We start from the raw sequence: 144,179 nt of genomic DNA on the forward strand, positions 1-144,179 counted from the left end.
TAGCCTGTAGCACGGCTCGCAAACGTCTCAGGTGCTCGTCGAAGTCGCTTGGGAATACCACGACGTCGTCGAGATAGACGAGGCAGCTTTGCCATTTCAAGCCGGAAAGAACGGTGTCCATTACGCGCTGGAACGTCGCCGGTGCTGTGCACAGTCCGAACGGCATCACTCTAAATTCGTACAGTCCGTCCGGCGTGACGAAGGCAGTCTTCTCACGAACCCGTTCGTCGACCTTGATTTGCCAATACCCACTCTCAGGTTCATCGACGAAAAGTATCGGGCGTGGCGCAGCCGGTCCAGAGTGTCGTCGATGCGTGGTATCGGGTAGACATCCTTTTTTGTTACGGCGTTTAGTCGACGATAGTCCACGCAGAACCGAAGAGTCCCGTCTTTCTTTTTCACCAGGACTACTGGTGAAGCCCACGGACTGTTTGAGGGCTGAACAATGTCGTCGTCGAGCGTTTCTTGGACCTGCTTCTGGATGACTTCTCTCTCTTTCACAGAGACACGATACGGTGACCGATGAGCGGGAAGCGCGTCGTCATCAGTAATAATTCGATGTTTCGCAACCGTCGTTTGGCGCACCTTTGACGACGTGGAGAAGCACTCACTGAACTCGGCATGAAGGTCATTGAGTTGTCGTTTTAGGGCTGGCAGGACTGGATCGGTGTCAAACTGCGAATGCGGCGTTGTCTCGTGCGGCCACGAAGAGAGGTCTTCAGCTATTCCGGTGATTGCGGCTGAGTTCGCGAGTTCCTCGGCGTGACCCACGGCGGCGCCTTTCGTAAGGTGCTGAGCCTCCTGTCGGAAGTATGTTACGAGTGCAGCAGTGTGTCCGCCTTGGAGCTCCGCGATGCCTCTTGCGACGCCGATCCCTCTTCCTAGAAGCAACTGGAGGCTTCCGTCGAGCAGAACGTCACCGCAGAAAGTCTCGTCGATCCCGATGGGTGCGAAAACACTCGACCGCGGTGGTAAGTTCACGTGATTAGCGAGGACTCGGACCGCGGATGACGTCGCTTTGGGTTCCTCCAGCGCTGGAGCAGGTTTTCGTAGCGTCAGCCGGTTTTCTGCGAGGTCGATGACGGCGCCATACTCGCAAAGAAAGTCCATTCCTAGGATAACGTCCCTCGAACAGTCTTGAAAAACAACGAACTTGACAGGGCACGTCTCACCGTGGATCTGGACGCGAGCAGTGCAAATCCCGACCGGTGTGATGAGGTGCCCACCGGCGGTCCGTATTTGTGGGCCATCCCACGGCGTCGTCACTTTCCGAAAACGTTGGGAGAGCCTCCCACTCAGGATGGAGTAGTCTGCTCCAGTGTCGACGAGAGCCGACGCGTCGTGGCCGTCGATAACGACGTGTAGGTTATTCTTCACCGTTGGAGGAGCGTAGCTTCGGTCTCTGGTGGTGTTTGAGTGGGAGCCCTCCAACGTTCGTGGAGGATCTTGGCGTCGGTCGTCTTTGGCAACTCCACCTCCAGGAGTTGCCGCGCCTAGTTTCCCCGGCGAGGAGCGAGGGGCGACAGGCTTTCACGTCGGGGTCGGTGCATCGGCGAAGCTGGACGTCGTGGCGACGGCGACCGGGATACGCGGCGAGCTGCAGTTGGAGACTGAGGTCGTCGGAGGTATTCTTCGATCTCCCGCGGTCGTTCACCGCAGCGTGGATGTGGATCATTCGGATGGAAGCCACGCAGCCCTATTTGCCGCTAAGGGCAGCGGCGGTAGATATGGTCGGCCTCCCCGCAGTGTTAGCAGATGGGTAGTCGTTCCGCTGTCCTCCACACGTCGGTTTTCCTCGGCGTCGGCTGTTTTCGGCGGTCGTACTGACGTCCTTCGTCGTTGCGTCGGAGGTACGCCTGCTTTGGTGGGCCTCGTCGTGGCGCCACCGGGTAATGTTGAGCAGTTGGCGGCGGTCGTCGGGCCACTGCGGCGCAGGTCAGCGTCGGCTCATCGGCTGCGGCCACGGTGACAGGGGCTTCCGGAAGGAACGCTCGTTGAACCTCGTCCCGAACAACCTGAGCAACGGAGATTGAGGCCGGAAGCTCAGCAGTCGGCAGAAGATTCTTAAGCTCCTCCCGGACGACCTCGCGAATGATCTCTTGAATGCCCGGGATGCCGTGGGCAAGGTCGCAAGGGGACGGCGGAACCGCGCTGACGCCGGGTAGCCTCTGGTAGTGGCTGGCTCGGGCCTGCAGAGCACGCTCGATGTTCGTCGCCTCCGTGACAAATTCTTGAACGGTCGTCGGTGGGTTGCGTACGAGTCCACCAAAGATGTCGTCCTTCACGCCACGCATCAAAATGAGCAGCTTCTTTCCCTCGGTGGCCTGAGGGTCGGCGCGGGAGCTCAGGCGAAGCACGTCTTCCACAGAGCTCGTGACGCTTTCATTGAACCCTGGGTCCTTGATTGCAGCACGTCCTCGGCCCTCTCCCTTCGGTGTTGACTGGCGAATGTTCGCGTGAGCTCGTTCTTGCGAAGGTCCCAGGAGGTCAATGAAGCTTCATGGTTTTCGAACCAGCGCCTTGCAGTCTCTTCAAGCAAGAAATATAGATTTTGCAGGCACTGTTCATCACTTCAGCCGTTGTGGCGAGCCACGCGTTCGTGCTGGTTGATCCACTCTTCGACGTCCTCGTAGATCTCGCCGAGGAAGGGAGCAGGTGTCCGCGGAGCGACGGGCAGGACGACGACGGGCGGGGTGGTCATGGTCGGGATCTTGTTCTTCCGTTGCTCAGGCAAAAGACCAAGTTCGGGGGACTGACCTCTGGTACGACGGCTTCTTCGGGCTTCGGCGTCTTCGACGAAGGGTAGCCTTCCGGGGCTGAGCACGTCGCTTGGCCGGGATGTCTTCGGAGGGGCACGCTTAACGGGCATAGAATGCTCTACCCCGCACTTCCACCAAAATGTCACAAATGACAAGTGATGAGGCGATAATAACTGAAGAAACTAAACGTTTAATGGGGGCGAACTTGTGCCCAAAAATGAAAAGTAAACAGAAAATAACAGCAGAGCGTCACGGGCGTCGAAGTCGGCGAAAGAGCAGAGTCGAACGCTGGGGCGAAACTGACTACGGCTTGCCACGCGGACCCCTTTTCGTACACGCGTGGGCTTCTCGAACAATAACCGTAGAGGGTTCGCGCATAGAACATTCTGACCTCGAGCATGCAACAGAGTTCTCAAATTTCCAAGAACAGTAAATTGCTACAATAAATAAAAGACGTGTAGCAACCAGGAATCGAACCCTGGCCTTCTGCGTAGAGGGCAAGCGCGGTAACCGTTAGGCCACGGCGCGCAGCCTACTTCGTCAGCTGCGCTCGCGGCAATACCCAATCGTGACGTATTCTGGCAAAGTGTCTGTGTCGAGGACAACTTCAACGACGTGGGACGTGCCAACTCGAGGAGCGGAGATTGCAGGTGCCGTAGCTCGTATAGCCACCGGAAGTTCCGCGTCGTTTGCGTCTGACGATACTCCAATCGGTACGCCGTATACAACTTCTATATGGCCGATTCACGGGGATAAAAACTCGTAGGCCTGGAGAGGAACGCCTCCGACGGGTGGTCAGTGCAAGCAGAGCCTTTGTGGCGTCTCCGTTTCTTGTGTTTATAGCAGGAAGATTCTGCCTGCGATTTGACCTGACAAGGATGATTTCATCTGGGGCAGTCATCTAGTTTCTTCGTGATTTTCAGCGGATTGATTGTGACGATTATTTTGGATGGATCCTTGCTATGTAGTTAGTCACAAGACGTACATTTTTCCGGGAAAGTTCCCACAAAATCGGTCACGTCACCTCTCGTAGCACGGTTATCGAGATTTTAAACTCGTTCAATTGCCGCCTTTCCTGGTTCGGCGAAGTCCGTGCCAGGTTTGCGGACTCGGTAACTCGGAAGGAATTAACCAATCGCGCCAAACTGTTCGCGCGACGACGGACGCACAAGTCGTCGTCTTTTTTTGTTTTCTACAACCACTTTCAGCGTTTGTTTTTATGGCTACGAGCGATGTGAAACGAGCGATGTGAAACGTTATTAAGCCAAGGACACTTGACTCAATCGCGATTGGCCGGAATTTCTCGGCGGTGCCAAGTGTCATTGAGCCGCTAACGATCATTGACTTGAACTGAACTTGCCTTACCTCAGTTAACTGGTGGGAGTTCGCCCCAATAGAGCAAAAGATGGCGGCGTCCGCCGGATTGCCGGCGATGACCAGCGCCAGCGAAGCACTTACTATTGCGGAAGATTGGGGGATGTATTTAGAAAGTATCATAGCAGCAAATATTGTTGAAAGAGGTATGATTCGGGCGGAGAGCTGCCACTAAAACGATTACGGCACGTCGCGGAAGCCAACGCTCGGCGAGCGCAGCCACTGGGGTGTCGGTGCCGATAACACTTTCGTTATATCTTTCTATCTTGCTTAAATTCGTATGAAGCGTTCTAATTATTAAGGGGGTTTGTTGGCCGAGTAGTCGATCGCACGTTCCGAACGCGCAAGACGTTCGAAGCATGAGCTCCGTGGGAGCATCTACAACTTCCCTTGATGACCGCGGATTTTCTGATTCTGCATCTACTGATGAGTTCCTGCTTGTGCTGCCACCGCTAGCACGTGGTGCACTTGCACTGAACAGAGTATTTCTACAATACGATGTCAAGGGCTGTGCACACAGAATTGAAGACTTCAAACGTAAGCTGGAATGCCTGAACGTCCTCAGAGAAGTGGCTTCAATAGGAGCATTCCAGATGAATCACGTCTGCGTCGTCACCCCTTTCGATCGTCAGTGGCCACGTTCAGGTTAGTCGTTGCCAAGGAGCTCTATATCAAAGACAGGCGATGCCCAGTCATTGGTCCGACCAACGCTAAAGTAAGAGTTAATATTCAGTGGATCCCATTACGTGTGTCGAACAACGCAGTACGCAAGGCGTTGGAGCCTTTTGGTAAAGTTACAGAAGTAATACGGGACACCTAGATGGTCAAACGTTTCCAGGCCGTCGAGTGTGCGGCAAGGCTTGTGCGCATCACCCTTCAGGGGGGTACAACGATCGACAGCCTACCGCCCCAATTACGGCTTTTTGCAACGAACTGTTTGATTGTGGTTTCTGGACGCGCACCACTATACTTGAGGTGTAAATTTACTGGACAGACACGAGGAGATGGCCGTGTGCCGCGTTGTCCTGAGTGCCATCGCTTCAGACATGAGGCAGAAGACTGCGTGAGGACCTACGCTTTAGCTGTCGGACGTCAAGAAACTGGCCCGGTAAATGAAATGACCATGGAAGCTTGCGAGGCGGAGAGCACAACAGCCAGCACCGCTGCTGCAGTCCTCAGGGATTTTCGTCCTGAAATACAAGACAGAAAGGCTGGTAAAGGTGAAGATACTACAAAGAAGACAACTGTCACAACAGACGAGAAGAAAGTCTCAAGCTCACCAGAGCTTCGAATGGAAGAAAACATCAGTTTGGAAGACATTTCGACACCTGATGAGGCACCGGAAGCCCTCGAAATGCCTGACGCGAGTGAGGCTAGCAACCGATCTCAAGAAAAATCAACCGAGATCCTGGAAACCGAGAATCAAGTCAGCGAAAAAGAGAGTCCGTGAAACATGTTTACTACAAAATAGGTCGCTATAACTCACCTCGTACCCGACAGAACTCGCAGTAATGTTACAAGATGAAAAGCTGGATTGATATACAGATGACACTCTGCAACAATCAACTTAGGCAAGTAATTCAGGAAAGGAAGAAAAATATTAGTTTCCTGAGTATCCCGCATATGCGCAACCTTTCCTCTTATACCCTTGTTAAGCCTGATTCCCATGGTGCGATTTTCTCCTGCGAAATCGGTGAAGCGATGAACCGCACATGCGAAATTTCGCGTTTCCTTTCACATTGATTGAGAACATATGCGATTTTTCGCACTTCCGAAGCACATGGTTGGAACCCTTGAATTCGTTTGACGATACTAATTTCGATATTTAACAAAATTACAAAATTTTCAGATTTATTTATTAGCTTCTGGTAAAAAGTACGCTGTATACTTATATTTAGGGCCGACTCAGACGACTGCACTCATCGACTGCATTCGCATCAACGAAAACGACGAAAACAACTAGTACGACGAACGCGACAAGGACACCGGGAGAGTCACAGCTCATAACTGCTTGAGCAAGCTAGTTGTTGCGTTGCTTGGCATGTCGCGCAAGGCGAACAGTTGTCCCGGTGGCTTCGTCACGTGGACGATGTTCCATATTGAAAGATGGCAAGTAGCAGCGCGTCTTGACTTTCATAGAGCATGATGGCCGCTGATGACGACGAATTCAGACTGCTCTGTAAAAAGGAATACCTACTTCTGCGGAAAAAAAAACTCCTGCTCCTAGACGGCAGCCCGCGGTGATGGCGGGTCAGGCCGCGCTGGCAAAACAGAGCCAAAGAATCGGAGTTTTACTCATTGGTAAGTCGACTTGTGCTTTTCTGCGAGCAGGTTTCTGGAATACTTTTTCTCTGCAGACCCTTTTTATGCTGCACAGCGACCCGGAGCAGTTTCGAAGATATTACCGGATAATGCGGAACGCCTTTGAAAGACTCCACACTCCCCTGGAAACAAAGCTCACGAAGCAATATGTCGTCAGAGAGCCCATTTCGTCGCGGGTGCGGCTTACTATCACTTTGAGGTAAAATGGTATTCTCTTTAAACTTCACTGTTTGGAGTGAATACGAGGTGCAATTAAACTGGTTTATATGGCGAACTCATTACTAGTTTCTCGGCTTCCAGACATTGATGTACACAGCAATGTTTTGTTTTTATTCAGGTACCTGTCATCGGCAACGTCAATACAGGATCTTGCACTGCAATTCAAGGTTGGAGTGTCGACAGGGGCATCCATCGTGCATGAGAGATGTCCGCATATATGAAAGGTGCTTCGCCCAAAACACATAAAGGTAAGCAAAGAAATCTGATTTCGTTTTTGGTAACTTGTGGAAAAGAGGACGGTTTCACATGGAGCGATTTTAGTTGCGATTTCGCAGTTGCGACGGCGCTGTTTCGGCAAACAGGCAGGTTCAATGCGATTATGAAATAATCGGAGCTGCGTCAATTGTCAAACATCTTTCGAGACGTCAGCAGCGCCGCTGCGACGGTACGAAAAGACAGCCAATAAAAACGCGCCTCATCCAAAACCAACCGTATCCTTAGTGTCGCATGCATGCTGTGAAAGAGTCGCTGGCGTCTCGTAATGAAAAAAACACTTGAAAATGGAGGTGGTATTCCGGTCGTGTGGTATTTACTGGGGGCCATAGCTTGCGCCGGTTGCTTTTGAGAGCACGTGCTGTTAGGGAATTTGCACAACGCTTCCGCAACGTATATTTCACACCGTCAAGATTGTTTATCTTTGCAAGCAGTACGTAGCAGTTCTTTTTGAGCTCTAGCTGCGAACAATGCGCGCTAATACGGCGTCCACTAAATACCGTCTTTAAAGATGTAGATCATGACGAACAACAAGACTCACAGTGGTGGTCTTGGGAAATTGATGAATTTAAGTCCCCCCCCCCCCCCCCCCCTGCCCCGGTGTACTCTTTCTACACACTACCAAACCACGGAATCATCCAGAATTCTAAATCAGGGGGTATTGCAATTATTGGGGGGGGGGGGGGGGGGGGGGCTGTTAGGAGGGGGTGGCTTTAGGTCTAGATGCATTGGTCAAGAAATTCTGAGGGGTGTCGCCCCCAACCTGGAGATAAATAAGGGGGTGTTAGAAGGGGCTGGCTTTAGGTTTATATACATTGCTTAAGACATCCTGGGGGGCGGGGGGTGTCACACCCCACCTGGAGATAATTATGGGAGTCGGGTGTACAAATCACTGCAGCTAACTCGTCCTTTGCAGCTGCTCCTATTTCCAGCCGAAATATCTAAATGAATCATGTTGAAAGCTGTACTGTCAAAAATGGTTTCTCAAAAAGTTTACACAACAGAGAGCCATTGATTTATGATTCTAGGGACGAACTTGGGAAGAGAGGGCTGCAGACCTGAGGATGTTGAGGGCCCCAATGCTATTACTGCGCCACCTTCGAAAGACGGGGTCACACATTACGCATCCTACGAATACAGTTTGCAGACAAATAGTAATTTGAGGCACCGCAGCATCCCTGCTTTTTTATGTCGCACGGCAACCAATGAAAGGAGCAGCCTGGCACGCCGCTTATGAAACACAGATGCGTCAGTGAGTCGCGTTCGATCGATGTCTGCAGACTGTTTTTTGTCTTTTGTATAAGCAGTCTGACACCGGCCTGACTTGGGCATAATATGATAGCTTACAAAAGTAAGTGGTGTGTGCCTGGAGCTGGGCTAGTTGGCTAAACATGCTTCTGAAAGTTTCCAGCTGAACGTAGAAAAAAAGGAGCGAGGGAGAAAAAAAAACAGACACACAGCTTTTCAGATCCAGTTACGAAAGTATTCGCAATTGTTCAGCGTCAACAAGTATTTCTCATATTTGAGGATGCATTTATTACCAGTATCACTATAGGTAAAGATTACATGAACGGCTTTTAAATAACAACGTAAAACCATGTGTGAACTTTGTCCTGTACTTCTATCTCCCATCAAGAATCACAGACCAAGGAAAATTGGCAAGGGCTTTGAGACAGGGCGGAATTTTCCTCATTGTATGGGGAACGTTGACGGAAAACACGGACATATCGAAGCCCTTGCCGATTCTTGAAGCCTGTACTATAACTACAAGGTGCTGTTTATGGGTCTACAAATTTGCTTTAACACATATCATGTTTTGGAAGAGCGCCTGAAGTGACCACGACAGCCATCAGCACTACTCTGTAGTGCTGATGGCCGTCGTGGACAACAAGTCGAGGTTTATGGCCACAGACGCTGGAGCGTATGGCCACCAAAGTGATGGTGGGGTCTTCAAGGCATCAAGGATAGGACAGTGCCTCAGTCAAGCTGCCTTGAATTGTCCACCACTAAATCTGCTGCCATCTTCCCATGTTATCGCCGCGTCCGTCTTCGTTGGAGACGAGGCATTTCAACTGAGGTCGGACTTTCTGAGGCCCTGTCCTGGTTGATACGTCAGTGATTATCTAAAAATATTCAACTATCGACTGTGTAGAGCGAGGTAACCTTTAGAATTGTTGTACTTGCATTATAATAACAAAAATCACTGTGTTGTCTTTGTCCCATTTTCAGAAGGTGCGTCCAGAACGCATTCGAAATTTTGGCTACTAGATTTTGCATCTTCCGCAGGCCAATCGACCTCCTCCCAGACCCCGCCACTGGAGTCGTCCGCGCAGCTTGTGTACTGCACAACTACCTACAAGACGACAAGTTGCACAGGCTAAATGCCAATGCTGATTGAAGTCGACCACTTCGGCAACATCGTTGATGGCCAGTGGCGCAAGGAGGTCTCTCAACAGGCAAACGCGTTGCTCCACCTACCGAGGCTGAGATCGCGGCACGTCGACCAATCTGTCCGAAAATGCAACATAGTGGCCACCGCAGTGAGAGACCTGTACCGCAGGTACTTGGTAAAGGAAGCTGCAGTGTCATGGCAAAGGAACCGCGCTGGACTGAAATCCTAAGTAGTGTCAGCGGTATGGTGACAAATCACGAAGTTCTCAAGTTTTTGTGTGTGAGGATCGTCTGACCTATTTCCGGTGGAACAGGGAGCTGAGGCCACCATTACAACAATATTCTGCCGCTGCGAGTTCGCTACTTTTGAACGGGTGCTCTGGTGAGAGATGGCTTCCGTGTGAGGTCCACTAGGACTTTGAACAGAGAAAGTGAAACATTTGTATTGTACCAAGACCGGTGCTACTGGAGGGGGATGAAATTAGGGACTCTCCCTGTTCATGTACGCTATTAATGTGCTTAACTAGGGGTGGACGTAATTTATACTCTGCCGCCCGTGGAGGAGTGACACAGTCCTCTGAGATCCTTGGATGGATAAGTGGGACGAGTGTTTTCAGTGCACGTTCTGCAAGATCCTGAGCTAGACGTAGTCCTTAAAGGGAAGCCGGAACACTTCTTTAAAAAAAAAATGAGATAGAGCTTGATTCTAGCGTAGTTTTATCTCGTGGATATGAATATCGCGTTCGTTTTCCCCGAAGATGTAACTTCACGCGAGAAAACACGAAAAACACCCGACCCGTCGTGGCATCATAAGAGGGCCTTTCGGCCGCAAAGCTCGTGTCACTCAAGGGCCGCGCATGCAATCCCTAGCTTGCCAGGTGTATTCCCCCGTACTGGCACAAATGTTAACATCTTTTTCTGCCCTTCTTAAAAAATAAAATAGCAAGAGTACGCGTGCATAGCTTTGGTGGACGCTGCTGGAAGGAAGGTTCCGAGAACTCCTTTTATGGCGACACGCTCCTGGAAGGAGGGCCTTCGGTGGTATTCTAAAAATGATTTTCTGCAACCTCCATGCCCCAAATTATAAAAGAAATAATTTCGATATTCGAGATCCTGGAGGTGAAATGAAGACGACTTAAGTGTGTTTCCTCAAATATAAAACCGCTTCAGCTTCCTCTTAACTTGGTGTGTGAGAGTTATTTGACTAGTCTCCGGAAGTATGTGCATTTAGGTGGTTCAGGTAGATCTGCAACGTGCTGGCGGTAGTGTAGTGTTGAGAGGGAGTGTGTTTGTACACGCCGAAGAAGCGTAGCATCTGCCCTCTCTGCAGTGTGGGGTGGGCTGTAGGGGGTTATGTGGTAACGACGAAACTATAACTGAAGGCACGGCGAGTTTTCTTCTAGTCGTGCCTTGCGTTGTAGCTTCCGGGTCACGTAGGGGTCGATTTCGTCTGGCCATTGACAAGGGGTACTCGGATCGTCGGTGGCGTGCGTAGATGAGTGGGCGGCCTTGCAACACCGGCGCACAATACAAATATTTGCCTTTTGGCGCCGGTGCACCCCATGACTCCAGCAACGTGTTATGTTCCTCTTTATTCATATTTGATGTCCGCCAAAAAGGTGAGCCTGTACTTGATTTTTTTTTCTTTTGTAATTGCACCTTTTTTGTCTTTTGTTAGTTGTTATCTTTCAACATTTGAAGCCAGCAATAAAAAAATTGATTTCTGAATCACCCCTGCATCATGTCATCTCTCTAGTTCATTTCCACCCCGGACCTGTTGCCTGCAAATCAGTCAATTTTTTTGTAGAAAATGGGTTGTGGTCTTTGCCCCTTTTACGGACAAACTGGCGGACACTTTTTGTCGAAGGTATAGCCCAAAGTATATCGACAGAGTACTGGCTGATTCCCCACAGGGTAAGGTGCTATTTTACTGTTTTCGTTGGACCTACGCTGCCCAATCAGGTCTTTACTTAACACAGAATTCGTTTTATCGGCCGATTTTCATGAAATGAACGACACGCTGGACGTGCAAAACACATTCTGTACTTCCTCAGTGTAGGTCAGCATGAACAAGCTAACGTAAATGTTAAGCTTTTTTTTTAATTCAAAACAATATTAGCGATTGCGAACATGACAAAAACACTGAAGATAAAGGAAATGACACAAATAAAAAAACCACAGGTTTTCAGATGAAAAAAAGAAAAAAAAGCCAAAACAATCATGTTGGTGAAATAATCGCAAACTATGCACAAAACCAAATTGTCACAGGATTTCTATGACAAATGTCACGCGTGGCACGTGTGACATTTGCGTAGGGGACTCATTGAATAGTAGAAAGACCCTTTCTTGAAATCTGTTTGGGGATCTGACACGAAGGTCTGTCCAGAAATCGAGAATCGCTGATCGGCACTTTGTAATTAAAGCCATTTTACACGCGTGTCGCTCGCGTAGCACGCGTCCAGCGCGTTTACATTTCAATTAGTTATTCTCACTACACGTAAAAATGTGAAGCTCGATTTTTATCAAATAGCTTTAATAACAAGGTTCTGTTCAGCGTTTCTCAGTTTCTAGACAGACCTTCGCGTCATCTGCAAACAGATTTGAAGAAAGGATCTTTCTTCTATGTCACGAGTCCCTTGCGCAAAGTGATCGAACAGAAGCGTCAATTGTTATCGCCTGCAATTTTACAAAGGAAGCAACCACAACCCTCTCGTGGTACGCAAACGCCAGTTCGTTTTAATGCCGTACTGAAGCTTACATCCCCCGGCGAAAAATATTCACATGGAAGAAGCACACCCGCCGCCCCACCCCCGCGGCGAATTTTGAAGACGACGACGTAGGTGACGCATTTTTCGTATTTTTGATTCCCACGTTGCTATGACCACCGTGACGTCTTTCACGAGCCGCGTTTGATTGGCTGTCAGTCCCCTTCGCAAGAGCGGCCGTTCGCAAGGAAAGTTTGGCAAAATACGGAGTTGCGAATTAGTTGAATTCGCACCGCAACTGCGTTGGGCCACAAGAACGGCGTCGCAATTGCGAAATCGCAGGCAAATTCGCACCATGTGAATCAGGCATTACACGGGCACACTTAACCGCGGTTAACTCAGCTTTAACTGCGGTTACGTGGCAGCACAGATGCCGCACTATACCCTCGGACAGCTATTTCAAAAGAAGTGAAGAGAGCGCGTGCACTGCTTTGATGGGTGCTCAAGATGCTCAAGCGCACGTTCGCCCATAGCTCTGACTGCATTGCCGCAGAATGCTGTCGGCAAGTGGATCAAGTAGACTCAGGCAACTGCCAGAGCCTTAACAGATATTAATACCAACACCATGCTTGATACCCGAACGATCCCCAAAAAACGATCACAAACCCCAAAACGCCTTAAAAAACTTCCATCTATCATCCAATGGAATACCAATTCATTCCACCGTCGCCTGCCAGAGCTTCGTCGCAGACTCATCGAACTTAAAACAGACGTACTTGCTCTGCAGGAGACATACACCCAGAAGGGTTCCCAGCGAATCTCCCCTTACGTGGAGTACCACAGCGTCACTGCTCACCCCGATGGAAAATCAAGGGCTTCCCTTTTAGTCAAGCGACACTTCCTGCATGGAGAAATAGATCTGTCTGACCTGAACACCACTGTTGCCGAACATGTCGCCGTCAAATTACAGATTGCTGATCAAACAGTCGTAATTATATCATCCTACATACGGCCAGCCCAATCGTGGGACCCAGACCTGCTGAGAGTAATAAGAGACCGATGCCCAGGGCCTATAGTCTGGTGCGGAGATTTTAATGTCAATCATTACGCCTGGGGAAGTGACACAACGACGGAACGAGGAACCGCACTGCTTGAAGTCACCAGAGACCTTGGACTACGTTGTCTCAACTCCGGAGCTCCAACATTCGTTCGCGCGAATCTACAAAAGGCGAGTGTACTTGACCTCACTTTTGTATCAAAAGAAATAAGCTTCCTATTGGACATCGAACCAGACACCTGGGGGAGCGACCACCTACCAATCCGACTCACCCCACGTTATGGCACCCAACCAAAAACCAGGGTTCACAACATTACCAGCTGGGACAGGTACAGAGAAGTATTCTCAAATCTGATGAAAAGCACAAAGGCCCCTTGCTTAGAAGAAGCTATACTAACGTCCTTAAATATAGCTACAACAAAAATTACCCTCCCGATAAGCAAGCCCGTACCCGATCTTACGTATCTTCAAATACGCGCCAATGCCAGACAAGCACAGCGAATCGCCCGACGCACACACCAAGATGAAGATTGGATAAAATCTCGACGCATCGACGCAGCACTTCGTCGATATACCATAAGGCCGGGGAGACTACAATGGGGCCAACGCAGTGAAAGTCTATCGACAGATACTGGGTCAAGGCGGCCTTGGACCACTGTGCAATGCCTCTTAGAACCAGTGACTCCCCAATGCCCCTATGCAGCAATTGCAATGGGAAATCAAACATCGCTCCAAGAACTGGCTGAACATTTTGCAGACGAGTTCTCACGCCCCATAAGCCCTCCCCAAGGAAATCCGCCTTCCAAAAGACCCCCCCTTCCAACCTATTTAACAATCAACATAGACGATGACTTTACCTTGTCCGAGCTCCGATATGCCCTCTCCCGATGCCCTCGACGTGGAGCTCCGGGTCCTGACCGCATCACAAACCAGGCTCTAAAAAACTTAAACGAGTCATTCCTACCCGGACTGTTACAACTTATAAACAATATTTGGCAATCTGGGGATGTCCCTGACACCTGGCGACACTCAGTAATAGTACCAATCAAAAAAACTAACAAGCCTGCAGCTGACATATCTTCGTACCGTCCGATTTCTTTGGCTTCGCGCTTATGCAAACTGACTGAGCGCCTGATCCACCGCCGTTTAAATTGGCGATTGGAACGAGCGCAAGCCTTTCCTTCTCAGCTGTCAGGATTCCGAAGAAGCCGGTCAACAACAGATGCCATCGGCGACATCGTATCGTCGTTAGAGCAAGCAAAGGCAGAAGGAAAGGTCATCCACACCGTTTTTCTCGACATCCATCGAGCATTTGATGCTCTGCCACACTCTGTAATCCTAGAACGAGTACAGAACACAGGAATAGAAGGGCGCGCCCTTCGCTTCATTACTTCTTTTCTTTACAACAGAACTTTCGCTGTCCGACTGGCTGGCCGCCTGAGCACGATACGAAGCAGCACCCAGGGGGCACCACAGGGCAGTGTTTTGAGTCCTCTGCTTTTTAACATCGTAATGGCTGGACTACCGACTGCTCTTCCTGTGGCTGGCCCTTATCCCATACACTGTGCCATATACGCGGATGACGTCGCGCTATGGTGCGCTGGGCCTACGCGACTGTCCACTACCGTCCGCGCAGTGCTACAACGAGCTCTAGATCGCACGGCCTCCTTCCTTCACCATGCCGGTCTGACACTCTCTACATCTAAGACAGCTCTCACCTATCGCCCTAAAGGCAGAATGAAAGGAAAATACTCTGCACTTAAAATTGGAGGCAATGCCGTTCGACGTGAACCACAAGTTCGATACTTAGGCGTAATCATTGACGACCGCGTCACTTGGCGCCCCGCGGTAAAAGGTATCCTCAATGAGTCCCGTAAGCTCCTCGGCGCTCTCCATCGTATATCTGGAAAAAACTGGGGTGCCAGACAGATGACAATGACGACACTCCACCGAGGACTAATAATAAGTCGTATGCTCTACGCCTTGCCATTCTTAAATATAAATCATACGCAATGGAAATATTTAGAAACCTTTCACAGGAAGGCCCTCCGTTTCTGCCTTGGGCTACCTAAATCCGCACAGAACATTCCAACTTTGACCGAGGCGGGAGATTCTCCACTGCAGCTCCAAGCACAGGAGAAAGCATTAAGATATGTCAGCCGTTTATCAGATGCTCTATCCTCGGACCCACTTCTTCAACGCCTCATGACACGACACCACTCTCAGGTTGGAAAGGCTGTAAAAACATTCCGCGATACTATCGGCTACCCAACGGATGTATGCCCGATACCTCCCACTTATCGGGACGACTGTCAACTCCACGTCTCAACAGAGATAGCCGACCTCCCCCGACGCAAGCACGTTTCTGAAGTGGTAGCGCGGAGCATCGCCGTTGAGACAATAGAAAATACCTACTCCGGCATGACGCACATTTATACCGATGGAAGCATAAAAGACAGCTCGTGCACTGCAGCCTATGTCTCGTCTGAAGATGGACACCACGGTAAAGGACGAATTGATATCTGCGTTGATTCCACCACTGCAGAGCTTGCTGCCATTTGGTTAGCAATTACCCAAACTCTACGACACACCAACCTATACAACATCGCCATCTTCTCGGACTCTCGAGGCGTCTTACAGCAACTAACACGCCTGGAAAAAGCGTGCCCACTAGCCAGATCCATCGCAAATTTGACCAGGCGCGCTGCAAAACAGGAAACAACCATCTGGTTTCAATGGATCTCATCACATGTAGGTATACCCGGAAATGAAAGAGCAGATTCGCTGGCAGCAGAGGCCCACTTAGACCAAGGTCCCACTATCTTTGTCCACCGTACAACGCAGAAAAATCTCTTATAACAACGGCAATAGAAAGCATGCACCCGTATATTGAAACCAATTCAGCACCCATTCCAGCATTGATTCCGCGAAAAAAGTTCTCCAGGCCTCAACAATCACTCCTACACAGGTTGCGATCCGACTGCGCTTCAACCAACAAGAGACTTCACCTCATCAAGCGCATTAAGTCTCCCAACTGCACCAGACGCAACATCATCGAAGACAGAAACCACATTATTTGGGAGTGTCAGTCGCTAGAAACAGAGAGAACCACACTAACGCAAACACTGAAGGCTCTCCATGTTTCGCGGGGGGTTTCAACGCTCTCCTCTTCCCATCAGGATCCCGGACGAGAAGAACAAATATACTGAAAGCCCTCATTGACTTTTTAGAAACGACAAACCTGTCATCAAGACTGTGAACTAGCATAAAACATGCGTTCATCCCATGGCCGCCGATGGGTCGAAGCGGCGGGTGCTTCGTTCCGTCGCCCTAATCGTGGCGGGGCGCTCGTGCCCCGGCGCTTCGGCTTCTTGAAGTCAGCGCCCAGCAGGGGAGTGCGTGCTCTGGCTGCGTTTGGGGCGGCGGCGGGATGCGGCCTGTCCTTCCATCGCATCGGCGGCTATACGCTTCATTTCTGTAAATACGCCCATCCCCATTGTCACCTCCAACCCTATCCTCTTTTTCTCCCGATCCCCGCAAGACGACGAACCAGACCCCTCCATGGGTGACTAACAATGCGTCTTGCATCCCTCTTTCTATTTAATTTATTCTTTAAATTTTATAATAAAAGCAATATTTACACACACACACTGTCGGCCAGTATTGTGCGCTAATTGTGGTTTAGCGTAACTGCAGTTAAGTGTGCCCGTGTAACAGGGGTATTAGAAATGCTTGCGATGCATGAACCTTGTCGATTTCCGTCTTTGAATGTCTGGGGATTGAGTTCCAGCCGAAAGCAGTACCAGTAACACCGGTTGCTTGCTAAAGAACAACTCGATATTTTGGCAGCTCAAGAGACAAAATATGTCCGAAGACGAACAGGTTGAGCGAGCATTGCAGCCATTTCTTTTGAGGCGCGAGGTTTCGGTGGGCTATGCCGTTGCTGTGTCAGCTGGGTGCTTTTTCCTTCTAAAAAAAGACCTTAAGGATTTCTAATTTGTCAGTAATTTCTCATGATGACGGTCGTTTCATTATATGTGATTTTACTATGTCAGAACTGTCTTGGTGAGTTATTTGTATCTACGCTCTAAATAAGGTGAAAGAACGAGTCACTTCAATTATCTCCGCCCATACTTAGAATGGGACCGTATTGTTGTCTTCCTTGGAGATTTCAATTGTGTCTGCAGCACATGAGACAGGTCAATGCAAATGAATGTCAGTGACAGTAGCGCGAACCTGTAAAGCGAGATAGTAGATGAATACAATATGATTTATGTAACGGAAATTAATGAAAAAAGAGGACAGCACGCATTTATTGGTAGCCAGGCATGCCCGCCTTCATGGAATTTACGTGTCATTTAATCACATAAGTAATTTTCTAATTTTAAAATTTCAATGTGAGGTCTTTTCATTTCACCGATCATTGGTTTTAAACTGCAATCTTGGGGAGCAGAGCCCGTACAACAAATAACTTTACTTGGGAACTCTGGAACCTCAATGCCAAGCTTTTAAACAAAGAACAGCTTGTTACCAGCCTAAATGATTTGAAAAATATGTTGTAGCAAATGACCTCACTTTACAAACAAAATGGGAGTACTTGAAGGAGGAACTTAAGCAGGTGGCAATTGAAAGGTCAAGCAGTATAAAGCTAAAAGCAAGCGCTAAAGAAAGGCGGCTGAATGCAGGCTTGCGCATAATTCACGAAACAGAATGTGAGAGCCCTGGTCATGTGGTAAAGGACATTCAGTTCGTGAAGTCGGAGATTTAGCTTTTGCATACAGAATGCTACGTAGGCGCGATTGTACGCTTTCGAACTAACAAATTTCGTTTTTGGGGAGCAACCTACCAAACTAGCTTTGGCTCCCGAAAAAAGTATACACTAGCAAAGCATGTTTATAAAATTGAAGTCAACAATCAGATCAAGACTGATTCCAGCTATATCGAAAATGCCTTTGTTCAATACTAACCGAGATTAAAAAAAAAAGGCACCACAGACTGGTTCGACGGGCCTGATGAATTTGCTGGTATTTGTTCCCCAACTGCAAAACGATATAACGGAATGGCTTGAAGAACCAATCACGCTAGAAAAAAATCAGAAAGCCGTTGATGAACTACCCAGTCACAACGCGCCAGGTCCTAATGGAATTACGTCGGATTTCTACAAAGCATTCAAAACTCCTAGTACTTATTGACAGATTACGCGAAGCAGACGATGTGAAGGAGCTTCCTCCATCCTTTTTGAAAACACACACCATCCTAATTCTTACCAGATTAGATCAGATTTTATTTCCTTAAAGGTATCTCAAGTGGGATGCATTATGTCCGAAGACTCTGTAAGACTACGCTGTGTTACCCACTATCGGCAGATTACCTATTGTAGTACGGATTATAACTTATAAGACATTTACAAACATTCTTACGAGAAGGCTTTAGCATGTAATTTGTCAAATTGTCGGAGAACACCAAACATGAGACATAAAATGAAGAACAATACAGTAAGACATTCATACTGCAAGAAGTCTTTTGGAATGTTGCTAAGATGAAACGGAACCGGTTACAATGCTACAGATAGATTTCGAAAAAAAAAAAAACACATTTGATAGAGTTAATTACGAGGTTTTTAGCAGGTGTTGACACATGTTGGAGTGGGAAAAGTTATTTTTGATGGAGTCAGAATGGCCTATAGAGGATGGTCAACGAAGCTTATTGTAAACCATAATATTACTTATTGCAGATATCCCATTTTTATCTTCTGTCCGGCAAGGATGCCCACTCTTAACATTATTATTTGCCATCTATCTGGAACCTTTTGTTCGAGCACCGTTAAAAGTGAGAATATCCGAGGTTATTGGTTAAACTTGGCAGAAATTAAAGTTTTAGCCTACGCTGATGACATTGCTATATTTTGCTGTGGCAAAAAAAAAAAAAAAATTGTACCTGCGGCAGTTGTTTTAGCCAAGAGCTTTAGCAAAGACACTGGAGCCGCGGTGAAGTGGGGAAAATGCATTGGGTATTGGTATGGTCGATGGGCGACAAAGCACTTAGCATATGAAGGCATCGGGTGGAGTGAGGAACCTTGTAAATATAAACGCTTCCAGCGCGCCAAATAAAGCAACCATAGCCGACCTTCTCGTGTCTTACCGACATGTCAAGCCAGTGAAGCGGGTGTTGACAAGCCTTCAGAAAGGCCTATGGTGGGGAGAAGGACAGAGTAACACATAAAATGGCAATAACCTGTCCTGCTGTGGTAATAATGAAGTGGAGCGAACGGAATAAGAGGGAACAAAAACTGGAGCTCGTTTATGGCGGCGCCCATGCACAGCTGCACCGATTTCGCAACAGCATGTCTTACTGGATTGATGTTACTAGCGATTTGAAAAAAAAAAGTCCAAAGACAACCAAGCATTTCTTATGAGTTGTGAATGCGAAAGCATGAATGCCGTTCTTCCGCTCCCTTATGTTGGTCTGCGGCGCAGTGGCGTGGATGGCCACGTTTGGTATACTGTGGAGATTGCAGCCGACGGACGAGCGCGCTCTCGTTGAATGGCCGCGCCGCGCTGAGGTCGGCCGTGCAACCTCTCCGGAGTTTGCCCGAGCGGGCGCTGTGGCAGCCGTTCCCTGTTACCGGCGGCCGGGTCGCTGCATGCAATGCGCCGCCATGGAGAAGGCTTTTCTGGTGGCGTTCTTTGTAGGTACGCCGCACGAGAGCCAATGGGAGCCTCGATTCTTGATGACCTGCGCCACCGAATGGGAGCCTATCCATCAAAAATCGGCTTGACTTCGCTTGGGAAAGGGGCGTTTGGGTGCAGTTTGGCGCGGCTTGAAAGGTAATGACGTTGGTTCGCTCCAGGGGACAGTTAGTAGTTTCGCATTACAAAAATATGTGTCCCGATGGCCTACTCGTGATATATCCATTTTTGCAAAAAGCAACGGTTTGCAACATTTTTTCTTTTTATTGCGAAGATGTGCTGCAAGTCCTACATTGTGCCCGCATGAATTTTCAGGATATTCACAGAGTGTGTGCTTTGTTTATTTGGAAGTCCGGTTAAGAGCCGATGAGACGAGATAACCTTTTCGACGCATTTCACTTGGTAGCATCGGCTTACCACACCTGTTTTTAGACAACTTGTATCGCGTTTTTTTTCTTTCTACGGGATCAAAAAGAACCATTTCTGCGTACGATGATACCACTAAATTAGCTTGGCACTTTCAGTACTTTCTGGTCTCACCCGTTAATTATACAGCTATGACAAGCGTAGGTCTTCTAAAGGAAGTAATTGAATCGTTTAACTATTTATCCGCGCGGTTTTCACGAGGATACCTTTCCGGTGTGACGAGAGAGAAACTTTACAAGAGCACTTTTGGACACACCTTTCCTGGTCCCACTCTATAGAGCACTCTTCAGTGCTGGTCGAAGCCAAGATGTGCTATGTTGAGTTGAAAAAAAAAAATTTATATTCCACCTGCAGTGAAAACTTTCTTTTTTAACCTACACACTAATACGTCGCCCGTAACGGTATGTGTGGAAAAAGCAGGAATTTTTGTTCAGTGGTCAGTTGACTGCTCGCTGTGTAAACCAGAGGCTGTAGAACATGTTTTTGTTAATTTTTGGGGTGTTCTTCTGTTTTGGGATATCCTAAAGCGGAGTTTGAAAAGCAGATCTACCTGTCACACCAAACCCCGTTCGCTTCCTTCCTCCCAACAAAAGAGATTTGATTCCATAGACCTTTTTATGATCATAGGGCTTTTTAGTATTTGGAAATGAGGCATGGTAGTGAGACATGCCAGACATTAATTCTCACCTGTAAATATGTATTTCAGTGAAATTATCATTCAGATTAAGAGCATTTATAGAGCGTAGAGCGCTCCCCAGAGTGGGCGCCCGTACTGGATAATATTATCCAGATAAAGCAATTGTAACAACTGTTTATGCTTTAACTATTTACAAGTAGCGTTTACTAGGATTGATAAAAAGCCAATATATAACCATATTTAAAAAAATTCCAATGTCCTTTTCCGGATGCTTGCGACTTGTGTATGCGGAAATCTCAATACCGGTGACAATGGTAGCATATGTTCCGTATGTCCAAAAAGTGTGGGTGTCTTTTGTGTAAAAGTGAAACACTTTTAACCATTGAGATAAAATGAATGACTTTATTGTAATTGTTTAAAGTAAAATTGAAAGATTTAAAGAAAAAAAGGATTGGTGGCCGAGTGGGTTAGTGCCCACCAGATCGGAGCACGTGGAGCAAAAGCTCACGCTGCAGAACCCAGAGATCCTGGTCTCAATCCCCACCGCTTACCGTTTCAATCTGGATGAGCATCGTACCGGCGTGCTGTTGTGTATCACCAATGCGTGGTGCACATTAAAGACCCCAGGCTAGCAGTCGTACTGCACTGGCTAATTTGCTCATTGACAGTGGGCAGCAATGTCGCCCATGTTCTGGCAGACTGAACTCCTGCTGTATAAAGAACTAATTTGTATTTTGCTTCTGATTATTGTCTCTTATCTCTAAAATAAAAAGTTCGTTATATATTGTGCTAAACGTTCATAATGAATCAAAAGTGTGCATATATTTGATTTAAATCACTTAAAAAAAAGTGACGTGGCATCAGTTTTCGTTTTGTCTCGGTTTCGTTTGGAATCGAATGTTGGGGTTGTTAGGCCTATGAACCTTGTAACGCCTGGTTAGACCGTACAACTTAGTGGAGCTCGATGAGAGTTGGGACATGCCCAAAATCGTTGGCTCAATGAAGCCTTCAGTAATGGCTTTAGTGGCCTATGGAATCTCTCGTCAAGCCTTTTGGAAGACGGGCAGTATGCTGTTGAAATATGTTTTACACCGAGTAGATACGAAAGCTTTTCGCATAGTCTTCATTTAAATTGCCGTCCTCGGTCTGTTGTGATCGTTGTTTGTACACGAAAGCGACTGAGGACAGCAATTCAAATGCCGACTATTAAAAAAAAAAGAAAAAAAAAGTTCGCATTTATTTGGTGTCAAACATATTTCAACAAGAGCAACGACAGGAGCCCTAATGGTTCTGGCAGCCTTTTGCCGGCACCTGCCGGGCTCTTTGGACTGTCACAGTCCTAGTGCTTGACTGGAAGCTGCTAGCAGCATTGCCATGTTTTGCGGCTCTGAGCCAGGTTGTAAGGGTCGCGTCGTTACCAGGATCGTTGAAATGCCCACGTACTAGGAGATTCTGGTGGAAGCACCTGGCATATCCACGGAGGATTCTTCCATTTCAACTGCAGGGGTGTCCTGGTCGGAGGACACTCCTGCAGTGGTCATGTCCCATAATCTTCGGCCATGGGAGCTGACCGATCGGCTCGATTCGAATAAAATGTTATGTTTGGCTGGCCAGGGAGGAGAGAACCTGGGTTAAATAAGAAAATATTGAGACGATCCTCAAGATCGGCGGTGATACTTTCAACTTCTTCATTTCGAAATGTGTTCATCTGGAAGGTTGACTTAAAGACTTACTTGACGTCAAAGCACAAAATTTCAATTTTACGCAGATATTCCTTGCAGAGTGTCGCATCACAGACCTTATATGTTCTACTCCGTTTCACTCCAAGTCCTACCGCAGCCGACGCTGTGAATTGAGTAAGTGAATCAAGCAGCGGCTTTGTTGTCTTTGTACGTCTTCATTCGCCAGCTAGACCAGTCACGCATTGAAAACAAAATCGCCGGATCGCGGCGCTTTTACTGTGTGTGATTGGTCGGTGAGAGCAAACACACAAAAGCGCCGAGCGCCGTAATGATTCACTTTTGGCGCTGTCTGATCTGCTTCATCGGATTCTTAGCGTCGGCTCTGGTCGAACTTAAGTTGACAGGGAGTATGGACGTTTGCAAGTAGAGACTCTGGAGGCTTCCGGCTCGCTCCTGGTGTGGCTAGATTGTCTGATAGTCAAGCATTGCTGAGGCCGTAGGTACGATTCGTACCCACGGCCTCAGCAATGTTCGATTATCGGAAGATCTACCCACACCAGTGGCAAGATGGCGACGCCCAGAAGCCGTACTTGCAAACGTCTCATCCATGATGTCACGCCAATGCAGTGGCGCTGCTGTCAGCACTGCGCGTGCGCAGATGCTTTACCTCACGCCTATCTGGTTTCTGCAACTGCGCAGTGCCCACACCTGTTATGGGAGAACGCGGAGTTGCTTGTAATCACTTGTTAATCTACAAACCCTCATGGATTTTTTTTTCTTTTTTTCTTTGTAGTGTGACGTGTTTTCCGTAGATAGCGGCGACAGGCTCTGATGGAGAGTAAACCCGCGGGCAGTTTTCAAGCGCCCCTCTCCCAGCGTCTTCCAAACGAAAGCGTGAAGTAAATTCTGGAGCATTTCAAATCTCTCTGCTCTTTTTTCGCATTATTTAAATTTTTATTATTATCTCGTCGACCCAAACACTTACCGCTAATGAAGAAAGTGGAGCAGGACGATCGGTCGATTAGATATAATCAGTAGTTTGGGCAACGCGTGGGGTCTACTCAAGCCGATGGAACTTCGACGAGTCCCCACGTCGAGTCGTCCACACAACGGGCGATTGTTTCATCGTCGACACGCGACGGGGCGTCCCTCATTTTTTATTTTTTTTGTGCGCATAATTTGTACACGCGAGACAAGGTAGTTCTGCCAAAAGACCATAGTACATGAGCGCAGCAAGAAGAATGAGGCTCGAACCAGCAGCAGCAGCAGCAGCAGGCAACTGTGAAAAGGAAAATAAATAAATAACTGTAAGGAGGGAAACGAACAGAGGGGCGGGCGCATAAACGCCCATGTCCTCGCGGGGTCTTCGCCGCGTGACAAACGGCGCGCCATTCTCCTTGACCCAAAACGGTTTCCTCCACTTGTTTGTTCCTCCGCGCGCGCGAATCTCTCCTGCAGCAGGGCTGCCGTGTTTGTCGGACTGAGCTCGCCGTGCTCCCTCCTTCAACACCGCCGGCGCAGCACAACCTCGCCTTTTTGCCCGCCGAAGATTTGCTTAACGAACCCTTACGTAAGGACGCCGCCGGGATGAGAGAAGTTGTTCTTTGTTCCTTCCTCGGCCACGTCCCAGCTACGAGCCTCTCCTCAGCTTACCCCAGCTCGCTGTTCGTCCGTCGCTTCCATAGCGATCGTCTCTTGTGTACGCGGCACACAAAGCCCTTAGGCTAGGACTGCGAAGGAGCCATGAGCTTTTTTTTTTTTTCTTTCTTAATCTTATGTCGCCTCAATCGGTGAAACTTCCACTCCAACGCTTCCTATTTCAGAATGTTTTGAATAGGATCGGGCTTTCTCTCAAACTTGCAGCGATTCGTATGTCGTAATGTGGGGAGAGTCTCTCGTAGAAAGTTAGAAAGGCACTTTTTTTTTTCCTAACGCGGCATTGTTAAAGAGGTTTTCTGAACGAAATTTTACGACGTCAATGGTCCGTGCTCGCCTCTCCAGACCTTTGATTGAAGACTTGCGTAAGCAATTTTTCAATCAAAGCGAAGCTGCGGGTTAACGGCATGCAATCGAAGATGCTTACAGAAAATGTAAAGTGGCCAGTAGTAGTGCTCCTTCAATTGCATTGTTCGAGAAGAAGGTGACTTCTTCTAGTAGTTTAGGAGCGCATCTGTGACATACAGACGCGAAACCAGAACCTCAAACTCACTAAGACAACTTGGTGCGCTTGATGTTCTGGTTTGGCGTCGGTATCTGTTTCTACAAAATAAATTAGTTGAAAGTCAGCGCTCTTTCATTTCTTCGGTGCTGTTAACTCTTCGTAACCAGCTTACAAACCAAAAAGCTCTTTATAGTTTTGCGCTAGTGGCGTTAGGGTGCATGGAACGCCTAAATGATTTGCTTGCGTGCGGCGTTCTCATTTGTAGTTTCTAGATTTCCGTCTGAGGATTTCACTTATGTGCCCTGCTGTCGCCTGCCGCGACCTGGCGGTGGCACAGCACACAGGTTGATACCGCAGTACGCCCGTTCTGCTGTGGGTTGCTCTCCAGCTTGACAGTTCAAGGAAGCTTCGGAAGCCAGAGTCGGCTTGCTAGAAACAGCGTCTCAGCTGAGTCTAGGAGAAAGAGATCACCGCCAAAGCCAGCGCACAAGCTGAGCGGGGCTCAAACCGCGTCTCGAGACGCTCGTGCGCCCCAGCCTTTGCAGTGCTTTCTTTCACACAGGCCCAACTGAGGCGCTGTTCTAGCAAGCCGGCCCAGAAGCTTGGACGCTGCGATGAGAGTGACAGATACGTATCTGTTTTTGCCAAAACTTATTCGACCAACCGCCAGGATCGCGACATCCAACTGCACGACAGGCTGGCTCCAGCGATGTAACTTGTTGTGCACTTTGGTGCCACTGCCGATGCATGGGCGGTATTGGACGCTAAACACAGCAGTCGAAGTACCGTTTCAGGCGCCGTAGAAGCGTAGATGCCTAAAACGAGCTAAAACAAAAACCTTATCTAAAACAATCGGAAAGAAAGCCTTGACAAGGCTAGCATGCCAGCAGTGTAGCACGGGGCTAGTGGGGCTTCAAACGTTGGCCCTTGCAATGCATTCAATTTTCCTTCTGCAGCCGGCCTCTAAATTGCGTCCCAGCTCGCTTGCTGCGCCGTCTGCGGAGTTGTCTTCGAGCTACAAATGAGGAGCAGCCCAACTTACCTCTGCCCGTCAAAATACGATGGCATCGTACTGTTGTATTGATTTCCGTTGCCTTTTATGCCCCATACTAGCGTAAACTAAAAAAAAAAATGGCAAAAAAAAAAAGTTATGGGCAAATATAGGTTCTGAGTATGTTTGTCTACCGGAACTTTGCCCTGCAAAAATGGCAACACTGGGAAGCAAGCTCATGAGAGGGTGTGTACGCATGCGCAGAAGCTTTCAGGAAAAATGCCTAGTAATATCTACGTTCAACGCGCAAAAAGGCCGAACGGAGTCTGCTCTCCAAGTGTGTTTAAAATGGAATCTTAATTACATGTGTAATCCACCGAAGGATAGCTTGTACCACATACTTCGGACTTTCATGTTAAACGGGCAAAGTATCACAGTTCCGTTATCGTGCGCCAAATTTTAATTTTTATTTTTAAACTTTCGCATTTACAGGTTGCGCTACTTTAAAGCTTCAATGTTGCGAAAGCGCGCCGTAAACGAGGCATTCGCTTTGGCAGGTATTCGACGTGCTAAAAGCACTTGCAAATTTATTGTAAGCAGGTCGCTACAATGGCGCGCTGTCGTTAGTTTTCCTTTTTCGAAGCCTTCTTATATCTCGAAGCTGTACCGAAGGCTTTTCTCCTTCTTCTCTGGCTGTCACAAGACCACTTTGTTTCCAGCGGTATACCACGCGTCGGAAGCCTTGGGGAACGATAGTAATGTTCTCGGAGTCAAGGATCAAAAGCCTGTTTGCCTAGCAAGCGTGCATAGCCCTTTTTGAAGCCAAATGACTAACCACACAGCTATACGTGAAAAGATGGATTGAGATTGAGAACGCGGAGGAACCAACTGCGACTCGTGCCTGCTTTTCCAGGGTTATACCGCCCGTCTACATTCCTTCGCAGATATTTGTGCGTGCCAGATGAGGAACCGGCGACGGCCATGCACGATTTACCGCACGTTCTGAAGAACGATGCAGATAGATGTACAGCCCTGAAGCACGCTACTTCTCCTAGTCTTTAGATACCATTGTTAGATTAAGAATTGCAACGTTGGTTCGTTACTCTGTTGAGAAAACGTCTGATAGGCGCAGTAATCATTCACGCTAGTAGTCTTAAACTAAAACTACACTGCACGTGCCCTACAACCATAATGTTTTCTTTTTTTTGTTTTTGTTTTTTATTTCTGCAATATCATATTTTATGACCAGCCGTCTAAACGGCGATATTGTTGCGTTGTACACGGGGTCTTTTCACTTCTTATTTTGATTATTCCAAATAAGGGTTTATTTACCAACTGATATGAAATAAATCTTCGGATAGTCAATTAAGACAAACACACTTTGTGAGGAATACTTGAAACCTGAGGAAACTTCTTCTGCCGTCCTCCTCGATCACACCTCCGGTGGGGGCCCCGACCACAGCCAAACCTGTCAAACAAAGATCCACACAAAAGTGGGCGAGCGAAACTCCTCTCCACAGCCGTAAACGGTCCCACACTCTTCTGAAAAAAGGCTAGTAAAAATCTAGTAACTGCAACAGTTACTACTTTTTTTTTCTGACCGTCACCACTTTTTTAGTAGCGATTTACAGCCCCAAACGCGCGACTGGTAATTAAGAGCCGTTTATACTCCGTCGTATCGTCGACGAGGCCACTCGCCCAACCGCTTTGGCCGACGCTGGCCGCGAATGAGGGTCTACACTCCGTCGTCATTCTCAACGCGACGTAGCGCCGCGTAGCCCAGCGCGAGTCGGCGTAGCTTATGACGGAATAGAGCATGATCTGTCCGCGTCGTCGACGAGCGCAGATCGACGACGATATGCGGCACCAACTTCGGCAGTGACGTATGGTGCTCCATGCCACCGAAATACGAGTAAATGAGCCGATGTTGTGGCCACGAGCTATACCTGTGGCGCCCAGCGTAGCAATTCAGACACTGACGCCTCTCCTTGGAGGAATCTCCCGATAGAATCTGTTCCATGAAGGCGAAATTCAAGGCACCGTGGACGCCGGAGTGTTTACACGGTGTCGCTGGTGGTTCGACACGACGGCGTTTTCTACTCAGTTGTTCTGTGAGCACCCCAAGAAAATCAACCTCGTTCTTATGGCCGCCATCTCGAGCAGCGCCTCTACGGGTGATCGAGGAACCAAGACGACCCGGTCCGTTCGCAAGCACGCAGCGATGCATTCGAGCCGCCACCTCTGAAACCCGGCTGCACAATAAGCGGGCGGATCTCACGATTCGCGGGCGATCAAGGAAAGGAGTCGAGGCAATCCTCACGTTCGAACACACGCATACAGAGACCCGCGAGAGCACGGCACACACGCAACGGGCGACCGCGGTGAGAGGCAGGAAGGCAGGCGAGGCCACACGTAAAGAACCCCCCGCGGAAAAGGAACAAGAAGAAAAAAGAAAACAAGGGAGACTGATCGTCGCTTCTCGGCGCCAAATTCAATGAGAATAAAATAAAGAAGAGAGAGCCGATCCGCGCCCCATGCAGTGAGTAGTCCCAGTCTCCCCGAACGACAGCTATGTAATTACGAGCAACAATCGAAAGAGCCGCACTCGTCAGGAAGATCATTATGGCCTCCGTAGATATGATTCCCAAGGAACCCACACGGCAGTTGCTGGCTGCCAACGCCACAAGTGCAGCCGCCACCGCCGGTGCTCGGCGCTTAAACGTGGTTTAGAACAAACGCTGCGAGGCAACACCCCAAATCGCCGTGCGTGCGATGCACTAATTGCCCGATTTTAACGGATCACCCTTTGTTGCGCTTTGCAACCTGCAGCTCACGCTGGGCATTTGTATGTGCGTGAGAATCCGCTGGACCGACGAGAGAAAAATATACGCGGAAATCTCCGCGATGCATGCAGCGTCGCCCGAGTTTTGTTACGATTACGATACTATAGTCTCACTCCATCTATTTTAATGACGGTCATAAGAGGGGTATTGGGATCGTTTGGCCTAATCGATGAGAGTTTCGCGTGGAAGCGCCAAGGAAACAGTTAGTATGACCGGCCGCTCTGACCCGCACGAGACATGGCTCTAGGCGAACGAAAAAAAGCTTCCCGTTTCCTTGCCGCGTCCTGCCAATGAATTAGAGTTTCAGGCGAGACGCTGCACACTGCTGCACAAAGTTACACTGCCGTGTTTAAAGGTAGCGGACGGTGTTTATGTGACACTCTGACGTCGCGTGACGTCATGACATCACATGACACTGTATTCTCGAGTAAATTAGCGGAAAACTTTCCCGGTAAATATAGCGGAAATCATTTCCCCGCTATATAGTTATAAAAAAATTCGCGACGTCGCGTCATATGACGTGATGGGATACTGAGCCGTCTCAATGTCACGTCATTGTCCTTTCCCCCTAAATTTAGCGCGTCACGACGTGCGTAGACGAAACACAAGTGAGATCTGCTGCGAAACTTCGCCAAAAAAGTTATCGTGACTTGATCTATGACGCGCCTGGTTTGGTATTTCCGGGTACCTACTCCGGCATTGTTAAACAGCTAGTGCTTTAACACTATATCTAGACCTTTTCTTTCTTTTTTTTCACAGCGCATGCTTAGAACGAGTGACACTCTGTGACCTCAGGGAGTGTTTTGTCAAGTTCTAACTAGTCCTACAAGCGTCGACCTCATTGGTTGAATTGAATTGAATTGAATTTATTTCCGCCACATTGGTGCCGAGGACACCGGACAAAAAGCCTCCATGAGGGGACTTGACAGGGTCCGGTGCCCTTGTACGTACAGGACATCGTTTATAAATGAAAGCAAAAGGACACAAGAATATCTATCTAAACAAAGTGCGCATACAGTGATTTTTTTTGTTAAACAATGAATGTCAACACCATCTGTAATGAATCTGTTCAGCACTTTAGGCAGGTTATGAACAGGGGATTGTAATGCATAATTGGTGCGAAAATGAGGAACATTCCAGAACTCTTTGCGACGGATATTGATGACGAATTCGCGTTTCGTTGGAACTTCGACAGTCCGGATTGCAGAAAGTGCACAATGCACATTCTATGTGGACACTCGCCATCAGCAGGTGTTCAGTGCGAGACGCAGCATTCGCTTCCAATGTATACAATATTTAAGGATAATCACTACTATTATGGCGCACTGTTGTTTATCTTGAATGGACCTATTAACGGGGCATGAGCTTGATATCAGAGAACTAAGAGTGATAGTGGGACTTGGGCACCGCTTCAGACTCGTAATGTTACTTTGGAATGAAGAACAAACAATAACAAACAATAAAAAAAAAAGATCGTTGTTTGATTAACGTTTTGTTCAGAAGTTGTTCACCCTCGAAATGGCTAGTGCGGAAACAGACGTTACTTCCCTCCGTCAAATGCCAAAAGTTTTACCCTTCCAAGAAGTCACACAAACAAAAGCTTTAAAAATATCTGCGTCAAACATGGGAACAAAAATAGGAAGCAGAATATAATATTTTCAAAGCTAAAAGAAAACGCACACGCACCAATGCACACGAACACGGTTCCACATGTACACATGCGCTACCGAAAAAATCCGCCTGATCCCGGACCAGGCGGATTTTTTCGGTCGCGCACCAGTCACCTAGCTGTGTGTGGAGATTTGTTTTTGACCTTTGTCCCTCTTGGTCCCCTTTTCCAGGGATTATTTTCGTCATTCTCGTCCTGCTCGCTTGCACCTTTGCATTTAATTGCATTATAGTCATAACCTTAAATTGCAAGTTTCACCCTTGTTGGTGTTAGACTGGTGGCGGTTGATAAAACCCGTTTGCTCTACTGACATCTAACCTCTGGTTAACTCTGTTGGTATAGCGCTCCACCAATAATGGAGAGGTCCCGGGTTCTATCCCGGACCAGGCGGATTTTTTCGGTCGCGCACCAGTCACCTGGCTGTGTTTGGAGATTTGTGTTTGTCCTTTGTCCCTCTTTTCCCCCTTCTCCAGGGATTATTTTCGTCATTCTTGTCCAGCTCGTTTGCACCCTGACATTTAATTGCATTATAAACAAGACAGTACCTTTGCTGTATCCTTCTAGTTTCATATAGTAATTCTAAGCATTACTGATTTTGCATTTTCCCGAAACCTTTAAAACTGGATGGCGTAGTATTCGCGTGCCTGCTTCGAAAATAGTAATGCAATTAACGGCATTGCCAAAAAGATCGGAGTCCTGAAGAGCCTTTTTGTGGAGTCCGTTCGCCAACGAGGTTTGCTGCGTGTTTATTCCGTAGACAACAAAATAGAAAACATGCAGCTCGCTTCCGCATCAACTTGAGTCGTACCATAGCTCAAATTCCTGGCTACCTGTCTTGAGCCACGCACTTTTAATGCATTTGTATGCGTTACCTTCGTTAGCATTGGCTCAGAATTATGAATAAACCTTAAAAGAGCGGCGCCGAGGCCGCCGCTGAAGTCGTCTACCAAATCGCAATGGAGGCTTCGTGCCCTGCTCTGGTGGCGCATTATAAGGCGCGCATTTCGGTTCTCCTGGGATACTTTCCGCTGCTCATAGCGAGCGGGTTTCAGGGCGCCCAGAAGGCAAGCCGAGATGATGGTTTCTTTTATGCATGACGGGCAGCGAGTTTCTCTAATTGAACTGGACTACCGAGGAAATGGCACGCCATTGAGCGCAGTGAGCCCGTTGGGCTCAGCGGCCGGCTGGAAGGAGTGTAGGAAGACCGTGTCTATGAGCAAGCGATCGACGGCCTTGGGGAAACAGCGGCAGGAAAGAATCATGAGCTTATACTTCTCGTTTTTGCTTCCCTAAAGTTCTCACGCTGTGCCACTTGCACACTCTTAGGGTGCATGTTGTATAGTTCAAGATAGACACCCTCGATATAAGGTTCTCTGCACATTCTACCAATGAATAAATGGTACATGCATGAAGCTCCCACAAATGAAGTAACACTCGTTTTATTTTGTTCTTGCTTTGTTGAATGTAGCATTTACTATGGTATAATAAGTGTTTTTTTTCGTTTTTTCACAGGTCATAAAGAAGAGACCACAATCCCTGAAGCTGTCGCCAACAGTTCAGGTGCCTCAGTAGTTGTTAAAAATATTGCCCCATTCTTATTTCAGCAATGTCTTACTTGTTATGACTATGTCAGTGTATGCGCGTTACGTTCCGCTGCGTAACCACCCCTGCCTTGGCAAAGCAATCGCTGACCATACGAAATAAATAAAATATAATTGTTTAAATTCGACGCACCAAACCTGGTTATAGTTGAAGCACACGAAACTTCAGTATGCTACCTGAATGCAATTTTTTGGCCCTCAAGTTTCTGCCATCTTTCTCTGACGAATTGCCTGTAACCTTGTGATTCATTTCGTGACTAGGAGCGTCATCGGAGGGCCATGCAGAAGGAAAGGTAGAGGTAACATTTTTTTCGATAGCCTCAGACGTGGCCTGGGGTTCAATGCCGCTTTGCGCAGAAACAAAAATCCTCGGTTAATAGCCCGTAAAACAAAGCCTGCAATTTGTATAATAAACACGGGGACTAGCTAGGTTACGGTCGTTAGCATCCGGTTAGCCCAAGAGGTCCTAAAAGGTTTTTCATTGTCTTGGCGACACACGGCGCACATCTCGACGCTTTTCTCCGTCAGCAGCAGCCCCGATGTGCAATAGCTCTTGCAGCACAGCAACGCCAGAGCTTCATCAGCATGCAAAACATCCGCAGGAAACCTCCAATTTACGACGCCATCGAGAAGGAAATTAGTCGTCGTTACCGACTAATCTCCATATCATCTTTTGTATCGCCGTGACTAGTTGAGCGTGCAGAGCCAGCAGCCAGCCCCCCTATCCGGACCGCGCTACTATGGTGTATGCTTCCCGCGAATACAACGGTGCAGCAACGAAAAAAGCAAAAACAACGCCAGAGGCCCTCTTATCGTATCCGCATCGATGGTGCGGCCCAGGAGCTGGGACAAAACTCGACTTCGCATTAGCCGTGGAGGCGAACGATGCAAAACGAAAGGCTTATCGCGCCTTTTCCAAGTTGTCCCGTAGGTACCCGAGTGAACGCTTGGCTTAGAGTATTTGTTTCTTGTGCAGGGGAGCGCGTATTTTGATGCAAAACTCGACGGGTTAACGTCTGGATGATGCACATCTGAGTGACCTGGAAGGAAGGAGACGCACCGCGCTTACGTATAGGTCGGACCTGGAGCATCGCTAGAATGGCCCGTCGCCGCCCGGAAGGCCTGATGACTGGTCGAGCGGTCGCGATCTCTATCTGTGTCGGGGCTTCCGAGCCGTGACAACGTTTTGAGTTGCTCCGAGCGTTCAGCAGACGAAAACGGGGAACAGTGCATGGAACGAGACACAGTGTTTTGACTCGGACACGAGCTTTGGACATTTTATTACCTCCTTTGCCTCGAGCATACTCATTTTCTCCCCTTAATTATCAAATTTTATACGATCAAAATCAAAATTACACTAGAGGTCGAAAGTGTACACGGTGAGAGTTTGGACTTTAATTGATGTACAGTGAAATTTGTTCGCTCCGTAGATAAGAAAGTTAACTAGTATATGGTAAACGACCGCCAGTTCACTTTGAAGTGCATTACGCAGCAGTCACTACGGGTGCACACGCCGTTATGAGACTCAATCAGGTCAAATGGGTCAAAGGGGGGGGGGGGGGGGGGGGGTGGTCAGCGACCTGGAAGGTAACCTTCTGGTCCTGCTGTCCTCGCGCCCAACTATCTCCCCACTTTCTCCATCCACCTCTCCTCCCTCCCCACATTCTCTTTACCTGGGAAAGCTGGGACACTCCCATCCTCGGACCTGAGCCCTGTCCTCTGGCCTCGCCTAGCGCAGCATATCTCCCCATGTGCTGGACCCCTCGACTACAACGCTAACCCAAGCTCCGACCTGACCCGCCAAGGCGCCCCGGAAAGCCTTGCCCTGCCCCGAGACGTTCGCGTGGCGCCCCCTTACGGCGAACCGGGGTGACGTCACGGCGAGGAGAGAATATTTCCCCGACTCGCCCCGCTCGCCCTGTGGAGGCTGTGACGGGCTGGCTGTCGGCGCGGTCGTTTCTATTTTTTTGCGTGTTTTTCGTAGGAAGTGTAAATTCTTATATGTGGCTTTATTGAGGTGTGGCCTGTAGCTGCAGGCGAAACTTCAACCAACATTTTAAGCATGGTTGACAGGGCAGGCAACGCATGGATCACAGCTGGTATATAAAAATAAAGAAATATGGCCACAATGCGGAGGGCAAGTTCGTCTGCTTCTTGCACAGGGGGTAGCGGTGACGTCAGAACGACGAGCCCTGATTGGCTGATCGCGACCCCCTATCTGAGTGTCGTCTGCTCCTTGGCAACGTCGTCTGCTCGCAACGTCGTCTGCGTCTGTCTTACCTTTACTGGGAGTTTCGGAAGTGCAGAGGCCAGATTCACGAAACGATCTTACGCCAAAAATGTGCGTAAGACAAAACTTAAGAAAAAATTCGTATTCACGAAACAAAATTTTTGTAAGTTTTGCGCAGGTTACGACGAAATCCTACGGCAGCTCCGAAGCTGCCTTACGCACTTCTTACGATCAAATCAGCATGGCTGACAGCGTCGCGGTCGCGACGACCCACGGATGTTTATTTTTCTACCTGGGCTTCTGACGCGTTCCGACTTCAAGCAGCAAGAACAAATTAAGAAGTACTTGAAACAGACCACGACGAACAAGAACGCTGGATCCACAAGCACCCGGGAAATGCTCCAACGGCCACGCTTCCCCCGAATGCGACCAAACGAGCTGGGGCAGTTAGGCCTAGCAGGCATTCCGCGACTCGGCGACCGTCTGCCCCGACCGGCTGGCCTGCTGAATGAAATATGCCCGCGCGACGCTTGTGAACCCTTCCCGTATTATGCTTTAATCGCTGACCTCAATTTCAGATTAAGAGGTCAATTTCTTCCTCTTGTTATCTCCTTGCTTCCCGAGGCAACGGTGACTCTCGCCGGTGAAAAAGGGGTGAATCTCCGACAGACGCAGGAAAGGTAAAGCAGCCATCGCTTTGACTAGCAGACGTAAAGCAGACGGCGTTAACTGCGCCAACCCGCCGACGCCATTAAAAAGTGAGGAGTCTCGCCGCACACGAAAGGATGAGAAACGTATTTGGGAGGGAACTTGCGGACACTAACACGCTCACTCTCGGTTCTAAGCAAACAAACCTCGGCGCCCCGGGACACCTCTCCAGTGAGTCCTTTGACTTCCCTCCTTGATGCGCGTCTGCTAGTTGTTAGACAAAAACAACGTACCGCTCGAGTTATTTCGTCTGGAGTTCGCTCCGAAAGTCGCAGGAAAGGTAAGACAGACGCAGACGACGTTGCGAGCAGACGACGTTGCAAAGGAGCAGACGACGCTCAGGTAGGGGGTCGCGATCAGCCAGTCAGGGCTCGGCGTTCTGACGTCACCGCTACTTCCTTTCTCATGCGCAGAACACGAAAATGAGCCCACTTGCGAGGCGTATTGCAAGAGCATCACTATAGATTTATATCTCACACAATAAATGCTGCTGATGGTCTGAATGAATTGGCAGGTTATGTATACTATTTTCTTAATCTGTTTTTAAACAAGATCGCCGAAGCAGAAAAGCTGCATGCTGCTCGAGCAACATGCTAAATACAGTCTGGGCCATGGGGAGAGAATCACAATTAAGACAGCCCAAGTGCAGGGGCAAAGTGAAAAAAAAACAAGGAACATTTATTTATACACATCGCTCGCATTTGACCTTTGCTGGATTCGGATAGTATTTCAATGGACTACATGGGTGGTATCTGTGGACTTGTTTATATCAACCCTCAAGTAATGTATAACAAGCGTAAGCAAAGGTGTCTAGCTCGTTATTAGTACCTTAAGCGCTAAAATCGAGATTTTTACCTCAATCAAAATGTCCTGAAGCTAAAATACCAGAAGCTTTTTTCACGCAGACTGTCACCCTTCACAGGTTCCACATTTCCTGCTACTAGTGCTGTATTTACCACGGACAGCCGTTCGAATACTTGCTTTTACTCCTGTTTTCCTCTGTTGTCAGAAAGTCCAGCTGTAGGGAGTTTGGAGGCTGAGGAAGCTTTTGGGGACTTGCAGCAGTGTCTCTTTTAATTGGAAATGACAATTCAAACTAAACGGTGTATTTTCCGAATACCCAAGGCTGGAATAAAGAATGTCAGGAAAAGGTATAACCATTCCAAATTACGGTACTATTGCTGTGCATATTTTGTGCAGTTCAATACATATCATACAGGCAACTGGGGGAAATTCAGGTCGTTTTTGCTGCTACCATACAAACTAATTTCCAGTAATTGTGCATCTTCTAAGAAATATGCCTGCATACGTGTATAAACTATATAATTAATTCGTGAAGAAGCTACATTTATGTAAAACAACCCTGTTCCACGAGCACTTCAAAGACCACTAGACGCAGGGCTTTTAAAACATCTGCGAACCAGCGCGTACAGAGTGGCACGCGCTGAGTCGGGGTCGCGAGCTAATTTGCCGACCACCCAAAGTCCGATGATATAAATGCCACTTCAAATGCCTTGAAAGCGGGATGTAACATCGTCCTAAATCATGAACACGCAAGGAACAGAATTCCAGCGCCTGAAACACTTGCGCCACCGCTTCACCGACCCCTCGCAAGATTGCCTTGTATCGTGTGGACGGACGGGGAGGTTCATCGGCGGAATTGCCTCCGCCGATAACTTTCGGGATTTGTAACCCAATTTTAAAGGTAAAATGGACAAGCAGGCTTATAAAATGTACGGAAGCACGTCAATATTGGCCTAACTCAACGTCTTGTACACCGGGTAAACGAGGTCCAGCTCCTCGAAGAGCTTGCAGCACACAACGCCAAACCAGGAAACCGGTGCTGGGAAGCGAGCCGATGCGAGATCGCGGAGCGGAGTACTTCCCCTGACGTCACGGTGCACCTCACCGAATCAGAGCGCGGCGACCGCAGCGACGCTTGTGTTCGCTCTCGGGGCTAATAGTGATCACTGCCCGGACATGGGCGGCATGAATAAAGGTTTTTTTTTCTGTCTCTCTCCTGGAATCTTCAGAATAGTAGCCCACGTTTTTGTCAGTTGACTTAACTTTGTAATAGCCAAGTCTCTTAGCGAAACGTCGGCTGCCACTCTAAAGCCGCGGACGCACTGCGGACGCGTCGTACGAAAGGCAGCCTGCGGACACAGTCTGAAGCGGGTTTCTTCATTGTACGACGGTCTAGTGACGTTGGTCATAGAAACACTCTCTATCGACATGTTAAAGGCATACGTGCTCTCGAACGCGGTTGAGGTAACGCCTCCTAGATAAGAAAGCCAAAGTGCCAAATTTTCCTGCGTCACTAAAAAAGGCCATCGTACATAGGCCACAGATTGGACACGACTGCGGCCTCAGCGTTCGACTGGGACTCGGGCTCTCAGAGGTTGGACGGGTGTTCCGGCCGGACGCTGACGTAGTACTCGAGTCCAATCTGTGGCCTAACGTGGCCTTCTTTAGTTGACGCCGGAAAAGTTAAGCACTTAGGCTTCCTTGTCTTGGAGATGATGCTTGAGGCACGTCCGCAGATAATTATGTCCTCATGTCTGCAGTCAGAAGTGTGTCTTAACGCGAGAGCGTTAAGGAGCGCGTGTCGCAGAAGAGCCGATGTTGGCGGCGGGACGAGAAAATCCTGATTGGTCGATAGGGTCATGACGTTACAGCCACAAGACCTCGCACGGGAATTGCGAACAACCCACAACGCTCACGTGAAACATGACGTCACGCGTTGAATGAAAGTGATTAAGAAAACACGGCGTGTAATGCGAATTAAAGGTAGCCGCCTGTCTCGAATGATTTCACTCTATAGAGTCATTCGCTTACCTTCAAGATAAATTTGAAAAATGTTAGGTGGGATTCGAACCCACGACCCTTTGGTTGCGAACCATGTACGCCGCACTTCCTGCTCACTGGCAGGAAGAGCACGAGAAGCGAAGGAAAAGGCGATGCGAACGGGCCCTGAAAACGCTATAGCGTTCCAGTCTAAACTAAAAGTTTTTTCATGAGATGAGAGCAGACTGCGACTTAAGGCTCCCAAGAGGTTTCTTCTTGTTTCATTTTAAAATTGTCCAAGTTCATGGGCATGTCCACGTGAGTGCAATTTGGCTAGCACAATGCGTCCGCTCTTTTCTCTCGTAATCTTGACGGAATCTGCAAATAGATATTTCAAGATAAAGAATGCCTGTAATTATAGCCAGCATGTTTTCCTTCGTTGTCCATACATACACACACTCATTACGAGGGTTGGTCTCGGTATTGTAGCCAAAAGAACGTTAGCAGTGCAATGGACCCTGCCTCTAAAACTTTCCGGTGCTTGTCACCAAGGCAAAAAACTAACAAAAATAAGACAGTGTAACTGGGTTGCGGACGCATGCGCGGCGTACGATATTCTGTAGAAGTGAGCTACTGCGAATGCCCAGAGGACACTCCACAGTCCTGTAGATAAAGATGGCAGCGCGCTCAAAGCCAGGTAGAATTACCTATAGACCTCAGCATTTTGTATATTCGCCAGCATAGTCGTGACACACAACCAACGTGTTTATCGGTGGTGGTCGGAACTCCCAAAGTATATCGCAAACGATTACTACGTCACGCCCTCTTTTGTTGCCAACACAGCTCACCCCCCCCCCCCCCCCCCCCCCCCCCGGTTTTGTTTCTATCACTCTCTCTTCTTTTCTGCGGAGAAGTCTTAAAATTTCGAAACTGCGACCACCGCCGAGAAGACAATTGCGAAGTTAGTTTCGCATTCAAAACCACACAGGGAGACACGCCACGCCTCGTAAAACAAGGTCTCTCAGTCACGTTTGTATACATCGTTGCTTTGAGGTGGTGTGTGGAGCCCTGCGCCCTGCGCCCCTAGCAACTAGACTCCGGGACATTCGTGTGGCCTCTTGATAACGCTTGACTCCGAAAGACATTCGTTGTCGATCCCGGCCGTCATGCCTTCGCATGCGGCGCTGGGGAAATGGCCGCCTTATCGGAACCCGGTTGGGAGCGGCGTTTTGATTGCCCGGTGGTCTTTACGACCTTTTCAAAAGCACATGCTCCGAAACAAAAGACAGTTCTTCCAGTGCCGTGCTAGCAACGGCGTTCGGTATGGCACCTGCGTATACGCCCCAAACGGAGTTTTCGCCAAGGTTTTCTGCCAAAAGCAACGTGCGATGGCCTGGCGCCTTCGCACGATGAATGGAAATATATTTTTTTTTTTTTTGTAGGACCGGTCCTTAGAGGTCTTTAAGGGTCTATGTCTGTGGCTTGTAAGAAGATATAAAAGATTCGAATGTGCGTTGTCTTCAGAGGAATTTACTTCGCAATGAATGCGAAGACTGTCTGCGTTTCTGAAATGCTCATCTCCCGTTATTCATTACGCCCCAGGTTGCGTTTCTACTCAACGTCACCATAAAAAAAGCTACATATTGCGGTTGCTTCACAGTTACTTACAAATCAATCATCTCAACACTTGACCAATTAAAAAAAATCGTAACGAATTGGGGCACAGTCTTGGCTACACTCCCGCTCAACCCGAGGCTACTGTTACTGTTCATATAGCACGTCGCTGTTCACATATTTACTCTCAAAGAAGTATACCACTTTGAGAATAAATATACAAAACGTATGCCATGTACTACGATATATACTCAATGCAGAAATCATTAAAACTAACTTCTTCCAATCGAGAAAAAATAAAAAAAAGCTCGACATTTTGTTTTAACAGCCATACGGCTTCAATAGCAAAAGAGGTCAACTCCTAGGTCGCTCAAGACTGCCTCATTGTATGCACCCCATAAAAGAAGAGCAGTCATTGATTTTTTCGAGAGAATCACTGAGCGTAAAGACATGTAGGCCTGTAGCAACTGGGGTGTTCAGCCACAAGAACACAAAGGAACGGATCAGGGAGAAGAAATCGTCAAGATGATAGCGCACAGCCTTGGTTCCGTAAACTGCCAAGTGTTTAAGAAATGCAGGGTGTTGCACACTGTTAAGTTCACGCTTTCTTAGTGGTTCTTCGACGTCTTCATCGTTTAATGTTGTAATCTCGTGGGCTCCGGAGCATTGCGTTTTTTTCTATATATATATATATATATATATACATATCAGTTACTATATAATAACAGCCATCAGTTTCAGCGGGACAAGGTGATTCATTTTTGAGCTTCCAACAAAATTCACCGGCTCCACCGTCTCCTACGTTCACCGGACCGTTTGATCCGGTGCGGGTGATCGACTTAGACACCTCCTCCTCGTCAAGTCCACGGGCTCGCCTCGCCATTGTTTGCTATTGACGTCCACGTCGTCACGGTCAGTGCGAGAACCGGGACACCTAACACCGGCGCTCTCGGGCGGGAAAACCGGACCCGTGCGCTCGCCCCTCGCACCGAGAACGTCCCCCGGTCAGCCCCAATTAGCCAAAGCGTCGCGGCGTGACTGAAGTTAATGCGAGCGGTGCCCGCGTCCTCCGCCCGCTGCACCACCCTCTGCAGAGCAGGCCAAGACACCGCGTGGCCGGACTGCGAGCTGCGAGCAGCCTTGGCTTAAAATTGCCGCCCTAATCGCTGACCGGGAGGGGGGGCGAAAAATCGCCGCGTTGAAACAATTTCTGGCGGCCGCCGTTGCCACCTGGTCGCCACCTTGCAGGGCTGCTGATCGTGGTGCGGCGTCGTCTCCACTCCGCTCGAGTAACGCCGGTCGGTGTCGAGGTTTGATTCGAGTCGAGAGTTTCAGCGGCGTCAGATGATTCGTGAGATTAATGACAATGTGAATTGACCTCACAATGTGTTCTGTTACGTCCCGTATTCACGTCACCATACTAACGCCTATAACGTGATTGATTGTGACGCCAACGCCCCAAAGCCATAGGAGCAAAGCGAGTGCAACTGATCGGTACAGATCAGTACACGAACACACGACGTATCCCGCATAAATCGGCGTTAGGCGAAGTACCAAGGTCAATTACTTGGGTGAGAGACTCACTGTTTATAAGGAAGTATCGCACGTATACTGTCCCGCGGAGCCCGGATACAGCCCACCATCGGGTACTACGCAAGAACTGAGCGAATAATATGCGATCCGCGCAGGTGGTATTTTCTTCGCAATAGACGTTACTTCTGTCCCTTAAGTCGCTGGTCTCTATTTTTCAATCGCGGTTTATTTATTTATTTCACAACGTTGGAAGGGAATGACCAAATCTGTAGTGTGGTATTAGGGGTTTTGAAGATAAGGATAGAAAGTCACTGTGAGCAGTCGCGCGCACTTTAAAAGTCTTGCTGGGCTGCCGATAGGCATCTTGGGGGATCATATTGCTTCTAGGTGTTGCTGCCGGTATGGGAAACTGCCGATCAAGTAGAGGGAGTCAACTCACACCTCTTTCGCGAGGTGTGAGTTGACTACCGTGCTGGGCTAGCATTTGTTGGCTGGTTGGGGATGTTCGGCAGTATGCCGCTAATATATCATGATGGACATGTGCGATATCCTGAATATCTGTCCTGCCATTAGAGAAGGTTCAACAGTCCCAGATCAGGCGCAAGGGATCAGCTCTGCACTCCGCCCTGCAGTGACTGCATCGAGCTACTGCATCCGCGCCTGCGGGGTCCCATTTCCTGACGATGTGCGGCGTGAAGGTTGCGTCTTCGAACGTTTTGTTTAAGGACACGTCTTAGGGGCGCGAGAGACGTAGTTGTAGATCAACCTGGGGCGTAGGTATGGTTTTTGAAAGATACCATCGATATGCCGTTCTCCATGGGTGTATTGTCCATGCGTAGGGATTGAGTGCGGGGTTGGGAAGAGGGTAAGGGATTACTGCGTCAACACACACTCGGGCCGCGGTGGCTATGTTATGTGCCACGGCGTATCCTTCTGTCAAGCCGGATTGTGCTGGCGTATACTAAATACGTAGGTCGAGGCCCAGTTCTTGTAGGTCGTGCACTCGCTTCCTAATAGCCTGAGCAGTGGCATCGTCCGTTTTAATGTTTCCGATTTCTTCGAGCGCTTCCTTGGCGTCTGTAAGTATTCTTATGGAGTCCTGTTGTAGATGGCGGTCAAGCATTGAGGTAAGCGCTCCCCATATCGGCAGGATTTCCGCTCTCCGGGTGTCTTCGTTTAGGAGATGACAAGTATGGGCGCCGTTTAACTCCGGCCCTGTAGGGCAGTTCCAGGCTATTCCGCCTTTGCCGTCGTTAAAGCTGGCGTCTGTGTAGATGACAGTGGTTTCCCGTTCCAGTTGTTGGTGCTGATTGGCAATACGAGTTTGAAAATCCTCTTGTTGTCGGGATGGAGTTGTTTGTTGCCTCGTTTCAATAGCAGGGCTGGCCCATGGGGAACTCTGACTGGGTTCCCGATTGTCCGGGTGCGCCAGCTAGTCCCACGCTGAGTGCTGCGTGCTTGTACCTTGTTTTCAAGTCTACCTGTAAGGGCTTGTTTGGGCATCATTGTATGTTGCCCTTATGGGCGGTAGGGTCACTAATTCAATTATCTGGTTTGTCCGAGTAGCAGGTCCTGGGGGTCCACGCCCAAGTCGTGTCTTTTAGCTGTATTGAGCCGTTACTGTAAGACTTTCCGTATGCAGTCCTGTGCCTTCTGGCAGGGATAGCGGGATGCCAGTTTCTAAAGAATTACTTTCCGAGAGACATTAGAAAATGCTTTATGCACGTCGAGGGCAAGTACGTAGTCAGGGAGGATTCTCCCGCTCTTTCTGGTGATGACCTTTCGTAGCCAGCCACAAAGCCAACCATCGCGAACTACAGGAGAACGAAGCGAATAACGAGTTTAAGAAAACAATCTTCCACGGAACATGCGATTCACGCAGGTGGAATTTCCTTGCACGGAGACAATCTCCTTTCCCGTAAGTCGTTTGTCTCCATCTTTAGATCACTATGATTGGCTATCTACATGCTCCACCGGAAAATGAACGCGCAGTCTTCGTTCACCAACAGTGCCTCTGTTGCTCGAGCAAATACGTAAGCATCCTAACAAAAGCCGTAATCGTCGATGATGGATCGGGAAGACAAAATCTATTCTGGTATGCATTCAACTTCTTCGAATTAACGTGTTTAGTTGTTGAGCGGCTTGGGTTATATTATGGCTCCATCTTGGTATTGTTTGGCACATGACTATAAACGTCTGCAGGGCACCCTACCAAGGCTAAACCAAAATTACGGTGGAGCAATTCGAAACCTAATAATCCCTTAAGCCGAGGTCACACTGCTTATACATCATACAAACGACAGTCTACGAACAGATTTGAACGCGAGTCACGTCGAGATCCGTGCTTTGAATGCCACATGGCAATGTGGTTAAGGAGAAACTTTGGCACGCGGCATTCGAACCACGGATACTGCGGTGACTCGGGCGTGCAGACTGTCGTTTGTATGATGTATAGTTGTATACGCTGTGTGATCCCAAAATTTAGACTCGCCTGCCACTTAACGCAGCACACACGTCAGATGTAATATATTATTTCTCTAATTCGTGTTGGCGTCATTATTCTTCATCATAGCTCATTAACTTGTTCACTGCGCGAACTTTGAAGAAAATATAAATTCGGAAGAAAACGGCGTCGAGGCTGTTTTTTATTAAAGGCCCTCGCGGTTGCCTAGTCACTGAGTGCAACTTTGAACGCCTCTTGAGAAAATATGACTAATTTCGGTTCCCGGCGGACGGATGTTATGAAGAGCGCTCATTATTCCAGGTCATTTAAATGTGTATAATGAGCAGATTTAAGTGTTAATGAGAGCTGCACTTCCGCTCCAAAATGTTCCCGTGTTGGCGCTCTCGCTAATGGTTATCTGCGCGGGAATGACGGAAACAATTTCTTGGGGGCGGTTCACGTCCTCAGCCCACTCGTGTCCAGCGAATAACAAACGCATGGCTTAACACACAAACAATACGTAAAGAACATTAATTTTAGTAAAGTGACTTTTGGAACTGCAATAAATTATCACTACTTTTGTATGTTCAAGGTTTTGAAGTTTATGGAATTTTTAGTTTTCTTTTGTTTGTATAAGCCCCGGTGATGCATGCTTTTGTTTTTTTTTTGTTTTTTTTTAAGCGCGATACTTGAGCACGTTCTGTTGGATGGGTGCATGTGATTTCCGCGTTTGTCTGAAAAATCTGAATGGTTGAGCGAGTTGGTGTCGATATTACGATAACAAAAGAGGGACATGGAAGACGGACAAACGACCCGCTTCAGATTCCAGAGTGTGCGTACTTTATTATTGCGATGTTATAAACAGGTGATTGTTTTATTTACACCAGTTCAACCAGGCGCGGAAGTAGAAAAAACACAAAGACAAATGCTTAAAAAAAAAAAAAGACATGCCGTGATGCGAATGGACAGTGTCATTTCGTGCGTCATTTCGAAGATATTGCGTAGTGATTGACAGAAAATTCCGCTGATGTTGCGTAGCGCGATGTCTCGTAAAACCCCACCGATCACGCATAAACAGCAGGCACGAAACACGTCCTCGCGGACACGCTGCACGAATTGCTCAGTCGCAGCAGAGTGTCCATTCTTCGTTTGGCAACGTTCGCTTTTATGTAACGCCTCCAGTGTCGTACCAACTTGTTCTTAAGTGGGGGGGGGGGGGGGGGGGGGGGGCAAATCAGACCTCCCCCCCCCCCCCCCCCCTCCAGGACCGGGAGGTGGTGTCCTTGGTATCCCTTGGGTGCCGCCAGCCAGTGTTTGCCCTACCCAGTGGCGGCTGTTTCAGGGGGGGCTAAACACATGTTTTGCCCCTTCCCCCCTTTCCGGTTGTATACGCCCATGCATGACTGCTTCACGCTTACGCACAGCGTGACCTTGACGTGGAACGTGGTCCATCCTAACACCCAGGTTGGCGTCTACACATTGACGCCGTTCTCTATGACGGGCGCGTTTACGCCACTGATCTCTATTGTATACTAGGCTGGATCGGAGATCGGGAGCCCGTCGGTGGCACCACCAGCGGCCATTGCTTGACACGAGGCAAGGCACCGAAGTATATGGGAAAAGCACACAAAAGTAAGGATATGGAAGCTTCTATGCGGTGCCCGAAGGCGAGCATTTTATGAATTGCTGCGATCATGATATCGACTGCTTGGAGATCGAATCGGTATTTTCCAAGCTTTCGAACGCCGATTAAAAAAAAAAATCTAGTGTGCCGGAGCATCACCGACTGGACTGGCGTCGCTTGCTTTGATCGTCAAGTAAATGACACGTTCTACAAATGAACGACACACCCGAAGTTTTAGTTCGTCCCAGAAGCTGTCACTGTAGTTCAAAGCAAAGCTCGCACCAAAAGTACTCTGTGCAAGCGCTTGAAACGATGAGAATGTCCTGCAATGGATGCCTTCTAAATTATCGTCTGCAAAGCTCTGATGACTTCGATATAACGAGTGACTCCACATTGACTCTCGATAAGCCGTGTCTCCTTGAACCACACCACAGTTTATGCCCAACAAAGTCGCAACCCTCGACCCTCAACCACAAAACATTTATTTAAAAAAAAGAGTGGTATTCTAACGCTTTTGAGATTCAAGCCAAGAATAACTGTCATTCCCGGAAAACGTGAGAAAAGGTTCATCGTAGAGGACAACCTACTAAGGTAGGAAATTGCAGTTTTCCCCGTTTCTCCTATAAAGTCCCATGCATTGGCTGGTGCAAAGCGATGGCTGCCGGTGATGCCACTCGACCCCAGCAAGACAAGCCTTGATGCGTGATCCAGCCTACAAAAGAGATCAGTAGTTTACGCCGTCGAGCAACCACTGCTTGCTCCGGCGTATGCTTCGGCCGCTCTATTCTTGCCCGAAAAGGCTTAAGAGCTATTCACACACTTCCATTAAGTTCGACCGATGTACGGGTTGCTATGACATTAGCTGCGTCGGCTCCACCAAAACGGGGTAAAGACCGGTTTTGTCGGAGCCGACTCAGCTGTTGCCATAGCAACCCGTACGTCGGTCGGACTCAGCGCAAGTGTGTGAATCGCTCTTTAGAGCGCCGAGGGAACGGTCGACCGATGTCGAGAAAAAGCAGGTGGCGAGGAACGCGATCACATGACACCCAGCACAATCTCGATTGGCCGAACACGCTGCGCCTCAGCCGGGACTATTATCAGCGAAAGGACGAGTGTATTACCGCTGTACTCGCCCTGTACCGGCGCCAAAGCCACCTGCGATAAATGCGCGCATGCTCCGATAGTTTTCGACAGCACAGCACTCGCCCAGTACAACAAACCAGTACAGCTGACGCTGTAAAAAATGGTAAGCAGAAAGGGGTGGTAATGGTTCTCATTTGAACCCTTTCGCATTTCTACCTTCTCGTTTTTACCTTCACATTTCAACCCAGCGCAAAACAACTTTCGCGTTTCTCCCTTTCTCATTTAAACCGTTCTCAAATCAAACTTTCGGGTTTTGACCCTTCTCAAAACGACTTTTCTCATTTTAACCTTTCTCTTTTCAAATTTTCTCAAAACATACTTTCTGGTTTTGACCATTGTCAGAAAGAGTTTTCTCATTTTAACCTCTCTCATTTCGAACCCAAATTAATCCAACATCATAATCTCGCAATCTTTCTGCGGTATTTATGGCGAATTCGGGTAATTAATTGCCTTCGAGCCCTCGCCTGTGGCACCGGCGACCAAAAACGCGCCAGCGGCGCATCATGTGACCCTCTCCACCCGAATGCAAAGCACAATGAACTGGCGTTTTTATTTGACTGGGTCGCGAGTGAGCTCTGTTAACTTCTTCTTCGATCATTCTATGGTACCATGAGCACGCTGCATACGCCAACAACATAAATTACGACTCTTTGAGATGTGTGTAAACAGAAGCGGCTTCACAAAAACTTTTCAAAATATTGGCATTACCACAGTCCGTACAGCTGACAGAATATTAAAATATAAATCAATGAAAGGGCAGATGTATAAATCAGTGTGGTTCTGCCCGCACGCGCGTCAAATTTCAATAAACTTCGTTTGGATTTTGTTTGGATTGAAATTGTAATGCGTGTTCAAGTTTCAAACTGCATCACTATGCATACTTTTTTTTCAGCGGTGTAATAACTTGCTATTACAGGGTTGTAAAATAAAGTGATGTATGATGCAGCCCGTGTCTCAGAGCAGACATACCTTGCTCAGGCTGGATAAATTCTTCCAAAAATGTTGACCTTCTTCGAAACATAAATTATCTTTCTCTTCGTTGTTTTTGCTATCTTGTCTCAGAGCACAAAAGGGTGCCTGTCTCGATGGCTTCGTTTGCCACTCGAACCCGCTATTTGCCGCCTCAGCGAGCATTGTTTCGTTTGGTCCCCTATCCCGATTCAAATGTGACGATACCGGATACAGTCTGGCAGACAAGCTGCCCGACCTCTTGGAGCTCGGAAAAACTTCTGCTGGTAAATTGCCGGTACACGCCTGAGAAGCGCAACCCGAAAAGCTTGCACCCGCCAGCGAACGCCCTTGCCGAAGATATGGGAAAACTTTTTTTCAGGGAAAATGACCACCCGAATTCGCCATTACAAGCAATAACACACGACTAGCACAATGTTCCATCCGCTCCACACGACATCTTAACGACATACAGCGACAGAAGAGAAATGAAGTACCGAATCTGCGCTAGCACTTTTGAAACCACGTCACCATGTGACCACGTAGCTACGCGTCAACAGACTCGGGGTGGCACGCAGGCATAAGGAAAATTGTTTCATGTGCTATGCAAGAGATGGTGCCGCTTCGCTTCATCTTCAACCTTCATCCTTCAACTGTTTTTCCTTCTTTCTATACCTCACTACGGTGTTCAAATGACAACGGGTTCAAATGAGAAAGGGTCGAAACGCGAAAGGTTAAAACGCGAAGGGCGTTTTGAGAATAGGTTCAGAGGAGAAGGGTTCAAATGAGAATGGTTCAAATGAGACGGGTGTAAATAAGAAAGGGTCAAAACGGGAAAGATTAGAACGAGAAGGGCGTTTTGCGAATGGGTTCAAACGAGAAGGGTTCAAATAAAAATGGGTTGTTTCGAAAGTCTGAAGTCTGAAGTCATGAAGACCAAGCACTAAACGAAAACCGATAATAGTAAAACTAAACGACAAAGAGGAAGTAGGTTGTGTGATCAGAACACCAATTCAGCGTAGTATAGAAGTCATTGTCGGGACGAGATGGCCTTACCGCTTTGTAGAGCCGTAAACAAAATATAATGTAATTTGTTTTTTTCTTTTTCAGGTGCTATAAGTTCGAGACGGCGCCACTGCTACTCAAAGACTGGTTTGACGATCCCGAAGGTCCCTAAAGAGTTTTGTTTATCACCTTCCACGCAGCTCCCTCAAAGCTCAAAATCCGCAACAAGAAAATGTTTAAAAACGCACACAAAAAAAAAACTGCACACCAGTTGGCATAACGGAAAGGCCCGTAACCTAATTCGAAGGAACAATCTGTACATGGACTAATTTGTGGGCACCAGTGCACCGCTAATTGTTCTGCGAGATGCTCTTCTGAATCAACGGCTTTATGGAGGAACTCTGCACGGATCTTGTTTGCTCGCGTTGGTGCTGGTCGCACCTTATCAAGGCCATGAAAGAGAGTGCGAGCAATTGAGTACTGCTGTTGATTTGACGTCACAACGCGCGCAGCCCATGGCGTTACACCGCGTGGAGGAGGTGAGGGGGGGGGGGGGGGGTCAGCTGTGCGATAGGACTCCCCTCTTTTCTCCCCTGCTGCTCAGGTACGGGGGCTGCGCACTAGATTATGAAGTGTGTACTATTGCTGCTATCGCACTTTCTTTTGTGTTGACAAAATGGCTAAGGCAGGCGACTTTTTTTCCCCCCATCACGCTTATATTGGCGCGTCAGTTGTTCTTAAAAAAAGCCATAGAATCTTTCAGTGATATGCAATATTTGGTGTTTAAAAAATCCATTTACCCGAAATGTTGACTGTTGCACACCAAGCACCCTTCAAGCGGACTTCCCCTAACACATCCAAGCACGAGGAGAAGCAGCATTGTGGGAGGAGTGCAACTCCCAAAGCACACCACACGCTGCAACCAATGCTACGCTACTTGTGTTATTAGTATTGTCCCAAGGGCTGTTTATAGCTTAAAAATTGAATCATAAACAGCGCCAAAAAAAAACAAAAAAAAAAAAACGCACGCCCTGTTATTATCTAGTCTCTTTTGTCCTTTTTTTCGCACTGTGTTCACTCCTCATAGTTACAAACTCTAGCGAGTTCCAATAACCCAATAATCGCTCCAATTATATCGTTCATTTAGCCGACAATAAAGCGGAAGAGCGAATCGCGAAACAAGAAGCGATTAGAAGCCACGCGTCTCTTAAGGCGTCGTGACTACGTGGAGCGCAAAATCGTCTGCTTCTTGCTTATGGGTTGCGGGGACGTAGAAGGCCGAGCTCTGGTTGTCTTCGAATGGAAGAATAGTGGGTAGATCTCAAGGCAGCTAGCCATGCACCTAGCATTGACGTCTACCTACCATCCTACCAATCAGAGCCGATCAAAGCTCGGCCCTCTGACATCACCGCAACCCCCTGCGCTAGAGTCTTCCGCATACATCAAGGCTTTCTCTTCGCTTTCTCTTCCATCGGCCTCCAAAAAAAAAAAAAAAAAAAAATGGAAAATTGTTACAATATATTTGCTAACTAGTCTAATCACGTAGAAAGGTTATATTTTATGGTGATACGTTAACGATTTAGCGGCGTTATGATTCCCGACAAGTTGAGAAACGAGATACGCGTTCTATTATCCCGTTTCTTGCTTAGTGATTGGTTCATCGGCGTTTCGATCGGCTGATGCCACAGTCTGATTGGCTGGAGAGCGGTAGTAGTGAGATGCTCGGCCCTCTCCACGCCCTGGATTTCTTAACCTGTCGTGAATAATAGTGGAAGTCTTTGTTTACCCATTATCGTGCATGGTCTCGAATCCTCAAATCGCTATCTTTGCCGGCGCACATTGTCACGTAAGGTCTATTCAGCAGCAGCCACCAACCAGTCACGGTTCGGGGCCGTCCGAAACCTTCCTTTTAGATGCCGCTTTATTTACAAACAATACCGAAGGTCGTTGGTCAGTGATAAAAAAAAAACAATAACACTAATATCGCTAAAAAAAAAAAAAAACATTCGCGCCTTGAACAGCGCTTCAAATTATCATAATCAGAACGCAATCGCGTTCGGTTCCCGAAGAAGTCCGCGGCATCTTGGCAGCTATCTCTCGTGGCCAGAGCGCGGCGACTCAGAAAGCATTTTGACCCAGTAAAAGTAGATACACTTGCGACCATAGTGTCAGCAGAAGGGTAATTTTCCGCCACAGGAGACGACGCGAGCGGTGGCCGGTGGCCAACCCGTAAAAGAAAACGCCGCTCATGGCAGCGCGCGAAGTGGCCTCTCCTTGATAACGGCATAGGTCTTTTATAACTCCGCGCTTTTTTGGCCAAGTGCAAATCTCGTCGCTTGTTATCGAGAAACCGAGAGCGGTCGCCCGGCTTCCCCAAGGTTCCGGAATACATCAACTGCCTGCCGAGAAACAAAAATACGCGAGTCCGACGCGTGTTTACCTGAGCTCGCGGTAGGCGTTTCAGCCTTGAGGGAATCGCTCCGCCGTAACGAAACCGAGCTCTCCTTTTTAATGCGGGCATCTTCTTCTGCGCGTTTGCTTAAGGCCAACACCTACACCTTTTTTGTGTGTTAACCGCCGCCGAAAACACGTACAAAAATATTAAGTACAGGTTTGGTTCCGAGAAGGCTCTGGAGAAACCTCGACACTAGAGAGTCACTATGCCGAACGAAAGTCGGAGCTTTGAATTTAGCACGGACGAGTGCTTAAACCACAGTACATACTTAAACAAGATTACAATAAGCATTAAAATTAAAGTAAAAGTTCAAAGCAATCGAGAAATCTGAGAAGTAATTTGTTGGCCATTCGGGCGGAACTTTTTCCTGTCAGATTTCTTTTCGCAACGTTCATGTTGACCGCTCGGGAGTTTGATGTGTTGACAAACGTGCGACCCATCCTGCCCTCCTATTCCGCCTCGGGGTTTTTAGAGACACCTAACGAACGAAGTACAGAGCCGTGAAACCGCAGCTGTTTATTAGTCAGTGAAGGCAGCAAACTTTGTGTCATTATAGTCATATGCACCTTCAGCTGAGAGTCATGCTGCTTGCTGAAGCGCTCAGCAAACATGCCTTTTCGCGGAGCGTCTGAATAGCCATATATTACAATCTATAGAAGGCGAAGGAGAAGTTCTCCAAACACACAATAACGCCGAATGCAGGGTTCACAAGTAATTCCGGTCGTCGTGTTTTCTGGTAGAATTACGCATGTATAATGGGTCTTCGTGCGGTTTATTTTTGTAGGAAAAACTGATTGTCTTGGCACGTGTTCTAATTGGATCGGGCTACACACAACTCATGATAAACACTTGCTCGGATTAAAGGGGCTGTATCCCCATACCAACAAGTCAAAAGCTACGCGCATGCGATCCATACACCTGTACTTTGTCTCACCTTAGCATAGATTATTGTTAGCCGCGCATGCTAAAAACGCGAGCTATTTGCATTGGATGACGTATCGTCGGCTGTACGAGCGCTCGCGCAGCGAGTGCTCCAGTCAGGGCAGTAAAGGCTACGCACTCGCGCTTGCACAACCTTCACAGTTGGTCCATTCTAAGGCGGTGGGATCGGTGGCCGTGTAGGCTAGCGCACACCAGCTTGGAGGACGTGGAGCGAAAGCTCGCGCTGCAGAACTCATGCATCCTGAGTTCAATCCCCACCCCTGCCTGTTCCGATCTGGATGAGCATCGTACCGGCGTGCGGTTGTTTATTATTACTGCCTGGTGCACGTTAAAAACCTCAGGCGAGCGGTTGGACTGCACTGGCTAAATTGTCCATTTACAATGAGTGACTCGTTGAAACTTTGAAAATGGCTCACCGACTACACGCTGTATAAATATCCACACAACTCCAATGATTATTACTACATGCTAAGGTGAGACGCATGTGTAGCGCAGATTTACCATGGAAACGCTGAACTAACATAATAAGAAACCCGGTACAGCGGACATTTCCAAACAAAGAAATTCCGCTGTTGTAACGTGCGGCACAAAATCGCCGTCCACATTCGACCAGGAATGTTTTGAATGGCGGCGGATCCCCCCAGAGACAACGCTCTGGACACAACGACTCGTCTGTATGTCACAGCGGCATTCAGCTTTGTCTAGTTTTTCTTCTTTTTTTTTTTCCATTGCATCGGCGTGTCTCTTTTCTCGACAGATAGCTTTTGTAACAGCGTCGCTATTGGCGAGGACATTTCGCCGGGCCGCGGCCTCGTCGTCGTGGCAACGAAAGCGTAATGCCGGCGTCACACACGGCGTCTCCGTCAGGCGGCTGTTACTACGGGACTCGGCGACCTTTGTTCCACGCCACGCCACGGTCGAGCGAACACAGCCGCTGTAGACGTTACCACACTGACGCATGCAATATCTTTTGAGACGAACATGTATTTTCTCAGTTTGTAGTTATGACAGCTAGGAGTATCATATATTACTAATAATTGTATTGTGCTTTTGCTTAAAGAGCGCAAAGTTAGTCAGCCCCAACTAGTGTATCCGTTGTAGATGAGAAATTTAGCCAGTGCAGGACCACTGCTACCCTGGGGGTCTTTAACGTGCATCACACGGTAGCGATACAGATCCGCACGCCAGTGTTCCCCCAGGTCGAAACAGGGAGGCGGCGGTGATTGTATTGCACCCAGGATCACTGGGCTCTGCAATGCGAGCTTTCGCTCCGAGTGTTCCGAGCTACGGTGCGCTTAAACGCTTGCCTTCCAATCTCCTATTTTCTCAGGTGAAGTCGTAGTACGTGTTGAAAGAGAGACAGCAAGTGGCGAAGAGAGCGCATCGTGCACCACTATCGATTTATATATAGTTAAAAGTCAAGACTTTCCTGAAATCAAGATATGATATGCTATATACGTTTCATGAGCTCGTAACGGGAGCATTATTAGAGGCTCGCAGTATGATTCTTACGTCTCAGATATCTTTTCATGTCTGTTTTATAAGATTTATTATTCTAACCCGATTCACAAAGATTAATTGTTTCCTCGCGCACCGCGCATGTCATCTCGCACCGATCATCAGCTCAGAATCGGAACGCCAGCACGTTGTACAAACATCTGTTTTGATTCCTTCATCTCGTGAATATCAAATGACTGGAATCCCCTGACCGCCTCCTACGCTACCATTTACAAAACCACATATAAAAAAATAATAACACGTCAACGATCTAATGTGTTACAACCAGTCCTTTCTGCACGCGTCTGGGTCTTGAGAATATGAATGTAAATAAATAAATACAAACAAATATGTTTTATATTTTAATAGTTCTTCAAGCGTATGTATTCAAGGTTTTAATTCCAGAGTGTAGAAAAACGTTCTCCGGCAGGTAGGTTTAAGGAATATTACTTTTTGTAAAAAATGGTAATGTCATAGACACGTCAGTGTCGTCACCTTCAGGTTGGCGACGATTGAATATTATAAGGTAGTTCGATCATTACTAATCGCGCATTATGAGCGGACTCGCTTAACGCTCAAGTCAGGTGTCTCTCTCCATCGAGCTGAAAACCGGGTTTCATTTACTCCAGCAGAGTTCTTCGCAAATCCCGATAAGCAATTGAGGAAGAAAACGCGTGGCTTCGAGGTGAGATGAGAATCAAAAGGTCGGTTCATCTTAAGCGTACCGCAATGTGTAAAACAACGCGTCGCTCGCACCGAACCATTACCATTTGATCGTCCTTATACAAAAAAGAAATAAATACGATTATTGTAAGCTAATTGACGTAACTGACAACAAAGATGTTGCTTCATAAATACATTTACGACACCTTTTTTTCTTTTAGGAGATTAGGTGGTTTTGTGGGACATCACTTGCACCAGAAATGTTCTGATGTAGTCAGGTTCCGCAGGGAGGAGCTTTCCTTGTCCGTCATGTATAGCGCGAGCTTCCTACCTTCGATAGTGCTTCGGAATACCGCGACGCGCACCTCGAGCGCTCACGCAGTCAAAGCGCGACAGAAGGCGTGGGGCGTGCGTGGAGGCTGGACGTTCGTAAAACGTCCTGCCATTCTCATTCTCCAAGTGTCTATAGGATGGATATTTGCGGAGTTTCTAGACCGAATACACACAAGCACCTTATAGAACAATCTGGACGATCAGATGTTAATCTTTCCAAATGTGCTTGGTCTTACGAGTTGGTTGTCCCTTACTCGTAAAAGACGGCGCAGTCCACACGGGTCTGTGATCCCGTTTTGTCGTCAGCGTCTTGACGCGGTCAGCAACAACCGCGCGGAACATCGGACCTACGGCAACGCGTAGACTATTCAAAGCGTGACGAGATTTCCGCTCTCTCGCGTATCATGAGTCAACCAGCCCTGAACGACTCGGCAAAATGCTACTCCGTCATTACGGCGCGCGGGGTGCGGCACTTGCCAGCAACGGTCAGAGGCTCGCTGGCGTAAAAGAGAACCGGACGTATATTCGCCGCCGCTCGTGCGCTAACCGACGCGCACGCCGACACGGCGCTTGGGAACTAGCGCAGTTTCACGCTGGTTAGTGGCGTGGTTGGCGGCGCAAATCCCCCACCCCCGAGGGCGTAACGCCGGCAAAACTAGCAGACCGAACTAGGCCGGAAATCACTAAATCAAGAAGAACAACGGCCACACTGACAGATTAAGAGCTCGGATCTTTGAGGAGAAACAAACAAAAGGGCAAGCTCCGAGATACTGTCGAGAGAAATTGGCCCGCGGCTGTTACGTAATGTAACGAGGAGCACAAAAATATTAAAAGAAGGGGAGGAAAAAAAGGGGGGGGGGGGGGGGGGGGGGCTGGAGGGGGAGGTTCTGAAGTGGGCGATAAGTAAACGAACATGGGAGTGCGACGAATTAGAGCTCGGAGCGTTTTCCGCTGGCGTCCGCATCGATGGGAACGAGCAAAGAGCGTGTAGATCGAACGAGTGGAGACGGTAATTTCGAAAGCTCGTGACAAACGGACAACTTTTCCGGTAAAAAAAAAGTAAAAAAAAAAGAGAGACAAAAAGGGGGCTTTAGAGAGAGAGAGGGGGGGGGGGGGGGAGAGAAACGAGAGTACGCGAGCGTAAAGGCGAGAAAGTGCGGGATCTCCAAGTCCGAGAGACACCAGCAGCGCTGTCGCACTGCAAACGCGGTCACCGCAACCGAACTGCAAGCAAGCGAGGCGTCCCTAATTACGGACTTCTTCCATGCACCAGCGCGAGTTGTTTCTTTCTTGGTGGACGTGGCGCCGTTCCCGATTTATTCGTCTTCGAGCGCACTCCAACTTCTGTTTATTTGTGTGTGTATGTTTTTGTGAGCGTTTGCCTGCGTGCGCGTGTGTGCACGTGTGCATGTGTGTGTGCGTGTGTGCGCGCAAGTCCGGTTGTTGCTTTCTCACCAGCCTCGCAATTAGCCATAATATATGTGACAAAAAAAAAAAAAAAAAAAAAAGGAAGCGGTGCGGCGCCTCTACCGCCGGTTTTGACAGTTCGTATTTACGAGTGAGAGAAGCTGCTTTCCTCGAGCCAAGCCAAGTACAGTGGCTACCGTCGGGTGGTTCGCCCGTGGGGCCGCTTCGCGAATGATAAGTCCACCAGGGTGCGCATTACACTTCGAATGCGCTTTTAATGAGTACGACTGGGACTGGGACTGCCCGCTGCGCCCGCCGCCGTGCTCTGAGATATACGTGTACGTACTACGTGCGTCCATGCGTTCACGCACCTCGTTCCGAGTTTGGCTGATATGCTCTGAGTCGAGAAATTAGGACGAGGCACGTAGAACAACACATCGCGGCCGCCGCGCATCGGAGAAACGCGATTATTGTAATAATCCGACTCTTAAATGGCGGGTTCCGAGCGCAAACCCGTATAAATCTCTGCTGCCCTTTTTTTTTTTTTCATGTTTTCTTGAAGCACGTGTTATTCGTCTCGTTATCTCGTCGTTTCGTAGGTAGACTAATCTCCCCTATCCCGCTGGCATCGAGATTTATCTCGGCAATTAATTTCTCATCTAACTTAACTCGCCCCAATCTGTTTTTAAACGGGCCTAGTTGGTTGCGTTCGTGTGTGCGTGTGTGTCTTTAGTTTTGCTCGTTTTCCCCGATACCGCAGGGAATTCGGCGCTCGCAGTTTGAGCATTCTATGGGCCGTTGTTGCGTGCAGTTATTGACGACGAGAGCGAACATGGGACTTCTTTTCCCAACGTCCCGAGCCGAGGAAGGCTTTATGAAAGAAGCGAGAGGCCACTCAGCTTTTGAAGACACAAATTAACTGACCTGCAAACATTCCAACAAAAATGATCGGAGACGATTTAACGCAAAAAGAAACGGTAATCAAGAAGGCGAGCTGTGCGACCCAATTTACGGTTCTAGTAACAACTGTATTTGTTAATAAGTTAATCAATCCCAGATAAGGTCGCCTTGATTTTTTAATACGACCACATAAATCGATTTCCTAACGTGCCGGGCTACAATTTAGTACAAAGCTGTTCTTAAGGGGTGAGTTTTTTTGGTTTTTTTTTTTCGAAAGTAGACAAAATATAAGCTAAAATAAATAATATTAATAAAAAAATTAAGATAAGTTCTTAGTTTTAGTACATCATTATTTACGCAAAAGCGTTGCATAGCGTTCCGGGCCACTATGCAGTTCGTTACGAAAGAAAAAAAGGGGAATATGAAAGGAGCACGCCGGCGGCTTCGCCTCTGTGGCATATTGTTCGTAGAGAGCCTAGATTGTAGAGAGATTCAAACTCAAACCATGGGAAGCGTTTGCAATGTAATGGCGGACGCCTCCATCGGAGATTGGTCGCAAGTGCGCATGCGCTGCGTTATCGCGTGGCAAGGAAGAGAGCAGACGGAAAGGCAGAGCCGCTCGCGGACGAACAGCGCGTTTGTCACCTGTAGCTCGTATTGCAAACGCGACCCATAAACCACGTGTTCGCGATCGAGCAGTTGGGAATTCTCTGCAATACAGGCACTCTAATTGTTCGCTGCCACCTAGCGCTTGTCGAAGCCTACTCGTCGGGAAGCAATTGTGACTAAAAAGGGCCAACCGATAAAAATTATCTGTTTGCTGCTAGGGGCGCCCTGGTCGGGGCTTCACTTATGTCCGCTCATTTGCCAAAATAAACGTCGCAGTTGCCCACGCGTATCATTTGGTGTTTTCACGCCTGCTAAGCAGAACCTAGAGAAGAAAATGTTGATTTTCCTTTGTCATTGCGCACCACGGTAAATTCATCCCCCGATACTTTTACTAACGAAATTAACCATCCGATTCACCTCAGTGCCAAAATGCATTGTATTCTGTCTAGAAGCCGATTTATGCGGTCCTTTAAAAGAGTCAACGCCCCATCGGGTACACCCTGTACTTCGATACGTGTACGAAGTGCGTTCGTAGCGTTATTGTACGATTCCTATGCTGAGTTTCAGCCTAATTTGGCAAATGTTGTAAAAGGCGAAAACTGCGATTCCAGTGGAACCCGTCAGAGTGTCGTAGCGGAGCTAGGTGGTATCGTACCACTGGAGTGCACTCTTCCGGCGCGGAGGTGTTACGTGCTCCAATTCGTATGGCCAATTGGTTTACGGGAGCAGTAGATTTCGCCTTGTTTCATGTTACGCTGAAGCAAAGTATATAACGGCGCTCACGTCCTAAACACAGCCTGCGCAGCCGTAACCCAAATAGCACATTTACTTGGGATGATTGTTTTTTTTTTTCTAACAATATACAACTTAGTGCTTGCTTGCTAGAACAGCATCTTATATACCCTTTTCTTCGCAAACGCCACCAAATGGTGCTCCAGTCATTGACGTCCCAGTGAACTTCCGCGTTATAAAAATAATGAAGAAAGCTCACTTTAAAGGTGTACATATACGAATTGTTTGCACTTATTTCTCTGTTTAGATGTGGTCGATGTTGTGCCGGCAGCCCATAACAAAAATAGCCTAGACTACTAGTGTTTGCGGGGCGCCGGCAGAGAAATCAAGAAAATTACAGGAGGACGCTTAAGACTGCTTACGTGTAGGAATGCGAAATCATTCCTACGAGCAGCGGGCCACGTCATTCTTTCGCACATGGCGCTCGGGCGTGACCTCACGCTCGCCTACTGCGCAGGCGCAGCAAACCCCGCCGTCTCTACGGCTTCCATGACGAAGCATCTGCGTTGCTGTGCTTTTCTTTGTATTTTACTTCTGAAACGCGTCCGCTTTGGACCTCGAGCGGCGTGTGCTTGATGACGTATTTTTATGGCCATCTTTCGGGCACAACGCCGACGTCGCCATTTCCCGTAATAAAATATACAAAGCTTTCGAATTAAAAACAGAAAAAAAAGAAATCGTACAACAGCACGTTGCTTTTTTAGCGTCTCGAGCACAGTCGATATTTTGAAGCTGAGCTGCGCATGCGTGCGACTATAACCTAGTGACTGCGCAGTGAATATCATGACGCTGCTCGACTATACTCAGAGCATAGCCTCCTCTTTAAGGTGAATCCACACGACGGACCAAATTGCTGTTTTGGTCCGCGGGCCGCGCATCACGTGATCTTACGTCACCGGTTTTCGAGGTCTGCCGGCGGTCCGCGGTCCGCGCTTGTGAGAAATGCCAAGCGACTGTTCTCGCCCGGACCTTGGCGGCGGACCGCGGCGTTTTTAGTATAATTGAACTGCTAAGTCTGGCAACAAGCTGACTTTTGTTGTTCGAATTGGAATCCAAATCCAAAGTCGTGTTCTTTTAGCGCCAACTGTTGAAGACGAAGAAGGCGAACCTTTTTGTGCGACGATGGCGGCATGGTGCGACGATGCAACTTTTTACTTCATCGCGCTCGTGGAGCAATTCCCAGCTCTGTAGGACAATAGATGCATGCCCTTTTCGGTTCACTTAAGTCCTCCTCGTCCTCATTAGTCAACGCCAGGGCCACCGCGGCCAAAAGTCTTTTTCGTTCAACCTCCATCTTGGCTCCCTACAAATAGCCTCAAAGCAGCTCGCTGCACGTCTTTGGCGGAGCTGTGAGGTCGAGGGTTAGACCGGCCCGTTCACTCTGTCGTCTGCTCTTTTGGTCCGCCGTGTGGATGCTCATTGCAGCCGGGCCGCCCGCGGGCTGCGCATCACGTGATCAATCGGTCCGCGGCCCGGTCCGTCGTGTGGATACACAAGGTGTCTCCACACGACGGACCGGGCCGCAGACTGATTGATCACGTGATGCGCGGCCCGCGGGCCGCCCGGCTGCAATGAGCATCCACACGGCGGACCAAAAGAGCAGACGACAGAGCGAACGGGCCGGTCTAACCCTCGACCTCACAGCTCCGCCAAACGCATGCAGCGAGCTGCTTTGAGGCTATTTGTAAGGAGCCAAGATGGAGGTTGAACGAAAGAACAAAAGATACGTTTGGCCGCGGTGGTCCTGGCGTTGACTATTGAGGACGAGGAGGACTTAAGTGAAGCGAAAAAGGCATGGGGACATCTTTAGATGATTATTTGAGTAGTCGTCGCGACTATTGTCCCGCAGAGCAGGGAATAGCTCCACGAGCGCGATGAGGTAAAACGTTGCATCGTCGCACAACAAAAGGTTCGTCTTCTTCGTCTTCAACAGTTGGCGCCAAAAGAAAACGATTTTGGATTCGGATTCCAATCCAAACAACAAAAGTCAGCTTGTTGCCAGACTCAGCGTTTCAATTATGCTAAAAACGCCGCGGTCCGCCGCCTAGGTCCGGGCGAGAAAAATGGCTTGGCATTTCTCAGAAGCCCGGGCCGCGGACCACCGGCGGAGCTCAAAAACCGGTGACGTAAGATCACGTGATGCGCGGCCCGCGGACCGAAACAGCAATTTGGTCCGTCGTGTGGATACACCTTTAAAGGTGTATCCACACGACGGACCGGGCCGCGGACCGATTGATCACGTGATGCGTGGCCCGCGGGCCGCCCGGCTGCAATGAGCATCCACACGGCGGACCAAAAGAGCAGACGACAGAGCGAACGGGCCGGTCTAACCCTCGACCTCACAGCTCGGCCAAACGCATGCAGCGAGCTGCTTTGAGGCTACTTGTAAGAAGCCAAGATGGAGGTTGAACGAAAGGGACGGTTGGCCGCGGTGGCCCTGGCGTTGACTCTTGAGAACGAGAAGGACTTAAGTGAAGCGAAAAAGGCACGGGGACATCTTTAGATGATTATTTGAGTAGTCGTCGCGAATATTGTCCCACAGAGAGGGGAGTTGCTCCACGAGCTCGATGAAGAAAAAATTCCATCGTCGCACAACGAAAGGTTCGTCTTCTTCGTCTTCAACAGTTGGCGCCAAAAGAAAACGACTTTGGATTTGGATTCCAATCCAAACAAAAGTCAGCTTGTTGCCAGACTTAGCACTTCAATTATACTAAAAACGCCGCGGTCCGCCGCCAAGGTCCGGGCGAGAAAAGCGCTTGGCATTTCTCACAAGCGCGGGCCGCGGACCGCCGGCGGACCTCGAAAAGCGGTGACGTAAGATCACGTGATGCGCGGCCCGCGGACCAAAACAGCAATTTGGTCCGTCGTGTGGATACACCTTTACCGACAAAGCCCGGCAGATCGCCACGAGAAGCGGCCGCCGAAATTGAAAAGGTAGAACGGCAGACAAGGGATGAGAGGAGAGCTACGTCATGGGCGCCCCGCTGCGGCGAGACGCCGAAACACACTTCTCCCGAGCGATGGAATGTCCGCTCGTGCTCCTCGCGTTCCTCGCGCTTCCGCTTCTTCTTTCGTCGGGTTTGAAAACCATGTTTCGGGCCCTCGCCGCTGCAAAAGCTGTGCGCTGATGTCCAGTTTCCCCTAAAGACCCTCGATGTGTTTGCGTTTGTCTTGCAAGTAGCGTCAAATGCACGAGTGCACGAGGCCCATGTCTCGAGCGGCCCTTGGAAGCAAATGGCGGCGCAGCACTGAAATGGGCGGGCCTTGGAAGCGAATGGCGGCAGAGCACCCGCTCATGGCACGTGTCTCTCGCGCTTCCACAACAATGGTTGGCGGTACTTGTACAAAACGCTTTTATCAAGGGGCTTTAGTTTCCCCTAAAGCCCCTCGATGTGTTTGCGCTTGTCGTGCAAGTAGCGTCAAATGCGCGAGTGCACAAGCCCCATGTCTCGAGCGGCCCTTGGAAGCAAATGGCGGCGCAGCACTGAAATGAGCGGGCCTTGGAAGCGAATGGCGGCGGAGCACTTGCTCATGGCACGTGTCTCGCGCGCTTCCACAACAATGGTTGGCGGTACTTGTAAAAAACGCTTTTATCAAGGGGCTTTAGTTTCCCCGAGAAACGGTCTATGCTACTAGATTTTCGCGCTCCAAATCTGCGACCGGGCACTCCATGGCTGCGTTGTAGAAATGCCAGGCTTTGTGAGTATAGAGGAGGCCATGGTATTGCTTTATTTCATTGCCTCTCTGAGCAAGTATGTTTACTTTACGTGATAGCGATGCCGAAGCTACATGCAAAAGCATATGTTCATCTGAACGATGCTCGATGGACGAGTGTGCATGCTTGGCAGGGACACTGAAAGTGTTGTACCTAGAAAGACTGTCTAGACTTCCGTCCACTGCCCCCGTCGTCGACTGCTGCGGACTGAAGCGCGTGGCGGCGCTACGAGCAATCGGCGTGCCAGAACTTGGCACGTATCAAGCCAGAAAAAAAAGAAATCTGGAGAAATACAATAGGCACAAGCAAGTTAGCACTTTGCAGATAATAGTTTACACCTCCTGACCCTCAGACGCCTTAGCCGTTCTCGCTTGCTGCCCTCTCGTTGTTCGTTGCTTTGGCGTAAAGCGAGGGAAGAGGAGGAAGAAGAACTTGAGTGTGCTTTTTGTCATCGCCACTGCATGCACCTCACAGTCTAATCAAGGTAAATCTGTCCTTGCTAAGAAGGCAGAAAAGTCCACCATGCTTCTCTTATTAAGCTTGCTAAGACTGAAGACGGCAGTGAGTGAGGACGCTAGCAGCTACAAGAGCACGTTGAACACGCCAATTGCGCGCAGTGCCCCTCAAAATTTGATCTACCGCGAGGCCATCTCGCTGCGTGGAGAGAGGCGTTCGAACGGAAGTCTAGCCAGTCTTTCTAGGGATCATACTGAAAGTTTGGTCTTATCGTTGCTAAAGTTTTAGAGCGCAGCTCTTAGGGGCCCGTTTCCGGCTTGAGCGGCGTCGGCGTCGCCGTCGCCGTTGGCGTCGCCGTCGGCGTCGGCGTAACCGCGAGGTCACGTGACCCCCAAGGCGACGTGACCCCCTTAGGTCACGTGACCCCCTGAAGTCACGTGACCCCCAGAAGTTACATGACCGCAGAAGTCACGTGACCCCCTGAGGTCACGTGACCCCCAGAAGGCACGTGACCCCCTTGAGGTCACGTGACCCCCTTGACCCCCTTGAGGTCACGTGACCCCCTTGAGGTCACGTGACCCCCAGAAGTCACGTGACCCTTTTGAGGTCACGTGACCCCATAAGGTCACGTGACCCCTGGTCACATGACTTCTGGGGGTCACGTCAGGGGGGTCACGTGACCCCCTGAAGTCACGTGACCCCCCTGAAGTCACGTGACCCCCTTGAGGTCACGTGACCTCAAGGAGTCACCTATCCCTCAGTACGCTTCCATCTTCCTCCTCAAAAGCTGCGCTCTAACCGGCGTTACAGGGAATTGTAAACGGCTTTCATTTTTTTCACCTCGGTAAAAAAAGGCAGCTTTCATTACACATCAGCACATTCGAAAGTTGTTAAATGGGGGATTGTGATTACCATACTTGGGGCTGCGCTTACGAAGTCCTGCTTGCACACTGTTCGTGAAATTTTTAACGCCCACGTTGAGAAACTCCAACGTGGGACTTCCCATCCCAGGTTTTAAACGAGGTGGGAAGGGGGCATTGGTACGTAAGACTAAAGGGATTCAGCGAAAGAAACCTAGAGACCAACAGAAACGAGAGGTAATTGTACCATACATGCACAAAACCTCGCATAATATAAAAAGAGCAGCCGAAAGGTACCATGTGCCTATGGTGTTTTCAGCTCCCAAAATCTTTTCAAAGGTTTGCTCGACAGCGGAAAACCTTAAAAAAGACAAGTGCCCAAAACACCACAGCCACCTTTATGTGTGGTGATCAAATTGGCGTGGTGTACAAAATCCCACTAACGTGGGGTAGAAGCTACGTGGGCCAAACTGGCCGCTGCCTTAACGATCGCCTTCTCGAGCATGGTCGTTCACTAAAATCTACGGGGGGCGGTCACCTTCCCGTACATTGCGATTCCTGTTCGTGTACTCCAATTCTTAAAGGCACAACAATAATTGGACATTATCGAGACCAGACGACTCGCGAAATCTTGGAAGCGCATTGCATCAACAGCTTAGGGGACTGCTGCATTAGCCACCCATCAGTGACACTGCTTCAAACCGAAACCTTGTTTTTGGATCAGACTATGGGGCAAAGACATTGTAGTTAAATAGCGTTGTGTCGCGTGTAACACGCACTGCGTGCCCTGCGTGTCTTTCAGGGCGTCCTCTTTTTCTTCATTTTCTGTATAAATTCAGTTGCGAGTCAGTGCTTCTGTGTTGTGCATCTTCCTTTTCTCTGTCCTTGTCTCTTTGTGCGCTGTTTTGCTCACCATGTCATCATACCAACTCGCCCAATGCATTTTTTTTTTTTTTTTTTTTATCAGAGAAGTCGAAGATGACGATTTGAAGGCCGCTCCTCGTGCGACCAAAGCACTGATCAAAGCGACGCCCTCGCGCCCAGATTGTGCTGGGCGAAGTTCAATTTCTTTGTTATGCTGTGTTGGTAAACACCGGGCTGTGGGGACAACTAAAGCTCGATAAAGCGCCCCTAAAGTTCGATCTCCTGCCCAATACCCCCCCGCCACACGGCAAAATAAAAATAATTTCCATCGAATGCTAATATCTGACTGGCAAAAAAGCGCGCTCCACTTCTGGCGGAACTCGATGCACGCACGACTCTCGATCACAAGCTGATTCGCCAGTCAAAATTTGTAATTCGATGGGAATGACATTTACTCTGCCGTGTGGCGGGGGTATTAGCTGAGACTGTGACACAAAGCCTGCCAAGCCTGGGGCGCGCGAGCGCTTTAGACTGAACTTCACGTGCCACTCCAGCTTGTGTACAGGCTTTGGAGGTGCTTTCTTTCGAACTGTCTTAGCGGTCTTATACCCGTGCCACACGGGCAACTCCAAAGCCATTTACAACGAATGACATTCGTGTGATCGACGAATCGGCTCGCGATCTGTCGCGCGTGGAAAGCCCCACGTTCGGGGTGTCGCGCGCTGATTGGCCCACCGTTCAAATGTCATTCGTTGTAAATGGCATTCGTGTTGCCCGTGTGGCACGGGTATTAGCCACTGTGTAAGATATATGTAGGGCTCCGTGTTTTCGGAGTTTATTTTTCGTGAAATTCGGAGGCTGTTTTTCGGAGTTAATTTTTCAGCGAAAATTCAGTGTTTATCGGAGTTTATTTTTTATACATCCCCGAATCTCCGAAATTCGGAGATCAATTTCGCAGTGTTTTCTATTAAAAATAATAAATAATAACCGGATGCAAACGTATGCCGGATAAAAATTAAAACGCGTTTGTATCAATTAAGGTTTTTTCAGTGGAATTTGACGTTGGTGTCATGGGCAATACTAATTTGTCCCACGACAAAAGTCGCACACAAATGTGGCTTCGATAAACGTCGATACCTTAAAATCAATAAACTGCGGGAGATAGACGCAAGGAAGCTCGTAGTCATCCCATCAATCTATCCCGCTGCCGCGCGAGGTGGATGTAATAGAGAAGTTTCAACTGCCCCTCTTCCCTATTTCATGCAATCTCTATGGTCCATAGCTTTCACTGTTATCCCCAGAAACATACCCTCTCCTTTTTCTAAATCCCAAATTCCATGGCCCTAACTGGAAACCAAAAGAGTGGCTTTTGTCGTGACACGAATGGTACGATGACCTGTTTCCCTGAACCAACCTTGACGAGACAAGTCGTAACACCCCCTTCGGACATCGGTCCGAGGCTTGAAATATAATTACGGTGTCATTTTCCCAGGACCATTAAACCTGCACTGCCAAAAATGTAAAAAAAAAAAAAAGTTTGTTGTTGTTGTTTGGGGTGGGGGGGGGGGGGGGGTGGCATTGGCACATAACAATTCGGAGTTTATCGGATAAATCCGAATTCCCAAAAATTTTACCGGCGGCTGTTTTTCGGAGTTTTTCGGATTTATCCAAAAACACGGAGCCCTAGATATATGGGCGTGGACAGGGCGCGCGTCGCAGCTGCCAGAAAAAGTCCTCTCCTCGCTTAGGTTGCAAGCGATGACACCAGATGACTCCTCAATACGCGGCTAATTACGGCTAATGGCAGCCTGCCGTGGGCCCGGTTTCCCATGCTATGGGAGACATGCTTGTTTTTAAACTCGTTTTCTGGGAGCGCCGCGTCGTGTAGAGCTTGGCAATGGCGCTACGCGTGTTGTCTAGTCTCTGCCACGTCATTGACATTTGTTTCGTGCTTCCGGCGAAAATCGCCGTTTTGTGAACGCTTTGAAGGGAAGAGATTTCTGGCGCGGTGTTCAAGCCAGCGTCTGTCAAGGCCAGAGAAAAGGCTCCGAGCGGAAAGCGCGCGCACCCAAATACGAGACACTTTTTTTTTAAGCGATAGTTTTACGGGCGACACTTAGCAGAGATTTTGACCTCCTCCGTTGTCACAGCCACGCGTGCCCCTCCCTCCGAAGAAGGGAAACACTTTTCTTCTCTCCGCCCTGGCGCGAAGCCAAGGAAGTCGGGTTTTCCCGTCGCCCGCGCAGCGCAGAGAGAGAAGAAGCCCTGGCATCCCGCCCGTAACGACCCGACGAAGGGAGAGGCGAAGGGAGTCTTCCTGTCATCTGCACGAAAGACTTGTTTTCAAACATTACTCGCGTTATGAGGAATCCCACTTTGACAGTATTCGGTTGTTACGCGTAATACTGGATAGTTTTAGAAACTTCCACCGTGCTTATCCACTTACCTCACGGGTCACGGAGCACTGGTGACGGTTGTCAGTGGCATCCACGACGCGAACCCCGACGGCTATGAGAATAAATGACGTCGCACCTACGCCCTCAGGTACGTGACAGCACCATTCCACCTGCATTGCACCACCGTGCTACAGCTATCGCTTTCGTTTCTTTGCACATTGTGCGCGAAAATCGCGACTTTTTGAAGCGAAAGCTTTACGGGGGCACTTTGCAGAGATTTCGACCTCGTCCGTTGTCGTCGCCGCGCGCAAAGAAGGAAAAATATTTTTTCTACTTTTGGCGCGAGGCCAGTAAGTCGGGTTTACCCGTTGGCAGCGCAGCGGGGAGAGAGACGAAGCCCCAGCGTTCCGCCAGTAACGACGCGACGAAGGGAGAGGCTTTCTGTCGTCTGCTTGAAAGACTTGTTTTCAAACATTACTCGCGTTATGCGAAATCCCACCTTGGCAGTACCCAGTTGACATGTGGGATGTTGGATGGTATTAGAAACTTTCACCGCGCTTACCCACTTCCTTTCAAGCATCACCTAACGTCCCTAGGTGACGCTATGCGATGTAGCTGGAAGTCCTCCTTCCCCCACGCTCCTCCCCTCGCTCCTGTCGTCTGCTACCGCGCGGCCCGCGTGTTCTTGATAACTCGCCCACAAAGGCTGTGCTTGAAATCCTCCGAGTCACTCCTTCGGGTCATGTCACGCGACAATCCAGATAGAACAACGCTGAACGCGGGTAGGTTTTCAAACGCAAAGGCGCCAAACCGTTACTCGACAGTGAGGTCGAGTCAAATCCGGTATGTTATTCCTAACCGCAAACGGAACGTAGGTACGTACTGTTGTGTCGCGCCGAAGCGCCAAAGAACAGACGCTCCCACGCAGAGCAGCAGCACACAAAGAACAAATTTAATATGGCGAAGACACATTTTACAGAGCAAAGACCAGCGCACCCTGGTGGTGAGAATAGGAACCTGTGACATTGCTTTATACATACACAACACTCCTCCACACTTACATAAAGGAACACTAGTACACCAGTCTATTTGGAGGGCGTCGAGCTCTGCTCGACCGTCGAACTTCCTGAGCAGCTAGGCCACTGCCAGCATTCAGTGGCATAGGCACCTCACATTCGCCCGGTTCATCAACACTCTCACTGTCACTCGATCCACTCTCTGAAGAGGCTGATCGGGACGAGCCCTCACTTCGAAAGCGCAAGTGATCAGCATGCACATAACGGATCTGACTAGCCACCCGCACCAGGTATGTAACCGGACTGATTACTTTCTTTAAAATGCCTTTGGTCCAGTTTACTCTCTCCCCCCTCACATTTCTGACCCAAACTCTGTCGCCCACTTGAAAGAGTTTCGTTGGACCTCTGCGCTTGTCAGCCAGCTCCTTTTTCTTGTTTTGCTTCTCTCGTCGTGGAAGGGACGTTGCACCTGGCTTGAGCTGCGACAGTCGGGTCCGCGGAAGCCGTCCCAGGAAGAGCTCTGCAGGTGCCTTTCCAGTACTTGTGTGTGGTGTCGTCCGGTAGGCAAGTAGGAAACACGACAACTTCTCATGGATATTCCTTCTCTTCCCTTGGAGGTCGTCTTCAAGTACCTGCTTGAGCAGCGCTCGCTTGACTGTTTGCACAGCCCTCTCCGCGGCGCCATTCGAAGCCGGGTGGTAGGGTGGCGTCATGGTGTGCACCACTCCTTGATCCTTCAAGAAGTTCTTGAACTCCTCACTTCGAAACTGAGGGCCTCCATCAGTCACCACTTCTTCGGGTAGTCCAAACTGTGCGAAGACAGCCATAAGTTTCTCGACTGTCTGGGGTGCGGTTGTGGAAGACATGGGCAGTACCTCAACCCATTTAGAAAAACTGTCAACCAAAACAAACAGGTTGGTTCCCGACTTGGTTGCAAAGTCCAAATGAACACGTTCAAAGACCCGCGAGGTCATCTTCCATGGCTGGAGTGGTACTGGAAGAACGTCGTTTTGGACCGCTTGGCAGATCTCGCATGACTGCACCTTGTTCTCGATCATGGCATCAATTCCGGGCCACCACACATGCCCTCTCGCAAGTTGTTTCATACGCACCATTCCTGGATGTTCTTCATGCAGGCTCTTGAGGACCGCAGCCTGTAGTGCCTGTGGAATCACGACTCTAATCCCCCAGAGTAGGCAATCTTGGTCCGTTGACAGCGTCTCCCGCCTGTGCCAGAAGGGTTGCAACCCTGGATCTTGCACGGATGTTGGCCAACCTCTCTTGGTGTGTTCAAGGACACGTTGCAGCAAGGGGTCGCTGAGGGTCTCTTTCCCCACATCAGAACTTGAAAGAAGCGGTTGCTCTGTGGGTGAAAAATATTTCAACATACTTTCCTCTCCTACAGTTGTTTTCAGAGGAAGTCTCGATAGGGCATCAGCATCCCCGAGCTCCCCGCCCTTGCGGTACAGGATCTTGAAGTTGTACTCTGCAAGTAACAAGCGCCACCTCTGGATCCTCGCAGCAGCTATGGCTGTGGTAGAATACTTAGGTCCCAGGATCGACGTTAGCGGGTAGTGGTCAGTTACCAGGGTGAACGAACGCCCAAAGAGATACCGGTGGAATTTCTTGACCGCAAATATGAGTGCCAAGGCCTCTCTTTCCACTTGTGCGTAGTTCTTTTCAGCCACAGTAAGCGTCCTAGACGCAAACTCCACAGGTCTGTAGTCCCCGTTTCCCATGTCTTGTGTTAAGACTGCTCCGAGGCCGTAGCTGGATGCGTCGGCCGTCACTCGAAGTGGTAGACTAGGGTCGTAGAGGACAATTACCCCAGCACTGCACAACTGATATTTGCTTCTGTCTACAGCCTGTTGGCATTCTTCTGACCAATGCCACTTCTTGTCTTTCTTTAAGAGTTCATACAAAGGTCCCAGTGTGGCAGCTAAGTCTGGGAGGAAACGAGCATAAAAAGCTAGCAGCCCCACAAATGCCTTAACCTCCGTCACGTTACTCGGTGCGGGTGCCTTTTTGATAGCCTCTACCTTCTCAGGGCATGGCTTTAAACCCTGGTCACTCAACAAGTATCCCAAGTAACGCACTTCGCGTACAAAAAATTGACACTTGTCCTGATTCACACAAAGGCCATGTTCCTGAAAGCGTTTCAACACTTCCAAGACTCTCTGGTTGCAGTCATTTTGGTCTACGCCACCCACCAGTACATCATCAAGATAGCACGCTACCTTGGTTAGGCCCAACAAAATCTTATCCATTACACTCTGGAAAATTGCTGGTGCGCTCGAGACTCCGTAAGGCATACGTAAAAACTCAAACAATCCTAGGTGAGTGGTCACTGTGAGCAGTTTCCGCGACGCTTCGTCAAGGGATAACTGCAAGTATGCAGTCTTTAGATCCAAAATAGCAAAGATGCCACACCCCCGAATGTTGTTGAACACCTCATCTACCCTCGGTAATGGGTAGTGCTCCACCGTCACCTGTGGGTTTACGGACACACTGTAGTCACCACAGATGCGAACTTTACCCCCTGGCTTGGGAACCACAACAAGGGGTGTTGCCCATTCACTACTTTTTACAGGCCTCAAAATGCCCTGCGCCACCATTTTCTCAAGCTCACTCTCTACTTGCTCTCTAAATGCGTATGGCACCACTCTGTGTTTACAAAACACCGGTTGAGAGTTTTCTTTCAGTACAATCCTTGCCTGAAAACCCTTTATCGGCCCCACTGGACCTTCAAAGACGCTAGGGAACGACCTTTTCAGTGAGTCTGTCATCGTCTCGTTCTCAATACGACCTACGCCCGACCAGTTAATTTCTAACTGCTCGATCCAGTCTCTGCCTAGAAGAGCTGGTAGCTGGGCATTCGCGGACTTTACCACAATCAAAGGTAACTTTTCGCTAGGTAGCTCCCCGTTTTTTACATTAACGCTCGCTACACCCTTGATTGGCACTAGAGCCCCGGTGTACGTTCGGAGACGCATGTCACTCGCTTCAAGGGGCACGTGAGAAACAAAATTCACATACATTCTTTCTGGCATCAAAGTAACTGCTGAACCAGTGTCGATTTCCATCGTCACCGGTTTTCCTTCGATTTCCAAAACCTTCTGGAATGCCGCAGACGCGTCATTCTTCCACATACAGGTTACGCTCCAAGGTCCGCGCTTGGTGTTCGAAGTAGGCTTAGGCTTGGCCCTACACACCGCCTTAGTGTGCCCCTGCTTCCCGCATTTGAAACACTTTGCTTTCGAAAACGGACACTTCTCGGAAGCATGCACGGTACTAGCGCACCTAAAACAAGGGCCTACCGTACGCTGATACTGGACCTGTGGCGATGCAGTGGCGGAAGGTGGACACCCGGAGTGTCCTCCACCATCACCTTGAACGCGGTGCACGTCCATTGAGTCCGGAACGCCGGGCTGCCGTATCTCGTCCGTTTTGCGCAGAGAAAGTTCTTTGGCCAGGCCCACCTTTAGAACTTCGTCGAAGTAATCGTCGTCGAGCTGGATGAGTGTCCGCTGTACCTCAGGGTCGCGACACCCCGCCACGAGCCGGTCCCGAAGAGCCTGGTCGAGGTAGTCCTTGAAAGCGCATGTCTGGGCGAGCTTCTTGATAGCCAAGGAGAAGTCCGCTAGGCTCTCGCCGACCTCTTGATTTCTCCAATGGAACTTCGTGCGCTCTGCAATCACTAAGCGCTTGGGCGCGTAGTGGCGTTTCAGCACCTCGGAAAGTACGTCGTACGATTTCGATACCGGCGACTCTGGGACGAGCAAGGTTTTCAGAACCTGGTACGACGCTTTCCCGATGTAGTTCAGCAGCGTCACGGCCTTGTCTTCCGTCTTGACAGCGTTCACTCGAAGGAAAATCTCGAAGCGTTCGAGATATTCGTCGACGTCGTCCTCCTCCGGCTTGAACTCCGTGAACTTCGGCATTGTGCTGTTTGCCACGTTGTTACTCGGTTCGTTCGATCTTCCATCCGAGCCTCGTCGCCATTGTTGTGTCGCGCCGAAGCGCCAAAGAACAGACGCTCCCACGCAGAGCAGCAGCACACAAAGAACAAATTTAATATGGCGAAGACACATTTTACAGAGCAAAGACCAGCGCACCCTGGTGGTGAGAATAGGAACCTGTGACATTGCTTTATACATACACAACACGTACCAATGGGAGGGCGCGTCGGCACATCAATCACTGTCGCTACTTAGGAAGGCGTTATTCTATTGACTTTAGGATCACCAAGCACCGGCGGTGGCCCTCAGTGGCATCCACGTTGCCTACCACGACAGCTATGAGAACTAACCATGTCGCACCTCCGTTGTTAGGCACGTGACTGCACCATTCCTCCCGGATTGTGTGACCGCGCTACAGCTATCACTTTCGTTTCTTCGCACATTCTAAGCGAAAAAGACGAGCCTTTTTTTTAAGCCTTGCCGTTTGGACGTCGGAGACGCTGTAGGGTAAGGCTATTTGGGCATCTGCCAACACTTCCTAGATAAGAAGGCCTTCGTGCTGCATTTTCCTGCGTCAAAGTAGGCCACCGAAGGGCACAAATTCGACGCGACTACGGCGTCAGCGTTAGGCTGGGAGTCGTCTGCTCACTGATTGGACACGATTCCTAGCCGAACGGTGACGCCGTAGTCGTATCCATTATCTGCCCTATGGTGGCCTACTTTAATGACGGAGAAAAATGCAGTACTTGGGCTTTCTTATCTAGGAGGTGTTGACGAGCGCCAAGAGGACTTAATCTTGTCGATCGCGTCGCAGCGTTCGCCGTGTTGTGTGTCCTCACCTATATAGGTCTTACACCGTGGTCTTAGTTAAGGCTGTTTCTAACAAGCCAGCACTGGAAGCCCGAAGAGGCCTAGGTATGACCAAGCGATATTTCTTGCCCAGACTCTGGGTATTTTGACCCTTAGGGCCGGTTGCACCAAGGTCGCTTATCTTAACCCAAAGCGGTGCTTTCCTAAGCCGGCTTAGCGCCCTAAACCGAGCTTAGGTAAGCACGGGTTTAAATTCCGGTTGCACCAAGGTTAAGCCGGCTTTACAGACGCGCCCCTAGCTAAACGCTGGATTTGCGTAGGGAATCTAGGGACAAACAGAGCAAACTAGGGAACGTTCAGAGCGACGAATACGATTGGCGGAGAGGAATCACGTGATGTAAACAAAAAAAAAACAAAAAAAAAAAGAAGAAAAACTGCCGTAGTAGTCGTCGTCGGCGTCTGCTTTTGGCTGTATTTCTTCGGTGAGTAACAAATTAAAGGTCTCCAAATTCAATCATTTTTTCGTTTAACTTGCAATAACAGAAGTCAAAGCTTCAAATAAACACGAATGCTCTTTACATCTGTGATTGTGTGTTTAATATCGGTTGATAACAGGTTATTTTGACAGTGGTAGTAGTTTTCGTGCTCACATTTTGAGGCGAAGGAGCCATCGGGGGCCCCAAAACTCGCCGAACGCGAGAAGGACACTCTACTCACTACATCGCTGAAGACAAAACATCATGGATATAAGTAGGCATTTAAGATGACTACTAAAACCAAGTCAAGCCTGAGACCGATGAAGTTCAAAACAGTGACGAACTCGCCACGGCAGCTGCGAAAATGCCCGGAAATCGTCGAATAGAAGTCGTCGAGAGGTCAGGTCACGAGACCTTGCATCGACGGTACTCGTTGCTATCAGCAAGGTGACAGAACTGCACTGCACCGTCGTTGAACATCCGCTGCAGCCTCAAACGGACTTCAGTTTCACACTGTCGAGTTCAGAAAAAAAAAAAAAAACTCCCACTAGTACATCACATCGCGCCGATAAGAACGGTCGTCTCTTCGCATCACCTGCCCCAGCCTGCCCCGATACAGCAATGACCGAATCTAACATAGTAGTCGTTACGATTTGTCGTCGCCACGAATGAAAGATATAAAGCAAAATATTCCTAAAAAATCGCGAGTTACGGAGGACACAACAAGGCGCAACTTTCAACTGAATTTTATTGAAAACGTGTTCCGGTATATAGTCTCAACCATCGTCACAATGACAACAAACGACAAAAGTAAACGGAAAACACCATCACAGAGCACAACTCGTAAACAACAGTATCTCGTTCTCGGGAAACGAATGAAAGATATAAAGCAAAGTATATAAAAAAAAAATGCGATCACCAAAAAAGTTACAGTTATGGAACGATACAGTTTTCTGAAGCCAAGATTCTACTCGCGAGATAAGGAAAATTCACTGAAGATTGTCTCAAAACTCAGAAAACGAAAGAAATTGAATTTTCGCTGTTTTATTACTTAAAAGCCGCAATCTAATGCAAACGGCAGAGGTGTCGACAATCAGCTGATCGCCGAGATCATGTACTGCCACTATTCAACGCGCTGATCAGATTGAAGGATACGCGCTGCAACTGTAAATAAACAAGGTGGTAAATAACAATACGTTACAGCTATGCGAAAATTAGTAAGTACATACGAATAAGCTCGTTGACAGAAGAACCAACGGGAATACAGACGTGAGCCCCACAGCTCCGTACGTTTCTCGGTTAGGGCTAACACGCCCTGAAAGTGGAGAGCCAACTTGAAAACAGGGGTCGATAAACACTTCACGCGACAATATTTTGCATCCTTGTCACAATCGAAAGTCATTTTGTCGAGACTTTCACGCTGATGTAGCCTAAAACACTTTGCACAACCAATTTCGTCCACCGCGTCGACCGTGACAAACCAGCCGCCATGTTTTTAATCCAGGATTAAGAAACAACCAGAAGCAAAGCGCCCAATGTTGGGCGCTCAAGTTAAGCGTAGTTTAGTGCTAGGTTTAGCGATAAGCGAGTTTGGTGCAACCGAACGAAACCGAAACTAAGCTTAAGTTCCCGGCTAAGCTCCGCTTTGCGCTAAGCGACGTTGGTGCAACCGGCCCTTAGACTGCCAAACACGCGCCAGAGTGAGGCGTCACTGCCCAGTCGTTCAATAGACTGATCTCATCAGCCAATTTGGTTACGCCACGCTGCTGCAATGCATCCATGGAACTTTACTCTTTTTACACCTGCGACAAACTTGCTGGAGCTCTGCGCGTGCAGAGCCCGAGACGGCTCGTGCCGTTTCGGGCACTGCCGCCAGCCTCCTGTGAACTAAAGCTATGGCGGCATCACGTATGCGCCCGACGCTTAGTGAGATCGGTCAATTGTCATGTGTCATATCTGGCCGCCAATCAAGTGGCAAAATGAGGCGTCACTGTGATTGCTGTTTGGTTGTCACCTGGCATCTTTGACCCACGCCTAGTAATTTAGTAATTGTGTGACTAACAAGAGACGAGTAAGACTTTGTCTGCTTTGGATAGTTTAGGTCACGAAGAATAACTCTGGCAGCCTGGCTATAACTGACGTTTTGGAGTCAAACCTTATAAGGTCCTAGTTAGGCTCCTGGCATTGTCAAACTTGGGCCAAGCTAGGCTTTACTTTGGGGTGCTGCCTGGAACTTACTTTTTTGCCGCTTCGCTGCAACACAAAAAGTAGGACCACAGTTAATGCTGCAAGCGCGATCCCGCAGCTGTTGTTGGGAGCACCCCACTTTTCAATTAACCCGTTTACGCAGCCGACGTATGCTCCCGGAAAAGAATCTCGCGCTCAAAACTTACGTTACGTTCGCGGAGGTTTAAGACGAAACGGTGAATTACTCCATTATCCCAAAACAAAGTATCCCAGAGGTCTTCTTTTTTTTTTTTTTTTGTACACCTATTTATTTATAACTTAACGAGCCGACGAGAATTCCCGTCTTCCCCGTTTCTCCGCACTCGCAAACACAGAGACGCGCGGGCTATAATACGTTCGCCCCTAAGCTGGCCGTGCGGTGGAAGCAACGTGCTCCTAACGCCAGTAACACGACTATTTTTAGCCGCGTGATCACGGTTCCAGCCGTACCCACGCCCAGAGAGTGCGGGGTCACATGGCGAAAAGGAGGCGGTTGGTTGGAGCGGCGACCGCGTACCTCTCACCGAACTGTCGGCTTGGGAGAGACCGGAGCATAGGCGCGCTCGTACGCAGGCTCATGTTTCAGCCGCGACTCATTTCCATTCGGCAGTGTTCGCAGCGTGGTCGCGCGCACAGAGAGAATCCGCCTGTCGACGCCCATCCCAACGCAATTAGGGACTCCCATGGGAGCGTGCAAATTGCGTCGGTGTTTATCCTGGGCCACGCGCCCGCATTATGCATGCGGCCGCCGATCTAGCTGGCTGGCGTTTCGTGCCCCGGTGACTGCCATTTGTTGCGAGGAGCTGGAGTCCTCACGGCCTCGCTCGTGAGCTCTTCGTTTGGGCGTGAAAAATGCTACTTTTTTTTTTTTCTGTTCTCATTTTTAGGTACGGAAACGAAACCTCAATTCGCCATTTCCCGCTTTTACTATATTCTCTAAAATATACGTCTCCAAACCTTCTGGCTCAGGAGCCGGATTAGGGGTCTGTCGCAGTATCTAGGGCAGGGAAAAGAAGAAGTAAATATAAACGAGGGAAATCTATCTAAACATACCTAAACAAGCATTTAAACAGAAAAATGCATTTTAGCCGACGCAATAAAAAAATAAAAAGCTTTATGGTGGATGATTATACATATGCCGATTTAAAATTCAATACTATATTAAATAAATAAATGTAATAAGCAATAAATTAATATATTTTTAAAATAAATTTAATATTTAATGCAACATCTGAGAGTTCCCTTTTCCATAGAACACAGAGACAGCCTCTTGCACGGAACAGTCGCAGCAAGAATAATTGAATTAAAGTACTAGATTCATATAAATACTTTGTTATGATAATAACTAAACAAAACAAAACTTGCCTGGCCTAATTATAGAGAAATTATCGCAGCCGAAGCCTCCCGAACTAAAGGGTACATTAGACGAAACATAAAATTCACTCCCTCTCATCCAAAATAAATGGGCATATGAAACTTATGTAAGGTCTAACTAAACTGGAGCATGCAACATCAGTGTGGAATAACTCTTCAAATCTACCTTCAAACCTCGACTAAGTTCAGAACGGGGCACGAGATTCATCCTATCTTACTACGACCGCACCTCCAGCGTCACCTCCCTAAAAAGCCAGCTTTATCTTCCATAAATGCAAATTCGCCGCAAAATTGCTAGCCTTTCAGATTTTTCTTAACGAAACCTATTACCATTATTTTACGCTCCGCAACGCACTACTAGATCCCGCCCCCCCTCCCCTTCCTCCCCCCCCCCCCCCCCCCCCCCCCCCCGCTGGTCATCTGTCCGACTCGAGAATTCCCAAACAATCGCCCATTTATCTGATAGCAGTAACGCATTCAACCACTCCTTCTTTCCTCGGACGTTTGTTGACTGGGGAATAATCTGCCCCACTCCATCGTTCCACTTCAAAACTCCGATGCCTTTCGCTGAGCACTAACAGCTTGTTTTCTCTAAATTAGACGATAAAATCCTACTAATGCGTATACTGATTCTTTTAATGTTTTCCTAGTTACTATTATGGTATGAGTGTCTTTACGTAGAACTGTACTATGTGTATTTTACTCACCTCCACAGTGTTATCTTGACAGTGTAGCCACACCCACAGCTCCACAGTGTTGTCTGAACTGTTTAGCCACGCCCCTTTTATAATGCCGCCCTGAGGGCGTTCCTGGGAAAATGAACAAATTAATAAACTAATAAACATAGGGTCCCAGCCAATGATCAAGCTCAGAATACGATTAGACACAAAAAAATGCTACGTGCGCCTAAACACAAAGCACGACATTTAAAAAAAAAAAGATAGGGTAGTGTGCATGTTTATACAGCCTAGAACCATAGCCTCCTCTATACTGACAAAGCCTGGCAGATCGCCACAAGACGCGGCCGCCGAAAGTGAAAAGGTAGAGCGGCACACATCGGATGAGAGGAGAGGCATTTAGCGGGCGTCCCGCTGCGGCGAGACGCTGAAACATATGTGTACCGAGCGATGAAATGTACGCTCGTAATCCTCGCGTTCCTCGGGCTACCGCCTTTTTTTTTTTTTTTTTCTCTCGTGGGGTTTGAAAACCATGCTTCGGGTCCTCGCCGTTGCAAAAGCTCTGCACTGACTACAGGCTCCCCGAGAAATGCTCTGTGCTACCAGATCCTCGCGCTCCCAATCTTCGACCGGTTGCTCTATTGTTCCGTCGTCGAACTGCCAGGCTTTGTGAGTATACAGGAGGCTATTCTCGAACTTAGTCTGCCTCAACGGGCGACTTGTCTTCCAGCTACAGAAGAGAAATTTAGCCAGTGCAGTACAACCGCTAGCCCGGCGTCTTTAACGTGCACCAGGCAGTAGTGATACACGTTCGTACGCCGGTACACGCCTCATCCAGATCAAAACGGGCAGGTGTGGGGATTAGAACCATGGTCCCTTGGTTCTGCAGCATGAGCTTGCTCTCCACGTGCTCCGAGCTGGTGTGCGCTAGACCACTCGGCCACCGATCCTTTTTTTTATTATTACAGCATATACAATACAAACGCGTGCAGGCTAAGCGTACAGTATTTTGATTGGCACATCTCAGCTTTTTAGGAGTCTCTCACACTCCCCAACCAACTCAGGAACGGCCCCCTGTTGTGCATATTTTAGTCGCGAATTCAATAGAGTATGCGTCAACCGGCCGCGGATTAAGGTCCGCATGCCTCACCATCCGCGAACACCAGATACTGTATATGATAATTAACGTCATAAATCGTACGGTACAAGTTCCTGGGAAGTGACTGGAAGAAAACGGATCGAATGTTCTGTAATATTTAGGCCTTTTTTTCAAGGTTCTCTGCAACACATCCCAAACCAACAGGGCATCCCAACAGAAGATAAACATGTGATCTATAGTTTCAGGGGGCTTTACGCAGCAAGCCATTCGTGGTCGAAGTCTCTCGCGACATTTGACTTGCTCATTGTCCCCGCGTGTATGTCATTTTTTTGGATCTTTTCGTGTTCTTAGCTTTGTCGCTCGCTGGTCTCTTTTTTTTTTTTTTTTCTTCTTCGCCATGTTTGACTGTCTCTGCTTCCTGGAGGAAAGTGAACTTACTTTTTTTTTTAAGTGTATCTTCAAGTAGAGTAAAAACCTCTTTCGTGCCTCCTATATACGTTACACTATGCCTCTCAGCCTCTCTCAACGTTACTAAAACACTCAGTTCGGAAACTCGCATAGAGACGGCTTTCAAAAAGTGGCCCCGATCTGTCTCCGAGCACCGAGCTAATGACGAACACAACGCCACCACTTCTCCCGCAGCGGCCACTCGAGGAACTGTACGTGACTTCTATTTGGCCTTTAACGGCTTTAAGGACAGATACAGCGGAAGAGGTTACAGGGGTGCCACCCCCCGTCTCCCCGGCGGACGCGCCGCGTCGAACTATCGAAGTTAAAATGCACCTAGGTCGGGACACGCTACCTGAAAGCCCCGCTGAGGCATGGTTGTATAAAAACAATATTAATTGTACCGCAAAACCCTGCAAACTAAAGATTTTAAAAACATAACGCGCCCCTCTTTTTGCACTAAACTCCAATAAACTTCATACAGAAAGAGTCTTTTCCATTTCTTTTTACGCAAAAACAGGCTTTCAAAAAGCTCAAGGTGACCACAGTACAGACAAACGATAAAGAGTGGCGCTGTTGTCGCATTTAGCTCCGTCTCGGTGGACGCCAGCGGCCCAGGTTTCGACGGTGAGTTTCCCAACTGAGTGTTTTAGTAACGTTGGCTTCTCTCTAAGAGGTGTCCAGGCTCGATGCTTCACCTCACAACACGCACGTACGGCTAGGTAGCGCCGCCTGGCGGACGTTCGTTTTTTTCTATTTTTCTAACATGTTGTATTTACATTATTATTGAAGATATATCATATATATGTTTTTTCAACAATATGTGGAACACTGATCTGGATGTGACCGCTCTGATTCAAACGGGTATCGCTGAGACAAAATACAAAACTACGAAACAAGCACGGCCAGGCTTCGCTTTTGCAGAGCGAACGCGGAGAACGCTTAGCCGGTTGACCGTCTGCTTTGGCGGCAGTTTGGGCTTTTAGCGGTCACCCTGAATCGCGCGCATAGAAACAGTTGTCGCCGGGTCCTGTGCGGGTGAAAAGGTAGGAAAATAAGAAGTAATATTGCTTTGGAAAGCGGCGAGCTGGTCTCGAGCTGTTAGTCAAAAACATTTAGATTTCTTGCTGTCGGTGCTGCTCGGGCGACATCATTGAACCACCTACGGAAGAGATGGTTGGCTTCACTACACGGCAGATTTGTACGCCTAGGTGGCTCCATCGCACGGCAACCACACGTACTATTTGCCCCTCTCCCTTCCGCTTGCCAGTGCTCGGAGCTGAGAGGCATAGTGTAACTTATATAGGAGGCACTGGATGTATATTAGGCGGGCTTTGTTCTGTGCGCGCTAATCTTGAAAAACTAAAAAGAACAGAAAGCCGCTGGAGGATTTTTTTGCCTTTTGTTTTGCGAGTTAGGAGCATTTTATTATGGCTCCGCATCCATTGAAATAGCTGCTTTAGCCAGTGAGGCCGCCTATGAACCAATCACGAGGCAAGAGGCTACTTAACATAATAGGTCACGACCAATTATGTTGACTAGTCTCTTAACATATATCTCAAGCCGTCAGTTAGTATATATTAAAAAAACAAGGTTCCGGAGTTCACTCTCTTACGGAACACGAAAACTGCTAATCACAGCGAGTCAAAGAAGAATATCCCAACGTGCGAATTGGCTCAGAACACTATTCTATCCTTTAATTAAATACTCGATGAGTTCGGGGTGAATGTGCGCGTGAAACGTCTCGCTAATTGTCCCTGATCAGATTTCATGTTTTGTCGTCTAATTGTATCGCCGGGGATCGTTCAATTATATATTCGCCGTGGTTGACTGTCTCCGCGTTTTGTAGATACTTTTTTTTTGTAGCGTGTAAGATTACAAACATAAAGAAAGCGAATGCAAAAAAAAAAAAGAGGCAGAAAAAGGAAAAAAAAATGTAATCGATAAAAAAAAAAGTGCGAGTAAGTGATTAAAAAAAAAAATAAGGCGATGGAACAGCAGTACGATTCGCACTGTGAGCAGTCAATGATAGTCCCTCTGAAGTCGAGTTCAATAAACGCCCAGTGCGAAACCATTCGCCCGCATACGTCACCAGTTTGGAAATCGATAAAGCGCGTGCCCAGACGCCGCTGGAGTTACGCAGTTGAATGACGTCTGACTTTTATGGGGGGTCGGATCCGATCTCGCTCGATTGGAGTTCGACCCGTTTTCTCCGCTGCCGTTTTCTTTTCTTTTTTTTTTGTGTGTGTATCGAGGCGGTAAGGTCCGGAGTCTGGTAGCGTACCGCGCCTATACAAGATCGCCGTTCCACGTCACGCGAACGGCGAACTTGCACCTTTTTGACATTGAGGTAGCATAACCGTTCAAGCGTAAAGCGAACGAAGGTCTGTCTTATTTCACGTATTAAATGAATAAAATATTGGATGTTCGCGCGCATATCGTTGCAGTCTACACAATTACTGCCCCGTCTGTAAGTCCTCGAGTAATGCTGAGATAAGTACCTCGGGGTGCCAATAAAGCACTACCGAGGCACCGCGAATTACTGGAAGCAAGAAAGCGTACAGGCCCCAGCAAAAAGCATTAAGGTCTGGGGGAGGGGGAGGAGGGGGCGGGGGGGGGGGGGGGGGCCGGGGCGATCGGCCAATGCTTGCCCGTTCAACAGTTTGTAGTATGTTCATAGTCGCAACAATTTCGTACGTCCTCCAGGTGATGTGGATGTCGAGGGCCAGCATCCAGAAGCTGCAAAGAGTGTTTGCGGTCTGTATAGGGGGCTTAAGGTGGGAACGCATGAGCCGTACAAATTTGTTTCGCGCCGTCCAAAGTGGTGGACTTGGTTTGCCCCACTTGTTTCTCCGTCAGGTGGCATCCAGATTTGTTTTTCCGGTGGATCAGAAGGACCCTTTTGTGCGAACTGTGCTTCAAGTTGGACTGCGAGACGCATTGCCTGATTCCTTTTTTTTTTGTGTGTCTCTTCTACTGATGTAAAGTTTTCAAGAGTTTATGGTTTTATGTATGCAGTGGTGCAAACCTTCCGGTTTTCGTAAGTGCGATTCTCCATGGGATACCTAACTAAGGTTCCAAGGAGGCGTTTGTATAAAGATTTAACAGATGTAGTGTTTTCGGTACCCTTGTATCGCTCTCTGTATGCTGTAGATGCGGGAAACGATGTTTTAAAAAGAGTCAAGTTGATGCCGGTGCGACCTTCTGTCAAATCATTCGTTTGACAACTCCATAGTGATACATTCCCTGTAAAACCCTGGCTGCAAGAAAGAAACATATTTGTGCCTTAGTCAGTACATTTTCTCTTATGTAAAAAGCGAGAAACTATAGACCATATATTTCTAGACTGCTGGGACGCAGTATTTCACTGAAATATATTCTATAGCGTAATTTTAAAAAAATGTTTGCCAATTATAGCTTTCGGCATACGTTTTTTCACGACAGATAACGAGGAGGGCGTGCCCTACGACATGTTTATTGTGCCGAGTCTCCATAATATGTGGAAGTTCAGGATGGCTGTTCGACATGCCGACTTATAAAGTCGCAGAGCGAACCGCCAGAATGGCTGTCCGTGCTAGACAAACTTGTTGATTTGAAATCTTTTTAGGGTCTAATATTCTGACAAATGGCGACTGGCCTGTGTAGGAGAGAGATGTAGTGTCTGAGTGGCATCTGCGTCGTGTATCCAACAGGAAATAAGCAAAACAAAAAAAAAAGGATCGGTGGTTGAGTGGGCTGGCGCACACTAGAGCCACTCGATATCGCAGCATAGCAGCCAGAGTAGCGCCACGCTTTTCACTGTGCCGCCTCTCACCGCGATTGGTCACACGCGGTACCATAGCAACGAACTGAGCTGGCTCGGTTGCCGTAGCAACCGAGTGACGACTCGTCACGTGACCTCTCAAGAGCCGTGATGCCATCTGTAAGATGGCAGCGCCCAGAGCTGGTGGATGCGAGTTTGCTCGGTGCGCGGACTCGCGATGTGCCGCAGCTTGCCGACGATTTAGGGCTTCTTCGTGCTTTCTGACGTAGGTATAACGTGAAGATCTGAAAGAATGATACTTTATACCCTTTCTGTGCAAGATCGCTCTGGATATGAGCACCTGTGCGACAGCATCAGTAATATAGCCTTAGCGGTGCTCGGGTTTCCGGATGTGTTTGAGGATCGATAAGACATTTAGCATGCAATTTTCGCAATCTCTTCGCTTTATTTCAACGTTGGAGTGTCTGAGAATCGATGCGAAATCTATGCGTCGCATATTTGGCCTTGAGGAATTTGTTTTTGCCCCATGTAACCGCATGATCACAAACTTTTAGCGAGGAAGCTCCTGCGAGGCTTACGTTTTCTACTAATCAACCAGGGAACCCGGGTTCAATCCCCACCCCTGCCCGTTTCGATCTGGATGAGCATCGTACCGGCCTGTGGTTGTGTATCACTACTGCGTGGTGCACGTTAAAGACCTATAGACCCCAGGCTAGCGGTTATACTGCATTGGCTAAATTGCTCATCTACAGCGAGTGACTCGACGCAACTTTGAAATGGCTGACCAACTACACGCTGTATAAATACTCACACAACTCCCAAGTATACTAATCAACGATTTTTCGATATGGGCAGCGCAAGTTTGTCTGCTTGTTTTAGTAGGGTTTGTGGTGACGTCAGAACGCCGAGCTCTGGTTGGTTCTGAATAAAGAAGTGGGTAGGCCTCAAGGCAGCTTGGTTTTAGGTCTACCCACTATCCTTCAATCAGAGCCAATCAGATATCGGCGTTCTGACGTCACCACAAACCCTACTAAAACAAGCAGACGAACTTCGCTCCACATAGCTTTTAAAATAAAATATTCGCATTTTTCTAGCTTCCTTTGAAAGTCTGAATTTCTGAGAATCATAACGAAAGGTATACGGCGCGTGTAGGGCCTAGGGGAAATTGTTTCAGCCCTGGGACACCGAATAATCACAGCATTTTTTTAGCGAGGAAGCTCCTGCGATCTTCAACCTTTTTTACTAATCGCCAATTTTACGAATCGGCAGTTCTGAAGATTTTGATATAACTTGCTTTCGTTTCAATAGCTTGCATTTGATCGCAGTGTTTTTTGGTTTGTTTTTCAAGTGAAAAACTGGCGTTTTCTCAAGTGACGTATATGAAATGTCCTGCTATTAACAATGCATCAACGCATACTATCAGAGGTGTGTTAACCTTTGTAATTAACAAGTTACAGACGTATTTATTTCTTACGAGTGTAATATTTATTTTTTGTAGCTGGGCCCGTTTTGTGCCCCTTAATGTCAGTGTGCTATGACGTTATCATCATGTGTGTATGGTTCTAAATATCCTCTTTACAATGCCTACAAAGGCCAAAATGACGTCAGCCGACCCCAACTCACGCATTGGACACGAAAACTGCGTCGCTCGGATGTATGCGCTCGTCAGCAATCAATTTGTCCATGGATATTTGAATTCGAGTGCCTGGCCAATGAGTGTCGTGACAAAACTTATCATCACTTGCGAATGCCAAGTTCTACGTACGGTGTGCTTAAAAAGCACGGTGAAAGCTTGGGGCCATCGCACCGGTGCCCTAGCATGTCACGACTGCGTGATTTCACAGTTCTCTTTTGAGTTGAGGATTACAGGCAAGGAAGAAGAAGTTTAAAAATAATTTCGTGGCCCCTTTAACACGGATATGTGTGCTACATCACACAAAAATGTTGACTTTTTGAATGCCGGTAAACTTCCGAACGACCATTTGGCCTGTCGGCAAGAGCACCTCATATCTGGCGTCCGTCTCTTTTGATGGCGTCAACAATCCTCTAGAGACCACCATGCCGTCCTTCTTGGCTGAACCCCGTCGACGTCGCTCCTCACCAGTCGGTGAGAAAATCTCATCTTGAAGGGATGATCGGGTCTTGAAGAAGTATGATGCTAAACATATACTCGCTCACTATGGGGCAGTCGAGCAGCAGTCATGTCCCGGGCCAATCGTCCTGTCGTGGCCGGCGTAATCGAATTTTGTTCCATCGGAGCGAAGTTCGAAAATACTAGGACGGTACGTTCGTCCCACGAAGAGGCCGCCATCCCGGCGGCGCCGAAAACCACTCGCCTTGTCCGCGCACGTACGATACCATAGCAGTTCTCGTCGCCCGACAGTCCCCGGGCTGCAGATCGTCTCACTTTTCAGAAAAAACAGGCACCGTTCCTCCAAAGGCTCTTGCCATACCGCGATGCCAAGCGTCCACTTTTCAATGAACGAATGGAGATATCAACTACACTGTTAGCAAAAATAACACGCCCAGACGTGTAAACCGTTGTCCCATAGCGGACACGTCGAAACGTGTTCGTTTTACACGAGGCCATCTGTGTTTTTCGTCTACACATGAGGTGCTGTGTAAACTTAACACGCTACACCGTGTCTGCCTTCCGCAAAACCATTTCGAGCGTGTTCCTTATGAAACATGGCGGCCAGCGGCCGAGAACAGGCGAGAGACGAGCCCATCGAGCCGCGCGCCTTTCAGCCGAATAGACTACTTCCATAAAGCCCCGCATGCAACACGGCGCGCGTTGCACTCTGGGAACTAGTTGGCCAGGGAGGAGAGTGGCAGGGTTTCGGTTTCGATCGACACGTCGACACGTCGTCGTTTTCCGGTCCCGAGAGCTTCATTTGTGGTCTCTAGAGTCTAAACTAACCTAAGTGGCCAGACCTCGAAGCTTTAGCACAAGCCCGGGACGTATAGCTTGTCTTAACACATACTTGTCGTATTTTTGTACTTGAGCCTTTCTGTTAGCGTTTCGAGGTATGTGGACCAGCCAGTGCTGGGAATGTCGACGCTGCGAAGCTCGGGGATCTTGCTTGTGTACGAATTAACAAGCTGCAGCAATCAATAAGTATGCATACATCGAGCTCGCGCCTTTACATTAGTGTTGTTGACCAGGAAGTTTGTTTGTTTCGTGCGTCCATAGACGAAATATTACTCTTTGCAATTACTGTTTTCTTAATACGCCCGAGTACGTGAGGTAAAACTCGGAGGCGCCATTGAAAAGCTCACTTCTTATCTCTTATCTGTACTGACCCGCAGCACTACACGAAACGAAGTCCCCACTCACTTCCATTTTATTAATATTCAACATCGCGTATGCGCATAACGTTATCCTGCAATCGTATACGCAAATTCGCACATACAAACTGTTTTAAGAAAGCAAAAGTCGAGCAGTTGTGTGAAAAACGTCGCACCGTTCGCCTGAAGTACGTTGGACGGGCATGAACCCCTATGCGGTGCGCCAAACGAACGAAATTATTCAAAGTCATTTGACGGTTGCTAATGTCCATAATACTTGTGATGTGTTTGCTTTCTTCCTGCCTGAGTATGCCGAGATAATTTCAGACACACCGTTCAGGCACAGATCTTGGGCGTCAGTAAAAGCTCGTCCAAAAAGGCTTAGCGAGGAGTAGGAACGCTTGTAAGGGCCCCCGTCGTAGCTAGCCGATCTCAGCGTTTGCGAAAACTTATTATTCTATCAGCATAAAATTTGAGTGGGAGATACATGATGACACGAGGAAGACATAATAGTAACTTTGGTGCAGTAGTGAGGTCGAATTTATTGCGTTTCCTTAAAAGTTTATGCGTCAACGCTGGGCTCAACTTTGATACGCCTGTGAGGATGCGGCTTGCTTTTCGCCCAATGAAGTAACGAGAAGCGGACGTTTGGCAAACAAAATACGTGTAAGGCTGCAGGTGACCAAATTTCAGTTGTTGTTCACTGTTACTAGACTTGATTATTGAAATTGAACTCAAAAGTGAGGTGACTAAGCCACGTCTTACTATGTTTGCATACACACCCATAATATCCGGTGTTTCCGGAACCAAGGAAAGTGCCCGGTGTTCATTTTGTATCGCTCCAAAATGAGTGTATTGTACGTTCGTGAAAAGTCAGATAATCGAAAACGCAAGCAGCGCGTTCGGTCGCGGCGCGATAGCATGAGATGGAGCTGCTCAGTCGAAACCGAAACTGAGTGGCCAACTAGTTCCCAGAGTGCACTGCGCCGTATTTCGCCGCGATGGGGCGCGTCGGTTTTGGAAGAAGTCCATTGAAAGCACACAGGGCGCGTTAGTTCTCGTTCGATGTCTTTTATACACAGTAAAGTCTCCAAGCGGCGGACGTAGCTACTTGCAAAAGGTACGTACGTGCGTTGTCGGCGGTCGGCGGCGTCGGTAGCTTCAACAAGCCGCTAGACAAAAAAAAAAAAAAACAAAAAAAAAAAACGAATGCCGAACTTACATGGATAAATAACTTGAGCAAACTATTTAGAATCGGGCGGTAACTTGCGCCACCTATCGAGATTTCTAGCAGCCTGTTTTTAAAAAAAAGACGATTCTGTTAACACTGCGAACGACCACGACTACACAGCAACCCTATATACAACGCAGGCAACACAGCATACACAGCACCGACATGTACACAAACACAACAACCGACACTACGCCCGACACTTCCTACTCGATATCCATTTCTCCGCGCGGCGCATATAAGCTTGACATGTGCGGGTGAGCTCTTTGGTCGTTGACCATTACAGATTTATAGAAGAATACACAAAACACGGCGCAATGGACAGCCGTGTGTTAGAACTGTTTGCATTTAAAAAGTATGGAGGCAAAATCTATAATGTTAGTCTGTTGCAATAAATAACGATACGTTAACAATAAATCTTAAACCGGTCATGAAAAAGTTCAAATTTTTGTTATTTTCTTGCTTGACCAGTGTTATGAGCAGTCCGACTAGCTTGAATCAGATAGGAAAACAAATTATTGGGATTTTGTCATTACGTATACAATAATAAATGAAAATGATCCTTGCGCAAAGCATTTTTTATATATTTTTGTGAAAGACATCCGGACATCCGCCCAACACTTCACTTCCGCTAGTTGCAGCAGTTGCAGTACGGGAGCAGACGCCTTCACTTTTGGGGCGTTTTGATGCAGTTTGTTGTCGTATGTCGTGTCGGTGTCGAGAAGAGCGGTGGGGCTTGGGAGTTTGTGACCGGTGTTATTCGTGAACACTGGTGTGGGGCGCTGATGCGCCTTTTTTTTACACTGCCACCACCCCGAACTTCGAAGATACACGGGCCCGTAGCAGTGCATTATGCTGAATCGCGAGCTCCTTCTCTGTTGACGTCGCTTTCCTGGTACCACTCGTGGATACTGCAAGCGTTTAAACAGTGTGCACCGTCTCACCTACATCCCGAGTGACGTACTCGACCTGTTGAAACTTATTGCTTCCGTCATTTTAGAGTACGCACGGCAGTTATCTTGTTGGTCTGGTTTCGGTTATAAAAGCAAGGCAAAACGCTCGTAGTTCCCGCCCTCAGTACACGTTGGACATCTTCCACACTTTGACACTGGATAACTGAATGAACGAGGATTTACATTCAATTCCGAGGTTACTCTCGCCGCTTCCTCACCGTTGAGCAGCAGGATGAGCTGGCGACAAGCCGCGGATGAAAGGCTTGAGCATCAACAGCCCAAGCGCACTCGGTGCTGATGCGGGCGACGTGGGTTTCTGTCAACCGGGAGGCCAGCACAAACCGTGATCATTCCAGCTCTTCGTCATGACACGGTGTTGCAGAGAGCAGGGTAAAATACAGCTACACGGATCACCGAAGCAAACGACTGCTATCTTAAATCTTGGCTTGTGATTGCGCCTTTGTAGTAGATCATCTTATTCGTTTTGCTAGAGAGACGCAAACGACGGGCATAACAAAATCGCTTGCATATTCCGCATATCTCACAAAAGCATTCACCCTGTCACCTTGCGAAAAGCGCAAAACACGAAGTCCGCACCGTCCTAAGCTTCCCGTTTTTTACCTGCTTTAGAGCAGTTTGTACCTGCTAGTAGATATGCCTACTGAAACTGAAACAGGGCAGTGCCAGAGAGAAAGAGACAAAGTTGAGAAAGCTTGTTCGCTCTCCAATTTCTCAACTCTCAAGTGATTGTACCATAATAAATGCACCAACGCGTCTTCCAAAATAAAGAAAGAGCACTACGTTCACAACATCAAAAATGGTCTCAGTACATGCATCTGTGGGCAGGTAGGAAACCTTGCCCTAATTTATTCACGCCGCATGATTGGCGAATAAACTCGTTGCAGGACCGAATCATCTACTCGAGCGGTGTGCGTCGCTATGCAAACGCAGTCCAACACGAAGCATAAAAAACGGCAGATTTAAGACAACAATCCGGAGTCCATTATTCAATTAAAACAACGTAATTTTGATGAAACCGCCCGCTGCTTCTTACTCACGGTATGTGTCGGGATACTTCCACAGTTTGAAACGGAACGAAGGAAGATTTACTTTTAAAAACGCTCGCTGCGTCCTCCCGGACCAGCTGGACCGGATCAGCTGACGACGACGGGACTGTACCCGTTGAAACTCCACCACGCAACAAACAATTTGCGCTCCGTGTTAAAAGCGTGGTTCAAACAGACCCGGAATACAAAGCACCGCACCACACACGACGAATGTTTCAGCTCTTTTTCGCATCGCCGGGTTGCACCAAACAGAACGAGATCGCCGAAGTCAACGCCGCGCTGTCGTGAACCTTGGCTTGTGGTTGCGAACTCGTGGACCCTGTGACTCCCTTCGCTTTCAAAGCACACACGACGATTACGAATGCTACTTTCCGTCTTCCAGGAACATCACAGGGGCACTTCTCCGGTCACGTCTTCACTATGTGCTCGCAAACTCCGAAGCTCTATGCGAAGCTTCTCGCGTCCCGTCAAACCAAAACAGTAGCGGCGCCATGCGTACTTGCCAGATTTTCTCCGGTCAGACAAAAACAACGAAAGCCAACCGGCGCTTGCTTCCAGCGTACATTGACGTTGCGCTTGCGCCGTGGCCAGATCGCTTGCAGTTGAAGGCTGAAGCAAAAACGAAACCAACTGCAATGTCACGTGTTCACATCGAGGACACGCTTTTTATATCCATTTTAACTGTTTGGAACGAATAATTAGACCCATAACTTTATTTGTGGTGTCTAAGAAACTGTTGTCAGGACCCCTAAACTAAATACAAACATGGGCGACATGAGGGAAGCCGCATTGCCATTGACCAGAAGATGGCGGCGAGCACGGTAAGCGCGGGTTTCGCCAACGTCCTGCGACATGGCGCAATTGCTTTTGGTGCATATCTGTCTCCGAGACATGTTTCTTTCCGCGGCATTTGTCTCGACGGTCCTTTCTAAGTGTGTCCCCAAGCATTCCGGTGCTTCGATAGCCGGCAATGCCGCGGTCGTCGCCGGGGGCGATGCGTGTTATCGAGGTCGGCTACACGGTTATGCGTGTATGACCGAACCAGAACACGTTTTTTACAACCTCGCATGATTTCTGAACGAATTATCCGTTACTCATCGTGTAAATTTATGGTAATTTGTGTAAATAGCGTGTTTTTCACCCCAAATATTCGCCAAATACACGGGACTTGCTCACAGTGTAGACTACAAAGGTTGCCGCCCGGCGTCGCTAGAAGCACGGTTACCATGGCAAACTCCTAGGCCAAAAATGGAGGTCACTATCAGCGCATCTGACGTCGTGTATCTAGATAATTTTGCGTCGTGTCGCTACCACTGATCTCTATGACAATTGCTGGATCGCGCTTCCCCACTTGTTCGCTGCAGCGCAAGTGAAGCCACCGGACTTCACTCGCTTGGGATACGATTTGCCGTTTTTGCTAGCCTTTGCTGCGGTTTTCCAGCGTGCTGTAGACACGTTTTCTACTCGTTCGTCGTCATTCGCCGAAGAAGTTTTTTGAAGACTCTGTGTATTGTTGAGACTTGCCGTTGTGAACACGTGGAAAATTTTACGAAAGTGCAGTGTCGCAGGAAAAAGGCACAACGCGTCGAAAGGAAGGGCTGGCGGCGTGTTCAAAGCTTCCTTGGCACGCCGAAGTGCCGTGTCTCTGTGCCTTCGCGCGCTTGGATACCGACCAAGAACCGACGCCGTGTGTATGTGTTTAGCGAGTGCAATGTGCGTGAAGCTGTTCGTGCCTCTGGATCAGCGTCTTTTCCCCTCGCGGTTTAGGAACGAGCTTAATCCAGCGTCCACTAGCGACGGAAGATGGGGGGAAGGTACGTCTTTTTTTCGTCCTTAGACGATTTACACAATACCGTGCACAACAGCTCCTCATCACTGATCAGTGCTGGCTTATTATCAACCTACTTAGTTGCACTTGACGTTTGAGCGCGGCTCGCCTAATTGCAATTGGTCAACAGATTGCACACGACCATATCGGCCGCGCTTCAAAGATTTTCATTCTCGCCGTCTTGTACTTTTGCTTTCGAAAACCCCCCTGGCTCCACAACGTTGCCCTATTCGTGCTCCCACGGAATCTATTAGAGTAGATTTGGGACATAGCCATGGCTAATATAGTGCATAAGAACGCTTACAGATCTCCCCCTTTTACTGATAGCAACTCACCGGAACAGCTGGACGATCCAGAACTCCGTGGCCGATATATAGAAATGATCTAAAGGCTTCTACGCGCGACACACGTTCAGAACTTTGGCGCGGCGTCAATTCCAATTCTTGACCGGTATCCAAGCGTGCGAAGGCACAAAGATGCATCACTCGGCGTGCCAAGGAAGCTTTGATCACGCCGCGACACCGGCGACACGTTTTCGACGAGTTGTACCTTTTGATACGGCTTCACGCACATTGCACTCGCTAAACACATTCACACGGCGTCGGTTCTTGGTCGGTGTCCAAGCGCGCGAAGGCACAGAGACACGGCACTTCGGCGTGCCAAGGAAGCTTTGAACACGCCGCCAGCTTTTCCTTTCGACGCGTTGTGCCTTTTTCCTGCGACACTGCACTTTCGTAAAATTTTCCACGTGTTCACAACGGCAAGTCTCAACAATACACAGAGTTTCAAAAAACTTCCTCGGCGAATGACGACGAACGAGTAGAAAACGTGTCTACTGCACGCTGGAAAACCGCAGCAAAAGGCTAGCAAAACGGGAAATCGTATCCCAGCGGGGTTGCGTCCGGTGGCTTCACTTGCAAGAGCGGCAAGCGCGATCCAGCAATTGTCATTGAGATCAGTGGTCGCTACTCTGGCAGCTACGCTGCCATATAGAGTGGCTCTAGCGCACACAGCTCGGAGCGCGTAGAGCGAGGCCTCGCGCTGCAGAATCCAAGGATCCTGGGTTCAATCCCCATCCCTGCCTGTTTCGATCCGACGTGTAATCGTGTATCACTACTGCGGGGTGCACGTTAAAGACCCCAGGCTAGCGGTTGTACCGCACTGGCTAAATTGCTCATCTACAGCTGAGACACCAGACGCCCACTGAGGGAGACTAACTTCCGGCAGTATAAACATACACACAACAATTTGCTTTTGAAGTAATGCTGCGCGTGTGTGAGGACGTTTTGTATCTTGGGTTAACACGTAAATGATATCCAGCGGAAGTAAGAAAGAGTAGTAATTATAATCGTACTTCTTTTTATATTAAGGGTAACGAGATCCGTGCAATTTTTAACGGCAGCGGGTTGTTTCAGAACGTGCTGCAATCCCGTGCCTCCAACAGCGCAGCACGTAACTCTCTTAACGTGCCGGTATGTTGGTTTTCTTGTTGCTATTAAATGTCGGCTTCGTGCCCCATGCGTGCAAAAAACGTGCAGCACGCGCGTAAAGCTAGCTTTGGCGGACTCGTACTTGCACGTGCTTTTCTCACGAGCAAGAGCATGGCGGCGGCCAGATGCCTTGCTTGCAGTCGCCTCTACCTTCCTCGAGCATTTTTTCTAAATGACGACTCATAAAAATACTCGAAAGAGCGAGCACACTTAAACCGGGGTCATACTGCTTATACATGATACAGAAGGCCTGCATAAAAATTCGAACCCGAGTCACCGCGGGATCCCGAGCTTTTCGAGTGTCGTCCTTCTTCGTCCTAGATTGCAACTTTAGCAGCGCAGAGCAGAAAATAATGAAAAACCAACTAGTCGAAACCCAAGCTCTATTGGACTTCGGATGCCACATGGTTATGAGTTGAATGAGAAACTTGGCACGGGGCATTCGGACCTCGGATATTGCGGTGACTCGTCTTTGCAGACTGTCTTTTGTATGATGTATGAGCAGTACAATAGCTGCACAATTTCACTCATCTGAAAGGTGTCCCCCATTGCTGGAGCGTGGCCCTACGGGACGGGTCAGTCGAACCGACTCTCCCAACGCGCTTAGCCACTGACTGTGTCGGTGCACAACTGTAGGGCACGGCAGCTTGGAGAGCACGCGAAGCGAAAGCTCGCTTACGCCGCATTGACATTGGTGGTTCAACTGCATCCGCAAAGCGGTTGCGAGCGCAGTCACTTAAATATGCAATAAAATTTCACGCGTATTTGATAATGAAAGCGAGCGGATCCGCTTTACTGTTGCCATTCGAACGCCAGTGTGAATGCAGCCTTCTAGAGCCATGGGATTATGTTTTCAACACCCCCATCGCTCCTTTGAAATTGGCATCGTAACGGCATCTGGTTGTGTGATCCCTATTGCGTGATAGACGTTAGGACCCCAGGTAACCTGTCCGTACTGAACTGAGCGAATATACTGCGCGGAACCGGGGTCGTCGCATCGTAAGGGCCAACTGGTGTCTCGACGTACAAACATTCGCAGCGCACAATTCACTCTTGTTTCGGCACGCTTTTACACTATAATATTCAACGTAAACATTCTTGAAAGCCTCTGGTCTATATAAGCTATTCTACCGCCTACAAAAAGTAACAAACACGCCCGCAATAAAAAAAAAAAAAAAAAAAAAAAAAACTGACCAGCGGCGGATACTTGCCACTGCGGAAACGAGGGAAACACGATCCAAACACCTCGACATCTAAAAAACCACCTTAGCTTCCAAATACTCCCACCGCCCTTTTCTCTTCTTTTTTTTTTCTTTTTCGGAATCGCGTTGTTTTTTTTTTTTTTTTTTTTTGTGATTAGTTCTATTCTGGCAACCAAGGTTTCCTGTGTTTTGAAGTCCTCCACTCTGTTTCCTTCACACGGGCCAAGTTGCGATTGCAGCAGAGCAGAGAAATCGGACATGCAAGCGCACGCAGCTCCTCTCCGGCATGGCTCTGCATCCTCCAGATGACCACGGGCGAGCGAGCGCATTATCTTCTCAACCACTGCGCACGGCACGTCGTTGCATCACGGGCGTCACATGCGAGGCATGTGCGTGAAGATCATCTGCAGGTTCCAAGCTCGCGGACCAACTCCGCTCAAGTTATTCAGGGAAGTGGCTGACTCTAATTGAGGTAAAGCGTGACGTGGAACGGACCCGCCGAAAACAGGGTCGAGAGGAAGACAGCGTGAACCGCGAACTCTTTGTGCTTATCTGGTAATGCTATGCAAGCGTTTTTTTTTTTTTTTTTTTTAAATACGAATGCTGCTGTATAAGGTCTTTCATCACGCCGTTTGTCTTTTGGGCGTTTTCGGTTCTCTTTATGTGGTGCTCGGAATGACAAGCACCGCTTCCGCTACGGTACCGCTCTTTCTACAAGTTACGAAGGTTTTCCAAGCTGGTATGACAGGGACTAGAAAGCAAACTTTCAAGAAACCTCATGCCTTGGTCGCAGTGCTTATACACGGTACAAATGACAATCTGCAGGCATTTTCTGAAGCGTGTTTTGTTTTCTCGCTTAACGATCCTGTTTATTGGTCATACAAACACCCTCTACAGACATGCCGGAAGCATACATAGTACGCACAAATCAGACATGTTTTGGTTATGTTTTTGGGGGGTGTCCGCAAGTAATTTTGTCATGTCGGCAACAGCTTTTCTTTTTTTTTTTTTTTTTTTTTTTGGGGGGGGGGGGGGGGGGTAGCAGCGTGACTTTAGAATGACATCAAACGCTTCGCCAAGAGATTAGTTTTATTAAGAAGCTTTTGTAGATCGTTTCCGCCTCCCGGTAACGCTCTCTGCAGACAAGGCTAGCCGCTCTTGCGCGGTAGGTGCGTCTTCGTTGCGGACAGTGAGTCTAGCGGGGAGAGACGAGCGAACCGTCGGTTGCAATTCTATGAGGTTCATATACAAGCACTACTCTGTTTTCTTTTGTCTTGGTGGGGTTTTTTTTTTCTTATCTTTTTTTACACCATTTTATTTATTTATGTTTTGTCAGTAATATTCACTAAACGGGATGTAAGAGAATTCATCTCTTAGCACGAAATGTGACTCGAAGAAAGAAACCCGCGTGGAGCAATTGAATTCTCCCCACTTTGACGAGGATATATACGTAAACATCGCGACACTGTTAGCGCGAACACGACATCGGCGCATTTTCGCATTTCACTTCTAAATAGTATTAGCGAGCACAAAATTTTATCGCTTACATTATAGAACCAAATGAGTTCTTTCCGTAGCAATAATAGCTTTCATGACATCCCTTGGTTTCAAAGAGAAAGACTAGAAAAACCGGCGATCGCTTGTTCGCGCTAACAGTGTCGCGCTCTGTACACCCCAGGAAAACTCTCACTCGCGTCTCCTTTCCCGCAGACAACTTCGATGAGCCAATAGGGGGGTTTCGTACACCATGTTTCTCCCTCCGCCAAGTCACTGAATGTTTAAGGGGTTCAGGGTGAGGTATACATTGGTCTTTCTTCGTGATTCGTTCTTCGGCCCTCTCAACGGACAACGCCGCTGTCTCATTTGTTGCGAAGGAATAATGGATCCACAGGACTGGCCTCGCCCTACGACTCTATGTGTCAAGCGCGACTCTGGAGTTAGGACACTTTGCGTGAATCGTGTCAGGGTACCTGCGAATAGGGGTGCGCAAACGTCGGTTCGCATCGATTAGCAATTTACCATTACTACCACCCTTCAGTTTATTTATTTATTTAAAATACTGTGTACCTTTCGGTCTACACAGGGGGGGGAAAGCTACGAGGCACACAAAACTAGAAGTTTAATCATGCACTCGCCGCGTAAAGTGAGCGCAGGTAAGTTGAAGCTACCCACGCTCGCTCAATGTATACATTTAGACATGTGAAACTTAAACTAAACAATTCATTCAGCTGTACTTAAAAATATTTCAAGATTACAACAATTGACGACTTGCTCTGGCAGAGCGTTCCACTCCATAATAGTTCGGCAAAAAAAAAAGTATTTAAAGACATCATTTTCGTACTGGTATAGGCTGAAATAGTTTTAGTAGTGGTCGTCCTTTTGGAGTGTGATTTATTGAAGGCAAGATGTACAGTTCAGGATTAATCTTTGTCATGCCATTCGCCACAGAGTATAATTCTTTTGATCTACGCACCTTTCTCCTTTTCTCTAAACAGCCAAGCCGGGAACTTCATTTTTTTTTATTGCAGTAACCAATTCAGTGCGCCTGTACTCAGAAAAAAACATACCGAAGTGTCAGATTCTGTATCTGTTCTATTTGCGCGACCTGCTGCTTGCTTCCTGTATGGGTCCCATGCGCACCCTGCATATTCCAATATTGGACGTACAAAACATTTATGTGCAGCTAATCGAACATCTTGATTCGCATGTCTAAGATGCCTTCCAAGAAAGCGCAACTTCCGATAAACCTTGGCGAATATGTAATCCACATGACTATTCCAGAGTAGGGTATTAGCTAAATTAGCTCCTAAATACTTATATTCCTCTACTTTATAAAGTTCAACGCCATTTATAGATTAGTGGAAGTCTAATATCATTTTCTTGTCTGTAATACTGCAAGACACAGTTTTATCAAAATTGTTTACCATAAAGCATTTCTTACTCCACGAGAAGACTTCTCCCAGGGACTGTTGGAGGATTTCCTGGTCCTGAACTGTAGCCACTTTGGAAAATACCATACAGTCGTCTGCGAACAACTTAACTTAAACAGAGGAAAGAAAATTTATATAAATTAAGAATAAAAGAGGCTCTAACACTAATCCTTGGGGTACTCCCGAGCAAACTGCTAACGGGGGAGAACAGAGTATATTACAGCTAACACTGCATTCGTCCTTCTATATAAGAACGCAACCAAGTTACCAAAACCCGATTTAATCCCAAAGAGACCGATTTTTTAACTACTTTCTCATGTCAATGAAGGGAGAGCCATGACAGTCGGTCTTCTTAAGAGTTTTAAAGTTAGGGATGATACTTTCTTATTCGATTCGAACCGGAATTCGTGCATCTTTAGACGCGAAGAGTTTCTGATCAAGATATCCAACGAGTCAAGAGACCCAGCGGTTACGCGACAGCGTGCTCAGTGGATTTAACCAGTCAAGAAATGTGGGTCAAAGGGTCCAACAAGTGGAGAGGACAAGAGAAAGAAGGGGAAAAAAATAGAAACATTAACTGAAAAACAACGAAGCCCAAAGAGGGGAGGAGTCCGGCGAACGCCTCGCGCCATTTTCGCTTCCCGGAGAAACTGGCGACGGTCGTTCTAAAGAACGATCTGCCAGCTCGAGGTGACCGCAATACCCGACCATTCGCTCGTCAAAAGTACCACGGCAAGCGGCCCGCCTCGCACTGCACGCTGAGGTTTCTCCGCTGCCCGCTGGCGGCGGCGGAACGGACCAACTCACGCTCCTTCACTCGGCTGGGAACCGCGCCCCGTCTCTCGTATAGTAACTCAAGCGCGGTTCAATAACCCGGGTACCCCAAGGACGTTCGCTGACGCCTCGGCAGCCAACCGCAGCGCTGGCGCAGTCTACGCAAGAACAAAACAAAGCAACAAAAACAAAATATTATAATAAATAATAAAAAAAAGACGTTTCTGCAGCTCTCTAGAGTCGCGCACAAACAGCGCTGCGCGCTGCTACGCACACTTACGACGAGCGAGCGAGCTCAAAGCAAGTATATATAGGGAGGTTGCGTTCTAAGTTGAACCGTAACCAGTGATTAGTAGTAATGAATACGTAATTTAAGAGGAGGCTGGGCTGCCCGCGGTATATACGACATTGCTGGCTATACTGTTTTATCCTTGCGTGAAGAAGGGGAAAAAGAAATATTTGCTAAGAGGCACTTAAGCCGTCTAGTTGGCTCGGTCTTCACATAATACGAGCGTCGGAAACTAGGACGCTGTAACGACGTTCACAACTCTTCATGTGACCCGTTGCACCAGCGGCGTAGTAGAACGAGGTTCTGGAATCGTTTCCTTCTTTCTTGTTTTCTTTTCGGATGGATTTGTTTTGTATTTCACCGCTATCACGCTTATGAGGTAATCGATGCTTAACTTCGGGTCAGCTGGAGCCAGAGAACTGAATTACTGTGTTGTCGTTTGTATTACCGTTATATTCATCTGTGTCTTTCCCGTGTGGCGGAAGTCTGGTTGGCTGGTGGCAATAAACTGAGCCTTGCCATCTTTAAACAAAAACGGGTAAAAAAGAAAAAAAAACATACACAACGACTTTTGTACTAGTTAGCAACATGGAGCCACATGCTGTAAGAAAATCCGCTGTGAATGGGCTCTTGCACACTGTAAGGATTGTTGAGGGCAGCATGGCCGTGACTGTAACTGGTGTATTGGGCTATTTCATAATTGATAAAATCAGTATACTATATCTGAAGCTCTGTTGGTCTCACTCACCACCGCTGGTGGTGGTGAGTCAAAAGATTCACTTCCGGTGTGAAATTAAAGCAAAAATAAGAACGTACTCTGTTGTGGCTGTTAGACATTGCAGAAAACAAGTAACGTAGATAAATTTTAGGTCTCCCAAGCAATGCGGAGGAAGACCAGGTGAGGTATCTCTATATCTGACGAGATGATAGGCTGTGTTTCAGACTGTGGGGAAAATAAGTAAAATCATAAAACACACGAAGGGACATTGGGTGGCGGGGGAATCAATATGTAGCAATGGTAGTAACGGAAAGCTTAATAGGAAAAAAATGTAGAGGAAGGTTCGCGCTTTACTTCCTCTGGGGGCGAGGTCATCGGGCACCAGGAACGAGCGGCTGTTGCGCGCTTGTGGGAGCACAGCAAATTTCAGGCTATGACGGGGAAACCCAACCTCGAATCGGCCGAAAAGGCTGAAAATATACGCCAGTTCCTTGTTCAAAGCCTCCCATCCCTACAAAAAAAAAAAAAAGAGAAATAGAAACAGAAAAAATGAGTGAGTTTCTTACTGGTCATTATAGTATGGCGAATACATGTCTCCGACGGACCAGATACAGTATGCACAATCACGGACTGTCCTCGAGCATACACAAGGTATTTCCAGTAAGTAGAGTAAAATAACCCATCTTTACACTGCTCCAAAAAAGTCAGGAAAAAAAAAAAAAAAGAAGAGAATACCAACCCCTGTCAAGAGTTTTCCTCAAAGTCTTTCGGAAAGGGGATCTCATACGTATATGTCCCCGTGGCGTTTCCCGCTGCTGCACTTCGCGCCACGCACATGCAGGCCCACCGAAGCGTGAATTTGACGTGTCCCAGAGCTGCAGCAGCTTGGACATCCGAGCTCGACGAATCCGGCTTTCTGTCGAGAACGAATAAAGAGTCCTAGTTCTCGAAACAAGGAAGGTAGCGCCGCTCAATGACACCCCCGACAGCGCATTTCGTCAGAGCAAACCGCGAACCCTGCTCGCATGACCGAAACGCCCCCCCCCCCCCCCCTTTCCCCCCCAACCCTTTTTTGTTCTTTATGTACTTTTTCTTCTTTCTCTTGTTTATTTTTTTAAGTGGTTCCTTCTGAAAGTTCCCTGACACTGAACGTTATGGGCGGTTGCCCTGACGGTGATGGATACCACACCATAGCGGGTCATTCTTACGCATACTATCTCAAGCATGTAGTTCAGACCGGTGCCTCTACGTGCGCGACCAGAAGCGTCGCTCTGATCGGCCTTCCACAATTGGCCGAACGCTGGCTGTGACGTCCCTAGTGGGATTAATAGACCGACCTCACTAAGCTTTCGGCGCTTGCGTGACGCTGCCATGGCTTGAGTTCATAAGAGGTAGACGGCAGTGCACGAGAGGACACGTGCCATCTCGTCCTCAACACGAGCAGAGCTCTAGCGAGGCTGTCGCACGTGCAGAAAGGCTACGGTTCCCTCGATGCATTGCGGCAGCGGTAGCGTAGTCAAACTGGCTAGTGAGGTCACTCTATTATGCTTTCATCGACATAAATAAGGGCAATGTCAGACTGTCGAGTTTGAAGGTGTTTGCTTTAAAAAATGTGATGACTCCAACTTTCCACCGTACTTTTTACACATATACCATCCAACTTGACCGCCACAAGTAATAAACCTTGACGTGATGTCACGCGTATGAGCAATAAGAGGGCGCCTTTGAATCATTTTCACTAATTAGTCTTCTCGCCAACAGTCATGTGGTCGAGCATGCAAGTTCAACAATAAAAGTTTAATAATGTTCCCTTCGCGTTCGTGGTGCACCCGTGCTTGCGTGCAAGAGCGACAATTCACTTCGCATGAAACTTACAAAAGCCTCTTGATACTGTGCATTGGCGATATATACGAGTTACGACGCTCAAACGCGCCTGACGAAACAGGCGTGTCGAGCGAGCAACATGGCAACGTCCGGCTCAGCCTGCGATATGGCGGCCATTTTTTTTTCTGCTAAAACCAACGCCGTCACGGCTCTCTGCGCCATAAAGAATGTCGCTACATTTAAGACGCGCCGAGCGCGGTTTTTATCTAGAAACTTTCGACGGATCGTCTGTAGCTCGACAGCTTTATCCTCTATTCGTCTAGTGACCAAAAAAATCTTTGATGCAGAGGAAAGAATCAGAGCGAAACCCTCGCTGGACAGCTTTGCTCGATGTCGTTTGCTGAGATGAAGACGCGGGTGTTACACTCTGAGCAGCTCCTGCAAGTCTACTGTCCCGCTATTCACTCGAAACACAATTTGTCGGTCTTAATTTTATGAGCTTAAACAAGGACCAAAAAAATTGGCAACGAGTGTGTTCACACCGCAGCAAAAAGAACGTGGAACAGAAACTAACTCTCTCTGCAAGTTGCAGAGATGCTGGGTTCAATTGCTCCCCGCTCCGATCCGTTTCAACATGGATAAGCATTGCATTTGCTTTTGGTCGATCGCCACTACTGTGTGACGCACGTTAAACACCCTAAGGTGCCTGCGGTACTCCGCTGGCCAAATTCCTTATCTACAGAGGAGTCACCCAACGCCTATTGGGGCTGACTAACTTGCCCCTACCTAACCATGCCCACGTCGAAGTTATCGCCACGCGGGTTCATTGGAAAAAAAAGGCTCGAAACCCCTTCGCCGCTGTAAATGCACGACATTGGTCGAACTCTGCGTCTGTTTCACACAAATCTTTTCGATCGCAAGAAAGAAACCCGCTTGGGCTGTGGACACGACACAAACACAACCCCAATTTGCGTCCGTTTCTGGCGATGACCGCGACTCTTGCGAGCTGGGTGAAAGGCGACTTGTTTTGTGGATTTTTTTTTAAAATATTTTTGTTGCACGTTTGTTTGCGTTCTATCTCAGGCGCTGCCAAACCGCAACCGAGAATGAGAAGGAGGAGCGCTTCTTCGCGCGATGTCCGAGGCGCTCGTACCTCGCGCGCCGCCAGTCTCGCTGTCCCGGTCAAGGCTAACGGGTGCTTCTCGAGTCCGCGAGAACGAGAACAAGACAAAACGACATTATTAATCAGCTTTACCACGGGAGCCTGCTTTGTTCCCGCCTGGCGTGCGGACGATAAGCCGAAGCGAGATGCGTGAAGTGCTCTTCCCATCTCCGCGAGCAAGGCGGCTACCAGCTGCGGTGGCGTGCACTCACTCAGAAGCCCCCGAGTGTACGCGAGAACGGGCAGTTTTCAAACAGTCCCACGTTCGCCCAAGTCAGGTGTGGGCACTGCACATGCGCAGAAACCATACTCGGTTGATGTGAAGCGTCTGTGCATGCGCCTTCAGCGCCACACTGCGGCATTACGACGTCAGAACAGCGTATTGGTCCACACTGCGCCGCTATGCAGTAGAAGCAGAATAGACCCTTTCACAAATTCAGTGCCATCTAGTGGCTGAAATATCGGTCCAAATTGCTGTATGCTAATGGCGGATAAAATCCGGTACCTATTCATCAATGGCTGACGTACGAAAGTTACGGTGTTTTTGACTGAACGGTTATTTCTCTAGTGGCTTCAGTTTCGATGGTGTCAAGAATCTACCACTCTGAACCTCTTGATAAAATTAGCATTTTATTGTCATGAGCCGTTCGGAGCGTGCAGAAGCCGAGCGTTCCAAGGATTTAAATGACACCCTCAAATGCGTAGCGTATAAAAGCCTATAAGTCTCGTCACGGTGACATCGAACAACAAACAATACAGCCAACTATCGTATGGATGCTCAGGCTCCGCCTAGGTTTCTGTTTTGAAATACTTCCTTCAGCAGCCATCGAAAGGCCGCCATTAGCATGTACAGACGATACAGGTAAAACAATTCATGGATAACAACGGTGCCGCATTCTGTTATGCAGGATGATGACCAAGCAAACGTTACGAGCCACCTGATAACTAATGTACTTTGAGCAGATTTTTTTTTCATTCTACATTATTAAAAAGGTTATTACAACTGCACTCGACTGCACATTTGTTTTCAAAAAATGCGTGTTGAACCGCGACGTCACCTGCAAGCAAGATGATATTTGTTTGGCCGCCATTTTCGATTACTTTCCAGTCCGAACATCGAAGCTCCGAAGTTCCAGGTTTGAGTAGTCAAGATAAGGAGAAAAATATTTTGACAGGGGACGTCAAAGTGATTTTGAAAATATATTAATGTCTTCAGGAAGTGACGTCATGAACGTCGAAAGAATATTTAGGATTATTTTGAACGTGGACGTCGAAAGAGTCAGTACCTAATCATGTATATGGCGTCATAGAGCATATACGGTGATGTTTTATTTTTCTTTTGCTGTTAACAACTGACCATTGAATCAATTATTCAATGTTAAGAGCCGCCTCAGTGGTTTTCCTCTTGCCGGTTTCCCTCTCGCCCGTTTTGAATCCCGGCCCAGATGACTACGAGGCGGTCGAAATGAATCATCTACCCTTCGCTGGGTCTTGGCAGATGTCCCTCTTTGGTTTAGCATGTAAAGCCGCGAAATTTGATCTCATATTATATAAACTGTCCGGTAAAACTTTGCCTTTCAGAGAGAAATTAAATTATATCGTCATTGCTCTTAGGATTATCATCTACACAACATCCGAATTTGTTCTCCTCCGCCGCACAAGTAATTCAAATTTAAACAGAGCCAAACTGCTCAGATCGCACCTACAAGACAGACAACGCCTTTGTTGGCAACAGCGGTAGCTCTGGCGCAACATCATTAAGGTGTTTTGCAAAGACAGCACGACCGCTCTTCACTGCTGTCTCAGTAAAATAACTTCGTTCTAAGAAAGACAAGATTTGCGATATTGAGGGAAGTTCAGTTCTTCAACGATGACCTTTGTGCGCACAATCAACCATGTTGATCGAAACCGAGAATAAGCCAGCGCCCGCGACTCTGACGTTACCAAGTCTGTGGTGACGTCACGACACGGCTAGCCATGCATACTTGCGAAATTTGACGCGAAGTTTCGTAGAGACGTTCATAATCGATTTCAAAAATATTGGGGCGTCTTCTAACTGAATAAATATCACATTTGGCCATATTTAGGCCCTCTCTACGTGACCAGTGCAGAAAATTAGTAACTTTCGGATATTAACGGACAATTGCTTTAAGCCATGATTGGCAAGATCTAACTTGAGGGTTGCTGCCGGTGTATAATTTGATCCCCAGCTTTGCGTTGTTAAAGGGGAATTCACACGGGGAAGAAACGCCTCCTTTTGCTCCCTGCGTAAAGGCGCATCACGTGGTAGCAACGTCACGCTTTTGCGCTAAGCCGCGCTGGCGTAGCCGTCTTAGGTGGATGAGGAAGCTTTTACTCAGGCTACTCAAACACTCCTTACCTTGGCGGGGAACGTCTTCGCAATTGGCGGTACTTTGTTCGCGTGTCTGGCAAATTTGCGGATTTCGCTATACGGGATATCGGCTTGGCCATTAAAAATGGATGGGTGGATCGCCTAACTTGTTGTGGCTTGCGCTGTTGCGCATGTCGTCCGAGGTACCCGAACGAGTCTCGATTTAAATGCCATGCACGTGACATAATACGGCTCCGTAGCAGCCGTTATTCCTCCGTACCATTCTCATGTGCCCGTAAGTTCTGCAGCATACATTTGGCACCATCGAATTAGTTCTTCTGTGCAAGACTTGTCAAGAAGAGCAAATTAGGTGGCTCCAAGTGTATGCCGCAGAGGGTAAGGGCATAGGAGCATAGTACGGAGCAGTGGCGACTGACGCGACGTCAACGGAAGTCATGTAATCATCAATGCCGCCCTGAAGCCACTCCTTATACAAGTGGTTTGGGATTCCACGTTCTTGGTGTGGCAATTACCCATTGAAAATCTTTGTTTTTGTACAAAAAAAAAAACATTTTGCCGTTTTTTTTTTTTTTTGCATTTAACAGCGCTGCTGCCATAATCGCGTATCTCCATTTCATGTACGGCTCTATTTTTCTACCCTCCTCAGGACGCACCGAGCATTGTTCTCGAGAGAGTGACCGCTAAACGAGTCTGATAACACTGACATCGCTCTCTGCTCTCCGCGTTCGTGTGAATGCTTGCGTCGAAGAGGGAGTTCCGCAGGTTCCGCAGGTCACTGACGTCACACACATTCCTCCCAAAAAGCATCCCTCGTGTGAATACCCCTTGGAGAGGCCGAGCAATGATATTGGGTATTAATTTTTTCCCGCTTTACGCAGTCTTACTGGCACTAGTAAGACACACACACACACGCACGCGGCGCCATCTGACCAAGAAGCGTCTTTGTCGCCGCGTAATTTCGATCATAAAAGCGAACGTTTCCTTTCAGTCGCTCGTAATCAAAACTTGATGACAAAGTTGCGGGGATCGCATTGTTGTTGGCATTGTGAGCAATGCGATCCTCAGGATTTCGTCATCAAGATGTGCGATCGCCGCGGCGACGATATTGAAATGCGGCCCATACAGTGAACACCCACGAGCATTGCGTGAACATTCAATTTAGGCTCTTGCCAACCAAAGCCTCGACATGCATTCGGGTAGCGGCTCGTTCCCTATCGGCGCGATGACGGGTATGTCCGAACGCTAACAATCTGGGGAGCTCAGCGCGTGCCCTATGCTTTGCCAAATCCAGCGCGTGGTTTGACTATTATAAATAAACATTGGCGGCATATATCAGCTCCAGATTTCGCAGCCGCTTGTTCTGACTGCGAGTTACTGAGTGTGAACGCTACTCGTTTTTCTCGAATTCCTTCTGGGACTGCCGCTGAGCGCAGAAGATAACTAGCTAATGTGTGTTTCATAGAATTTTAAGCAATATTTACAAAAAGTAAAAAAAAAACCAATTGGTCTATTATTTTTTAAGCAACCGCCGCTTAACAGTGTTCCTGACTGTAAAACTAAACTGGTGTTAAAACCACCGACTATGTTGAGCTTGCCGCCGTAGTACTAGAAAGCTTAAACCGTATACACGGATCCATTAATTCATTTTTGTTTTGTGTGTTCATTTAGGTAGCGGAAAGCTGCCTAAACGTCTGCTTCAATGGGCGTCTGGTGTCTCCACTTACGATACGATACGATACGATACGATACGAGTTTATTTTTCACCACAGATATATGTGGTGAATGGGAGGCCGGAGAAAAAAGCTGCAGAGATGCTGCTTGACCAAGCTCCGGTCCCTCTATTCAGCAGCTACGACAAACTTTCGAACATAAACCTAGTCGATGCAGTACCACTGCTTCCTTGCAATGTAAGACGTGCGTCACGCAGTAGTGATACAGCACCGCAGCCAGGTACGATACTCATCCAGATTGAAACGGGCATGCGGTGATAGTACACGGGATCCCTGGTTTCCAAGTCGCGGGCCTTAGCTCCGCGCGCTCAGAACTGCCATGCGCTAACAGACTGGGCCACCGATCCATCCATCCGTTCAAGCAGTAGGCTTACACCATGCCGTGACATTTTTTCGCGAGTTTCGCGTTACCTAGGCGGTGTCGGTTAGATTCAGGAGGCAATTATCTCGGCTCGTGATATAGCCTTGATCCCCGCGGGCACGTTCAAATTCGTTCTGGGCAGTGCCCTCGGAACCTCTTCGACGCCGGACACTTTCATGTTTCGCGTGACCCGCCGATGCGGTAAGTTTTTTCCGATGAATATTCAACGAACATCGCGGACGCTGGAAGAGGAGAAGACGGCGACGCACCCTATACGCTACAGGTATAGCAGCGGTTCCCTGGGCGGATAATTAATACGCGCGTAATCAATAACACTTGGTCGAACGTCGGAAGAGCGCGCCGCTGGAAGTCGTTCGAACCCCAGTTCCCACACGCCCTTGAGACATGGACCTCTTATCCACGGCGGCCGTCGTGCTGCATCTTTGGCGTATAGTTCACTTTCTATTCGATATACTAAAAAAAATTAGTAGCTGAGTAACAGAGCTATAATCGGGGAGAGGCATAAGAGCTCAGTAGATGTTCCACCCCCGGCACGTACTGATTGCTTTCCGCAGTGCTTTGGCTGCGTGTACGGCGAAGTGTTATAAAAGGCAGAAATCTCGCGCTCAAGACGCAGCATGCATCTGGCACGTGGCACGGCACGGCCTCTTTTAGACCGCCATATTTGCACGATAATGGCGACACCTATAGGACACTGCATGGAGTCGCAAGTAGTAATAGAAACCCTCTGAATACTCACGGTTCTGGTTGGCAAGCTCCAAGCACTCCCCGTTTTCGCAAGAGTTCCGCAGAGCTCAAGAACAACGTCAATCAGTTTGTTCGAAGCTTGCATTGCAGACACCTGGAGGCCTTTTGCTTCTAATCGAATAAGTTATCAACTATGCTCTCAAAAACACCTGATCAAGAGTCATTCTATTTACCTTAAATGGGTACGGAAACGAAATGTTTGCTCTTATTTCCTTTTTTGGATATGGTGGCGGCAGCCCAGAAACATTAGTCTAGGTCAGTAGTTGTCAAATAGGGGGCCGCTGATCCTTTGGGGTCCGCGAAGGTATTCTAAAGTCCGCGACCTGGCTTATTGGCGAAGCCCGGCAATGGAGGCTGTGTTTTTTTTTGTGTTTTTTTTTTTCAGATTGAAAATAAACGTTTTAATTTTAGGGTGAGTTTTCTTGTGCGTATTCAATGAGGGAAGTCTGCTTCACACTATCCCTAACATATATACATTTATTAAATCAATATCATAATTAATAGGGCTGGGCGTCGATTAAAAGATTTAGCCCAATTAATTGCCATCCTTTAATCGATTAATTCATCGATTAACCGCTCTCGTTCATTTTCATGCAACATATTTTTTAACAAAGTCAAAATTAATACTTCTTTTTCGCTTTTGCTGAGTATGTGATAAAGGGCGCAATATACAATTTTGAATATGAATCAACCTCGATTTGTAGTTAATAACAGGTTCAAAGGTATTGACACTCGCAGATTAGTACCTCTGCTGCATGAGGCAAAGAGGTTCGCTGATATTCTCCGGCATGAGCGACCTCCTTTGATTAATGTGGCAATTAGGGCCAGTTGGTACATGATCGTAGACAAGTGCCGAAAAACACAAGGACAAGAAGAAATGTAAAGACTTGCGGACTTGCAACTAACATTTATTGAAAAAATTGAATTCCTTATGTCGCCGTGAAAAGACCCTTCGTCACGACTAGGCACGGTGTAGACCCGTTTCTAGAAGATCAAATTAAAACAAAAATCAAATCCTTTGATTGTTTACAATAGTCTCTGCTGAGCTAAGCGGACACTCGAACGGCGTTGAAGTGGTCGGGACATGTGTAACCTTCTGCACTTGTGAGGAGTTACGAATCTTGCCTTTACACTTGACCTTAGGCAGAATTTTGAGCTAAAGTGTGCCCTTCATACAGGTGTAATCGTCCACGTCTGCTTAGTGAAAGCGTATAATTTTTCTTTCTTTTGGTTCGTGAAACTTTTCCCGATTAACCGGTTAAACGAAATTAATAGAGATTAAAGCATTAATCGATTAATCGGTAGGTTAATCGATCAATTGTCCAGCCCTAATAATTAACATACACCCTTCCCTTCTTTTCACCACGAACGGAGTCCTCCATCATCTCCGCCGATCCATAAGGTGTCCGCGAAACATCACTGGTTGAGAACCACTAGTCTAGACTATTGTTCCTGGGCTGCCGGCAGAAAAGTCAAGAAAATAAATATTGAAACGAATAAACAAGTTTTAAGACTCTGCCTGACGGCGGCAGCCTGTGAAGCTCCGTTGGAAATCGTAATGCCGCGACGTCATTGGCCTCTAAGCTGTAGCACCAGTTCGCGGCAGTGTAGGGCTGTCTCGAGGAGTTACTTAGTGCTGAATGTGACTTGGCGGAGAACGCTAATAAGTATACTGCGTTGTATTTTACTTCCACAGTTCTTCCGCAACGTGCATCCCACACTACCAAGATCGGCGTTCTTGCAGACGTTAAGTAGGAGGTTTATCTGAGGATGCAAGGACCCCTGTCAAACCAACCATACAATGCGAGGACCTCTGTCAAACCAACCGTTGGATGCGAGGACCCCTGTCGAACCAACGCGCTCAAATATGGCACCCAGTGAATCCCTTATAACACATAGCTTGCAGGTGTCGCCACTTCTGAGTAATGACGGTTCTTTCAAGCTACTGGTTCCCTGGAGCGGCGGTGTCAAACTAACATGGTGAACCGAACGCTTGTGGCACGTGAAATACCGGCAGGGCCGCGAATGACGTGACGGGCAAGCTATGTATGGGCCATAGGGCGTACAGCCCCCAGATACTACTACTAGGCGAGATTGTCACGCGTTGACGCCGTCAAGCAGCAACGCGGGCAACTACAGTGCCCTTGGCCGTGCAGAAGCCATTGAATGCACGAGCGCGATACGCATTGCACTTCTCGCTCTTCGATTTTGAGGCGACAGATATTGGCGACCCTAGCGAAATCGAGGCCGCGTAGTGGCAACGCCGGAAACCTCAAGAGAGGAGGTCGTTTTGACTCTGTCGTCTGCTATCTCTGCTTGGTTCTCGTATTCAGCATAAAAACAAACATCGTTTCCAGTAATATTTTTTTATGCTTCCGCCGTGTCATTCCTACGCACTGACTAGAAGAAGGTTTTAACCGTCCGAAAATCGCTTTGCTTTCACATATAACACCAATTCTACGCTGTAGTGCAAGAAATTTATGGTGGTCCGTGTGCTGAACGACGAAAACGACCTTATTTCGTCCGCCATTTTGCCTGTCCAGCGCGACCCCTATAGTTCGCTGGAGTCGCGAATAGAGCTTGCGGCCACTTCATTCCGTTTCCGTACCTTTGTATACCGCAAATTAAAAAAATTAAAAAAAAAACTCTATCTCTTTCTTTCTCTTTATATATATATATTTTTGTTTATTATTATTTATATAGAAACCCTAGACCTTTCGGTTACTGTTTTAGGTCACGAGATTGGCGTCAGCGCGTCCTTTGTATGTAGTGTGAGCAGAGTGACAGCGGCTTTGCTGATTTTTTGTTTGACATGTTTGGCTGATTCACAGACATTTGAAATTGAGTTCGACTGATTGCCTCACGACCGCTTCTGACAAACGAGATGCTATTACGAGTGTCTATCGCAGGTGAGGTCCGCGCAAGGGGTCAGACGCAAATCCTCGTAAAGCAGTTGGCTATACTGAGACACAGATGTATGAACCAGCCGTAGGACTGTTTCGTCAGCGGGACGTCGGATACAGGTAGGGCTTTCTAGAAACGACATCTTAGCTAAGACTGCGTGAAATAAAAGCCTGGGGCGCAGGAGCGAATGCTTTAGACTCGAGTTTATGTGCCATTTCCGCTCGTGCGCTATAGCTTTAGCAGTGCTTTCTTTCATTCAGGCTTAGCTATAGGACTCTGTTCCTACCAAGCTGGCACAGGAGTACATAGGGAGAAGCGTCTCTAGGGACGCCTGGGAGAGGGATTGACCGCAGGTATTGGCGACATGCTTTGGAAACAGAAGAGTGATCGCGCGATCCTGTACTTGCTCGGTTCCTCGGGCACAGCTGGCGTGCCCGATCTTATGCGGAGTGCCACGCTCTCTCGCGAAGTCCGCCTCTGCTGGAGTCTCCCAAAAATGAACCGTGTCACCGCCATCAATTTTCGGTCTTTTTTTTCTTTGCGTTTTGATGCGCTTGGTTTGCATATTGGCGTCGGTTCTCGAGCTGGGCATCACAATTTACCGACAGACCCGGCCGCCGTTTTTGTCAACTTACAAATCTAGTCGTCTATATTCACGATAATCGTCGAGTCGTAAATCGTCGGTTGTGTTTGGAAGCAGGTTTGCTTCTTTAAATTTGTTTTTTTTCCTTTCTTTTTCTCTCTCTCCCTCTGTCTGTCTCGTTAAGAACTCTATTGTAGTATTGTATCGTTGGCGGCGTTGACGCAGACGACAGCCTCGCGTGTTCAGTTGTTTCTAAAAAAACAAGGGCTGTTCTTGTTGCTTTATTTAGTGCGCTTCCTTTGCGCACTCCCTCACATGCGGAAGCAGGGCAGCGATGTCATCATCATAAATTTTGCAATCACAAACTGATGTAAAAAAAATGAATTTCGGAAGGTATATCTTGGCAAGATAATGTATTTGCTGGAATAGAGGTCGCGTTATTACCTGCGACAGTCGGCGCGTCCTCTTCTTTCGAAGAACCCGCCAGGAAACGATGACTGGGGCCTGCTGGAGGAGTATAGCAAACGACATCACCCAGCTACTGAGACGATGGCATAAAGCACCACCGAGAGTATTTCAGGATTTGTCAAATAACAAACGCGCCTTTCAAATTACATATTTACGTGGCTCCTCCTTCCTTCTGTCTTTGCAATAACGTATTCGGTGAAGAAATTTAGACTATTCAAAACTTACATTTCGAAACATTCAATGTTGGCATTTATTAGACCCCTTTTTTTACGGGCCTTTTCGCATGGCCGACTCCTCGGAAATATCCCGAATCGGGAGCCAGGGTTTGGCAAAGACAGCACACCGTCCTATCTTTCGTTTCATTTCAATATAACGACTTTCGAAGTCTGAACCAGGTTTACTCTGCAGTGTGACCAGGCAATCGGTGGCCGAGTGCATTAACATACGGCAGTTCGGAACACTTGGAGCGAAAGCTCGCACCGCAGAACTCAAGGATCCTGGGTTCCAATCCCTCCCCTGCCCTTTTCGATCTGGATAAGCACCGTACCGGCGTGTAGTTGTGTATCATTACTTCATGGTTCACGTTGAAGACCTCAGAGAAGTAGACGCGCTGCACTTGCAAACTTTCTCATCTGAAGTGGGCAACAACGTCGCCATACTCCGAGAGATTAAAGTCCTGCTTTTTAGACAACTAAGGACTAATTTCTTTTCTTTTCTTTTTTCTGGCTTACTAGGATATTAGTATTGACTCTCTTCATAAGACTATTCTCTCATCAGTTGTTCTTCAGTGCCCTTCGAGAAAGATATTATTCAGTGCTCGGCCAAGTTTAGTGTGGTGCCCTCTTGTAATCAGTAGGGCTGGGCGTCAATTAAAAATTTTAATCCGATCAATCGCCACCCTTTAATCGAATAATCAATGGATTAATTGGTTTCGTTGGTTTTTATAATATATTAAAAGAATGCAACAACTCGTCTTGCCTTTGAAGACTTATTTTACTCTCTGCTACACAGCGCGAAGGACGTTTACAATTGATGATACATATAGTTCAACCTAGAGCTACTAAATAAGCTTCGCTTAGAGTATCTGCACTTCCGTTCCCCGACATTGTTGCGGGCGCCGCCATTTTGGCTCGTATGCAGAGCAGACGCAACTGCCGATCGTCATGATTCAAAAGTGTGACTTCCTCAGCATTAGGTTCGGTGTTCCGAAGGTCAAGCAATATTGCTTTGCTCTGTCGTGAACTGTTTAAACATTTGAGGAGGGCGGAAAAGCGTTTCCTGTGCTTTCAGATAAAGCCTCAGATAACTGGCAGCCATTATTTTAAGACACAATATGGCCAAGTGTCGTTACTCTGAAGCGTAGCTTATTTAGTGGCACTAGTTCAACGAATCAGACTCAGATATTTTTGCTCCAGCTGCGAACTACTAGTTCGGGCAGGTCGTCCAGGATAGAGCCGTGCGTGCGTCCAACCGACGTCTTTTTGGGTAGCGATTAAAAACCTATTAACCGGTTAAAAAATTGGATCGCGATTAAAGCCTTAATCGATTAATCGGAAGGTTAATCGATCAATTGCCCAGCCCTAGTAATTAGTCGTTAATTGTTTATACAGTGTGAGTTTAGCCTGCCTGAACGTGGCGACATTGTTACCCACTGAAGGTGAGAAATTTAGCCAGTTCAGTACATCTGCTAGCCTGGGGTGCATCACGCATTAGTGATACACGAACCAACGCCGGTGCGATGCTCATCCAGATCGAAACGGGCAGGGGTGGGGATTGCATGTAGTTTGGTGCCATTCTGTCATGTTTGATGGTAACCCGAATGATGCTTTAAGGTAATTTTTGTGAATCATAGAACAGCAGGGCGTGGACAGCCCTGAAGCATTTCATTACTAATCGGGACGCCAATAAGATCCCAAGCATAATCTTACAGCCGCGGTTACAAAAGACAGCCTGCAAACACGAGTCGCTGCAATATCCGTGGTTCTAATGCCGCGTGCATTCGAACCACGCGTGCATTCGAACCGTGACTTACTATGTTTACGCAAACCTTTTTGGGAGAAATAATCGCCGACAACTTAAGAAATGTAAGACGTGGTTTCCTACGAACACAATTCCTGCTTTGCGATTCGTTTTTTCCGCGTTTTTGTTGGCTGATATAAAGATTTAAGGATCCGTTTTTGCACATCCGATGTGGTACGATGAGCCCCCGGTACGAACGGCACATGTGGTACTGCAGACGACTAGCAGATAAGCGATTTGTGCCGGAGGGCTCTTTTTTGCCCCATCAGATGTGCAAAAACGGTTCCATAAAACTCAGACGTGCAATTTCAAACGGTTACGGAGTGGAGCAATTTCAACGGTTGCGGAGCATTCTAAAGATACTCACGACTCGCCGACTGCTACGTTTCCTATACCTTCACTGACTATACGGCATGCTAGTGTGTCTGCTCTTCGCGCATCTCGTTCCCTTGTTCACCCCCCCCCCCCCCCCCCCCCCCCCAAATGCGCCCTAGTGCACTCAAAGAAATGCCTGCGCATCTGCTTGCCCGCAAAACAGTCAAAGAGCCAATCTTTGCAATCTACGAAAACAATTCAGCGAATGATGGGGCGGAACATCCATTTAGACCTAATATGAAGTATGCGCTGTGGCCTTACGCAATACAAAACGTCATGCTTGCAGTGCGTAATGCCACAGCGCAGACTTAATTTTGAGGTCTTAAGAGATCAGGGATGGGCAGTATTTCAAATACAAGTATTTGAAATACGTATTTTAAATACTTTGTGTATTTTGCATTTGTATATAATTACAAATTTGGCATGTGTATTTAAATACTGAAACGTGGGTGTTTCAAATACAATTGTAATTAAATACAATTTTGTGGGCGAAAATACATCCCTCAAATGTATTGTCACTGTCCAGAGCAGGAAGAAAACTACGTTCTGCACCGAATGCAGTGTCTCCCAATCAAGCACAAGCCTTTAGTGAATTTGTGATTACGGTGCTAGTCCAGGGCAAGAATAGTGACGAGATCGACGTTCACAGGCAGACTGGCTAAATAACTGCCTGTGACAACTTGTGATGCTTTCCAGCCTGATTTTCATCCATGTTTTTGCCTGGAACATTCTAAATGCGCGGATCGTCCAGATTTTCGTAACTGGTGCGAGTTGCAACAATAAAAAAATCTCTAGCTAGTGCTGCGCGTCTTGGTCGTCTCGGTTCTTTGTTGGTCTATACCAAAATGTAATCGACAAAAAAAGCTGCTTGAAGCTCTGTACTTCTTTCACTTATTACGTCCAAGCTGATTACATTTTTTTTGTGATTATATTTCTATTCCGTTACTAGAGCCTCGCACACTAACTCCCGAGTGTGCGATGCAAAATTAAAATGAGATACCCAGAAACCCGTTGCAGGTGCCCTGAAGTCGCTGACGCAAATTTTGAGGAATGTATTTGGAAAAGTATCTGGAGGAGACCAAATACACTTGGTTGTATTTGTATCTTGTACTTAAATGCTTTTTAGGAAACGTAATTAGATTTGTAATTAAATACATTTTTGACGAAGTATTTTGTATTTTTATTTTGATACATATTTGCATGTATTTTGCCCATCCCTGCAAGAGATGTTTCGCCTCATCATTCGCTTAGCTGATTTGGTTGATCGCAGAGATTAGCTCTTTGAGTGGTTTGCGGGTAAGTAGACGCAGAGGAATTTCTGAGAGTGTGCTTTTGTTTCCCCTCGATCCGGACCCAACGGCGGCGCGCGGTTGGCTTCCTCGTCATCGCCGTGCGTTCCCGGCCTGTTTTCTATATCGCCTTTTGAATCGAGTGCTCCTCCGCCTTGCGTTCACAGGCGCCAAACACTCATTAAGCCGGGGTCACACTGCGGATACCGTCATACAAAAGAGAGCCTGCATACAGATTCGAAGGCGACTCACCGTGAGATCCGTGCTTCGAATGCCGCAGGGCAAGGATTTCAAGGAGGACACTTGGCGCGCGCACATTCGAACCACGGGTATTGCGGTGACTCGTGTTTGCAGACTGTTTTTTTTTTGTTTTTTTTTTTGTATCATATATGAGCAGTGTGACCCCGGCTTTATGAAACACTTGCACGCCGACTCTTCGTGTGGTGCTCTAATAAAAAAAAAAAGAACACATTTATGTCGTTCTGTTTGATAAATGAACATCGACGTAGACACGGTTATAATTCCCTCCATAAACACTTGTACGTACTCGGAGGACAACATTTGCGTCGACGTACCTACTTGTGGCAAAATCTCAATTGACCTCGTGCGGTGCCAAGAAGTAGCAAGGATCGAGACCACCACCGCACATTTACTATTTGCATATCTCAATAGCGTGTTTCTTTCTTCTTCTTTTTTTGTTCGTTCTTCTTCGAGCTTGTATTGAGACAGATCTAAAACGCGTCCTTCGCACGACTTTGGAATATTTAGGAGGCCTTTGTGTCTCAGGTTGTAAGTGGTGCAGTATTGAAAATGGTCTCAAATGCTCGTACAATTGTTATTCAAGGTCAGCCGGTTTTTGCAATGGCGACCTCGCGCCAGGAGGAAGCTTTATATATATAAATATGTATACATCAATAAAAAAAAATTATAAACGAAAACTTATACATAGAGTGAAGCGCCACTTGCGCCATCTATAGACGTTTACAAGCAGCCATGCTCCAGAAAGCCAGTTTGGTCATCGTGGATAGAAACTGTCTTGATCGGACGGCAGCCTGGCACCCATGTGCAACCGTTAGCTTGGATCCACGATCGACCGATCTATACACGACAGCATCGAGATGACCACGCCCAGAGGCCGTACGTGCCTGGCGCCACCATTCTGCGGCTGCGTATACGGCATATCACTAGTTGCCTGGAGGGCACTATTGGGCTCCGTCTGAGATACACACACCAATTTAATAGATATTCATGCATTTACTCCCGCTTCGAAATTTTTTCCTAAATCATATTAGCGTCTGATTTAAGGATTCAAAGTGCTTCCACAAGGGACGTTCCGAGCAAAAAATGTAACCATGTGTTACGAGAACATTTACGCCTGAGCAGGTCAGATTTGTTACTTTTGTTGTAGAGCTAACCAAGATGCTATCGGCTCTGCGAAATTCTCGTACCACGGTTCGGTAGAGTTTTCGCTCAAGAAAAAGCCGCAGCTGGAATAGTTAGACATCCTTTGTATAACATGGTTGACATCAGGGATGCCAGTTTCACTTCGCTCATAACTATTATAAATGAACCTTAAATATATTATGGTAAGCAAATCAGATACCCGCAACCAGAAATGGATAGCCGCGAACGGCTTGAGAAACAAGTGCTGAGAGTAGGTTCTTACTCCACGTATGTAACGCACCCGAAACTTTACTTCAAACCATTCTGAGAAACATTGGCTAGCACACAGCGAACCAATTCCCCTTAGCACGCCTGCAAGAGGTCTCACACGAGTTCAATTCAATGTTTATTTGATGCGCGGTCAATTAAACTCACGCGACGTGCTCTTTGCTCGCAGCACTTAGCGGTTTCCCCCACTTCCTCGATCGGGTACGTACGCAAACCTATAGAGCTGGGCCATCATCATCGTGTAACAATTAAATAAAGCTGGCCCGCAATCTTGTATAGACGTACGGCGCGGCGCACGGAGGAAGCTACGCCCGCGAGCACGAAACTTCCGTGGTGCTGTAAGCTCCGCTGTAATGAGCGGGTGTGTTTCGTTCGCGAACATTTGCAAGTCGGCCCTCGGAGAGCCAAATGCATCCCCCCCCCCCCCCCCCCCCCCCCCACACACACACACACATACACACACCCTAAACCGTCTACACACGCGAAACAATGCCTCGCAAGAAAGGCTATCGGCTGCTTCTCCTTAGCTTTGGCGATCCCTGGCATGGTTAGTTTATTATTTTTTTTTATTAAACTATCCTAGCTGCACGCTTCTCTTCCGCTGCGTCCGTTGGGCAATCTCTCTTCTTCCACTCACCCAGCGCTGCGTCCTTTCTCTTTTCACTGATTCTTCTTTTTCTGCTTCATTCCAGTGGGATATCGCAAGAATAAGCACAAGTGATGACGGATATTGCTATTATGATCGGACGGAATCGTGCGTTTTGTTGTTGTTTCTTTTGTTGCGTTTTGAGCCGCGTGTTTCCTTAGGCCCATTTACTACATGTGTGACCGGAATATTGCGGCTCATTAACCGCGAGGGACGACGTGTTCGGCGTACGCGATCTGCACCAACCGGCAGGAAGTCCTCCGAAGATGTGCATGCACGGATGTATGTGCTGCATGTATCCGTGAGTGTATGCGTGCGTGTGTGCGTGCGGACGGGCCGGCGTACGCGCGTGCATGTGTGTGCGTGTGTCTGCGTGCAGCGACGTCTTCCAGCGCGGATTGGAACGTGCGAAAACGTAAAGAGAACCGAAAGGGTGAAGAGGGAGGGAGGGGTGCGAGATTCGTCGGGACGATGTCCTAGGACTGGCCTCGAGCTAACCGCGAGCGGAGCGGTCTGTTTCATTGGCGGCTCGACCTTGATAATTAAGAGGGTTTGGGGTGGAATAACCGCTTCCCCCTCCTGGGATGCCCTCGTCTATACACTACAGGCTCGCGGGCCTCAAACGGTGGCATGGAAAGAAGAAAAAAAAAAAAAAAAGGCTCACGCGTTTAGTTGTTTTTTATTGTTTGTGGCTTTTGAGTCTGGATGTATACCTCAGGCTATAGCGGCATTTTGCTCGCTTCGGTCGATATATCTTTCCCGTGCCAAGATCGCTGCTCTCGCGCTTCCGAGTTGGAGGTACAATGGGCATTGTGGATATTATGTATACAGTGAGGACACGAATCATTCGTAGATTACATCCGTGACGAAATGGAAGAATGAAGAGGACGGGTTCCCAGGACAGGGCTTTCTGCGCCCGCGAAGCCTATCGTGCTCTGTGTATACTAGAGCGCCATGAGCGCAAGGAGGCACAAAAAGTTCCAAGCGGAATTAGAAAAGAAAGAAAAAAGATGAGCGATGGTGTGGTTTTTATATTCTCATTAGGAGCCAGGTAGTGTTTAAAATAAGGGCTGGTGTCCTTCGGCATGGTAAAGCAGGGATTAGGTGCCTTCGATGAGCTGTGAACTGAATTCCTGGCTCCCAGTTCTTTGCGGCGATTGTCCCTGAACCTAATTGGGAAGGGAGCGAGCACGTTGCGAACTGAAGCGGCGCTGAAGCGCCGAGACAGTTACTGCCGCGCGCGCTCAGAATGCGACGCGTAGGCCCCCGAAAGAACGGATGCCTATACCCTTGTTACAATGGTGAGGGATGAAAATGAGCGCTGCGGTTAATGCATGGCCGGCATGGATGCGCCTTGAGTCAATACAACTTAAAGAAACAAGCTCTGCGCCTCTGGTCAAACGTCATCATTAGTGAATCCATGCAGCGCCGCTAAGTCGCGTCAGCGTCGCCGTCTGCGCGTCTTGCAAAGCCTCAAGACCGCCTGCTATACGCTAGCAGGCGGTGACGCCAGACACACGCGTCTGCCGCTTTTCCGTGCAGTGTCATGATAGACTCCGAGATTCTTGGCAAGCAAAGCTTTCCTCCGGCCGTTCCATTCGTATAGGGAAAGACCGGCACACAGGAAAACATTGATCGCGGCTGTTTCCGCCGCGCGATGGCGCTAGGTAAAGGGCCGGAAATCATCGTCGTCGGTTTTGCTTGGCTCTGGCTTAGCTATAGCTGCCCGGGTAAAAAAAAAAAAAAATGGGCTACCACAACAACGTTGACCCCAACACACATTAATGACTTTTAGCAAACCGTTACCGTGTTCCGCGTACCGCACTACCGAAGTCTTTGAAATGCTTTAAAGTGTGCGCCCCGCGGTCACAGTATCGCTCGGGCGCGCGCGCTTCAGAGGGTCCGGCAGTGTGGTACACGGAACACGTGTTAACGGTTTGCTAAAAGTCCCTATTACTTTATCGAGAAAACGATAGGTTGATATACAAATGTTACTCTTTCTTTCAATATCGAAGGTGTAGATTAAATGCACGCTTGTTTGTTTTCAGACGCACAGCGCGTCCAATAATTTTGGTTAAAAATAGCGGCGAGCCAATTACGAAGCTCGAAACACTTTCCAACCCGAAAATGCCGTTTCCTTTGAGAGGCTGAGCAGGCGAAACATCATGCTCGATGTCCCCTCGCAGATCGCTTTACTGAATTGGAGGTGCGAGGGGTCTTTAGCCTCGTCATCCACTTGGGACTTCAAACTACATTGTTTCTTACGTGATACGTTCGTTTGCTTAATTGTACCCATCGTTTCCGTTCTGTCATCGTTCGCATTTCTCTCAAGTATTCTTCGGACGCCGTCTCGGCCTGACTTTGCTATCGGCAGGGCTTTGAAAGGCTTCGGCCTTTTCGCCGCAGTGGAGCTTTCTGCGACATTTGCTCCCACTGTGTACTGATGATAAAGGCAGGCTTGAAAGAAGCCGTTTCTTAGCAAAGGCTGGGTGAAAAAAAGCACTGTCAGAGCTGGCGCACGAGCTGAGCGGCACTTGAATCGCGTCTCAACGCGCTCGCGCGCCTCGGTCTTTACGGTGTGGACGAGAGATCCTTATACCACGTGCACACAGTTAACGTCTGAGATATCTGATGCCGGCTCTGTTTCAGAACCGTGCCATCCTTCTATTGGGCAGGAGATCGAACAAAAGGGGGCGCTTTATCGAGCTTGTTGTCCCCACAGCCCGGTGTTTACTCACACAACATAACAAAGAAATTGAACCTCGCCTAGCACGGCCTGGGCACGAGCGCTTCGTTTTGACCAGTGCTTCAGTCGTACGAGGAGCGGCCTTCGAATCGTCATCTTCGATTTCTCGGATCAAAAGTAAACAAGAAAATACGGTTTGTTGTCCCCACAGCTGAAGCGCACCGCTAGAGGCATGACTGTTCGATCTCCTCCCCAATAGACCCGTTGCTCTGGGGCAGGGGGCGCGAGCGCATCCGCAAGACGCGACCATGTTATAATGGCTGAATCATCCAGGTGGCTGTGTAACGTTCGATTTTGCACGTGCCACGTTCGAATGCAAGCATCTGACGATGCGCGATAACAAAACCTCTAAAAAATTAAAAAATTAAAAAAAAGAATTATGCAGCTCGCGGCCACAGCGTCCCATGAAACATTCCTTTCATCTTTGCCTTCTTTCATAGCTTCCGCGAGCATGTATGTTTTACTTTACGTGATAGCGAAGCCGAAGCTACTCGCAAAAGCACGTCCTCCTGAAAGATGCTCGCACTGCACGAGCGTGCGTGCTTGACGGGGACGCTGAAAGCTCGCAGCTCGCTCTTGTAGCCTCTGCTACGCTGGCACTTACTTAAAATGGAACGGAGTAGAAAAAACTCTAGTGGGGAAGCGTACTGACGCATGTTCGAAACCCGAGCCAAATATTCTATTTTGCTCGCCTGGAGCGCTGCTCAAAACTTGAGAGCTACGGGCCTATTGTCTTACGGAGATGCCTAGCCACTGAAGCGGGCGCTGACAAGCCTCTACAAAGGCCTATACTGGGACAAAAGCACACAGTAGAATCAAAGATGGCAATAGCATGTCGTGCTGGAGTAATGATGAAGTAAATTGAACGGAATAAAATGAAACAATACGCGAAAGTCGGTTATGGCGGCGCCCATGCTCAGCTGCAAATCGTATTTATCTTCCTTCTGTCGGGTAAACGAGCGTTTAAAAGGGACGGATTAGAGCTTTGTGCGCAAAGAATTTCCGAGGCCATGTATATATCCTAGTCAAGCTTCAGCGTATTGGCCGCTTCGGGCGGGGCGGAGGTTCACTTTTGATGATGTCATATGCAAGCCTTGTCTTCTAGGTGGTCTTGCTTGAGCCACCAGGCTGCGGTGTTCGCACTACCTCTCAGGAGCTCATGCGTGTATGTATGCGCGACATTGGCGAGTCCGGCCTTAGTTAGTTAGACCCGAGGAAGGCCAATCGTTATACCATGTGCTTCAATGGGAACGCAGCCTGAGTGGCCGAAATGTGTTCGCTACTTTTCCCACTGGAACCATATACGGCCATGGGAGCACGATGCCAGTCGCCGTTGTCGTTGATTTTTACAGACTCAAGCAATGCCAGCGATCGATATTCCGAGTGAATCGCACTGCAATATACGTCCAGGAGCCTCTGCGGAAGTACGGTCGCCTTGAGTCACCGTGCCATTGTGTCGTTGTTGTACTTGAATTGATTTATGTTATTATAGTGCGGAATAATGTCGGCCTTTGAACGTGTGAAGCATGAAATACGTGGCCACAGCACCCATGAAATGATAACACGTTTTATATTGCCATACATATATATGGAACATTCACATTGTACTGTTTACCCTCCTTTAAAAGTGTTGCCGCGCGGTGGTAATTGAATGGAAGTGCAGTAATTATGACAGTTGTCGTCATTATTGCTTCCTTTACTGTTCTGCTGTGTAGATACACAGCAGAACCGTAAACAAAACAATACTGACAGGTTATAAACTCTGCCATCCCACCCATTTGATTAGTTCACCCAGTTTAAAAGTAAACTGGCTCGCACATATTTTTGAATGTAAGTTTGGTGTCCAGAGAATGCTCACTTATGTTACTCTGACGCCTTTTACAGTTGTCGTGTCTGTGAGATCAGAGTCGAGTCAAGAACGGGTGGGATGTCTGTAACTTCGCCCAGAAACAACTTTGCTCAGAAAGGTGAGCTTGCCGAGGCGGACATTAAAAAGTGGATACCTTCGTGTTTACTTTATCCGCAGAATGACGGCCGAAGTTTTTGCTACGATATTTATTCCGAAGAAGTTAATAAAATGTGGGATGCCGCTCTAACACTTCCAGAAGGTTTTATGCCAGGTCATTTCTTGTTTTTTACTACCTTCGTGTCCTGTTAGAACTAGTTGCTTGTCAAAACGTCACATTTGTTGTATAGGAGCTCATTCAGTAGAAAGATAGCCTGCCTTAAAATGACTCCGGTCTGGCGTTTCCGCTCTAGACAGGAAAAACGAGCTAAGTGCCAGAACGCATCCATCATTTCCCGCGTACACGTCCTTCCAACTTCAGGATTGTTTGTTCGTGGAAACACCTTTCGCAGCTTCGAACTTTAGATAGCCGTTCACTGCACTGGTCGAACATTCTGAGAAGGAGTACTGTCGGTTTTTGGCGGTAACAACGCTCTAGAAACACGAATAGCAACGCCGATGTGCATCTCGTTTCTTCGAGAGCTTCCAAAGAGGCTGGCTACCAGTATGAGAAACGACGTCGTGACCAACCCCATATCTTTGGCTCGGCGGTTCGACCGAAATGGACACGTCAGCGCCGCACAAAAAGATCCAATCAGGACATTGCTAAACTCGTATTCCAGAAGACTGCAAGAACGGGAACAGCCATTGTGCTTCCTCCTTAATAGTGTCAGCAGATCAGTGGTAAACTGAGAAAGGTCGGCATCATTTTTTTTCTAGGTCTATTCGTGTATACAAAACGAAGCAGGCTTGTTCGGTGATTGCACGGGTCATGGGCTGTCACGCCTTTTCACGAGGCGTATACATTTTTCGGTCGCTTCTGTTCTATTGTTTGTAAACGGCACAGAGTTCTGGACGTTGCCGCACTTCTGTTCGGGGAGGTATAGCATGCGCGATTGCGAGCTTCCCAGTGGTGGAGTCAGCATCAATATCAGTTGGCCCACTTTAGTGCTAGAGTCTAATGCCGCTGACAGAATACTCATACATAGCACAAAAGACACGGTCTGCAAACAAGATGACAGAATTAACGGCGGAAACGACTCACGCATGTTCGAAGCATGTGTGCTTCATTCATGTGTTTCGAACATTTCTGCGGACAGCTTTTGAATCACCATGGTGACCGTCGCTCAAGGAAGAAACACGCCTCAGAAACTATCTGCTGACCGCGGCTTTAAGGGCTAAAACGCCACGTATCGGGTGCCTCCGGCAGGCTCTTCTGTCAAATAGAACGCCACATTGCGAGAATAGGAAATGTGCCGGCATCTTCTTTTGACGGCTTCTTTTGACCGGGCCCACGTGGCTTGTGTGCAGCCCCGGCCTGAACGTTGCTGCTGGGCCGGCTCATATTCGCTCAGCTCGAATAGTTTTGCTCATGCGGCACCAGCCAGGATGCAACACTGTTTACTATATGACAAGGAGCACGAGAGTGGGCACAGAACAAAGACGGGAGCTTCCCCGTTTGAAACGTTGGTCCCCGCATGTACCCAGTGCTCAGAACTGCGTCGCGTGTTTATAAACAGGGCGACGCTAAGGCGATGTCCTTGAATGGACGGTAAACCTTTTACGACCGGCTGACAACAAAGAAGCCCGTTTGTCAACAAGCACTTCTGGGGAAGTGGGACAACATGGCTTCCAATATACTTTTATATATATATATATATATATATATATATATATATATATATGTGTGTGTGTGTGCGCGAGCTCATTGAACATTTATATAGTGGGGTTTTGCTCCAGGAGAGCGTACTTCTGTCTGAGCGGTCGGTCGACGTTGTTCACAACGTTAAAGAAGAGTTACATCAAATTTGAGAATCGACATCACCTGCGTTTGTCTCCGGCTGGCAGGAGTAAATGATTAGCTTCTCTGTCGAACGGGGTTGTCTGTCTAGTTTCTGTTCGTATCTGCTGAAAAGTTACCGGAATGTCAGTCTACTCAGATGAGGTTGTAAACCCGCCCGGCTACACCGAAGAGGCAATTTGGCTAATAGACGCCGCAAATGTTGTTCGTTGGTCGCCTACACGCATTATCGTGTTTTACTTTTCGTTTTGTCTGAAGTCGCGATTCTCAATGACTTATGACCTAGAAGACACCGAACGTAGATAAGATCATCGTTTTATTTTGTATTTTTTTTTTTTTTTTTATGCGCGTAGCTTGCTCGCCAGTTGCTGACATGTCGCTTGGATTTTTATCGCAAAATACGTAAGCCGTAAGATCTGCTCGCATACAAGGAAAGCTCTTCATTTTTTACATGTTACAACAGGAGAGACACGGTATAAAAGATCCTCCTACAGATTCCTCCGCTCTCTCTACTATAGCAAAGCGAAGGCCGAATAGGAGGGGGGGGGGGGGGGGGGGGGGGCGTGGGGAAAACGAGCATTCAATGTGGGCAGATACCTTTGTAAAAGGGGCTTGACTCGCGTTTCTTAACCCGCAACGAGCCATAGTAGATTATATACTGCAGAGACAATGGATATACTCTGATCCTAGTTTCCGGTTTCAAGTGAATCTAGTTGAAGCCAAGTTAAAAGCAAACCAGACTGGATGGCGTCGGCTACCGCACGAGCGAGCGAGAGAGCAAGAAGATCTACTCCGCAAACTAAGATCGTCACAGGTTCACCAACGCTCGACTCGGCTGGCAGGTCCCTGACTGTCGGCTGTGCAAATCACGAAACAGGCGGGCGACGCGGGAGATAAACGAACGGGGAAAACAAGCAAGCACACAAAGATGGAGGCGAGGAGCGACGGAACAAAGAGCCGTAAATCATCGCCTCGTTCCAATCGATTTCCTTGTCCTGGCGGTGGTATGGTAGCAGAGAAGAGTACTAAGGAGACAGTATACCAACCACTCCTCGGCAGAGCGCCCTCGACCCTCTCGCAGTTCGCTAAACGTATTTTCTGTGCCGCGCTCTCGGTCTCGGTTATTGCGAATTCAATCTCGCTCAACTCTCCGCTTCTTTCGTGGCACGATGGTAGGCCCCGATTACCGACTCGGCGAGCGATGATGTGCGAACATTGACCGCTGCTGAGAGAAGAAGACGACGAGGGTCTGCTGTGAGTTCGGAATTCAATGTTTATTTGATGAAGTGAGGAATTTGTTTCCACATTCTTGGACCGGCTGCATCGAACGTACTCGAGGAATGCACATAGGATGTATGACATGGGAACAACGAGAATAAAATCTGAACCAAACAAATAATGCTTGGAGTAATACACAGACACCTATGAATCAGAAAAGCTTATTCATTGAGAGATTACGCAATTAAGGCATATGTACAATGATGTACGATCATATATATAATAACATGTGATGCGCTTCTTATCCCATTTTAATTGCTGCTGAAGGTTGTGCGTTAAGGACTTCCGGCTAAGATAGGTATGCTGTCTTTGGTCAATGCCAACTTAAGAAATCAGGGGCAAATCCTGAGCATCTGAGTATCTCTCCGAATGATGATGCAAGATGCGTGAATATTATAGGCCTGTTTTTCCTAGGCTACCAGCGCCCATAGTCGCTCAATTTCAAACTTGGCTTGGACACTGCGGGAGTTAGAACTCTATTGATTGTGGACTCTGTCTCAGGCCGGGAACTGTCCATTAAAATTTTGTAACGCGCTTTGCATAAGACTTGTCTCGGTGTTCCTTCGTGAGGTGAGTAGTTACCCAGTGACTGCTGGTGTCGCCGCCTGGTGCATGGTGCGTCTATATTCCGTTTCACTTTAAGTGTGAGCGTTGCAGAAGCTACAAGAGCGAACTCGGGGCGTCGGAGTCGCTGACGATCTCGCGCGCTCGTGCAGTGCAATCACTGTTCAGGGTCACATGCTCCCGCTTGTAGCATAAGCTGCGTCTGGACTTAAGCTGAAACGAAGCACAGTGGAAAGGTTAGTGGGGAGAACGAGTCTAGCGTCCAATCCAGATTGCGGTCAGGGTTATGTGAAACTCGACCATACTGTCGCAGGGTGCATGATAAGTGAATGAAGATTTTATGTTCAAAACCAGGCTTGATTCAGTCGTCCTCTCGAGGGACCACATTCAGTGATCACAGTTGGGCCTCAAAGCAGAGGGCGCGAAACCTGACAAGAACAACGATGAATTCGCACACGGTAACAATGTCGGCTGCCTGCTGTCCTCTGTCATTATCGCGTTGTGTGAATTGGGAACACCTCTTGTCGGCATATTTTAATGGCTTTAGCGCGTAACAATTTGTTTCATATTGTTTTTTTACAACAGGTAGTTGCTTTACCAAACTAGTTCACATTTAAGTGAAACTGAGAGGCCGGAGCCACACAGCTTATACATCATACGAGGGGCAATCTGCAAACAGATTAGAGAACAAGTCACTACGAGAAACGTGCTTCGAATGCCGCATGGCAATTAGTTCAAAGAGAAACCTGGCATGCGGCATTCAAACCACGGATACTGCGGTGACTCGTGTCTGCAAACTGTCCTTCGTATGATGTATTAGCAGTGTGACCCCGGCTCTAGGCTTCACCTAAACCTGAACTCGTTAGCCGAAGCAACGGTCAATGCTTCAGATAAACGGGAGCGTAAAGTGGTCCTCACCAAGACACCAAACGCATTGTGCGTCTTTGCAGTTACTCTACACGCAACGACGGACTCATCGAACACTCTTTAGCAACAACGCTGAAAGCTTCATTGGTATTGCCACAGGCTTCTTCAGCTGTAGTCGTATTGAAACAAATTCACTCCAGAATTTTCGTTTAGGATACGCCAATTTATACCTCATAAAATAAACATCGAACTCAATTGAAATGACAAATGGACACTGTGAAACTGCCAAAGGGTAAACACGGGTGACCAGCAACACAGCTTATTTTAACGCATGTGGGAAGAGGGATAATTGATCGTTTGCCCAAGCTGACACTGTTTCTAGATAATTGAGGGTTTTGTGTTCGTTCTAACAGCCGGAAGTCAGTGAACTCCAGTGGGCATTTGGTGGGCCCGCTGTACATTAGGAATTCATTCAAAGCAGTACTGTATAAGCATGTCTTTAACGTGCTGATACGCGAGCGCACGCCCGTACGATTCCTCATCCACGTTGAAGATGGCAGGAGTAATGATTGGACCCAGGATCCTTGGATTGTACAGCGCGAGCTTTCAGTCTACACGCTCCGAACTGCACTGCGTTAACACCACTTACCTCGGGTCACCAGAAAGTTACTTTATTTCGGAGCGTGGGGGGAGTAGGCATCGCTGAACGTTCCCTCAAGGGGGTGCGGTTCCCGGACACGTGCACGCTCCTTGTATCGGAGCAAACACTTCGAGGGAACCTGTCCGAAAGATCAGGGCGGCTAATTGAACCACCACGTCGCACCCGCGCAGCAGAGTGCGTCGGAGGAAAACAACGAACCACAGGGTCACTTCGAAGCCCTTCCGAGCCGTCCCTCCCTCGCCCCCCTTCCCCCAAAGCGCCTTTAAAGGACCATTCATCCGAACCGAACCCCGCGGGCAGACAACCGGCACCGGCAGGTCGAGGCGCGTTCATTCGTCGTTCAGAGAACAAGCCTCTCATTTATTTGCAATCCGCGAGAAGGGCAGGGCGCACGTACGGAAGAAGGCAGGGAACGGTTCAGCTCGCCCAGGACCTCTCGCGGGAGCGGGCCTCCGAGCTCGCTCAATTAACAACGCCCTTCTCGTTAATTGGCACGAAGCTCGCTCGAGTGGCGGGTTGCAGCGTGCTGGCGCAGCCCGAGCGGATCGCCGTGTCGGACGGACTCTGCTGGCGCATGGCGGCGCCGTCGGCTCGTAGACGGAACAGACCGGCATTCGTGCGGAGAGAGCACCTCCTGGATGGAGGGCTGCATTTTAAGACGTCAACTATAAGATACAAACGCGGGACACTGATTGGACACGAGCGCGGCGTCAGCGTTCGGCTCAGACTCGTGTCCCATCAGAGAGGACGCGAGTCACGGCCGAATGATGACGCTGCACTCGGGGCCAATCAGCGCCCCGCGTTTGCCGCTTCGGGTGACGTTGAAAACTCAGCCCTTCGGCTTTTGTTACTGGGGGCGTTCATCGCGCGTTTTCTAGCCTACTTTCGCCCCTTCGTCTTTAGACCGCCAGGTGCTATGAATATCTGATTGGCTTGAGAAGGCTGGTGAGCAAACCCGCCGTGTCAGTTTTGTGAGCTGGCCGCTATAGGTACCGAAGATTTCGGTGGAGTCACCGCCAATATATTCAGGACGGGGTGTTAGTCGAGAGTCCCTATTTAAGAGAGGCAGCAAATAAAAACATGGAGGTCATTTTTAATTTAATGGCAGACACCTCGTGCGCAGATTGGTTCCTCATGCGGATGCATGCATTGCTTTTTGGTGAGGATAGTAGTGGTTGCAGATGCTGTGAATAGCTTGGAGACGCTTGCAGGAGATCGACGGGTTCGCATACTTCCCGCAGCTTAAATTGCAAACTTGACACATAAACCACGTGAGCCGCCCGTTCGAACAGGCGGAAAGACTCCGAAACCTAGGCAAATTACATTCGTGCTGAGAGAACCGGAACGTCGGATAGCATATAGGTTGACAGAGTTGGACTCGAAAACGTAGAGCGGCAAAGCTACGATGCCTTTAACCTTTAATGGCGCTTTCGATCTCGTGGGCGTCTCCAATCGTTGCAAATAAAACATACTGTTTCTTTTAAAAGGAAAGAAAAAAAAAAGAAAGGAAAAAGAGCGTTAGGTTTTCTTATGTCCCGCACGTGACTCCCTTTTTCAAAACGACTTTCGTCTGAATACGATGGTGCAAATTTAACTGCGATGTTTAGACGGCCCGTTTAGAAGGCTCTGCTGGGCAGGATTTAACTTAGCTGCCACAATTAGCGTTGAGCACCACGTTTTACGATAATATTGCGAAATGCAATCGTTTGACTTTGATTTCCAGAGCTTCCAATTCCTGTGGTGGTACCCTGCAGTCCTAAAGCGCCCAGAGTCTGGGGTCCCGTATCAAGGCCCAATGATTATTATTAATATTTACTGCTCCTGTTCCTTTCACAAAGCCTATCTTCCTAAGCACCCGTATGGAAGGAAGATTATTTGCGCCCTTTTATCTGTAGACTACAAGAACAAAAAAAAAAAAAAAAAAAAAAAAAAAAAAAAACCTCAACAACACTGAATAACATCGAAAAGATACTCGCGGATAAAAGTTCCGAACCGAAAGCCGGTCTCGAGACGTGAAACCAAAAGACATGATTCGAACATGTCTGCGGAAAGTTTTGAGTATGACCAACAAAACGGTCGGAGGATATAAAATCGCACTAAAGCCGCATGTCACACATCTAATACCTGGGTCGGACGGATACATTAAAGGCCTTCAGGAGGAACATCGTTTAAAGGGTCGTCAAAAAAGCGCGCGCCCATAAGCGCAGGATCGCGAGCTAATTCGCCTATTCTTTAAAGGAAGTTTGAAATATACATATCGTGTGCAGAGCTAGGCTTAATATGATCCACAATATCCGTTGGTGGCAATCGCACGTGCCTGTTGGCTGTATTTTTTGTTATAAACGGCCCACTCTGGCAAGCGCTCGGAAAGCAGTCAGCAAAAAGCACGTCACGTCCGGCGCAATTGTGACGTAGTCTTTTTCGAACAAAGCTGCGACAAGGCTGACGTCGTCAGGATGCCCTAGCCGTTCCAGTCACCGAAGCGATCGAAGCACGCCAACGACCGGGCCACCACAGCTAAACTCAAAGCTGCTTTTGTGTGAATTTTGAATGACGGGTTGATCTTCGATAATTTTGTAGAAGGAGAATAGCGACGCCTGGGACACACAAAGGAGAATTTTCTCCCTCCCCATCTTCTCTTCTGCTGGCCGTAGAGCTTTCGGGATCAAGTCAGGATCGAAGCGCATATAGTTCTAGGTGAGACAGTTATCGTCACTACCTGTCAAGGTTTCTAGAAGGGCATTACAAACGAGGCTTTAGCGACATCCACAGATGATCTTTGCTAATCGTTTCATTTGTTTTAATATCCTTTTTTGTATTTTTTTTCACAAAATATTGGGGTGTCCGATGTCAAACTGCTCCTATGAACACGTATAAACAAACAAAAAAAAGTAAGCTCAGAAATTACGTTGTAGTATCCCTTTAATGTGCCCGTCTGACCCATCTACTAGACATCCTAAAAGAGACCGTCTGCTGCCACTGCCTATCGGGCGTTTTATTCCTTGTAGGACAAGCCCTGTGACATAGGGCATAACAAAAAAACATCTGTCTGCAGACAAGTCCAGTGTGCACAAATGAACGAAGCAAACCTGCTTCGAACATATATACATGAGGCGAGTCTGCCCCAGATGAATCTGCCGTTATGTCTCTTTTTTACTGATGCAAGAGCAGCGTGCCTGTGGCTTAATAAGTCAACCTGGGATCGTACACCGCGGTCGCTCCCGACTCCGAAGCAATTCCGAGAGGCTCCCGTCGAGAACATTTCGAACTGCTGCCGCGGGGCTTTTCCTTCTTCGAGTTGTCTTCGACTCCGAGATCCCCAGCCCGACGGAGGATGCACTGTGAGTCAAGGGGAGGATCGACTCGTTGATCGCAGCAGCAACAGCCTCGGCGACTGGCCCGGGGTGTTGCACCGTGTCTTTTTGTCTCGTCTTCCGCCGGGGCGAGCCACCAAACCCGCCCGACTGGAAACCGGGGGATGGGGGCCCCTTCCGTCTAGAGCCGAGCCTGGCGCTGCATACGATCCCACCGCGGGGAGGCTTCCTCCTTGCAGTCGCTCGGACGAGTACCGCATCTGCTACACTTGTAACCTGCACTCTCTAACGCCCGTTCACACACTTGCGACTCCTTAGAACGGAGCGCTTCAAAACCTCTTAATATCCCTTCCGACGAGAGAGCACACTGAGTCACTGACACGCTGGCGCCATCTATGTGATGACCCTGGAACTGCATTTCAATAGAGCGAAGGTTTGGCGGTTTGGGTGAGGTCAAATGTACGTACTACTTATGAGAAATGTTTGTTTATGTCATTGAACAAAAGATCTCGAGCCAAGAAAGAAAGAATAATGCGCGAAAGAAATTGAAAATATGACAGGACCGCTACGTGTCCTACTGCTACCCGATAGGTGGTGTCATTGTGTCCTCTCGTCACAAGAAAGTCCAAGAGATTTCAGGGCTGTAGCCCTTCAAGTTGCAAATATGTGAATGGTCCTTAAATGTAAAGCAACTTGTTGAATAGAGAGTTTTAGGGAATCGTCTTTGTTTATCCGAAACGGTACGATGTGCCCTCCGATACACCGCACTGCGCATGTGCTAGTTTTTCGTGGTGGCGCTTGCGCAGTTCGTACCGGAGGGCCCGTCGTACCGTATGGGATGCGCAAAAACGGTTCCCTAAAACTCTCTAACGACTGTTTCACTACACGGTGCCGTGGAGCGTGTCTGCGACTGGTGTGTTTAGCGTCCCATTCCGCTTACGCATCAAAGCTGTTCCCAAATCGTAACAAATGACGTCACAAAAACTGGAGCATCGGGCTGTCACACGTCGCGATCCTGCTGGGTGGTCGTAGACGTGTCAGGGGGAAGAAAAAAAAAAAATCACGATCAAACGCGAAATTCGCCGTCGTCACGGCTTCTCAACTCCTGGATGCCAAAGATTCCGTGGACTGTCAAGCGTGCAGAGAGCGGCCTGCAGCGGAGCATGCGTCTGCCAAATCTACCACCGCTGTTGCGACACCGCTAGGATCGCGGCCGGCGGTTACATTACACTTTTATGGCGTTATGGGGCGGAAATAGAGATACACCTTTTTGTAGACGTGGCAAGTACGCCAGTCGAAGACGCGGTCCAGGCACCATTGTTTAGCTAAATAGAAGGAGTTAAGCCCGTTTTTGAGGCATACTTACTTTAAGAAAAGTCGGTGAGTGCACTTTCTCGCAGAAGACGTACACAGCCAATCGCGGCGAACAATGAAAGGATTCCATCAAATAACGAAGCTCATAATCGGATTAAACCTGACAAATTGTGATGGAAGTAATAATAATAATAATATTAATAACTATTATTAATAAATTGAGCGATGACGAGAATCAGGTAGGTGCAGCTCGTAGTCACAGTGCCCATCGCATTTGTTTTGTGTAATCGTAGTCCGAGCTTCGTCGTTCGATGAGATCACTGTATTGCTCGCCGTATTTCGTTGGGTCTGTGTTCTGCAAAAAAATGCACTCATAACGAAACAAAAAATTATTTTAGAGTGCGCTTTTTTTAAACGTTTCCCAGCGTAGAGAGGAGCAGTGTGAATAGCGACTGATAAAGTGGGGTCCTTAGCACCCATCACGCAGCGGCAGCAGTACAACACCTGTGGGAACGGAAGATGTAAGAAAAAAAAAATAAACGTATAATGTGTGTGCTTCTTGAGCTAACTCGCTACTTTATACTGATCTATATCACGTTGGCACGCTTGGTTAACGAACTGCAAATATCACGTCAGCTTTGCTAGCGAAACACTGTATCTAAGCAAAAATTGGTGTCTTGGTTCTCTTTTGTTGCGCTTTCTGAAAGCGTTTTTCTAATGCTCTTTTCAGAAAGTAGTCTTCTCATTGTCTCTTTCTCTCTCCCCCTTTCTTTCTTTCTCTCTCCGTTTCAGGAAGGAGAAGAGAAATTTTAGACGTGCACGCCTCATGTCACGGCTCAGTATCACCGTCTGCCGCTTTCATTGATCAGCTTAATTAGTTTGAAAACTTTCATGGGTTTGGTTTCAAACTACACTTCCCTTAATATGGTATCATAGGCTCATTCTGCAAAGATGTGGCGCTAACGACTGAGCCATGTGCGATCTAGAAACTGGCGAACGCTTGCTGCAAGTGCGAGCAAATCGAGGAGTGTTACTGAGTTCCTATAGTGGAGAGGGTGTGGCGTCGCTTTACGATTTGAAGCCTATCGTTTGAAGCCTTTTATAAGGCCCATCTTTTACGTCCTCCCGTCGAGCAATTCTAAAGACATAGGTCGGCCTTGTGGCAGAGTCACAATATGATACGACTTGAGTATTCTCCGTTTTCTTACAATAAAGTAACAAGGTACGATCTTACACTGACAATTCCACAACGCAAGCATCCATATTCATTATCGCTTTCTTATTATTCATATAAACCTGGCACATCAGTGTAAGGTTCGAAAACGTTCACATGCTAAATTCCAAGCGTGTAGGTTTGCTTGTTTCTTTCTTTTTTTTTTTTTTTTTATTTAAGCCGGGGTCACACTGTTTATTATAAATCGTAAAAGAAACGGTCTGCAAATGCGAGTCACCACAATATCCGTGATTCGAATGCCGCGTGCCAAGTTCCCTCCTTGAACTCATAGTCATGCGGCATTCGAAGCACGGATCTCGCTGTTTCTAGCGTTCGAATCTCTACATAGACTGTCGTTTGTATGATGTCTGAGCAGTGTGACTCCGGCTTTAGGTTGCCGATGTCTTTTACCTTAGTCCGTTTGTTCAGTGTATCGGAAAGTTCATCATAAGAAGCATGCAGAAGGTTTACACGAAGCGAACGTATGCAGGCGCAAGAAAACTGATTAATTTTTACTTTAGTTTTGATACTTTTCCCTATCTTGCCAGAGACGCGTCCTGTTTGCCCATTTCATCCGCAACTTTTTTACGATAAGCCATTCCTTCGACCACTTTTTGGTTTTACTGTTGCCGGCGCAAGCGCTGTCAGGGACTTGAATACCAGCCGCAGACTAAGGCCGTCCTTGGAATCTGCATAAATCTCGTTACTGCGCCGTTGGCTCATATGCTAAGGACGACATCAAACACCAGAGGAAAACCTCCCCGAGTGGATTTTGAGCGTTTTCAGGCAGTGGCCAAGAACCGTGAACCTTGCGTCTTTGTTGGGATGATTATCAATCACATAACGGGTAAGGAAAAGCGACGGACTGGGAGAGCGCCTCACTTGGCACGTCACTGTTCTCGCTTCCGTGAAATTCCGGACGAGAAGGCAGCGTGCCCTAGATGTCTCGAGTGCATGAACGGGCACTGCGCCATAATCTTGATCCTATGGACTGCCACCGCCTCCAGGGCATCTTGGAAGGGGTATTGAAGCTACTCTGCCAACTTGATGCTTGATATCCTGTGGTTAATTGGAACGCTAAGCGATTGTAAGTAAATAGCTGTCGGTGCTTGAATCGGTAGGTAAACTTGGCAGCCTACAATTGGCAAATGTTCGCCTCTCGGGGCGAAAGTCTGCCAAGTGTGGGTTTTCTTCCGAAAAAGTATAACTTGATGTATGGTTGTATTTACGTTCGAGTCATTTGTGTATTTTTTTTTCTTAATATCACCCTACGCCTAGTTGTGCTGAGAACTGATTTACTATTGTCAGGTAGCAGGGTCACCGTTAAGCGAAAATTCCGTATGATATTTCTCGATCAAAGTTTAGTTATTATTACGTAGCTTTGCCTCTGCAAATATTACGACGACTATTTATTTATTTGGTTCTTCGGACCTCTAAAGGATCAAAGTCTTTGTATGAGACACCCAAGTACAAAATATAGAATGCTCACAAACAGATATACATTAGTAACAACATGCATAATGCATACATCCCCGCCTACAATCGTATAGAATAGGTTTAAAAACGATATGGTAGCTATCTGTAGAAGAGTCACTCAACTCCAGGCTTAAAATGTTCATAATTAACAAAAATATCCACAGAGTACGTGGACATGTCATTAAAAGTAAGTTGTATGCGGGTGATGGGGATATAGCTTCTCCTCATGAAGATGACAAAATGGACAGGTATGTCTACTAGCACGAATAGGTCCATAAAAATTCACGAAACATAAGTTAGCACAATGAACCTGCCCGTGAATAATTCTATTTAAGAGTAATCCGCTCGTACGTATTTTCAGCTTTTAAAGTTTGTAAGTTGAGATTTCTAAGGATGCAGGTATAATCATAAAATCACTTTCTATAAAAATGTAGATGGTAAATCACACGAATGAGCCTCTTGTGAACCTGTTATAGTTGTTCTGATTCGGATAATCCAAGATATTTCCTAAGAACACTGGCGAACCCAATCCTAAAACAAATGAGGCTACAAAAAAATAAACGAATAATACGCAAGGGATTTGTAAACTCCTCCACCAAAAGATGAATCATGCCCAACAATTTTGAAGCAGAGGTAACAATCTGCGAAACATGAAAAGAGAAACGAAAAGATGGCTATGAAAATAAACATCAAGGTAACGAACTGGTAACAGATAAAAAGAGGTGGTATCAAGAATATAGTCGTTAGAAATCGGTTGCTGTTTTCTAGACATTGATAAAACCTTGGTTTTATTATGAGTGATCTCTACATGGCTGGATAAACACAACTCATGCACACGTGCCACATTGTCCTGTAAATCTGTACAGCAGCTCGCGGGTGACCCGACGCGTAAACACAGATTCAAATCACAAGCTGTTGAGTAACGAAGGATTTTGTTAGAAATAATTAAGATTTGTTTTAGAAAAGCCTATCTTTTTACAGTTGCGTTGGCATTGTTTTTTGTTTTTTTATCTGCCTATGTTTGTGTCTACATTTTTGGGCGTCTTACACCCCCACGCGCGGGGGGCTTTGAGCAGCCGCTGGACTCGATGGAGAAGAGTTGGACCCCGGTCGTTAACAAACGAATCGGGTTTCAGTTTGGGGCGCCGGAACACCCCTGTCCTGGGCTTTTGACCGCACTTGTGGCTTTTAAGCGGGTGCGCTCGTATCCGGCGTATTTCGCCGCTTAGTGTAGAAACTTCGCTTTTAATCAACGCAATAACTTAACTTGGTGGCGCCAGCCAGACGGCGAAGAAAGCATATAGGGACTCTACAAAGAATTTGGCTTTGACCGTTGAGGTGTAGTAGGGGGATCACGTTGACAGCTCGCTGATCATTGGGTAAGAGTGTACCACGTGGCAATAGCAAAATTTGAAGTGATTGGTCCATCTCTGGACTCCTACGTCTAGAAAATGCTGCCGAGGGGATTCTCGGGGATTCGGCATTTGAGATAAGGCAGGTTCGGCTCTTGAAACTGGGGGACTAAAGTATGGGTTTTAATTCTGAGAGTTTTGTGATGTAAATTACTGTCGACTTGTTGTCGTTTTATTTTGAAATAAACGTGGCCACATTGGCCATCGTAAACCAACCAACGTCGTAATGTGTCCAGGAGGATCAATCAACTTTTAGTTTTTTTTATTTTTATTTTTTTTTATTCGACTTCCCGGGGGACTTCCATCGGGCGAAGACAATCATCGGTTGTCACCATCCTGACCGGCCCACCTCCCAGAAAAAATTGACTCCAGCGAATAACAACAACTTAGAATTCTTAATGCACATTTCAATATCAAGAATAAAAATAATAAACGATAGTGGTCCCAAATTAGATCCCTGAGGGACACCGGACGAAAGAACAAAGGTTCTGAGAAGCTGTTCAAACTTCGCACAGTGTTTCTGCGACTTTTTAGATAATATTGAAACCTTATAATACCGTAAAACCCTTTATTTTCGCGGGCCCCATTGGTCGCGAATCGGTCACGGAGGACATAATCGCGGCCATAGAAGCCCTTGAATTTCGCTAATTTTTCAATTCGCGAAATTCGCAAAAATTAGGGGTTTGCGAACATTCAGGGTTTTACAGTAAGTACAGAGGAAACACCATAAAATAAAGTTTGTGTAGAAGCAACTCATGCTTTACCCTGTCGAAAGCCTTTGAGAAGTCTAGATGTACTGTGTCGACTTGACCACGGGTCAGAACGAATGGCACGGAGTAATGAAGAAATTAACAAAGATTAGTTTTCACAGGACGAACTTTCTGGAAGCCATGCTGAAGAGTACTTATCTTCTGTCGGAAGTAGTGAGACATACTGGTATGTATAAGAATTGCCAAAGACCAATAAAAGGACCATAGAATAGAAACTAGTCGATAACTGTCGACCGCACAAGCGTTCCCGCTTTTGTACACAGGCACTACGACCGACGTTTTCTAAGAAGCGGGAAGGCTCCCAGCTATGAAACAACATTCGAAGAGTTCTGAAACCCCCTTAAGTAGTATCAATAATAAGTTATTAATAACACGTTTATAATAAGCAGGAAAGGCGACCGGGAACAATGGTGTTTAGGAGTGTCCTATTTTAAATCAAACTCCCATAAAAAAGCGAATCTGTTTCCTAAAAGAAAAAGCATATTCAATTTCTAAAGTTCACAAAAATAATTTCAAATTTAAAGAAATAACTGCGTTCCTCATTGCCTGCTCACAGCGTCCATATCAACCAGTCGTCTTGTATCAAAGCTTTTGCCATTCTCAGTTTAATATTATTTTTATTTACTCTGATCACACTGCCAAATCAACAACTTCTTTTCTAACAATTATTTTATCATCCCCATTTAACTGATTTTTTTAAAAATCTTATTTACGGGTACCGCCAGACCATTACAAGGATTCACATAAGTAGGCAAATGTTTAAACAAAACAATAAAATCCAATTATGCACACACAGTTCACACAAGGCCTGTGCAGAACACGATAATTATTGACATAACAAGAGGAAAAAGCTTTGACTCTAGAACAACTGATTCATTGTTTAGCAATGTCATTGACAGGAGAAAGCACAAAACAAAACGCTTGTAGAAGTAATCCATCATTCGCACAATGTGTAACACGGACGGACTTGCGAGACAGGTGGAAAATTTTGTTTTAGAGTATTTTCGTCAGATTTAATAATCTTTCATGTTACGATTAGGAGTCAGTACCCTGATGCACCTAAATACTATTGGTATATAAGTAATTCCTCGAGCGTGTTAATCGCCTTTCTCTCTGCGCCTAGGAACTTCATGACAGGGAGGCGGAGAGAGAGAAGAAAAATAACAGGAGTTTCGCATTAGCTTTAATTTTCGGTGAAAACGCTTTCCCATCCTTTATATTTCCTGAATTCCCCATAAATCTCGTTGATACGCTTTATTTGCACTGCAAGAGAAAGACATGTGGACGCATTTTTACCGTTTAGACCAAACGCTCGTAAACTATTCAAGGGAAATAAATAAAGAAACATAAAAAATGCTTGTTTAATGGGAAAAAAAAAAGAAAAAAATCAACTCGGCATTGCAATATGATTTGTGTTCAATAAGGGAATATAGATATACGAGGTGGGATCACTAAGTTTTACCTTTTAGGCTCTAAACCTTTTTTATTCAGTAATGCAGTTGAAAGATGTTACATTCGAACAAAAATTTGGAACCTTTCTCTTTCCCAGAAGCACAAAACTTCACAATATAGCCCCCACCGGCGGCGACGTACTGTACTTCCGCTTCCGGTGCACCACCCTCTGCGTGCCGTCGTAAATGTTTGACGGCGGCGGCGCGCCGCATCGGTGACCTCGTCGTCGGACGACGAAAATCACGTACCCTTCAGATGTTTCTTTCACCTTGGAAAACAGCCAAAAGTCTGATGGCGCAAGGTCCGGGGTCTAGGGTGAATCGGGTGAAACATCTTGGAACTGCAGTTCCTCCACCAGTGCGGCGGCGTTGGTCTCGTCAACAGGCCGCTTCAATCATCTACGAAGGCATGAGGAGAGTTGGGGGGATCGGTGGCCAAGGGCGCTAAAGCGTACACCCAGCTTGGAGGAAAGGCTCGCGCTGCGGAACCCAGAGATCCCGGGTTCGAGCCCCACCCCTGCCCGTTTCGATCTGGATGAGCATCGTACCGGCGTGCGGTCGTGTACCACTACTGCGTGAGCACGTTAGAGACGCCAGGTTAGCAGTGTACCGCACTGGCGAAATTGCTCATCTACAGTGTAAATCAGTGTCGCCCCTACTGGCAGACCAACCTTACGCTGTATGAATCACTAAACGTCCAATTTGACTTTTGATGAGGAGAGTACAGCACAGGTACGGAAGTGGATCGCCATCGGTGGGGACTATATTGAGAAGTTGCGTGCTTCCGAGAAAAAAGGAGGTTACAAACTTTTATTTGCAACTTGATTGCAGCATCTTTCAATTCCACCCTTGAATAAGAAAATTACAGACTTGGAGGCAAAACCTATTGATCACCCTTCGTGCCTGGCGATAGGTATCTACTTAACTTCTGATTCAATCCTCAATCCTTATTGTTGAACGGATGTCTATTTTGTTGAACTTAATATCAGGATCAAGAGGATTCTAGCGTTTCAATTGGGCTGTTTCCATCGGAACAACAACACGAAACCCTCACAAGCGAAACAACCTCGAACTACCGTGATTGCTAACTAGCTTATCCTGAAAATATATCCGCTCCAAAATCTGAGCGGTCTCAGACGAGAAAACCGCAAATATTAGAACACACACGCTACCCATCACAGTACCACCACTTCAACCATCTTGGTGCTAAAAAAATAAAAAAGAAAAAAAAGAAAGAAAAATGGTTCTCTTACATTTTAAGCATTATGTGAAATCACAGAAAACTGTTTTTCGTTTTCGACGGACGTTAAAACAGTCCGCGACTGGGTAAAACAACATCAGCCTAGTTTCCTGGCAACGTGTACCAGCTCAGAAAATCTAATTTCTTAAAAGTACCGATCGCAAACTGATCCTTCTCAAAGCCAATATTCGAGGCAACTAAAGCCACTAAATGAGCTATGCTTAGAGTAGCGGCACTCTGTTCCCCGACATTGTTGTGTGCGCCGCCATTTTGGTGCTTGTGCAGACCAGATGCAATTGCCGATCGTCATAATTGAAAACTGCGACTTCTTCAGCATCAGATTCGGTGTTAGGAAAAGGCATGTAGCCAGGGGGGAGGACCATGGGGCCCGCCCCCCCCCCCCCCCCCCCCCCCGAAATCTTTCATTTTCCTGGGACCTCCTCTCCCTATCCCTTCATACAGAACTTTGTCATGGGCACCCCCCCCCCCTCCCCCCCACCCCCGAAACAAGATCTTGGCTACGTTCCTGGTTAGGAACTTCATGTAATATTGATTGGCTTTGGCGCGAACTGTTTGAATATTTGTGGAGGACGGAAAAGCGTTTTCATTGATTTCAGATAAAGCTTCAGATAACTGGCAACCGTGATTTTAAGCCACAATATGGCCAAGTGTCGTTAATGTGAAGCGTAGCTTATTTAGTGGCAATAGGGACAACCGTATTTTGGACACGAATCGTGTGATTGGACCCAAGTCTTCGCCGAACGCCGACGCGACTCTCGTGTCAAATACGTGCTCAAAGTACGATCCTGAACAATCGCGGACTCGGATAGTTGGAGCAGCAGCTACTAGATGTCGCACACATTTGAAAAACGTTATCATCATCATTATCGTCGTCGTCGTCGTCGTCCATTGCGCCCTCTCTGCCCTAAGCACCGAAATGGCGGCACCCGAGAAAAAATCGGGCAACGGAGTGCCAATACTCTAAGCGTGGCCTATCTATGGAGGCTCCGTTTCGAACGTAGGGCCGTGCTTCATCGCAAGCAGAAACGTTCGGTTTGAGATCGAGCTCGCCTCGTCGTCGACTTCGCATGGCCAGCAGTCATCGTCGGATCGTATTCAACGTGTCCGAAAGAACTTTGATTCAGCAGCGACCAACCGCTGCGCAGAACAAACATACTTTCCTGTTTTCCTCGCAGATAGCATACACGCGTTACGAGGCCCCGCTAAAATAACTAACTGCCGTCACGCCTCGAAGTCGGGTTAAATGACACACTACTGCCACGAGCGAGCACGCCAACGGCGCTGTTAGAAAACTAACCCAAGGCCGGTCCGGGCAACGTACACACACATCGGCTTGAATTCGGCAAGGCGTAGCTAATTCCGTTACCTTCGCAACGATGAGGATTTTGACAGTTTGAATACAGGTTCAATTACACGCTATATTGCATGTACCTCAACCAGAAAGAAGACAAAAGAAAGAAAAACCTTCCCCATCGTTCTTAGCTTTCAAGGTTTACTTTGTGCATTTCTGTTTTCTGTTTAGAGGAGGAAATTGTCGAGTCAGGTTTGTCTTGGGGTATTATATTTGAGAAGTATGATCAGACGTCCAACCGAGCATTACGCAGAGTGCGTATCTGTGTTGTCAATTTCGATGCGTTGCTGCACGAGTAAAAATGGGAAAAAAAGACAGGCATGGGTGTTTACAGTGTGTTTTTCGGGTGAATCATCCTAGAAATTTGGAAGGGGGAAGGGGGGGAGGAGATGAAGTGAAAGATAATCCAGGTACGCCACACAAACACTTCCTATACGATCACGGAGAGTTTAAGAAACGGAGGAAGTGCATTATAATGTTCAAGCCACTTGTTCCGCGATTCGTTCTTCGGCTTCCTTATCAACTTATACCGCAGTCTGATAGGCCGAAGGGCGATAATAAAAGGATTGGCTTGGCTTGTGACCGGATATGTCCAATTTATTCCCAGTTCAACGCTAACTCGTCGCGCTAGCTCGTAATTGTTAGGGGAGGGAAATACCCTGGGAAACTATTAAACGACGGCACAGTCAGCTGTCGTGTGCGCTTAAGAAAGCGCGAGATGAATCTTTCGCACTTTTAGCCAATGGGAGCGCGAAGGCGCGAATACTGCTCTGGGTGCGGCGTTCGCTGGGAGTGTCAACTTTCTGTTTCGTTCCCCGGAGCAAGCAGCAACCGCACCGAGAGGCCGTTACGTGCCTATAATGTTGTCCTCATTCGTGGACAGCGAGATAACGTACCTTTTCTTAAAGAGAGTACGAAATAGAATATTCGGAAACCGTTTCTTCCTTCCTTTGTTAAACTCTGGGAGCAGAGATGGCAGTAATTACATCACTGTAATAAAATTACAGTAATTAAATTACTTTTTGCAGTAATGAGTAATGTAATTATTTAATTTTTTCTAGGCTGGTAATTTGATGATGTAATTAATTACTTTCAAAAAGTGATTTTAAGAGAATCACTTTTGTCCCAAATGGTAACGTTCGTTTGCGAGCTTTAAAAAAAATATTTTGCAAGGTCATGACAAAAATCAGAGAAAATGAACGACGGCCATCTGAGCGCAAAGCCTTGTACGAAGAACTCGACAGACGCACAAAGGCGGGCTGGAAAGGCGAAGGAGGAAAGCTTGCGTGTGAAAGACACCGCTGGAAGGCCACGGCTCACGAACTCCAGGAACGATAGATTCACGGTGTCACGTCACCACGATGATACTATTCTTCGTTCATCCCTAAGCAGACAGTGCGGTCTGAGCTACGATCTCACCAGAACCAATCAACCAGCTTCCTTTGATCACCTGACCCGTCCTTTTCTCTGTGGGGGAAGGGGGGTATGAACGAGAACGTGGATACGTGGCGAAAGATAGAGTTGTTACTGTTTCAACGAGCACGTAGCTTCCACTGCACTGTCAGCTTAGGGATGAACTGCTTATAGGCTACAAGGCGAAGGGCACATCACCAGTGAGGTCAACACATTTTAAAACCCGAGAGGAAAGGACGAACAGAACCCCGGCCTTCTTACTCTTTCGTCAAGCAGAGGTCAAACCATAAGCTTCGACCACTGTGAAAAAAAAGTGATCGGAATAAATAGTTAACCCCAAATGCCTTGTCAAGGCCCCAGAACGTTTCGTGCCTATACTTGGCCTTGTTAAGCAAGGTGCTTTTTGAAGTCGAAAAAGACGGGAATCGAGCAAAGCAGGTTCCACCAGCGGTGTGGCTCACTGCCTTGGGAAGGTTTTTCGGGAATGCGCGCCTACGAGGAGATGTCGCCACCCGTTTGTTGGGGAAGTACACATTTTAAAAAACTCGCGCCTTCCGTTTCCTCAAATGGTAGCAAATATTCTGCCTCCGTGTGTGACTGCGCAATAACATGGGCTCCTCGAGTGTTTGAAAACAATACTCCTTCAGAGGAATGGCCGGGAATGCGTCAACAGTTCTCCTCGGAAAATATGATTATATTAGAGAGTTTTAGTAGACCGTTTTCGCTTTCTCGCTCCGCTCTATGGAAAGCGCAGTCGCCATCGCGCATGCGCGACCCGCCCTGGGATTTGAGCGTGAAGCGTCAGCTCCGCTTTCGTCGCCATTTTGAGAATCACGTTCCACTCTCAGTAAAGGTTCACTAGATGGTGTTTTTCTGGAAAGGAATTCGAATGAGTGCTCGTCATTTGAAATCATGCTTGGGAGCGCGCTTGACCGTTATGAACCTCGCTGCTCTAAGATGGCTGCGCAGACTTTGTTTAAAACGGCGTCCTCCAGAAAACGTTTCACGGTGGTCAAGAACCTCTGGCTGCTTCGAGAAATCGCTGGCCGCAATCCTTTCACGGCCCCTGAACGGTGGGAGGTCTTGATTTTTTTTATGCGAGATGACGACAACGACGTTGAGATGATGACACACAGGGCGACGGCGGTGCCTCAATCTGAGCCCTGGGCCTCGGTTCCTCGGAGGCGGCAGCTTCTACTTTGGCTGGGCTACCTCCTTGGAGCATGATGCTTTGACCCCAGTGAACCCCAGTGAGCAACAGCGCCACCATGTTCCTGGTGCTCTTTCATGCACTGATCGAACGGCGTGCAAGATCCTCATGGCTCGCTGCTCACCCGCCCAACCCGCCTCCACGAAGTCTGGACTTCTGCGAATGGGACTGCCATCCTCCCCAATACCAACAACCCATGTCGTCGTCATCTTGCACGTATATACTCATCACATTACCATGTTCCCCAGACGCGGCACCGCGGGCCTCGGTGGTACGGGCTGCTTCCTTTCCGCGGTGCCGCGCAGCTCTCCAGAGCCAAAAATTAAAGGCTAAAGACCAAAGACTAAAGCAGTCGGCAAACGGACAGATATCTTGTTTGGTTACTTTAGGCATCAAGAAAGTGAAAATTAGCGAAAGTGAGTGCTCCATTTATATCTCTACTTTTTTTTCCCCCAATGAAATGAGACCTTTCCTCTTCGTATGCTTCGGTTTGTGATAGGGTACCTTGGCGTTTGTGTACAATACGCGACACTTTTAGCGGGCACAATCAATATCCTGTTTTTATTTTTCAACTTAAATTCGAGGGGCTGACATCAGCCTATTGGTGTGGAATAAAGCGCTCGTTTGGGGCACTAATATGAGCGACAAATTTTCAGCTCTTTCAATAGCTGAAAAAGAAATAAACTGCAAATAAAAGCGATTTTTTCGTTTTCGTATTAACAGTGGAGCGCAGTGTATGTATCTGCCTTGGGGGATGGCATGAAACAATTTTGCTTGACTACACTTCTTTTTATTTCTTTTGTGTGTTTCTGAAAGTGCGTTTTTCAGCTTAAGCTCCTGCCTAGTTTCAGCCTCACTTGTGCTACGGTCTTTTCTTGCAATAGAAGGCCACGCAACATAGGCTACTTTTACAATGCTGAATTCAACAGTAACATTGTAATTTGGTTAGATGCAATATTCACACGCACATCTGAGAAGTAAAATGGGAGTCGTTATTAAACGTTTTTTATTAAAATATTTCTAGATGCCTTTCAGCCTAGTTGAACAGGTATTTCGCTCAGTACAAAAGCTTGAATATGATTTACTGTGGTAATTTTATGCATTCTAATATTAAACAAACAAAAAAATGCCCATGGTCTTTGTAAGTTTCGTCCAGCCGTCAAATTATGCCGTCTGGTGCTTCACGACGAGCACCCTCTTGTGGTCCTCTTCTGATTTTTTTATGTACGGATATGGGCATGCTGTGCGGTCAACAAAACCCCCAACAGTTAACCAGGGGTGTTCCCTTGTCCTTGACGGCCTAATAAAAAAGACAAAAAGCACTCTTACAACACGGCAGTATTTAAACACTACCAAAACATGTGATATGGGACTTGTTACTCCTCTAAGATAAAGCGTAGTTCCATTGTAGGGTTGTAAAAAACTGGGTATCGTAAATTTATATATATATATATATATATATATATATATATATATATATAGTTTTTCCTGAATTCTGCTAAGCTTTGAGGCCGTCAAACTGTGCATGCGAAGCCCGCTACGCCGGAATTCAAAACGAAACTTCTGAAAAGCGTTCTAGTCTACCACTATTGCTTAGAACTCCAGGGCCCGTTTGCTCGAAGCGCTAACCGCTGCTAAAGTTAGCCGCAGTACCTAGGAGAGGGATTTTGAGATCACGTGACTGGCTCGGTAGGGATGCGGGGAAACATGGCGGTGCCCCAGTGAGTGAGCGCCGCTCGCTTTGGAACTAATATGTCGTTGTACCTGCAATATCGGGCACGTTAGTCAGCAATGAATGGTGCAGGAGGCTTTCGCTTTGCCTTACCTCAATTAAACCGCAAAGCATTGGCAATGACATCGCCGCATTTTTTAGATAGTGTTTCGATTCTGGGCATTGCTAAGCCTAAATGAACGCGACAATTGTCGGTATGGCAACGTCTTCGGAAAGCGAATTGTTGATAGCACACAAAAGCAGACAGCGTCCCAACGGACCTTTTTTCTAAATTATCCAAGCACCGAGGTACATGCTACGACTGTAGTTGCACGCGTCGCACGTACTGGCGTCTGCAGTAGTAACCGTTCTAAATCAAAAAGCCTAAAACAAATTTTTGCCTTGCACGCGCGTTCGTTAAAGCCTTGTTATGATTTTTTACTTCGAATCTTTTATATGAGGAAGGCCAGCGCGCGCGGACCGTAGAACTACAATTCCAGCGTTCTCCTCCCGATGCTTGGATAATCTAGGAAAAAGTCCGTTTAAGCCAGCGTGGTTGGGACGCTGTCTTCTTTTGTGTGCTATCAATACCCGGCCGATTGAGTCAAGGCAATCCGCTTTGTAAAGACGTTGCCATGCCGACAATTATCGCGTTCATTTAGGCTTAGGAATGGCCAGAATCAAAACATTATATAAAAAATTCGGCGATGTCATCGCCCATGCTTTGCAATTAGAGTGCGGTAAGGCAAAGCAAAAACCTCCTGCACCATTCGTTGCTGACTAACGCGCCCGATATTGCAGCTACAACAACATAATATTTCCAAAGCGAGCGGCGCTCACTCACTGGGGCACCACCATGTTTCCCCGCATT

Source organism: Ixodes scapularis, unplaced genomic scaffold (assembly GCF_016920785.2).
Source record: "Ixodes scapularis isolate PalLabHiFi unplaced genomic scaffold, ASM1692078v2 PGA_scaffold2__306_contigs__length_199485367, whole genome shotgun sequence".
Taxonomy (NCBI): Eukaryota; Metazoa; Arthropoda; class Arachnida; order Ixodida; family Ixodidae; genus Ixodes; species Ixodes scapularis.